The sequence below is a fragment of the Agelaius phoeniceus genome, assembly GCF_051311805.1.
Source record: "Agelaius phoeniceus isolate bAgePho1 chromosome W unlocalized genomic scaffold, bAgePho1.hap1 SUPER_W_unloc_1, whole genome shotgun sequence".
In the NCBI taxonomy this organism is placed as follows: domain Eukaryota; kingdom Metazoa; phylum Chordata; class Aves; order Passeriformes; family Icteridae; genus Agelaius; species Agelaius phoeniceus.
Genome location: NW_027509866.1, coordinates 10,076,589 through 10,218,512, shown reverse-complemented (window position 1 = coordinate 10,218,512; position 141,924 = coordinate 10,076,589). Strand labels below are relative to the sequence as shown.

General features: G+C 53.0%; 2 protein-coding genes across 2 annotated transcripts; both read left to right on the top strand.

The window, feature by feature from the left end:
• Window positions 1-31,479: 31,479 nt before the first annotated feature.
• LOC143692503 (uncharacterized) lies at window positions 31,480-124,286 on the top strand. The gene is made up of 5 exons (XM_077172737.1): window positions 31,480-31,527; window positions 31,981-32,941; window positions 50,998-51,008; window positions 81,728-81,960; window positions 123,224-124,286. Exons 1-5 carry the CDS (start codon window positions 31,480-31,482, stop codon window positions 124,284-124,286), a joined length of 2,316 nt encoding a protein of 771 aa, XP_077028852.1.
• On the top strand, window positions 88,221-89,153 carry LOC143692423 (olfactory receptor 14J1-like). Its single transcript, XM_077172656.1, has one exon. The coding sequence runs from the start codon at window positions 88,221-88,223 to the stop codon at window positions 89,151-89,153; it is 933 nt and encodes a 310-aa protein (XP_077028771.1).
• Window positions 124,287-141,924: the final 17,638 nt, after the last annotated feature.

The following is a 141,924-nucleotide window of genomic DNA, read 5'->3' as shown; positions in this document are numbered from 1 at the left end:
TTTGCTGCTCCCTTGCTGGGAATTTTTTCAGCGCTCTCAAGGCCTCGTTGGTACCAGGGTGAAGGAGCCCTGTCCCAGGCTCTGGCCCTGGGGGACATGGGGACGCTGCCAGGGGGTCCCTGTCCCCCTGTGCCACCCCCAGGGCCCCGGCCCCCCGGCCCTGTGTCAGACTCTGGGGTCGATCTCGTGGAACATCCTCTGGGGGAGGCTGCGGCGCCGGGGGCGGGGGGACCCGGGGGGACAGGGGACCCCACTGTGCACGAGCAGGGTTGGACTGCTCTGGGGGGAACTGTGAGGGGGGCCGGGGCAGAGTGACCTCCCCAGGGACCTCACACAGCCCCCGTGATGTCACACAGCCCCTGTGATGTCACACAGCCATCTCTGCGATGTCACACAGCATTCTGTGATGTCACAGAGCCCCTGTGATGTCACACTGCCAATGATGTCACAGCCAACTCTATGATTGTGATGTCATATAGCAGTGCTGTGATGTCACAGAATACTGATGTCACAAAGTCATTCTGTGATGCCTGTGATGTCACAGGCCACTCTATGATGTTTCACAGCCACCAGGTGGTGTCACAACCCACTCTCTGATGCCACAGAGCCACCCTCTATGATGGCAGAGTCTGCTCTATGGCCTCATATCCTACTCTGGGATGTCACAGCCAGATCTGTGATGTCACCACCCCCTCAGTGATGTCACAAAATCCTCAAGAACTCAGTTACATTGAAACACTTAAGTTTCTTGTATTTTGAAGAGATCCCTGTCAGGGACACAACTGAGAAAGTGTCCCCAGGTTCCAGTCAGAGCAGAAATCTGGAGGCAGTGATGGCAGCTGGGGACAAGCAAGGCAAAGGTGTCTCTGGTGCTGAGTGAACCTGGATGTGTTTCAGGAATGCAAAGGGCCAAGGCCTGAGCCCCAGCCCCTGGCCAGGCAGATCCTGTCCCTCCCTCCTTGCTCAGGGCTCTTCCCGGGATGGGCACTGGGATGTGGGGATGGGCAATGCCAAGGGCAGGAGCATGGGACAGCCCCTGCCAGGCTGCTGAGCAGGGACAAGGAGGCAATGAGGCCCCAGGCCTGCAAGGGTCACTTGTCCCCTCGTGGCCTCAGGCCCAGGGCCAGCAGCCATGGCCAAAGTGCTGCCCAAGTTGGCTCTGGCAGGGCTGTCTTGCAGCTGCTGCCCATCCCTGTGCCCTGTGCAGTCCAGGCTGTCCTACGGTGTCCCTGCCCTGCGCCTCTGTCCCTGCAGGCTGTGGGCATCCCCCGGCTGCCCCACCTGGCTGGGCCCTTCCTTTGCTGACAGCTCTGCCTCCTGCCTGCCTCTGCCTGCCCACACAAAGCCTTGGGCTGCTCCAGGCTCCTCCTGGGGGACGTGCTGCACCACAGCCCTGCCCTGGCAGGGAAATTCCTTTCTCCTGGTGTCCAGTCTGGACCTCCCCAGCTGCCTTTGGAATTAATTCTTTCTTTCTCTGGCTGTTTTCTACTATGTCAAAAGGATCCACCATCTCTGAAACCACCCTTCAGTCCCTCCCAGGGCTCTCCTCTAATGTCCTCAGTTTCCACCCCACTCAGCACAGAGCTCCTGTGTCCCTATTGAGTGGTCAAGTGCTTGAGGCCAAGAGCACCTGGACAAGAGGCACAGTTCTTTTCTATAGGAAGGAAACCACAGAACCCCAGGGTTTGAAGGCAGATGAGAAGCAGTCACCAGAGGCCAAGGCAGCCCGACCTGTCTGTCCTTGCAGCTTTTGTCTGAAAGCAGCCTTTGGATATATGGGGAGTTTAGGGTGTGGAATTCCATTTCAGCCACAGGTTTCTGGACTGGAATGACAGTTCTCTATAGGAAGGAAAGGACAGGGCCCCAGTGTTCCAAAGGCTGATTAGAGGCAGCCCCAAGGAGGCCAAGGCAGCCAGATCTGTTGTCAGGGAAGAATCCTTGGATAGACAGAATTTGGGAGGCCAAACCCCACTTTTGTCCATTGGGCTCTGGACAAGAAGGACAGTTCTTTTCCATAGGAAGGAAAGTGCAGAACCCCAGTGCTTCAAAGGGAGATGAGAGCTGGCCCTTAGCAAGCTGAGGCAACCTAGATAGTCCTGGAAGCTTTTGTCTGGAGCTGTCCTTGGATTTAAGGAATTCTGGAGGCAAATTCTCAGTTTTGGCCATGGATTCCTGGACTTGAAAGATGTTTTTTTCCATGAGAAGAAAAGCACAGGCCCCCGGTGTTTTGAAGGCAGATGAGAGGTGTCCCCCAAGAGGCCAAGGCCAGCCAGAGCTGTCTGTCCTGACAGGTGACATATGGGAATAATCCTTGGATATAATCAAATTTGGAGGAGGGATCCCAATTTCAGCCATGAACCCCTGGAGGAGAAGGACAGTTCTTTCCCACAGGAAGGAAAGCACACAATTCCAGGGTTTCAGGGGCAGATGAGAAGCAACCCTCAATATGCCAAGGTCAGCTGGACCAGTCAGGCAGCCCCCAGGAGGCCCAGCCAGCCAGACCTGTTCCATGTTCTTGGATCCTTGGGGTCCTGCAGCATCACAATTCCCCCTTGGTTCCATGAGATCCTGTATGATCACAACAGATGTTTGTTTCCATGAGGCCCAGTGATATAACAATGGTCTCCTTGGCTCCACAGTGGCACAATGGCCCCTTGCTTCCATGAGGCCTTGCAGTGTCAAAATGGTTTCCTTGTTTCCATGGGACTGAGAATGCCACAATGGCCCATTGGTTCCATGAGGTAACATCGTCTCAAAATGGCCCCTAGGTTCTATTGGGTTCCTCAGAGTCACAATGGCCACTTGGTTCCACCAGGCCTGGATGTGTCACAATGGTCCCTTGCTTCCATGAGGCCTTGTAGTATCACAATGGCCCCCTGGTTCATGAGGCCTTTGGTATCACCATGGTCTCCATGATTCCATAAGGCCTTGCAGTGTCACCACAGACCACTGGTTTCACTGAGCCCCACAGTGTCACTGTGGTCCCCTTGGTTTCAAGAGACTCTGAAGTGCCACAAAGGCCCTCTGGTTCCACAAGGCCTCCAAGTGTAAAAATGGCCTTATGGTTCCATGATGCCCCAGACTGTCACAATGGTATCCTTGGCTCCATTGGACCCTTCATCCCATGGAGACCCACAGGGATTACTGGAGACCCCTTGGTTTCATGAGGTCCTGCCATGCTATAATGGCCCCTTGCATCCAGTGGGTCCCAAAGTGTCAGAACAGTCTCCATTGTTCCACGAGGCCCCACAAAGTCACTGTGGTCCCCTGGGTTCCACAGGGCCCCACAGTAGAACAATGGACTCCTGGTTCCATGAGGTTCCTCAGTCACAATGTTCTCCTTGGATCCGCAGTGTCACAGTGGCCCCTTGGCTCCATGTGGCCACGCTGTGTCACAATGGCTCATGGTTCCATGAGGCCAAACTGTTTAACAGCGGGCCCTTGGTTCCACGAGGCCTTGCTGTGTCACAATGGACTTCTGCTTCCATGAGCTTTCACACTGCCCACAGCAGTCTCCTTGGTTCTGCAGGGTCACCATGGAGCATTTGTTCCATGAGGTTCCGTAGTAGAACATGGTCGCCGTGGTTCTGTGAGGTTCTGCAGTGTCACAATGGACCCATGGTTCCACCAGGCCTTGCTGTGTCACAATGGCCCCTTGGTTCCCAGAGGTTTCTCAGTGTCACAATGGTCTCCTTGGATCTGCAGTATCACAATGGACCATTGGTTCAATGTGTTCCCAATGTGCCAAAATGGATTTTGGTTCCATGGGGTTCCATGGTGTCAGAATGGACCCTTTGTTCCATGAATTTGGTTCTGTGAGGCCTCGCCACAATCAAATGGCCGAAATATCAGAATAAGACTCATTAACACTAAATTGCTGTTTAAGAGGGTATCATTTATTCAGGCCTGAGGTCTAGTTAGGGATAACTCCTAAACCTATGTGGATGTGTAATTCTACCAGCATCACTAAATGTGTATTACAATTTACCCATTACCATAAAATCCACCCCAAGTTCCCAGTTTCAGTCCTTCTTTTTTCTGGCATTACATTCTTGAGCCAGATGTCTTCTTGTCTTCCAACCATCCTTGCTGGGAAAGCAGCCCCTGCATGCCTTGTTCCCATGCTGAAAGCTCACAGGCACAGTAAAAATTGAATTAACCCTTTTGGTATTAGCCCCAGGCTTTGTGTGGGCAGGCAGAGGCAGGCAGGAGGCAGAGCTGTCAGCAAAGGAAGGGCCCAGCCAGGTGGGGCAGCCGGGGGATGCCCACAGCCTTCAGGGACAGAGGCGCAGGGCAGGGACACCGTAGGACAGCCTGGACTGCACAGGGCACAGGGATGGGCAGCAGCTGCAAGACAGCCCTGCCAGAGCCAACTTGGGCAGCACTTTGGCCATGGCTGCTGGCCCTGGGCCTGAGGCCACGAGGGGACAAGTGACCCTTGCAGGCCTGGGGCCTCATTGCCTCCTTGTCCCTGCTCAGCAGCCTGGCAGGGGCTGTCCCATGCTCCTGCCCTTGGCATTGCACATCCCCACATCCCAGTGCCCATCCTGGGAAGAGCCCTGAGCAAGGAGGGAGGGACAGCATCTGCCTGGCCAAGGGCTGGGGCTCAGGCCTTGGCCCTTTGCATTCTTGTGTCTGTGCTGCTGAGCTGGGCCAGGCTCCTGGCCCAGAGGCAGCTCCTGGCAAGGGCAGCAGAGCTGCAGAGAGACAGCTCTGGCCAGGAGCAGCTCCTGTGCACAGCCCAGCAGGGCTGGGGCACTGCCAGGGCCCCTCAGGGACACCAGCAGGGCACAGACAGAGCTCCCAGGGGCTCAGCACTGGCAGGGGCTGTGGCATGTCCCAGAGGGGGCTGTGTCACAGCAGCTCCTCTGTGGCTGTGTCATGGAGGCACAGAGCAGCTGTGATGTCAGCAAGGGGCTGTGAGACAGCACAGAGTGGGCTGTGTGAGGTCACAGATTGGGCTATGACATCACAGAGTTTGTTGTGTTTGGTCATTTAGCAGCTATGGCATTATGGAGGGGATTCTGTGACATCACAGAGCATGCTGTGACATCAAGGCATGGCTGTATGGCATCATAGAGCTGGCTGTGAGGCCAAAGTGTGTGCTGTGACCTTACAAAGTGGCATTATGACATCACAGAGAGGGTTTTGTGATATCACTGAGGGGGTTGTGACATCACACATCTGTCTGTGACAGCATAGAGTAGGGTGTGAGGTCATAGAGCAGATCCTGCATTCATAGAGGGTGGCTCTGTGACATCCGAGAGAGGGTTGTGACATCACTGGCTGGCTGTGTAACATCATAGAGCAGCCTGTGACATCACAGTACAGATTGTGGAATCACAGGGTGACTTTCTGACATCACAGAGTCTTCGGTGACATCACAGTGCAGCTGCATGACATTCCAGGGTGACATCCCAGAGTTGGCTCTGTGACATCACAGGGGCAGTGTGACATCACAGGGGCTGTGTGAGGTCACTGGGGAGGTCACTCTGCCCCGGCCCCCCTCACAGTTCCCCCCAGAGCAGTCCAACCCTGCTCGTGCACGGCGGGGTCCCCTGTCCCCCCGGGTCCCCCCGCCCCCGGCGCCGCAGCCTCCCCCAGAGGATGTTCCACGAGATCGACCCCAGAGCCTGACACAGGGACGGGGGCCGGGGCCCTGGGGGTGGCACAGGGGGACAGGGACCCCCCGGCAGCGTCCCCGTGTCCCCCAGGGCCAGAGCCTGGGACAGGGCTCCTTCACCCTGGTACGAATGAGGTCTTGAGAGCACTGAAAAAATCCTCAGCAAGGGATCAGCAAAAACCAGATTGAATATTAAGCAACAGCAGCACAAAGTTCCTTGGCAAGAGTCACTCTGCTCCTGACTGGACACTTCAGGCACACCAAGGAAACAAAGCAACAAAAAAACCAAACAGAATCCAGGCAATCAAACCAGAAATGAACCAAGAACTGTCCCTGTGTGTGTGTGTGTGACAGAACTACAGTGAGGGCAAGGATAAAAGGAATACAGCCCAAAAGCTTAATGCAGCTCAAACTTAACACGACTTAACTGATACCTTAACCTTAACTGGTACCTTTAACTTCACAATTTAGCAATAGAACAGCACTTGACAGTATTTCACCTAATGTACAACCTATAACTTAGCAATTTAACAGAGGAATAGTACTTAACAATACTTAACTTAGCTTATAACTCAAATTAAACTTAACAGCTTAGCAAAATGACAACTCTTAGCAGCATTTAACTTAGTTTAGGCCTCGTGACTTAACCTTAATCACAGCTATCTGGATATCTGAACTGACTCAGCTATCCATGGCAGGCACTCAAGCCCCTCAGAGAGCAGCATTTCTGCCACATTTCCCCAGCACAGGCACTCCTGTGTGCACACAGACACAAAGAGTCACTGCAAGACACCTGGGAGAAATTCCCCTGAGGGCAGGAAATGCTCCCTGTGGATCCTTTGGCATCTCCCCAGCGGGTGAAGGGTTGAGCCTGGAGGAGTGGGGGGATCGGCCCAGGCTCCGTCGTTGTTGGGGATCCCCGAGTGCAGCAAACGGGAGAGTTCCCGGCTGGGAGAGGCCCCACTCAGAGGGAGTCGCTGGCCCAGGAGAGCTCCAAGGGCTCCTTTTGGAGCACTGTTTGTAGAGCCCCAAGAGAGGGGCTTCAGTCCCAGCAATGGTTCATCCTGGCTGCACTTGGCATCAACAGCTTTCTTTGGCAGGGTGAGAACAGGGATGTTGTGCCACGGAGGGAACAGAAACAGCTCCCAGGGCTGCTCCTCCAGAAAGCAGGAGCTGGTTGGGCAGCAGCAGTGCCTGGAGCAGACAGTGTTTGTGATGAGCTGCAGAGGAGCTGAGCCCAGGGGCTGTTGGCCAAGGCCGAGCCCCAAGGAGCATTTCTCAGCTGGCAGGGCGGGCTGAGAAGGGGAGGGGGGAATGCAGCAGCACAGGGCCCATGGAACCAAGGGAGCATTATGACACTGTGGGCCCCTGTGAGACCACGGGACCATTGTTACACTGTGGGGCCCTGTGACACCAAGGGACCATTGTGACACTGTTGGGCCTCATGGAATCATGGAGTCCACTGTGACATTGCTGGGCCTCATGGAACCAAGGGGACCATACCGACACTGTGTGGCTCCATGGAATGTTTGGATCATTGTGACACTGAGAGGCCCCATCAAACCAAGGGTCCATTGTGACACCGCAGGGCCTCATGGAACTTTGGAGACCATTATGAGACTTTGGGGTGTCATGAAACCAAGAGGCCATTGTGAAACTGTGAGATCCCATGGAGCCAAAGGTCCATTGTGACATTGCAGGGTCTCGTGGAACCATGGAGAGACCATTTAGAGACTTCACAGTCTCATGGAACCAAGGAGACCATTTGACCCTGGGTGTCCCCACAGAACCAAGAGGACTATTGTGATAGTGTGGGGTACCATGGAACCAAGGAGATCATTGTGACACTGCAGGGCTGCATAGAGGCCATGGTAACATTGTGGAGCCTCATGTCATCAGGAGTCCATTTTGATGCTGTGGAGCCAAAGGAGACCATTGTGACACTGCAGGGCTGCATGGAACCAAAGCTCCAAGGGGACATAGAGGGGCCTCCTGTCGTCAATGGCCCATTGTGACACTGTGGAGCCAAAGGAGACCATTGTGACACCACACACCACCAGGGTCCAAAGGTCGATTGTGACATTCCAGGGTACATGGAACAGAGGAGACACATGACACTGCGGGACCTGGGGAACCACAGAGACCATTGTGACACTGCAAGGCCTCATGGAATCCATGGGACCATTGTGACACTTGGGGCCTTCTGGAACCTAGGAGCCATTGTGACACTCTGGGACCCCATTGAACCAGAGGTCCATTGTGACACTGCTGGACCCCATGGAATCAAAGCACCACTAGAACACTGTGGGGCCCCATGGAAGCAAGGGGACCATGGTGATACTGCAGGGCATCATAAAAGCAAGGGAACACAGAACAGATCTGGCTGGTCTGGCCTCCCGTTGACTGCCTGACTGGTCCAAATGACCCTGGAATGTTGAGGGTCTCTTCTCATCTGCTATTGAAACACTGGGGCTCTGTGCTTTCCTTCCTAATGGAAAAGAACTCTCCTTCTCCGCCAGTTACCCATGGCCAGAATTGGGATTTCATCTCCAAATTTCCTTATATCCAGGGATTGTTCCAATAGGAATATTGCCAGGACAAGTCTGTCTTGCAGTGGTTTCACAAGGGTCACTTCCCATCTGTCCCCAAACCACTGGGGAAGGCTCCATGCTTTCCTTCCTATGGAAAAGAACTGTCCTGCTTCTCCAGGAGCCTACGGCCAAGATTGGGCTTCCACCTCCATAATTCCCATAATCCAAAGACAGCTTCCAGACAAAATCTGCCATTACTGACAAGTCTGGCTGGCCTTGGCCTAGTGAATCTCTTAGCTGCCTTTCAAACACTGGGCTCTGTGCTTTCCTTCCTATGGAAAAGAACTGTCCTGCTCCTCTATGCACTCATTGCCAGAATTGGGATTTCACCTCCAACATTCCCTGTTGTGACAGACTGGAGGAGATTGTTGGCTCAAAACATTTCATGTGTGGGGGAGGAAGGGGCAGGTCCAGCCTTGCCCTGACCTGGAACCCCAGCCCTGCCCTGCCCTGGAACCCAAATGCCCCCAGAGCCTCTATCCCAGCCCAGCAGTGGCTGCCAGTCCCTGGCACAGCACAGGCAATGCTCCACAGCCACCTCTGCAGCCCCCAGCCCAGCTCCTGAGGGACCAAATGAGCCCAAGCCCCACCTGGGGGAAGGGCCCAGGGAGACCAAGGGGTATTGAAGGCTGACCACAAGGCAAGCACACATCTTGACCCTGGATCCTCTTGGAATTTCCATCTGAAATGTCCTGGAATCCAGGAGTTGGTAGTTGTGTGTGTGCTTCTCTAAATCTTTTTTGTGTTTCTCTCTTTCTGCGTCTTCTTCTTCTGTTTCTGTGCTCCTGCAAATTTTGATTAACATTAAATTGAACAGGCTTAGTGTTTGTGAAGTTGAATGGGCCAAGTCAATACTTTCAGAAGTGTTTTTTGTTGATTGAATATCTGTCGTAGTTTGACATGAGAAGAATTTTTAAAAGTAATGTAAAACTTTTTGTGTCACTGACAATCTGTTAAACCAGTGAGATACTGAACACGCCCCAGTTAACCACAAATGCTAAAGATGAAAAAACCCAGGAACCTCCTCTTTCTTTTCCAGTCAACAAAGAAGCAGCGGGCCCTGGCCTTGGCCCCCATCTCAACCAAACCAAACCAAACCAAACCAAACCAAACCAAACCAAACCAAACCAAGCAACCCTGCCATGGGCTGAGCCCCTTCCCCCCTCCCCAGGCTGCCCCCCCCATCGGCCCCATTCTGACCAAACCAAACCCCAACAACTCCCAAACAGGAAAACAAGAGAGGCTACAAAACCCCAACCAGAACAAAGCCAGCCACAGCTATTAAAATATTACCATCAAGTCCCCGCCCCCAACAGAACTCAAACCAAAAACCCCTACAACCTACAACACACACAAAATAACCCTACAACTAAAGATAAAAACCCCCAAACCAGCCATAAAACCAATTTTACACAACCCAACCACAACTTTCACCACAAGTTACCAGTGGGTCAGGTGTTAACCCTTTCAATACTTCAATCCTCCCTCAGGTAAAAGAAAAAAACAAAATATAAGCATATAAATACCCACAAAACCATCAAAGTCAGGAAAGATGAATCTAAATCCTAATTAAAAAAGAAGAAAAAAATCTTAATTTTAAAATTAAAATCCTCCTATAAACTATAAAGAAAAAGCTCTTGTTCTTTATAACACATAAAACTATAAAAAATATTCAAAATAATATCAAACAAAAACCTGCATAATTAAATAAACAACTTGTAAAAAAACTGTAATTTCATAAAAAGTTTAAACAGAAAAAAAAAAAGTAATCCACTACCCCCTAGAGAAGATCTCTATTCCCAGGGATAAAAATAATTTGTAAAGTAAATACTAAAAACTTTTACCTTTAAGGAATTCATCTTTAAAACAATACCCCATGAGTCGACATGGCCCATCAACAAGATGTAAAACAGCTTGTAGCACAAAAACCAACTTCAAAGTAACAAAGTTCCCCAGACAACTGTGATCCATGACAAAACTAAGAACCACAAATTCCTATTTTTTCCTCTTGTAAAAAAATCTCCATAACCTTAAAAAGAAAAACTTCTCTCCCTAAGTCAACTAAAAAAGACTATTCTAGAAACAGTAAACTAACTAGAAATTTTAGATTTATTTTCTTTACATTGTCATAAAAAGAAAAAGTTGTAAAGAAGAATAAAGTGTTCTAAAGAGTTTATTTTAATTCTTACTTCTTTTTTTCTTTTAGTTACTTTTAATAAAATTTTCTTTATACCCTTTTGGAATTTTAAGCCTACTTTACCTTTCTGCTAATCCTATCTCACAATAAAATAAATACATAAATACTAAACCGACACTAAAACCCACCACATTCATAAATACATTAATTAAGAAATCTCAACATTAGAAAAAATTTAAAGTAACAAACCAAAACCACTATAATGTCATAAAAAACACTTTCCCAAAATTTCTGTGATTTTCCAAAGTCACCAGTAAAGGCTGTTTAACTCTTTTGAGCTCCTGAGAATCTCTTGTTGGTATTTCTCCAGGGAGTCCAACTCAGAGAACACAAACAATTGTAATTCCTTTTAAATGTCTCCTTGAGAGAGTTATTTTAGGGATGGGGGTCAGGGCTTGTGTGTCCTGCTCGGCCCAGCCCAGGCAGGGCTTTCCCAGCCACATTCCACACTCCATTGCCCAGCTGGAGCCGCTGGTGCCTCTGAGTTGTGCTGCCCCAGCCCCAGGGACGCTCTCCTTGTCTGCCCATTCCCCCACGGTCTCTGGGCAGGGATGGCCTCACTGGGGGCTGCTGACATCCTCAGCAACTTGGAGGCTGCTGCTGAATTTCACTACTCCAGAGGCTTGTTCAGCCTTCAGCTCTTCAGTGCAGGAATTCAGTGTCCTTGGGGCTCATTAACATTCGGAACACCTGAACAAGCCAAGCCTCTGGGAATCATTTGATTTTAATTTTCAAATCATTTGTGGTTAATTAGACAGATCTCAATAGTATATCCAGAGTGAATGCAATATATTGAAAAAGACAGTGAGAAAAGATTTTTCAGATCCTGTTTAGGATTATTCCCCTGTAAATTAAATGATATGTGCAATCTCCAACTGACACTGAGTCCAAGTACCTCCTCATGCAGTTTGAATGGATATGAAAATCAAGACCCTTCATGGCTGACAATCAATCAGACTCTGTCCCTACCCCCACCCCACCATTTCCCCCATCCAAGCCCTGGCACTCAGAGCAGCCTTGTGCAAATCTGAGCTCCCTCCAGCCCAGGCTGCACCTGCAGCTTTCAGCTTCTTGGCTCCAACTCCCACCTGCTTTCCTTGGAGAAGGAGCTGCCCGAGACACAGAGGGATGTTCATTTCTTGTCAGCCAACAAAGCCAAGGGAAGGCACAGCTCCATGAAATGCAAAAGTCATTCCTCTGCTGGATATTAAATCTACTTTGCACAGCAGACAGTCTCAGAGCAATGGAAAACACCTTCTGTGCCCAGCACAGATCCCAAGGTTCCCCCAAACCCTCCCTACCCAGATTCTGCCCTGATTTCCTCTTTGCACACACGAGTCACAGGCTGAAGTCAGGAGCTCCCTCCATGCCCAGAGGGAGGAAAAGAGAGAAAGGGGATGAAGAGCTCTCCTGTGCAGAGCCAAGGTCCAAGTGCAGCCCCTGCAGTGGGAACCACAACTCATCAGGTTTGTGTCCTTTGGGCTCAGGGACTGGTGGCACTCAGAGGCCCAGAAAGGTTTCTTGCCAACAAACACAAGTTGAACATTTGAAGAGTTTAATAACCATCACAGCTCTTCCCTCAGCTCTCTGGGATGTCCCAGCAGCATCTGACATGTCCACCATCCCCAATGGCTTTCTGAACAGGAATAGTTTTTAAGCAAAAACATAAGAAATGGAAATTCTGTGATAGGTATAACCACAGTGAGATACTCAATTCATATTTTTTTTAACTTGAAAGATTTGGCCACTCCCTGAAGTTGAAAGCATGAAACCAGTCAGCTGAGAGGCGCTCAAATGACCAGAGAGCATCTGGAGGAGGAAATCTGGGAGCAGCAAGAAGGACATAGATCCAGCTGATCCAGTGAAGAGATGTCCTTAGACACGGCCATTTAAACAGGAGAGCTGGAAACACCTCAAGGAAGGGGGTCATTAATTATTAGATTGAATGTCAGTGGCAAAGGAAGAGGGGAAGATCTGTATTTCTTCCCTTGCCATCAGTAGAAACATCCAGTAGATCCAGGAAATTCCTGTTCTTGGTGGGAAAATATTGCCATTTCTTAAAATACTCAAGTGACCCAGATAATAAAGATTTGCTTGTGTATTATGAAACTAACAGGAATTAAAACCAGTGCCCCTTTCCACGCAGACATCAGTTGTGTGCCCATGAACAGGCAGTGCCACTTGTGCCCTGAGGTGCCCAGCTCGGATTGGATCTCTCCCAGAGCACCTGAGGGAGAGCAGAGCACCTTGCAAGCTGCAGGTCCTTGACAGCCCCACAGGGCTCCTGTCCCATCAACATCTGCTCTGCTCCAGTCTGAAACAGGGCCCAGCATGGTGCTGGGACCATCAGAGAGCTGAGGTGTGTGCTGGAATTCAATGGCCTCCCCATCCTGCAGCAGCCCTGCATTTCCCTGCTGCAGCCTTGGTCTCCAGCCCAGCCATGGAGGCTCTTTGGGCTCTGGAGTGTTGCTGCAGCCCCCAAGGGCAGCTGAGCTCTGCCTTTGGCACAGTCAGGCCTGGCCAGCTGCCAGGACTGTCTAGGTTCCCTTGGCTTCCTGAGGGCCAGCTCTCATCTGCCTGTGAAACACTGGGGCTCTCTACTCTCCTTCCTATGGAAAAGAATCATCCTTCTCATCCAGGTGGCCATGGACAAAACTGGGATTTGGCCTCCCAAATTCCTTCTACCCAAGGATTGCTCCCAGACAAAAGCTGCCAAGACAAACAGGTCTGGCTGGCCTTGGCCTCCTTGGAGCTGCCTCTAATCACCCTATGAAACACTGGGGCTCTGCCCTTTCCTTCCTGTGGACTAGAACTGTCATTCTGATCCAGGCACTCATAGCTGAAATGGAATTCCACCTCTGAAACTCCCCAAATATCCAAGGGTTGCTTTCAGACAAAAGCTGCAAGGACAGACAGGTCTGGCTGCCTTGGCCTCTGGTGACTGCCTCTCATCTGCCTTCAAATCCCTGGGGCTCTGTGGTTTCCTTCCTGTAGAAAAGAACTGTCCCTCTTGTCCAGGCACCCATGGCCTCAAGCACATGAGCACTGTACAGGGACAATGGAGCTCTGTCTCAGTGGGGTGGAGACTGAGGACAGTAGAGGAGACCTGGGAGGGATTGAAGGGAGGTTTCAGAGATGGTGGATCCTTTTGACATAATAGTAAACAGGGAGAAGAAAAAAGAAAAAAATTAACGTAAATTGCTGCTGGGGAGATGCAGACTGGACACAAGGAGAAAGGCATTTCCCTGCCAGGGCAGGGCTGTGGTGCAACACATCCCCCAGGAGGAGCCTGGAGCAGCCCCAGGCTTTGTGTGGGCAGGCAGAGGCAGGCAGGAGGCAGAGCTGTCAGCAAAGGAAGGGGCCAGCCAGGTGGGGCAGCCGGGGGATGCCCACAGCCTGCAGGGACAGAGGTGCAGGGCAGGGACACCGTAGGACAGCCTGGGCTGCACAGGGCACAGGGGTGGGCAGCAGCTGCCAGGCCCTGACAGAGCCAACCTGGGCAGCACTTTGGCCATGGCTGCTGGCCCTGGGCCTGAGGCCATGAGGGAACAAGTGACCCTTGCAGGCCTGGGGTCTCATTGCCTCCTTGTCCCTGCTCAGCAGCCTGGCAGGGGCCGCCCCATGCTCCTGCCCTTGGCATTGCCCATCCCCACATCCCAGTGCCCATCCCGGGAAGAGCCCTGAGCAATGAGGGAGGGACAGGATCTGCCTGGCCAGGGGCTGGGGCTCAGGCCTTGGCCCTTTGCATTCCTGAAACACATCCAGCTTTGCTCAGCACCAGAGACACCTTTGCCTTGTTTGTCCCCATCTGTCATCACTGCCTCCAGTGTTCTGCTCTACCTGGAACTTGGGGACACTTTCCCAGTTGTCTCCCTCAGTGGGACCCATTAAAACTTCAAGAAACTTCAGAGTTTCAATTTAATTTTGAGTTTCTGAGAAGTTTTTTGAAGACTCTCTCAGGGACTGAGTCTGATGTAAACAACACCAAATCCCTGAGAGGCTCATTCAAGTCCTTGTGCTGTGTCTGTGCTGCTGAGCTTTAAAGGAACAGCTCTTCCCAGGGCCAGCTCCTCTCCCAGCCCAGCAGGGCTGAGGGCTCTGCCTGCAGGCACTGAGGGGACAGGAGCCAGGCAGAGACAGGCTGAAGGCAATCAGGATTGGGAAGACATTGAGCTGAGACTTCACTTGGGGAAAGATCTTCACGGCCCTGTGCATGGTGAGTGTGTGGGTGCAGGGCAATGTCCCCTGTGCTCCTGGAGGGATCTCCTGAAGCCAGCACACCCCACAGCCTGGGGGATGTGTCAGGAGGACTCTCCCAGTTTCTCTGTGGCAGAGGAGGAGGAGGAGGAGGAGGATGTGCTGCAGAGCAGAGCACCCCTTCTTAGGGGATTTTTCATGAGCTCATTCAGGGCAGGAATTTCCTGCTTGGGTCTCTACTTTCCTGAATCTGTGCCCCCACTTTTCCCTGGCTCAGCTGGGTGGTAATGGAAACTCAGCTGTGCAGGGCAGAGCAGGGGCTGAGGCTCTTAAACCATCACACTGAGGATTCCTGGGCACCTCAGCAAGTGCCTGCACCTGCCCAGCCTCCAGATCCATGCAGCATCACCTTTCCATGGTGCCCAGTCTGGGGGAAGCTGCTCTTTAATCCCTGCAGGGCCGAGCAGCTGCAGGGCAGGGCTGGCCCAGGGGCTGGGCTGGGCTCTGGCAGCTCTGGCAGGGAAGGAGCCCGGGGCCACAGGAGCAGCTGGGGCTGGGACAGCTCCAGCAGCAGAGCTGTGGGCAGGGAGGGAGGGAGGCAGTGCTGAGGGCAGCCCTGCTGCAGGGCAGATGTGGCACCTGCCGGGCCTGCCCTGCAGGGCAGACACTGCCCTGAGCAGCACAGCTCTTGTGTCCCCTCGCAGCCAGCACAGCCCTCAGCCCGGGGGCTCGGGGCCCTCAGTCCCTCCTGGGCTGGCAGAGCAGCCCCAGAGATGAAGGGGCCACTTCATCTTGGCCACATGGCCACACTCTCCGGCCATGTGCCCATTCCCTGCTGACCAGGGCCTGGGGGCCACTGTCCTGCCCTGCTGCTGCCTGGCAGGGGCTGAGCAGGGCTGGGCAGGGAGAGGCTTTTCCTCAGGCCCGGCTCTCTCTCTCCCCTTGCCTTGCCCAGTTGCTGCTGGCATTGCTGAGGGGCTCTCTGGAATGGCAGTTCCAGCTGCAGGGCCAGGCCCAGCCCTTGGGCTCCTCCTGTGCAGGCTGAGCACAGCAATGGGGTGTCCCAGCTCCCTGTGCCCGGGGAGCTCTGGGCAGGGCAGCCTGGGAGGCTGGCAATGAGCCCACTCTCCTGACTCTGGGAAAGGCAGGAGCCACTTTGTGTGCCAGGGATCCCTCTGCTCTCTGCAGTGTCTCCTGGCTGTCCAGGGTAACATGGGAGTGGATTTCAGAAAGGTGCCAGTCCAAGGAAGCTGGAACAGGAGAGAGGGACAGAGCAGCTCCCCTCAGTCTGCACTAAGCCTCAGACAACCCTCCTACCTACCTGGACTCTCTGTTCTTCCACAGTGCAGCAGAATCTCAAATTCTGTCTCCTGTCATCCCCATCCCTTCCCCCATGCAGCTCCTCTGCCTTAGCTGAACATTTTTATCCAAGTCCCAACACCAGTACTGGCCCCTGCCCTCACTGTTCCCCTGTACTGACTGGGGGTCAGGGCTGACTCCCAGGTGTCCTGCAGATCAAGGTCCAGCTCCTGACACAACATTGGCCAGCAGCAATCAGGGCTCCAGCAACAGAGCTGAAGGAAGATTTCTGAGACATGGACAGGGGAAGCTGTTCAGTGGCAGGAACGACTCTATGAGAAAGGGCTTTGATAATTCTGAGAGAAATCTCCCTTCCATTGCCCTGTCTTTCCACCTTCTGCAGGTTGAAATGCCCAGACACAGCAAATGTCCAACAGCAGCTCCATCAGGCACTTCCTGCTGCTGGCATTGGCAGACACGCGGCAGCTGCAGCTCCTGCACTTCTGCCTCTTGCTGGGCATCTCCCTGGCTGCCCTCCTGGGCAACGGCCTCATCATCAGCGCCGTAGCCTGTGGCCACCACCTGCACACGCCCATGTTCTTCTTCCTGCTCAACCTGGCCCTCGCTGACCTGGGCTCCATCTGCACCACTGTCCCCAAAGCCATGCACAATTCCCTCTGGGACACCACGAACATCTCCTACACTGGATGTGCTTCACAAGTATTTTTTTTGGTCTTTTTCATTGCAGCAGAGCTTTCATTCCTGACCGTGATGTGCTACGACCGCTATGTGTCCATCTGCAAACCCCTGCACTACGGGACCCTCCTGGGCAGCAGAGCTTGTGCCCACATGGCAGCAGCTGCCTGGGCCAGTGCCTTTCTCTATTCACTGCTGCACACGGCCAATACATTTTCCCTGCCCCTGTGCCATGGCAATGCCCTGGGCCAGTTCTTCTGTGAAATCCCACACATCCTCAAGCTCTCCTGCTCCAAATCCTACCTCAGGGAACTTGGTCTCATTGTGGGTAGTCTTTGTTTAGATTTTGGCTGTTTTGTGTTCATGGTTTTCTCCTATGTGCAGATCTTCAGGGCTGTGCTGAGGATCCCCTCTGAGCAGGGACGGCACAAAGCCTTTTCCACCTGCCTCCCTCACCTGGCTGTGGTCTCCCTGTTCCTCAGCACTGTCATGTTTGCCTACCTGAAGCCCCCCTCCATCTCCTCCCCATCCCTGGATGTGGCCCTTTCAGTTCTCTACTCGGTGGTGCCTCCAGCCCTGAACCCCCTCATCTACAGCCTGAGGAATCAGGAGCTCAAGGCTGCAGTGTGGAGCCTGATGACTGGATGCTTTCAGAAACATTAAACTGCTTCCCAATTTCTGCCAATCACTTGTAATAAAAGTGATCTTTGATACTTGTTGGTTTGGTTGTGTGTTTTTTCCCCTTTTTTTTACTTTTTTTAATCTTGACTACAAATAAATGTCATTGTTTGTGCCAGTTCTCATTTTGTTTCTCTCCACAATCCCTGTGGCCACAGACAGTGTCAATGAGGGGTTGTGCTCTTGGTGGCTTTAAAGGAACTAAAGCATCTCCCAGCAGAGTTTTCTGCAGAGATGCCCTTTTATTGCCTTCTCTGGAGCTGCAGCAGCAATGTCTATGTGCAGAGCTGGGGCAGATACGTGCTGAGCACAGCAGCTCTGCTCCTGCTGGCCACACCATTCCTGAGCCAGGCCAGGAACCATTGGCCTTCTTGGCCACCTGGGCACACAGCTGCCTCATGTCCAGCCTGCTGTCCATCAGTCCCTGCAGGTCCCTTTCTGCCTGGCTGCTCTCCAGCCACTCTGTCCCCAGCCTGTAGCACTGGGGCCAAATATCAGGGTCTGGTACTCGTATTTGCTAAACCTCACCTTGTTGGATTCATCCCCTGGATCCAGCCTATCAAGGTCCCTGTGCAGACCACTCCTATGTTCTCTCAGATCAAAACTCACATCCAGCTGTGTGACATCTGCAAAGAAGTCTTTGGTTCCAAGGGGCCCCTCAGTGTCACAATGGCCTCTTGGTCACACCAGGCCCTGCACTGTCACACTGGTCTCCTTGGTTTCATGAGACCATGCAGATCAACAATGTTCTCCTTGGTTCCATGGGGCTTCACAGTGTCACAATGTTTTTGTTTTTGCTGCAGTTTCACAGTGGCCCCTTGGTTCCATGGGGCCCAGGGTGTCACAATGGCCCCATGGCCACATGAGGTCCCACACTGTCACCATGGTCTCTGGGGTTCCACAAGTCCCCTCAGTGTCACAATGGACTCCTTGTTTCCACAAGGCCACACAGTGTCACAACGATCTTCAAGATCCCTTGAGGCCCCATTGTGTCACTGTGGCCCCTTGGTTACACAGGATCCTGCAGTGTCACAGTGTCCCCTTGGTGCCATGAGGCCCCGCAGTGTCAGAACAGCCCCTTGGTTCCACTGGGCCCTGCAGTCTCCCAATGGTCCCCTTGGTTTTGCAGTGTCAAAATGGTGAAACCCCTTGGTTACACGAGGCCCTGCAGTGTCACAATGGCCTCTGTGGTTCCATGAGGGCCCAGGGTGTCACGGGGCACTCCCTGGGTGCATTTGGCCCCACAGCACCACCATGGACCCCTGGTTCTGTGGGGCTGCACGGTGTCAGCATGGTCCTCTTAGTTCCACGAGGCCCTGCAGTGTCACAATGGCCCCAGAGTGTCCCAATCATCACAGAATGACAGAATCAAATAGGCTGGAAAAGACCTTTGGGATCATCAAGTCCAACCAATGCCCTGATACTGCCTTGTCACTCAGACCATGCCACTGAGTGCCACTGGAGAGGGACAGTGACTCTGCCACCTCCCCCCTGGCCAGCCCATTCCAGTTCCCACTCACCCATTCTGTGAAGAACTCCTTCCTATTGTCCAGCCTGAGCCTCCCCTGGTGCAGCTTAAGGCTGGGTCTTCTTGTCCTGCCCTCCAGCAGATCCACACTCACACCCAGCTTGGTGCCATCTGCAATTTGTGAATGCTGCACTCGATCCCCTCACCCAGATCATCAGTGAAGATATTAAACAGGACTGGGCCCAGCACAGATCCCTGGGGACAGCACCAGTGCCTGGACAGCAGCTGGGTGCAGCACCATCCCCACCACTCTCTGGGCCCAGCCTCCAGCCAGCTCTTAAATCTCCCAGCCAGGAGGGAACCTGCCCAAGCCGTGGGCTGCAGCTTTTCCAGGGAATGCTGTCAGAGACAGAGTCAAAGGCTCTGCTGGAGTCCAGGCACACAACATCCACAGCCTTTCCCGCATCCACAGGTGGGTCACCTGGGCATAAAAGGAGACCAGGTTGGTCAGGCAGGACCTGCCACCCCTAAATCCACGCTGGCTGGCTCTGATCCCTGGGCCATCCTGTGGGTGCCCTGTGATGGCACTCAAGGTGATCTGTTCCATAACCTTGCCGGGCACCCAGGTCAGGCTGACAGGCCTGGAGTTCCCCAGCTCCTCCTTCCAGCCCTTCCTGGGGATGGGCTCACCCTGGCACCTCCAGTGCTCTGGGACCTCCCTGCTGAGCCAGGACTGATGGTAAATGATGGAGAGCAGCTTGGGGAGCTCATCCACAGCTCCCTCATCCCCCTGGGATGGATCCCATCTGATCCCATACACCTGTGAGCACCTGAGTGGCTCAGCAGGTCAGCAGCTGCTTCCTCCTGGATTCCAGGGGGCTGTTCTGCTCCCTGTGCCCATGTACCAGCTCAGGAAAACACTTGTCCTGAGGACAGCCTGTCCTAATATTGAAAATTGAGGGAAACAGGTGTTAAGTAGCTCAGCCTTTTCTTTATCTTTAGTTACTGTATTACCCCTTGCATCCAATGAAGAGTAGAGGTTCTCCTTCTCCCTCCTTTTGCTATAAATTTTTTTATAAAAACTTTTTTTTTTTTTTACAGAAGCTGATAGGTTAAGTTCTGATTGAGTTTTCAAGTATCAACTTAACTTTTCTTTCTGCATAACCTAATGACATCCTTAAACATTTCCTGAGTTGTCAGTCCGTTTTCCCCTTGCCTTCCCACAAAAGCTCCATGGGCATCCAGGCCAGTCATTTTCCTCACCAGCTCATCTTTTGCCACACTGGGACAGGCTGCTCCTTCCTCCTTAAGATTACTTTCTTGAAATGTGTTCATCCTTCCTGGACCCCATTTGTTTTTAAGGGCTGTTTCCCTTAAAAAATCAGTACCCGATTCAGTACTCTCCAAATCAGCATCCTAAACAGGCCAAAGTCTGCCCTTCCTAATTCCAGTGTAGAAGTTTTGTTGCTGCCCCTCCTTCTTTCACAGAACATTGAAAATTTGATTATTTCATGGTCACTGTGCCCCAGGCAGCCTCTGAGCCCCACATCTGCCCCCAGCCCTTCTCTGTCTGTGAACAGCAGCAGACAGAGCTTTTCACAGCAGACAGAGCAGTGGGAGTGTTACCAAAAATTTGCTAAAATATAAATCTCCTTAACCCCAGTGTAGCATTAAGAAGCAGCATTCTTTATTCAGCTGGATGCACGGGGGAGAGCTCCTCCCAAAGCCCTGCATGCTGAGCACAGGAATATTTCTGTTTATTTTCTGTATTTTGCTCACATATTCATTGATTGTCCTGGACTAAACACACATATGATAATCATTTTCCTGAAGTCATTGACATATTTCCCCTACCCTTTACCGAAGCATTCATCTGTCCTGGGGGTCTCTCTGGTGGTCCCTGGTGGTCGTGGACCCCAATGTTCCAGTGGGCCTGGCTGAGCTGGCAGGACACTGAGGCTGCTGAACTTCCAGTTCCCCTTCTCACACAATGGGCCTTGTGTGGTTTCCATAGGCCTGGGGTTGTGGAGAACAAGCTCCAGGTGTGAGCTCAGCTGGTGTAGGCAATTGATCATCTGGTAACATGAGGTCACAGAGTGGGTTATGACATCAGAGAGTGGGTAATGTGAGGTCATGGAGAAGCTACAGCATCACAGACTGCCTCTGTGACATCACAGAGCCAGCTGTGACATCACAGGGCAGATGTCTGACATCACAGAGGCAGTCTATGACATCATTGAGTTGGCTGTGACATCAGAGACCAGCTGTGTGACATTAGAGAAGGGGCTGTGAGCTCACAGAGCAGGCTGTGACATCCCAGAGGGGCTGTGTGACATCCCAGAGGGGCTGTGTCAGGTCACTGGGTTGGTCACTTGGCCCCAGCTCCCCCTCACAGTTTCTCCCAACAAGGCCAATGCTGTCCATGCCCAGCAGGGTCCCTGTCCCCCGGGATCCCCCCGGCCCACCTGGAGCCACAGCCTCCACCAAAGGATGTTCCACAGGATCCACCCCAGAGCCTGACATGGGGACAAGGGGCCAGGGCTGTGTGACCAGGACATCAAGGACGGGGATTATCCAGGTCACTGTGGCCTGGGTTGGGTTGCCCAGGGCAGGAAAGATGTCTGGCAGCTGCAGCAGGGTCTGGGAAGGGCCTCCAAGGTGGGGCTGGAGCCCTTGGGCTGTAAGCAGAGGCTGAGGGAGCTGGGCTTGTCCAGCCCAGAGCAGGGAAGGCTGAGGGGCTCCTCATCCCAGCCTGGCAGTGCCAGCGAGGAGGGGATGGAGAACACAGAGCCAGGCTCTTCACCGGGGGCCTGGTGGGAGACAAAAGCCAATGGGTGGAAGGGGAAAGAGGGGAGATCAGCCAGGACAGGAGGAGATGAAATGAGTCAGGCTGGTTTCAGCATTTCCTCAACACCAAGAGCAGCCTGACCTCCCTTCTCCATCTACCACTGACAGCTTTGCAAATCAGGAATTGTTGGAGCTGTTTTGCCCCCATTCCAGGATGAGCATCATGATACAAGAACTTCATTGTTTTTATATCTATCACAGAGACACATTTGTCTGAAATTACTTTTAGGATGGAAATCCCTTGTGGATGGAGGACTCATCAGACACTGCTGGGACATTGCACTTAGCTCAGGGAAGAGCGTGAGTGTTAATAAATTGTGTCCAGTTCAACTGTGATCTCTAGGCCATGAGGAGAAACTTTCTGTTACTCTGAGTCTCACCAGTTCCTGGCCCCCAAAGGACACAAACCTGATGAGCTGTGGTTCCCACAGCAGGGGCTGCACTTGGACCTCCCTCCATCCCCAGAGCAGAGCTCCCTTGTCCCAGAGAGTCCCTGGCAATGCAGGGATGAAGGAACCAGGATAGGCTGTGGGGATCAGGGGCAGGGCACCGCCAGGGAGAAGAATGACTTTGGCATTTGATGGAGCTGTGCCTTCCCTTGCCTTTGTTGGCTGACAAGAAATGAACATCCCTCTGTGTCTCGGGCAGCTCCTTCTGCAAGGAAAGCAGGTGGGAGTTGGAGCCAAGGAGCTGAAAGCTGCAGGTGCAGCCTGGGCTGGAGGGAGCTCAGATTTGCACAAGGCTGCTCTGAGTGCCAGGGCTTGGATGGGGGAAATGGTGGGGTGGGGGTAGGGACAGAGTCTGATTGATTGTCAGCCATGAAGAGTCTTGATTTTCATATCCATTCAAACTGCATGAGGAGGTACCTGGATTCAGTGTCAATTGGAGATTGCACATATCAATGAATTAACAGGAAAACAAAACTAAACAGGACCTAAAAAATCTTTTCTTGCTGTCTTTTTAAATATCATGTATTCAGTTTGAATACACTACTGAGATCTACTTAACCACAAAGGATTTGAAAATTAAAATCAAATGATTCCCAGAGGCTTGGCTTGTGCAGGTGTTCTCAATGTTCATGAGCCCTGGGACACTGAATTCCTGCACTGAAGAGCTGAAGGCTGAACAAGCCTCTGGAGCAGGGAAATTCAGCAGCAGCCTCCAAGTTGCTGAGGATGTCAGCAGCCCCCAGTGAGGCCATCCCTGCCCAGAGACCGTGGGGGAATGGGCAGACAAGGAGAGCGTCCCTGGGGCTGGGGCAGCACAACTCAGAGGCACCAGCGGCTCCAGCTGGGCAATGGAGTGTGGAATGTGGCTGGGAAAGCCCTGCCTGGGCTGGGCCAAGCAGGACACACAAGCCCTGACTCTCATCCTCCAAACAACTCTCTCAATGTGACATTTAAAAGGAATTTACAGGTTTTTGTGTCCTCTGAGTTGGATGTGCTGGAGAAATACCAACAAGGGATTGTCAGGAGCTCCAAGCAACAAAACAGCCTTTATTGGCAAATTTAGAAAATCAGAGAAACTTTGGCAAAAGGTTTAATACAACATTCAATCAACACAAAACACTTCTCAAAGCATTAACTTGGCCCATTCAACTTCACAAACTTGTAGCTTGCTCAATTTTAAGTTAACCAAAATTTGCAAGGGGACAAAAATAGAAGAAGACACAGGAAGAGAGAAAAATGTGATATAGAGAAGCACACACACAGCTACCAACTCCTGGATTCCAGCAGTGTTCAGATGGAAATTCCAAGAGGATGCAGGGTCAAGATGTGTGCTTGCCTTGTGGTCAGCCTTCAATACCCCTTGGTCTCCCTGGGCCCTTCCCCCAGGTGGGGCTTGGGCTCATTTGGTCCCTCAGGAGCTGGGCTGGGGCTGCAGAGGTGGCTGTGGAGCATTGCCTGTGCTGTGCCAGGGACTGGCAGCCACTGCTGGGCTGGGATAGAGGCTCTGGGGGGATTGGGTTTCCAGGGCAGGGCAGGGCTGGGGTTCCAGGGCAGGGCAAGGCTGGACCTGCCCCTTCCTCCCCCACACATGAAATGTTTTGAGCCAACAATCTCCTCCAGTCTGTCTCAACAGGGAATGTTGGAGGTGGGATTCAATTCTGGCCATGGGCACTGGGACAAGAAGAACAGTTCTTTTCCATAGGCATGAAAGCACAGAGCCCCAGTGTTTCAGCAGCAGAGGAGAAGTGACCCTCAACATGCCAATGTCAGCTGGACCAGTCAAGCTGGGAGGCCAAGCCAGCCAGACCTGTTCCATGTTCTTTTGGTTTCATGGTGCCCCATAGTGTCCCAATGGCGCCTTGGACCCATGGGGCTCCGCACTGTCACAATGGTCCCTTGGTGTCACAGGGCCCCACAGTGTCATAATGATCCCTTGGTCTCACAGGGCCCCACAGTGTCACAATGCTCCCTTGGTTCCATGGGCCCTGTGCTGCTGCATTCCCCCCTCCCCTTCTCAAGCCGCCCTGCCAGCTGAGAAATGCTCCTTGGGGCTCGGCCTTGGCCAACAGCCCCTGGGCTCAGCTCCTCTGCAGCTCATCACAAACACTGTCTGCTCCAGGCACTGCTGCTGCCCAACCAGCTCCTGCTTTCTGGAGGAGCAGCCCTGGGAACTGCTTTTGTTCCCTCAGTGGCACAACATCCCTGTTCTCACACTGCCAAAGAAAGCTGTTGGTGCCAAGTGTGGCCAGGATGAACCATTGCTGGGACTGAAGCCCCTCTCTTGGGGCCCTGCAAACAGCGCTCCAAAAGGAGCCCTTGGAGCTCTCCTGGGCCAGCGACTCCCTCTGAGTGGGGCCTCTCCCAGCCGGGAACTCTCCCGTTTGCTGCACTCAGGGATCCCCAACAGCGACGGAGCCTGGGCCGATCCCCCCACTCCTCCAGGCTCAACCCTTCACCCGCTGGGGAGATGCCAAAGGATGCACAGGGAGCATTTCCTGCCCTCAGGGGAATTTCTCCCAGGTGCCTTGCACTGACTCTTTGTGTCTGTGTGCACACAGGAGTGCCTGTGCTGGGGAAATGCAGAAATGCTGGGGAAAATGCTGGGGAAATTTCTGCTGTGGCAGAAATGCAGCTCTCTGAGGGGTTTGAGTGCCTAGGTCAGCTGAGTCAGTCAGGCCTGTAAGTAAGGGTGTGTGATGAGGTCTAAGTGAAGTTAAATGCTTCTAAGAGTTGTTCTGTTGCTAAGGTATTAAGTTTAATTTAATTTATTAACTAAGTTGAATATTAAATGTTATTCCTCTGTTAAATTGCTAAGTCATATGTTTTAAGTTAGGTTAAATAGTGTTAAGTCCTGTTATTTTGCTAAATTGTTAAATTGATGGTATCAGTTAAGGTTAAGGTGTAACTTAAGTCCTGTTAAGTTTGAGCTCTGTTAAGCTTTTGGGCCGTAACCCTTTCATCCTTGTTCTCACTGTCCTTGTGTCACACACACACACACACAGGGACAGTTCTCAGTTCATTTCTGGTTTGATTGCCTGGATTTGGTTTGGTTTTGTCGTTGCTTTGTTTTCTTGGTGTGCCTGAAGTGTCCAGTCAGGAGCAGAGTGACTCTTGCCAAGGAACTTTGTGCTGCTGTCCCTTAATATTCAATCTGGTTTTTCCTGCTCCCTTGCTGGGGATTTTTTCAGCGCTCTCAAGGCCTCGTTGGTAGCAGGGTGAAGGAGCCCTGGCCCAGGCTCTGGCCCGGGGGCACACGGGGACGCTGCCGGGGGGTCCCTGTCCCCCTGTGCCACCCCCAGGGCCCCGGCCCCCGTCCCCGTGTCAGGCTCTGGGGTCGATCTCGTGGAACATCCTCTGGGGGAGGCTGCGGCGCCGGGGGCGGGGGGACCCGGGGGGACAGGGGAGCCCGCTGTGCACGAGCAGGGTTGGACTGCTCTGGGGGGAACTGTGAGGGGGGCTGGGGCAGAGTGACCTCCCCAGGGACCTCACACAGCCCCGTGATGTCACACAGCCCCTGTGATGTCACACAGCCCCTGTGATGTTACACAGCCCCCTGTGATGTCACACAGCCAACTATGAGATGTCACCCTATGATGTGATACAGCTGCTGTATGATGTCACAGAAGTCTCTGTGATGTCACAGTCTGCTCTATGATATTACACAGCCAGCCAGTGATGTCACAACCCACTCCCTCATGTCACTGAGCCACACTCAATGATGGCAAGATCTGCTCTATGGCCTCACACTATGATGTCACAGACAGCTGTGTGATGTCACAACCCCCTCAGTGATGACACAAAACCCTCTCTGTGATGTCATACTGCCACTCTGTAAGGTCATAGCACACACTTTGACCTCACAGCCAGCTCTATGATGTCATACAGCCACGCCTTGATGTAACAATCTGCTCTGTGATGTCACACAGTCCCCTCTATGATGCTCAGTCACCACAATGACCTCACAAAACAAACACAGTGATGTCACAGCCCAATCTGTGACCTCACACAGCCCACTCTGTGCTGTCACACAGCCCCTTGCTGACATCACAGATGCTCTGTGCCTCCATGACACAGCCACAGAGGAGCTGCTGTGACACAGCCCCCTCTGGGACATGCCACAGCCCCTGCCAGTGCTGAGCCCCTGGGAGCTCTGTCTGTGCCCTGCTGGTGTCCCTGAGGGGCCCTGGCAGTGCCCCAGCCCTGCTGGGCTGTGCACAGGAGCTGCTCCTGGCCAGAGCTGTCTCTCTGCAGCTCTGCTGCCCTTGCCAGGAGCTGCCTCTGGGCCAGGAGCCCGGCCCAGCTCAGCAGCACAGACACAGCACAAGGATTGTAATGACCCTCTGGGGCTTTGGTGCTCCTTGCATCAGACTCAGTCCCTCAGAATGTGCTCAAAGAACTTCTCAGGCACTCAAAATGAGGATGAAACACTGAAGTTTCTCATACTTTAAATAGATCCTTCTGAGGGACAGGACTGAGAAAGTGTCCCCAGGTTCCAGGTAGAGCAGAACACTGGTGGCAGTGATGACAGGTGGGGACAAGCAAGGCAAAGGTGTCTCTGGTGCTGAGCAAACCTGCGCCTCTGTCCCTGCAGGCTGTGGGCATCCCCCGGCTGCCCCACCTGGCTGGGCCCTTCCTTTGCTGACAGCTCTGCCTCCTGCCTGCCTCTGCCTGCCCACACAAAGCCTTGGGCTGCTCCAGGCTCCTGCTGGGCGACGTGCTGCACCACAGCCCTGCCCTGGCAGGGAAATTCCTTTCTCCTGGTGTCCACTCTGGGCCTCCCCAGCTGCCCTTGCTGCCATTATTTCCTTCTCATGCTTATATGCTCTAGGAAGAAAAGCTCCAGCCTCTCTGAAACCACCCTTCCATCCCTCCCAGGCTATTCCAGTTCTGTCCTCAGTCTCCATACCACTGAGCACGGAGCCCTCAGCCTCTACCTCCTGATTTTGTGATGAGGCCTCCAAACCTCACATTGCGAGTTTTTTCGTCCTCTCCAAGGTCTGTGAAAATGGAAAAATAGAGATCAAAGTTATTTTCTCCCAAATCTTGCAGTGATAAAAGGGTCAATACCTTTAAACTGAATGAGGGAGAATTTACATTTGTTAGAAGAGAAAATATTTTTCAAGGATGAGAGTGGCACAAAACTGCAGCTGTTTTTCCAGAGAAGTGGATTTCCCATCCCAGGAATTGTCCAAGAGCAGGAGCATTGTGCAACCTGACCCAGTGAAACCCTCTTATCCCCAAGGACAGAATTCCTGTCGTGTGGGTTCTCTGTTGTGCTGGGTGCCCTCACAACGCTTCTGGCCAGAATGTCTGCTGAGGGCAGCCAGGCTGCTGAAGGGGAAGTGACCTCACAGCCATCACCATGGCAGCCCTGTCCCCTGGGCCTGGCTCTGCCCTTTCCTCTGCCCCTGCCTTGGCTCTGCTGGCATGAAGAGTTTTGTCATTGATATCTTGTCCCCAAGGTGCTGGGGCCAATGGCTTCCCAGTCAGGCTCCTGGGGCAGAAGTGGCTTTTCAGAGGCCAGCCAGGAATGAGCCCTGAGGCAGCAGCTCTGCAGTGGTGGCCACCAGGCCGGGCTGCCAAGGGAGGCTTCTGGCCATGGCCTGCAAGCAGCTGCTGCTGCCAAGGTGCCTTTGGTGCCTCAGGCTCTCCCTGGCACAGCTCCCAGCACGGCACTCTGCCCTTGTGCCCGAGGCCTTCCCTGTGCTGGGGCTGGCCTGGGGCTTTTCCTGCAGCGGGACCTGCCCTGCTGATGGCACAGGAAAGGCAGTTCCTGCTGGAACAGGAGGCTCTGCCTGCAATGGCCTCCAACAACTCCAGCAAGGGCCTGTTTGCAAAGGCCCCAGTGGGAAATGAAGAGGGGTTGGGGTCATGGTGCTTTTGGGGTGAATAATGCAGAATCCAGCCTGACTCCTCCATCCCAAAGTTCAACATCCTCAGAGGGAGCTGAAGCTGTGACAGCACTGGAAAATCCCCAGAGAAAGGAACAACCAAGTGACACCACTGAGAGCTTCTGCAGAGCTGCTGAGCTGGCCCAGCCTGGGCACACCTGACTGACAGGGCAACACCTCAGACTAGAAAAGCCCCATCCCAAATTTTAAAGGCAGCATCCCCTGACATTTCCCTTCCTGGGGGGTGTGGAGATTCCTCCCTGCAGTCGGGACACCCCTCAAGGTCACTGCTCCAGGCTGAGCCAAAGGGATTTGCCCATGGTCATTGGTCTGTGGGAGTGACATCAATCTCTCCTTAAAAACAGCTTCTTTTCCTTTAATAAAATTGCTTTGAAATCCCTTCTGAGTGCTTTCTATAAATGAATATTATATAATATAATATGGTACAGCTCCTATACCTTGGACTAAATATTTCTGATTAAGATAAGATAATTTTGTCTAATTGTTACCATAAGAGATAATAGAAATTTTTTATAAATATATATGCTTTTTCATCCTTAATCCTGTGGGACAAATGCTAAAGGTTAAATTTCACCTTGATAATTCTTTACCCATGAAATCTGTAAAAGTCTGAGGCTGGGATTGGAGCCAGCTGCTCCAAGGCTCCTCTCACAGAAGGAGATTACAAAGCCTGGAGGTCCTTGGTGGTATTTTTCTGTGGATATGAGAGTCTGGTCAGTGACAGAGAAAGCCATGCTGGGCTGGGAGATGGAGCAGGAGAGAGGGGGAAAGGGGCACTGACTTCATCCTCACCTGCCTGGGTGTCCCAGGGCATTGTGTCAGTTTTAAAAGACAGGTGTCTGCTAAGGAAGGCAGGAGACTCCCTTGAAATGGAAAATGTTAATCCCTTCACTTGGAATTATAATTTTCAAAACAAGAGGCTGTCAAGCAAAGTCTATGGAAATAGGAATAACAGTTCTTCAGAAGGAAAATTAAAAATACAAATGCAGTAGTACTAAAAACTACTTACAGAGTAAGAATATGACCTGACACCCTGTGGGTCAGAGTGTTGGTAGCACTCCTGTTAAATGGTGGCTGCAGTGCTCCTGCAGGGACAGGTGTGGCTCTGTTGGAGCAGTGATCCTGTGGAAGGGTGGAGTTTTCCTCTGAAGGTCCAGTTGTGGCGTCCATTGGCCCGGTCTTCCTCTGGGATCCAGTGGAGCTGAAAGCTGCTCTTCTGGGAATCTTGTGGGAGAAGGCTGTCTCTGATGTTCACATTCTCAGATTATATCCAGGTAGGAATGCTTGGCTCCTCCCTCTGGGCAGATCTTCTCACAATGGGATGATGGAATTTTTATCAGTGACACTCAATGGCCCATTAACAGAAGATATCTCCCTGGAGGGAGGATTCATGTGGAAGAGATAAAGTAAACTGCTCAATTAACAGATGATAATTGCCCCAGCTTTAACAGAGGGTAATTGAATACACACCCAGCTAAACCTGAGACACTGTTCCAGCCTTGGAAAGCAGGATTTGGTACCAGGATTCTTTAGGGAATGCAACCCTGATTGAAGGCAGAGATAGAATCTCCAGAGCCTGCAGCCAGAAATGGACAGTTGTGTGATACTCATTTCAACATCTTCTCTTTCGGAATTATTTACTAATGATTATTTGCTTTGCCTATCTAATACTTTGGTAATTTTTTGCAAATTTGCATTATCTAAATTACACTGTTCCTTAAGTTAAGTTGGTGTCTGTGTCTTTGGTGCGGGCCCTGCCCACTGGCAAAACAGGGCCCAATCCTGCCTAAGTGTTACCTGGGGAGACAAAACCCTTCACTGCAAATGTGCCCCCTTCCTCCTTGTTCCCCACACTTCATGCACTGATCATGATGTCCTATGGTCTGGGCTATCCCTGGGGTCAGCTGGGATCTCCTGTCCTGGCTGTGTCCCCTCCCAAGCTCCCCCACAGCCTCAGCCCCTCCCCAGCGTGGCCGAATGAGGGGCAGGACAGGCCTTGGCTCAGTGCGAGCTCAGCAAGAACAAAACCATCTCTGTGTGCTCAGCCCTGTGCTCAGCCCCCGGGCCCGGCATTTCCTCCACTGCCACCCTGGACCCCCTTTCCCACCCCTCTGCCCCACGGCCGCCGCAGCACCGGCTGACAATAGAAGCAATTCTCGGGCAATTCCAAGTTTCCTTGGTTCCTGCACAGCTCCAGCTCAGCTCCTGGCAGGTTACAATTAATGAAAAGTGCAAATTCGGCCCAATACAGATATTATTAAAGGAAGGGAAAGCTCTGTGTAGCTGTCACAAAGGTGACAGGGATGAAGAGAATAATGATTCTCACATTTGGAAAAAACCCAAGCCTGGGAATTCAGTAGTTATTTGGGAATTTAGCTACTTGAGCTGGGCTTCTTGTGGGACTTTTAGCAGCCTTGTGTTCCTCACCATGTGGTGAATGAACCTTGTCAGTCTTGCTGGTATCTTTTGCTCCATTTCCTCCAGTGATTTTAACAAACTTTTCAAGGAGGGACAACAAAATATTTTCTTTACACTCCAGTCCCACAAGAGCCATTTTCCTCATCAGTTCTCCCATAGGTCGCTCAGACGAAGCTGCATCCAAGTTTCCAAGAGTTCCTCCAGAGAGACCCACAACCTCCTCAGAGGAGGGAACCATGCTGTTGTCAAAGGCAACTGGGGTCAAAGAACAGTGCCCTGAACTCACTGTGCCAAAATAATTTTGCAATCTGGTTAAGAAAATATTAGAGAGATGCCATTTGCCCTGGGGCAGGGCAAGTGTGACATTGTCCCCTGTGTGTGTGGCCTTCCCGGGGTGGGGGTTTTACACCTGAGCCAGTTTGGGTAAGGGGGGTGGTGTTCACCCCCTGAGCAGGGATTACCCCACTGTTTCAGGCTGCAATGTAAGATGGAACCAAATGCATGTTTTCAATCCCCATCTTCATCAACTGCTATAAACAGGTGGGGCAGTGTTCTTTATCTCCCATGACTCAGCCCTGATAACGCCCTCCAGGGGAGATATCTTCTGGGAATGGGCCATTGAGTGTCACTGCAGGACTGATCAAATTCCATCCTCCCATTGTGGGATGCTCCGCCCAGGGGGAGGATCCAAGCATTCCTACCTGCATATAAGGTGAGCCTTGCAACACCAGGAGCAGCTTGCCTACTGGATTCCCAGAGGACAAGAGCTCCAGAACCACCCCTGGACCTTCAGAGGAAGACCAGACCCTTCTACAGGATCACTGCTTGGACAGAATCACGTTCATCACTCCAACAGGACTGCAGCCACCATTGAATGGGACTGCAGCCACCACCCTGAGCAGCAACAGGGTGTCAGGTTATATCCAGACTCTGTCAGTTTAAGGCAGTGTTTCTGCATCATTGCCTCGATCTTCATTTTCTTATTAAATTGTAATCCTGGTTTAGACCCTCCCCAGGTTTGCCTTCAAACAAGTACAAAATTCAATGTACTTATCCCTTGTTTTCTTCTCAAAACAGGATTTTCCATCCCTTAAACTTGGCCAGATGGAGGAGGAGGCTCTGAGGAAGATGAAGGAATCCCAGAACACCCAGGCAGGTGAGGAGGAAGTCAATGCCCCTTTCCCCCTCTCTCCTGCTCCATCTCCCAGCCCAGCACAGCCCCCGGCTGCAGGACAACCCTGCTGCCAACCCCGTCCTGCCGGGGATGCACTGGGGGGATCTCCTTCCCCTTCCCTGTGGCACGGAGGCAAATCCCATCCTCTCCTTGTCCTTCCTCCCCCTGGGAAGAAGCTGAGGATGGAGACCAGGGAGGGCAAATCCCTGTGGCGGAACCTCATGGAAGAGGCCAATTCGAGTGGCTCCACAGTGCAGAATTCCAATGTGGAGGACAAGTCCCAGAGATCCCACAGGAGAAGGGGCTCCAAACCCAGCCCAGGGTGCTCTGAGGAGGAAAGACCCACCCTGAGGCAGGAAGGTGGACAGAGCTTCAGCCAGAGCTCGGAGCTGGTGGCCCATGAGCAGCTTCATGATGGGAAAAAGCCCCAGAAGTGCTTGGAGTGTGGGAAGAGCTTCAGGCAGAGCAGCACCCTGATCAGCCACCAGATGATCCACACTGGGGAATGGCCCTACGAGTGTGGGGAGTGTGGGAAGGGCTTCAGCTGCAGCTCTGCCCTCATCATCCACCAACGCATCCACACTGGGGAGAGGCCCTATGAGTGTCCCCAGTGTCAGAAGAGGTTTCAGACCAGCTCCAGTCTCCTCCAGCACCAGCAGATTCACACAGAGGAGAGGCCCTTCCGCTGCCCTGACTGTGGGAAGGGCTTCAAGCGCAACTCCACCCTCATCACCCACCAGCGCATCCACGCTGGGGAGAGGGAGAGGCCCTACGAGTGTCCCCAGTGTCAGAAGAGGTTTTACACCAGCTCTGATCTCCTCCTGCATGAGCGGATCCACACGGATGAGAGGCCCTTCCGCTGCCCTGACTGTGGGATGGGCTTCAAGCGCAACTCCCACCTCATCAGGCACCAGCGGATCCACACCGGGGAGAAGCCCTACAAGTGTGGGGAATGTGGGATGAGCTTCCGCCAGAACTCTAACCTGATCTCCCACCACAAGACCCACACCAGGGAACGGCCCTATGAGTGTGGGGAATGTGGGAAGATCTTTAGGCAGAAGTCTCTCTTGATCTGCCACCAGAGGATCCACACTGGGGAAAGGCCATACAACTGTGGGGAATGTGGGATGACCTTTAGTAGGAAGACCCAAATGATCATCCACCAAATGATCCACACTGGGGAGCGGCCCTACAAGTGCCCCGAGTGTGGGAAGAGGTTTCACACCAGCTCTCAGCTCCTCCAGCACCAGCGCATTCACACGGATGAGAGGCCCTTCCTCTGCCCCGACTGCGGGAAGGGCTTCGAGCACAACTCCACCCTCGTCACCCACCGGTGCATCCACACTGGGGAGAGGCCCTACGAGTGTCCCCAGTGTGGGAAGAGCTTCACCAGCAGCTCTCACTTGAGCAGACACCAACGGAGCCACCAGTAAAAGAAGCCCTGCACATGCCTCAGCTGCAGGAAGAGCTTCATGCACTGCTCCAGCTTTATCCCCCATTGGAGACCCCACACTGGGAAGAGCCCTGGTGATCCATGTTCCCTGTGATCCATGCTGGGAAGACACCTGTACCTTTTCCTGCCCCTTTTCATGTCCTGTCCCTTTTCATGTCCCAATGACATGATGTGGGATTGGAGAACATGAGGGTCTGGCCATGGTCCTGTCATTACATTCACTCCCACCTCAGGTCATTGCCAGGGGCAGGAAAGGGACTCTCTCTCTCTCTCTCCCTGAGGAGAAGGGTGTCCTTTCCAGACAGGAGGAAATACATTGCCAGGAAGAACTAGTTGTTGATGTTGTAGTTTTCTCTGTAAATAGTTTTACTTATCCCTTCTGTTATCAATATTGTTTTTGTTCCTGTTTGTTCTTTATCTCATTGCAGTTCCCAATAAATTGTTCTTATCCCAGCCCAGGATCTTTGCCTTTTGTGCTTTCCATGGGAGGCGGGAGGGCAGCGAGGGCAGTGCAGTTTTAGCAGGAGCAGGAAATTGGGGAATCCCATTCCTGAAGCCCGGCCCGTGGAAACCGAGCATCCCAGCTGGTGCCAGCCCTGGTGGCCATGGCAACCACCCCTGGCATGGGGTCTCCATGGAGCTGCCAAGGGACTGAGCATAGCAACAGGGGGCTGGTGATGGTTGCCTGCTAAGGATCAGATTTGTCACAGGCCCTCAGAGGGGTTCCGTGGGGACTTTCCAAGAGTCTCCAGGCTGTTCCAGAGCTGGAATGTCACACACAGAGACAGGGGCTCCATGGAGACCTCCCAGGGCTTTCTGGGGATGGTAAAGAGCCCTGTGGTCAGAGGCAGTCACAGCCATTCCATGGTGACATCCCAGGAGTCCCCAGGCTGCCAGAGAGCTGGGATGTCCCAGACACTCACATGGGTTCCTGTGATGGGCACAGTGGGAGCTTCAGGCAGCGTTTATTAGAGGAGCTCCTGTTGGGTCACAAGGTCCAGAAACGATCCCCAGTGCTCCCCATAGATCCCCAAATGTCACTGTTGAATCAGTGTTCCGTGGTTTCTTTCCAATGGAAAACAAGCATCCTTATCCTCCAGGTGTCCATGTCTGAAATTGGGATTCCACCTCCAAAATTCTGGATATCCAAAGGTTACTCCCAGGCACAATCTGCCAGTACCATCAAGCCTGGGTGGCCTTGGCCTCTGGATGGCTGCCCCTGCAACACTGGGGCTGGGTTCTTCCCTTCCCATGGAGATAACTGGGACACTGTGGAGACCTCATGGAACCAAGGGGATCCTTGTGGCACCACTGGAGCCCATGGAACCAAGGAGCCATGGTGACCCAGCGGGGCTTCATGGAACCCAGAGACCATTATGGCTCTGTGGGGCCTGATGGAACCATGGAGACCATTGGGACCCTTCAGGGCCTGCTGTCACCAAGGGGGCATTATGGCACCTCAGGGTCTCAGGGAAGCGAGGGACCATTGGGACAATGTGGGGCCTGATGGAACTGAGGGAACATGGAACAGGCCTGGCTGGCTTGGCCTCCCAGGGGCCACCTGAAAGGTCTGGCTGATGTGGGGATGTCAAGGGCTGCCTCTCATCAGCTCCTGGAACACTGGGGCTCCATGCTTTTCTTGCTATAGAAAAGAACCGTCCCTCTTTGTAAATGTCCATTGCCAAAATTGGTATTCTCTCTAAAAATTTTCCTATATGCAAGGGTTTCTCTCAGAAAAAAAACCTGCCGCTTCTGGCTGGCCTTGTCCTCTGGTGGTCATTCTCGTCTGCCTGGCAAACACTGGGGCTCTGTTCCTTCCTTCCTATGGAAAAGAACCAACCTTCATGTCCAGGGTCCATGGCCAAAATTAGAATTTGGCCTCCCAAATTCCATATATCCAAAGATTGCTTCCAGACAACAGTAGCAAGGACAGACATGTCAGGCTGGACATGTCTTCTGGTGATTTTCTTAGACTCTGAGTTGAATGCTTTCAGTTGAAAAAACCTTGGAAAGGGTCCAGAGATCTCCCAAGAAGTGTTTTTGAGGACTTGGGCACATGAGCACTACATATGGACAAAGGAGCTCTGTGCTCTGTGCTGTTGTGGTGGTTTTGCATCATGTAAGTGATGTCCTAAGAGAAGCTGCTAGCAGTTTCATCTGTGTCTGACAAAGAAACCAATCAGTAATTAGCTTTGAGAACTGACAATCTGTTAAACCACTAAGGAAACTGTACACGCCTCTGTGAAGACACATGTTAAAGATGAGAAAGCCTGGGAGGGTCTCTTTCCCTTCTGGCTGGCACAGAGGTAACAAGGCTGACCCGGTCCCGTCTCAGCCAGGCCGGGCCGGGCGGCTCCTGCCGTGGGGCCGGGCCCCTTCCCAGGGACCCCGCCAGGCCCCATCGGCTGCCGGGCAGGGCAGGGGAGGCCGCGGGGCCGAGGCCGGGCCGGGCCATGGCTGCAGTTGGGAACATCTGGGCCCTGCTGAGCCCTGCCCCGCCGCCAGCCCGGGCCCAGCCAGGATCCGCCGGGCCCCAGGAGCAGCCCCGGGCCGGGCCGGCTCGGCCAAGATTCTGCCGCCCTTGGGCTTCAGCCGCAAGCCCCGGGCAGGGGCAGGAGAAGCCATCGGCCCCCGGCCGTGCTGCTGCTGTGCTCTGGCCTGGCTGCTGAGATCCTGGTCCTGCCCCAGCGCGGCCCATCCTGACACAGCCCCAGCGCAGCCGCTGCAGAAACCTCCATCATAAAACAGCTCCGGCCGCAAGCACCGAGCCCGGCCGGGGGCACGGAACCATCTGCAGGCCCCGGGTGAGATATGAACTCTTTCAGTGCTTCCATCCTCCCTCCAGTGAGAGAAAAGGACAAAGTGCAGGCACACAGAGGAGCAACATGAAAACACCGAGGTTACTGAAGGGCAAGTTGAGTTCCAGATGGAAAGGATGAGGATATGCCTTGATTTTGGGGCTGAAATCCTCCTGTAAAGCTACGGAGAAGGATGTAATTAATATATCAGACTCTCTTTTTCCCTATAACTAATTGAAAATATGGGAGATGACTTGTTCAGCAAAGGCCTCCATGGTAAAGTAAGCAAATGCTGAAGTAGCTGTTATCCCATCAGAGGTTTAAAAAGAGAAAGAGAAGAGTGGTGAGACCCTGTGTCCTCAGGGAGAGAAGAAGAAGATCTCTGTTCCCAGAGAGGAAGATGATTTCAGAAATAGATGAAGAGAATCTTTGCTCTTGAACAGCTCATCTTTAAACTCATACCCCATAAGCTGACATGGCCAAAAACACAGCTGTGGGAAAAGCTATGAAAAATGGGAGGGACTTCATGATTGCAGATTTTCTGGGCAGCTGCTCTTCGTGGGAATTGAAAGCGACAAGCGAACTGTTTTCTTATGGAGAAATCTGCATAGCATGAAAGAGAGACTCCTCTCCCTAAGTGAACTGAAGAAAGACTGTTCTAGATGGTGCAAACTGACTGAAACTTTCAGGTTTTGTCTCCTTGCATTGTCAGTAAGAAAGAAAATGTTGTAGGGAGAGGAGAAGTATTCCGATTCTTATTACTCTTCTATTTACTGGTAATAAACTTTTCTATATACCCTTTTAAAATTTTGAGCCTACTTGGCCTTTCTCCTAATCCTATCTCACAGCAGGAAATAAGTAAATATATTCCAGTGAGTGCAATGGTAATTAGCCAACACTGATCCCACTGCACTAATAGATGCATTGGCTGAGAAATCTCGAATTAGCAAACCAAAAATCACTCCAGATACATTCCTGATAAACTGCATAAGGGCAGAGGGAAATCAATGCAGAGCCATGGTTTGTCAGGATTTGCTGCATCCTGATGAGCCCTGTGGTGCATTTGGAGCTGAGCCCTGGAACCTCAGGGCCTGAGAGGAGATTGCACAAACCTTTCCAGGAGTCAAACTCACAAGAAAACCCCAAAGTGTCTCAAAGCAGGAATGGGTCTCAGTGAGGTCCATCCCCAACACAGGCTCCTCATGGACTCCTTGAAGGAGAGAATTGGAGGCCAGGATTGACCAAAAACCTCTCAGAGTCTCAATGTAGAAAGGAAATTCCAAACTACCTTAAAAAATGTGAGAAGCTCAAAGCATTACTGAGCCCCACCGAGTGTCAATACAAAGCTCTCCAGGGACTAATTAAAGCAGATAATTGGGGCCATGATTGCACAAACCTCTCACAGAGTCTGTATCAAAAGGGAAACACCAAGTACCTTAAAATAACTCAAGTACCTTGAAGCATTAATGAGCCCACTGAATGTTGTTACTGATAACGGCTCTCCAGGGACTCATTAAGCAGATAATTGGAGCCTGTAAATGCACAATCTTTCTCATAGAGTCTGTATCAAAAGGGAAAGGGGAAGTAGCTTAAAAAACTTAAGTACCCTGAAGTATTAATGAGTCCCAATCAATGCTGCAACCGGCAGAGAATCTCCAGGGACCAATTACAGCAGATAATTGGAGGCCATGATTGCACAAAGCTCTCAGAGACTCCATGGCAAAAGCCAAAGCCAAAGTCCTTTGAAAAAGCTGCAGTCCCTGCAGGGAGCATGAAGGAGCCCCCAGGGCCATTGCTGAGCAAGGCTCCCCAGGGACTCCTTGCAGCAGATCCTTGAGGCCACTGGGATGTGGGCTAGGGGGGGATGCTGAGGGCAGCACAAGGGGCTGACAGTGCCCAGCCTGGCTGGGGCTGTGCCAGGAGGCCCCAGGGCCTCAGGACAAGGTGTCTCCTCCCAGCCCTTGCTGGCACAGACCCTGCTGTGGCCCAGGGCACCAAGACTTGTCTTCTCTTTGTCCCCACCTGTCAGCACTGCCTGCAGTTCTCTGCACTGCCTGGGGCCTGGGGACACTTGCTCAGTCGTGTCCCTCTCTGGGACCCATTACAAGTCCAAGAAACTTTGGAGTTGGATTCTGCCTTGGAGCTCTGGAGAGGTTTCTTCAGCTGCCTCTCAGGGACTGATGTTCAGGGCCTGAGCACAAAGCTCCAGAGGCTGATTAAAGTCCTTGTGCTGTGTCTGTGCTGCTGAGCTGGGCTGGGCTCCTGGCACAGAGGCAGCTCCTGGTCACCAAGAAGAGCTTCAAAAGCATATTTCTCTTGATGAGCAGCTCTTGTGCCAGCCCAGCAGGGCTGGGGCACTGCCTGCAGCCAGCCCGGGCACAGCCCAGAGGCACAGAGAGCTTCAATCAGGCAGGGCTGGGAAGGGGCTGAGAAGTGCCTGGGGCACAATCACTGCCAGCCCTTGGCACAGGAACCTCTGGCTGCAGGACAATGCAGCTGCAGCTCCTGGAGCCATCTCCTCAAGCTGGAACATGCCAATGCCTGCAGAGCCTGTGAGTACATTCTCTGCTTGTCTCTTGTGCAGAGCAGCCAGGGGTGCCCAGGGCTGTCCTGCAGAGCAGGGTCCTGCAGCCCAGGGCGCTGTGCTGGGGCAGGGACTCTGCTGCCTGCCAGGGACAGCTCTCAGCCAGCCCTGGCAGCTGCTCCCAGCACTGGGGGACAAGATCTGGGTGGCAGGAGACAGCTGGTGAGGCTTGGAAGTGTTCTCCTTGTGTGGGGAGGATGCTGCATTGTTCAGGACTGCTCCCAGCATGGCATTGAACTGCAGAACATTTTCAGGTAGATTATACAGGGAGCACAGCAAGGCAGGGGCTGCATAAAAGGGAAAATCCTGCTTTTTATTTTACTGCTCTGGGTTGCCTGTATGGGAAACTGCACATAGATATTCATCGCTGAGTTCAGGTGGAAAAAAAATAATTTCTCTCTGATCTGAATAAAGCAGGCAGAGACAGAAATCAGAACAGAGCCCCTTTAGAGGCTGCATCAGTGTCACTTTTCCAGCCTCCTCAGGTTTCCTCTGACATTGCCATCAGAGCCTGCAGAGCCAGAGCTGCCCCTGGGCAGTGCCTGAGCTGGGAGGGCTCTGCAGGGCAGAGCTGAGCCCCCAGGGCTGGGCTGGGCTCTGGCAGCACTGGCAGGGCCCAGCCCTGGGCACAGGGAAGCAGCTGCTGGCAGGGACAGCTCCAGGCAGCAGAGCCCTGGGCAGGCAGTGGGGGGAAAGTGCCCCCAGGCTGTGCTGGGATATTTCAAGTCCTCTCCAAACCCAACACTTCCATGATTACTTTTCTTACAGATCCCCATGCCAAGACACCACAGCAAATGTCCAACAGCAGCTCCACCAGGCACTTCCTGCTGCTGGCATTGGCAGACACGCGGCAGCTGCAGCTCCTGCACTTCTGCCTCTTGCTGGGCATCTCCCTGGCTGTCCTCCTGGGCAACGGCCTCATCATCAGCGCCGTAGCCTGCGGCCACCACCTGCACACACCCATGTTCTTCTTCCTGCTCAACCTGGCCCTCGCTGACCTGGGCTCCATCAGCACCACTGTCCCCAAAGCCATGCACAATTCCCTCTGGGACTCCCGGGACATTTCCTACACTGGATGTGCTGCTCAGCTCTTTTTCTTTGTGTTCTTCATCCCAGCAGAGTATTTCCTCCTGACCATCATGTGCTACGACCGCTACGTGTCCATCTGCAAACCCCTGCACTACGGGACCCTCCTGGGCAGCAGAGCTTGTGCCCACATGGCAGCAGCTGCCTGGGCCAGTTCCTTTCTCACTGCTCTCGTGCACACAGCCAATACATTTTCCCTGCCCCTGTGCTATGGCAATGCCCTAGGCCAGTTCTTCTGTGATGTGCCCCCGATCCTCAAGCTCTCCTGCTCACACTCCAGTTCCCTCAGGGAATTTGGGCTCATTGTTTTAAGTGCGTCTTTAGGACTTGGTTCTTTTGTGTTCATTGTTTTCTCTTATGTGCAGATCTTCAGGGTTGTGCTGAGGATCCCCTCCGAGCAGGGACGGCACAAAGCCTTTTCCACCTGCCTCCCTCACCTGGCTGTGGTCTCTCTGTTCCTCAGCACTCTCATGTTTGCCTATTTGAAGCCTCCCTCAATGTCCTCCCCATCCCTGGATCTGTCCCTGTCAGTTCTGTACTCAGTGGTGCCTCCAGCCCTGAACCCGCTCATCTACAGCCTGAGGAACCAGGAGCTCAAGGCTGCAGTGAGGAGACTGATGACTGGATGCTTTCAGAAACATTAAACTGCTGGAAATTTCTGCAAATCACTTGTAATAAAAGTCATCTTTCATACTTCGAGTTGGTTTGGCTGGGGGCTTTTATTTATGTGGCAATATTTTTCTTTTGTTTTAGTTTTCTCATATTTTCCACAAAGAAAGGTCATTGTTTTTGCCATTTCTCATTTTGTTTCTCCCTACATTCCCATTCGCCACAGACGATGTCAATGTGGGGCTGCGCTCTTGGTGACTTTAAAGGAACTAAAGGATCTTCCAGCAAAGTTTTCTCCAGAGATTCTCCTTGTTGTCGGCTGCTGCCACCCAGGTAATAATTAGCATTGACTCCATGATTCTAAAAGGCTGATCAATCACTTTATTATCTTATAATATTGTACTTCTTAAGAAACTTAACCCCTTACCAACAGTCCAATACAGCATTGACTGAATTGGTCAATGAATCTAAAACACTATTACTATTGTCTAAATAAGAAATCACCATTTAATAAACATATCTCTAAAACACATTCTACGTGTACACAATAAGTATAACAAATAAAAATAAAAATAATTTCTTACTCTTTTCTCCAATCTTCTCACAAGCTTCCCCAAGAAAATACTAAGAAAATCATGTCTGCTGCTCTCTATAGAGACAGCTGCGGCTATACTGCTTTTGTTCCCTTCTCTGGAGCTGCAGCAGCAATGTCTGTGTGCAGAGCTGGGGGCAGATCAGTGCTGGCACAGCAGCTCTGCTCCTGCTGGCCACACCATTCCTGATCCAGGCCAGGAGCCATTGGCCTTCTTGGCCACCTGGGCACACTGCTGCCTCATGTCCAGCCTGCTGTCCATCAGTCCCTGCAGGTCCCTTTCTGCCTGGCTGCTCTGCAGCCACTCTGTCCCCAGCCTGTAGCACTGGAGCCAAATATCAGTGCCTAGCACTTGGATTTGTTAAACCTCAGCTTGTTGGATTCATCCACTGGATCCAGCCTGCCCAAGTCACTGTGCAGAGTCCCCTGACCCTCCAGCAGGTCAACATTCACATCCAGCTTGGTGACATTTGCGACGATGTCCATGGGGTTCCATTGGTTCCATGGGACCCCTCAGTGTCACAATGGCCTCTTGGTTACACCAGGCCCTGCACTGTCACACTGGTCTCCTTGGTTCCATGGGGCCTCAAAATGTGACAATGGACTCCTTGGTTCCATGGGGCTTCACAGTGTCACAATGTTCTCATTGGTGCTGCAGTTTCACAGTGGCCCCTTGGTTCCATGGGGCCCCAGGGTGTCACAATGGCCCCATGGTCACATGAGGTCCCACACTGTCACCTTGGTCTCTGTGCTTCCACAAGTCCCCTCAGTGTCACAATGGACTCCTTGTTTCCACAAGGCCACACAGTGTCACAACGTTCTTCCAGATCCCTTGAGGCCCCATCGTGTCACAGTGGCCCCTTGGTTACACAGGATCCTGCAGTGTCACAATGTCCCCTTGGTGCCATGAGGCCCGGCAGTGTCAGAACGGCCCCTTGGTTCCACTGGGCCCTGCAGTCTCCCAATGGTCCCCTTGGTTTTGCAGTGTCAAAATGGTGAAACCCCTTGGTTACACGAGGCCCTGCAGTGTCACAATGGCCTCTGTGGTTCCACGAGGGCCCAGAGTGTCACAGGGCACTCCCTGGTTCCATTTGGCCCCACAGCACCACAATGGACCCCTGGTTCTGTGGGGCTGCACGGTGTCAGCATGGTCCTCTTAGTTCCAGGAGGCCCTGCAGTGTCACAATGGCCCCAGAGTGTCTCAGGGCACTCCCTGGTTCCATTTGGCCCCACAGCACCACAATGGACCCCTGGTTCTGTGGGGCTGCACGGTGTCAGCATGGTCCTCTTAGTTCCAGGAGGCCCTGCAGTGTCACAATGGCCCCAGAGTGTCCCAATCATCACAGAATGACAGAATCAAATAGGCTGGAAAAGACCTTTGGGATCATCAAGTCCAACCAATGCCCTAATACTGCCTTGTTACCCAGACCATGCCACTGAGTGCCACTGCAGAGGGACAGTGACTCTGCCACCTCCCCCCTGGCCAGCCCATTCCAGTTCCCACTCACCCATTCTGTGAAGAACTCCTTCCTATTGTCCAGCCTGAGCCTCCCCTGGTGCAGCTTAAGGCTGGGTCTTCTTGTCCTGCCCTCCAGCAGATCCACACTCACACCCAGCTTGGTGCCATCTGCAATTTGTGAATGCTGGAGTCGATCCCCTCACCCAGACCATCAGTGAAGATATTAAACAGGACTGGGCCCAGCACAGATCCCTGGGGACAGCCCCAGTGCCTGGGCACCAGCTGGGTGCAGCACCATCCCCACCACTCTCTGGGCCCAGCCTCCAGCCAGCTCTTAAATCTCCCAGCCAGGAGGGAACCTGCCCAAGCCGTGGGCTGCAGCTTTTCCAGGGAATGCTGTCAGAGACAGAGTCAAAGGCTCTGCTGGAGTCCAGGCACACAACATCCACAGCCTTTCCCCCATCCACAGGTGGGTCACCTGGGCATAAAAGGAGACCAGGTTGGTCAGGCAGGACCTGCCACCCCTAAATCCACTGAGCTGGCTGGCTCTGATCCCTGGGCCATCCTGTGGGTGCCCTGTGATGGCACTCAAGGTGATCTGTTCCATAACCTTGCCAGGCACCCAGGTCAGGCTGACAGGCCTGGAGTTCCCCAGCTCCTCCTTCCAGCCCTTCCTGGGGATGGGCTCACACTGGCACCTCCACTGCTCTTGGCCCTCCCTGCTGAGCCAGGACGGATGGTAAATGATGGAGAGCAGCTTGGGGAGCTCATCCACAGCTCCCTCATCCCCCTGGAATGGATCCCATCTGATCCCATACACCTGTGAGCATCTGAGTGGCTCATCAGGTCAGCAGCTGCTTCCTCCTGGATTCCAGGGGGCTGTTCTGCTCCCTGTGCCCATCTACCAGCTCAGGAGAACACTTGTCCTGGGGACAACCTGTCCTGTATTGAAAAGTGAGGCAAACAAGTGTAAAGTAGCTTAGCCTTTTCCTTATCTTAAGTTACTGTATTCCCCACTGCACTCAAAAAAGAGTAGAGGTTCTCATTATCTTATCATTTGAAATTAATTTATTTATAGAAACATTTTCTATTATTTTTCGCACAAGTGGCCAGGTTAAGCTCTAATTGAGCTTTCACATCTGATCTTTTATTCCTGCATAACCTAACAACATCCTTAAACCCTTCCTAAGTTGCCTGATCTTCTGTCAAAAGTTCATGTATGCTTTTCTTTCCCGAGTTCCCACAAAATCTCCATGGGCAGCCAGGCCAGCCATTTTCCTCACCAGCTCATCTTTTGCCACACTGGGAGAGGCAGCTCCTTCCCCCTTAAAATTACTTTCTTGAAATGTGTCCACCCATCCCAGACCCCATTTGTTTTTAAGGGCTGTTTCCCTTAAAAAAATCAGTACCTGATTTAGTACTCCCCAAATCTGCATCCTGAACAGGCCAAAGTCTGCCCTTCCTAATTGCTGTGTAGACGTTTTGTTACTGCCTCACTCTCTTACCCAGAATATTGAAAACTTGAAAACCCCAATGTTCCAGTGGGCCTGGCTGAGCTGGCAGGACCCTGAGGCTGCTGAACTTCCAGTTCCCCTTGTCACACAATGGGCACTGTGTGGTTTCCATAGGCCTGGGGATGTGGAGAACAAGCTCCAGGTGTCAGCTCAGCTGGTGTAGGCAATTGATCATCTGGTAACATGAGGGCACAGAGTGGGCTATGACATCACAGAGTGGGTCATGTGAGGTCATTGATCAGCTATGACATCACAGACTGCCTCTGTGACATCAGAGAGCCAGCTGTGACATCCCAGAGCAGACTATGACATCACGGACTTGGCTGTGACATCAGAGACCAGCTGTGTGACATTAGAGAAGGGGCTGTGACATCCCAGAGGGGCTGTGTGACATCCCAGAGGGGCTGTGTGCCATCCCAGCAGGGCTGTGTCAGGTCACTGGGTTGGTCACTCTGCCCCAGCTCCCCCTCACAGTTTCTCCCAACAAGTCCAATGCTGTCCATGCCCAGCAGGGTCCCTGTCCCCCGGGATCCCCCCGGCCCACCTGGAGCCACAGCCTCCACCAAAGGATGTTCCACAGGATCCACCCCAGAGCCTGACATGGGGACAAGGGGCCAGGGCTGTGTGACCAGGACATCAAGGACGGGGATTATCCAGGTCACTGTGGCCTGGGTTGGGTTGCCCAGGGCAGGAAAGATGTCTGGCAGCTGCAGCAGGGTCTGGGAAGGGCCTCCAAGGTGGGGCTGGAGCCCTTGGGCTGTGAGCAGAGGCTGAGGGAGCTGGGCTTGTCCAGCCCAGAGCAGGGAAGGCTGAGGGGCTCCTCATCCCAGCCTGGCAGTGCCAGCGAGGAGGGGATGGAGAACACAGAGCCAGGCTCTTCACCGGGGGCCTGGTGGGAGACAAAAGCCAATGGGTGGAAGGGGAAAGAGGGCAGATCAGCCAGGACAGAAGGAGATGAAATGAGTCAGGCTGGTTTCAGCATTTCCTCAACACCAAGAGCAGCCTGACCTCCCTTCTCCATCCACCACTGACAGCTTTGCAAATCAGGAATTGCTGGAGCTGTTTTGCCCCCACTCCAGGATGAGCATCCTGATACAAGAACTTAATTGTGTTTATATCGATCACAGACCCACATTTGTTTGAAATTACTTTTAGGATGGAAATCCCTTGTGGATGGTGGACTCATCAAACACTGCTGGGACGTTGCACATGGCTCAGGGAAGAGTGTGATTTTTGTTAAATTGTGTCCTGTTCAACCATGGTGTTTTTGCCATGAAGAAAAACTTTCTGTGCCTCTGAGTCTCACCAGTTCCTGACCCCCAAAGGACACAAACCTGGTAAGTTGTGGTTCCCACTCCAGTGGTGGCACTTGCACCTCCCTCCATCCCCAGAGCAGAGCTCCCTTGTCCCAGAAAGTCCCTGGCAATGCAGGAATGAAGGAAACAGGATAGGCTGTGGGGATCAGGGGCAGGGCATGCCAGGGATTTGGGGTGGTTGTGAGCCCAGGGCAGGATCCAGCCCCTGGCCTTGGTGAACCTCATCCAATTGTCCTGGGCCCATGGCTCCAGCCTGTCCAGATCCCTCTGCAGAGCTTCCTGCCCTCCAGCACAGCCACACTCCCACCCAGCTTGGGCTCACTGGGACCTGACTGAGGGTGCCCTCGGTGGCCTCATCCAGATCAGCAATAAAGAGATTGAATTGATCTGTCCCCAATCCTGAGCCCTGGGGACACCCCTGGATGTGACTCCATTCCTCAACTGCTCTGAGTGCCAGGGGTTGGGTGAAGGAAATGGTGGGGAGGGGATAGGGACAAAGTGTGATTGATTGTCAGCCATGAAGGGTCTTGATTTTCATATCTGTTCAGAGTGCATGAGGAGCTGCTGGGGGCGAATATCTATTGGACATTGCTGATATCAATCTATAAACAGGAAAAGAAAACTTAAAGAGGCAAAACTATTCTCTCTGCATTATTTGCAATATAGCATATTCACTTTGAATACACTTCTGAAATATGTCTAATTAACCACAGAACAATTGAAAACTTCAATTATTCCCATGGGCTTTTCCTTTCAAGTGTTTCAAACAATTATTTATGAGCTTTTCTAACTGAATTCCTCAACTGAAGAGCTCAAAAAAGACAAGGCCTCTGGAGGAGTAAAATTCATCAGCAACCTCCAAGTGGCTGAGGATCCATCCCCATCAGAGCAGCAATAAACAGAAATGGGCACAGCTTTGTGGCTGCCCCAGCTTTGGCATGGGCCCTGGGCCTGGAGCAGGAGCAGCTCTTGAGGGCCCCAAGGCCGGGGCTCTGGTGCTGCCCTGGGCAGATGGGATGGCAGCAGGGGCTGCAGAGCTCTCAGCACCTCAGCCCCAGGGGAGCAGGGCAGCCAGGGAGCCTCCTTTGGCCTTGGCCAAGCACCTTCCCCCATGGCTGGGGCTGAGTCCTGTGGCAGCTGCAGCTGCTGCTGTGCCCTTGGCAGGGGCTGAGGCCATGGGGCCAGTGCCCAGAGCAGCCTGGCCTGAGCAGAGCTGTGGGGCCAGAGCCGGCTGGGCTGGGCTGGGCTCAGAGAGGCCCTTGGTGCTGCCCAGAGCTCAGGGCAGCTGGCAGAGCTTGCAGGGAGCAGGGCTGGGCTCCGAGAGCCTGGCCCAGAAACCATCAGTGTCCATCTCAGCCTGGCTGAGCGTGCAGGGGCAGGACTCAGGCCAGGCCTTGTGGGGCAGGGCCAGCGCCTGTGCAAGGCATTGCAAACAGGCAAGCGGCCCAGAGAGGAGGCTGCTCTGTGCCCTTGGTGGCATGGCCAGAGCAGGGAGGGGGCCCAGGACATTTGTCAGCGCCAGCCTCTGTGCCCATGCGTTGGCAGCCCTGGCTGCTGAGCCCAGCTTTGGCCTGGGCTGAGTTTGGCTGTGGCCCAGCTCCATCCTCCTGCGGGGCTCAGGGCCTGTTCCCGGCCATGGCCAGCCCTGGCTGCCTCTCTGCTGGCCCAGAGGCCGGCAGAGCCCGGGGCAGGGCTGTCTGTGCAGCCCCACAGGTGCCACGGGCTCTGCAGGAGCTGGCAGAGGCTGCCCAGCAGGGAGGCCATGGGGCCCAGAGCCCCAGGGCTGCTGTGGGCACCACGGCACAGGGGCCGTTCCCAGCCACAATGCTCCTGGCCTGGGCTGGGCCTGCACAGGGGCTGGGCCACCATGGCTGGGCCAGCACAGGGCCACAAAGGGGCCACGCAGCCGCTGCCGGGGCTGACAGCAAGGCCAGGCACACACAAGCAATTGCTGAGCATGGCCTGAGCTGGCCAGGCCTGACTGGGCCAAAGGCAGAGCTCAGCTGCCCTTGGGGGCTACAGCAACACTCCAGAGCCCAAAGAGCCTCCATGGCTGGGCTGGAGACCAAGGCTGCAGCAGGGAAATGCAGGGCTGCTGCGGGATGGGGAGGCCATTGGATTCCAGCACACACCTCAGCTTTCTGATGATCCCGGCACCATGCTGGGCCCTGTTTCAGACTGGAGCAGAGCAGATGTTGATGGGGCAGGAGCCCTGCGGGGCTGTCAGGGACCTGCAGCTTGCAAGGTGCTCTGCTCTCCCTCAGGTGCTCTCGGAGAGATCCAATCCCAGCTCAGGGCACAAGTGGCACTGCCTGTAATGGGCACACAGCTGATGTCTGCCTGGAAAGGGTCACAGGTGTTAATGCCTGTTAGTTTCCTAATATACAAGAAAATCGTTATTATCTAGGTAATCTGAGTTCTTTTGAGAAATGGCAAAGTTTTCCCATCAGGAACCGGAATTTTCTGGATCTACTGGATTGTTCTACTAATGGCAGGAGAAGAAATGCTGATGATTCCATCTACTTGTGTCACCAATATTCAGTCTATTATTTAATCTCCTTTTTTCATCAGGTGTTTTTAGCACTCCTGTTGAAATGGCCATGTGTAAGTGGCCATCTCTTCACTAGAGTGGCTGGATCTATGTCGTTTCCATTGCTCCCAGATTTCATCCTCCAGATGCTCTCTGTCATTCAAGTGCCTCTCCACTGACTGGTTTCATGCTTTAAGCTCCAGAAAGTTGCCCAGTCTTTCTGATGTTAAAATAAATACCATATTAGTCAACATCTTAATTGTGTTTATATCTCTCACAAAATTGTGTTTTCTTATGTCCTTGTCAAGAACTTTTCCTTTTCGAAAATCCCTTGGGGACCTGGACATGTCAGATGCTGCTGGGACATCCCAGGGAGCTAAGGGAAGAGCTGTGATGGTTATTAAACTGTTCAAATGTTCAGCTTGTGTTTGTTGGCAAGAAACCTTTCTGTGCCTCTGAGTGTCACCAGGTCCTGAGCCCAAAGGACACAAACCTGATGAGTTGTGGTTCCCACTGCAGGGGCTGCACTTGGACATTGGCTCTGCACAGGAGAGCTCTTCATCCCCTTTCTCTCTTTTCCTCCCTCTGGGCATGGAGGCAGCTCCTGACTTCAGCCTGTGACTCGTGTGTGCAAAGAGCAAATCTGGGCAGAATCGGGGCAGGGAGGGTTTGGGGGGACCTTGGGATCTGTGCTGGGCCCAGGAGGTGTTTTCCATTGCTCTGAGACTGTCTGCTGTGCAAAGTGGATTTAATATCCAGCAGAGGAATGACTTTTGCATTTGATGGAGCTGTGCCTCCCTTCGGCTTTGTTGGCTGACAAGAAATGAACATCCCTCTGTGTCTCGGGCAGCTCCTTCTCCAAGGAAAGCAGGTGGGAGTTGGAGCCAAGGAGCTGAAAGCTGCAGGTGCAGCCTGGGCTGGAGGGAGCTCAGATTTGCACAAGGCTGCTCTGAGTGCCAGGGCTTGGATGGGGGAAATGGTGGGCTGGGGGTAGGGACAGAGTCTGATTGATTGTCAGCCATGAAGGGTCTGGATTTTCATATCCATTCCAACTGCATGAGGAGGTACTTGGACTCAGTGTCAATTGGAGATTGCACAAATCAATGAATTAACAGGAAAGCAAAACTAAAAGGACTTTAAAATCTTTTCTCACTGTATTTTAAATAACAGGTATTTAGTTTCAATGCACTACTGAGATCTACTTAACCACAGAGGATTTGAAAATTAAAATCAAATTATTCCCAGAGGCTTGGCTTGTTCAGGTGTTCTGAATGTTCATGAGCCCTGGGACACTGAATTCCTGCACTGAAGAGCTGAAGGCTGAACAAGCCTCTGGAGCAGGGAAATTCAGCAGCAGCCTCCAAGTTGCTGAGGATGTCAGCAGCCCCCAGTGAGGCCATCCCTGCCCAGAGACCGTGGGGGAATGGGCAGACAAGGAGAGCGTCCCTGGGGCTGGGGCAGCACAACTCAGAGGCACCAGCGGCTCCAGCTGGGCAATGGAGTGTGGAATGTGGCTGGGAAAGCCCTGCCTGGGCTGGGCCAAGCAGCACAGACAAGCCCTGACTCCCATCCCCCAAACAACTCCCTCAATGAGACATTTTAAAGGAATTAAATTTGTTTGTGTACTCTGAATTGGATGAACTGGAGAAATACCAACAAGAGATTCTCAGGAGCTCCAAACTATAAAACAGCCTTTACTGGGAACTTTAGAAAATCAGGGAAACTTTGGCAAAAGGTTTGTTATGACATTGTAGTGGTTTTGGTTTGTTAATTTAAGATTTTTCTAATCTTGAGATTTCTTAACTAATGATTAGATGAGTATGGTGGGTTTTAGTTTTGTTTAATTATTTATGTATTTATTTTGTTGTGAGTTGGATTACGAGAAAGTAAAGTGGGCTTAAAATTTTAAAAGTGTATAAAGAAATTTTTATTAAAAGTAAATTAAGAAAGAAAAAAGGAGTAAGAATTAAATTCTTTCGAACACTTTTTTTCTTTACAACTTTTTCTTTTTACTGACAATATAAAGAAAGTAAAAATTCAATTTCTAGTTTGGTTACTATTTCTAGAATAGTCTTTTTTTAAATTTACTTAGGGAGAGAAGTTTTTCTTGTTAAGGTTATGGAGATTTTTTTTCAAAAGTAAAAAATAGGTTTTTGTGGTTCTTATTTTGTCATGGATAACAGTTCTCTGGAACTTTGGTATTGTTAAATGGTTTTTGTTGCCAGAAGCTTTTCTACAGCTTGTTGATGGGCCATGTCAACTTATGGGGTATTGTTTTAAAGATGAGTTATTTAAAGGTAAAAACTTTTTTATTTACTTTTGAAATTATTTTTATCTCTGGGAATAGAGATCTTCTCTTGGGGGTACTGGATTATGTTTTTATCTTTTCCGGTTTAAACATTTTACGAAATTACAGTTATTTTAACATTTGGGTTTTTTTAGTATGCAGGTTTTTTGTTTGATAATAAGTTGAATATTTTTATTTTTTTTATAATTTTATGTGCTATAAAAAAAGAGTTTTTTCTTTATAGCTTATAAGAGGATTTTATTTTTAAGATTAATGTACTTTCTCCTTTTTTTTATTTGGGATTTCATGTCTTCTTTACTGACTTTGATGGTTTTATAATTTTTTTATGTTTGTATTTTGTTATTTCCTTTTACTTGAGGGAGGATTGAAGTATTGAAAGGCTTAGCACCTGACCTGCCAGTAACTTGTGGTGGAATTTATGGTTGGGTTGTGTTAGGATTGGTTTTATGGTTCATTTTTGTGGGGTTTTTTGTTTAATTTTAGTTGTAGGGTTATTTTGTATGGGTTGTAGGCTGTAGGGGTTTCTGGTTTTAGTTGTGTAGAGGGAGCGGACTTGATGGTGAGATTTTAACAGCTGTGGCTGGCTTTGTTCTGGTTGGGATTTTGTAGCTTCTTTTGTTTTCCTGTTTGGGAGTTGTTGGGGTTTGGTTTGGTCAGAATGGGGCCAATGGGGGGGGGCAGCCTGGGGAGGGGGGAAGGGGCTCAGCCCATGGCAGGGTTGCTTGGTTTGGTTTGGTTTGGTTTGGTTTGGTTTGGTTTGGTTTGCTTTGCTTTGCTTTGCTTTGGTTGAGATGCTGGCTGGGGCCCGCTGCTTCTTTGTTGACTGGAAAAGAAAGAGGAGATTCCTGGGTTTTTTCATATTTAACATATGTGTTTAACAGAGGCGTGTTCAGTATCTCAGTGGTTTAACAGACGGTCAGTTACACAAAAAGTTTTGTATTTCTTTTTAAAATTCTTCTCATGTCAAACTTCGACAGACATTCAATCAACAAAAACACTTTTCAAAGCATTGACTTGGCCCATTCAACTTCACAAACTCTAAGTCTGTTCAATTTAATGTTAATCAAAATTTACAGGAGCACAGAAATAGAAGAAGACACAGAAAGAGAGAAAGACAAAAAAGATACAGAGAGAAGCACACAGAGGCACCAACTCCTGGATTTCAGTGGTGTTCAGATGGAAATTCCAAGAGGATCCAGGGTCAAGATGTGTGCTTGCCTTGTGGTCAGCCGTCAATACCCCTTGGTCTCCCTGGGTGGGAGACCAGGGCCCCCCAGGTGGGGCTTGGGCTCATTTGGTCCCTCAGGAGCTGGGCTGGGGCTGCAGAGGTGGCTGTGGAGCATTGCCTGTGCTGTGCCAGGGACTGGCAGCCACTGCTGGGCTGGGATAGAGGCTCTGGGGGGATTGGGGTTCCAGGGCAGGGCAGGGCTGGACCTGCCCCTTCCTCCCCCACACACAAAATGCTTTGATCCAACAATCTCCGCCAGTCTGTCACAACAGGGAATGTTGGAGGTGCAATCCAAATTCTGCTTATGGGTGCCTGGAGGAGAACAGTTCTTTCCTATAGGAAGGAAAGCACAGAGCCCCAGTGTCTGGAAGGCAGGTGAGAACTTCACTAGGCCAAGGTCTGGCAGACTTGTCAGTAATTGCATATTTTGTCTGGGAGCAGTCGTTGGATTTAGGGAAGGTGGAACCCAGTCTTGGCCATGGATGCCTGGAGAAGCAGGACAGTTCTTTTCCATAGGAAGGAAAGCACGCAGCCTTCCCTGGGGTATAAGGGACAGATGGAAGGTGACCCTTGTGAAACCACTGCCAGCCAGACTTGTCCTGGCAATACTACCATGGGAACAATCCCTGGATATACAGAACTTTGGAGGTGAAATCCCAATTCTGGCCATGGGTGCCTGGATGAGAAGGACAGTTCTTTTCCATTGGGAAGGAAAGCACAGAGTCCCAGTGCTTCAGCAGCAGATGAGAAGAGACTTTCAACATGCCAAGGTCAGCTGGACCAGTCAGGTGGTCCCTGGGAGGCCAAGCCAGCCAGAACTGTTCCATGTCCTTTTGGTTTTATGGCACCCCATAGTGTCACAATCGCTCATTGGACCCATGGGGCCCCGCAGTGTCATAATGGTGATTTGATTCCATGGGGTCCAGCAGTGTCACAATAGACTCTTCTTTTGATTGCGTTCCAGAGTGTCACAGTGGCCCTAAGGTTTCATACAGCCCCACAGTGTCACAATGGTCCCAACGATTCCATGAGGCCTTGCAGTGTCACAATGGTCTCCGTGGTTCCCCAGGCCCCAAAATGACATGGGACTGCTCTGTTCATGGGCCCTGCAATGTTACAATGGACCTTGGACCCTGGGGGTTTGTGGTGTCACAATGATCTCCTTTGGCTCCACAGTGTCACAATGGACCAATGATGACACAAGGCCCCACAATGTCACCCTGGACCTTTGGTTCCATGCAGCCCTGTCACAAAGGCCTCTTGGTTTCATGAGGGCCCACAGTATCACAACGGTGCTCTTGGTTCTGTGGGGACTTCCAGGGTCACAATGGTCTCACTGGTTCCATGAGTCCTCACAGTGTTACAATGATCCCTTGATGTCACAGGGCCCCACAGTGTCACAATGGTCCCTTGGTCTCACAAGGCCCCACAGTGTCACAATGGTCCCTTGGTCTCACAGGGCCCCACAGTGTCACAATGGTCCCTTGGTCTCACAGGGCCCCCAGGGTCACAATGCTCCCTTGGTTCCATGGGCCCTGTGCTGCTGCATTCCCCCCTCCCCTTCTCAGGCCGCCCTGCCAGCTGAGAAATGCTCCTTGGGGCTCGGCCTTGGCCAACAGCCCCTGGGCTCAGCTCCTCTGCAGCTCATCACAAACACTGTCTGCTCCAGGCCCTGCTGCTGCCCAACCAGCTCCTGCTTTCTGTAGGAGCAGCCCTGGGAACTGGTTTTGTTCCCTCAGTGGCACAACATCCCTGTTCTCACACTGCCAAAGAAAGCTGTTGATACCAAGTGTGGCCAGGATGACTTAACCTTACCTACATTGTCGTAAACGGCGGGAGAAATGCGACACACCATATGCGATGATTAGCAAATCCCAAAGTTTATTGAAACCCCACACATATTTATATTGGTGTTAATGAAGCTTATACATATTGCAAAAGCTGAGCTCATTATTGGTTAAAGCACACTTAGATCAACCACACCTACTTCTATCTCCTAACAATTATTTTGCTTCTATGTTTGCATTCTTCTAACTTTTCTACCTAAGATAACTACATTTTCTGGCAAGCGATTTTCTCCCCCATCTTCCCGTTTTGGAGAAGGTCACTGTGACCTTCGTCAGTAATTGGGCACTGGTAGCTCAGTTCCCAGCTTGTTTCCCCTATCCTTATCCATTGGTATCACATCGAAATGTCCTTTCTCAGCTAACCAATTATCCAAAAAGCTCTCTACATCTCCCCTGTTTTTCTGTTGAACAAGCATAGTTTGATTAAATGCAGTAGTTATCATCTTTCTCACCATATTCTGTAAGCATATACAAAAACAAGGCAAAACTAATACTAACAGCAAAGCTACAATAGCTACTACAATGCTAATCTTAACAATAGAACGTAACCATGATCCTAAGTTTAAAGATTTGAGCCATCCATCAATACCAAGGCCTGATTCCACCTGTAAGTTCCCAGTTAACCTCCGTAACTCAGAGAGCTGTGAGTGTACAGATCGTGCATGATCAGAGAGATTCATGCAACACATGCCCTCAAATTCATAACAACCATGGCCTTGTGCAAGTAAAAGAAAATCAATTGCAGCTCTATTTTGGAGTGTCGCATGGCGAATAGAATCTACATCAAGCAAAAGACTAGAAATTGCCAAAGAAGTTGCATTTGTTTGTTTAGCAAGCCAACACCCTAACCTATTTAAAATAGCATGAGCACGTGCTGCTGATACCCCTGGAGCTAAGAAAGATGCTGCGATTATGGCCGCTGGAGACCAAAACTTTACATCATCCCGGCAGTCGGCTGCAAAAGCATGAGCCATTCGTTTGCTTCTACGATGGCGGCTCATGTTTAGTATCATGGACATGTTGGGTGTGAGTAGAGACAGCCGTCCAAGTGTACATGGTCCCCCGTGCAGCATTGATGGGATACCGGCCCAAGCACGGTCCCCACATATCAGGAAATATACTGCTGGCAATTGAATAGGGTCATTTGATGAGACTGACACTCTCTTTGTTGTATAATTGCACCAGGCCGATGCATTTCGGTAGACAGCCATGCTGGAAGTTACAACATTAGAGTGGTTCTTGACTGACAGCAGGCTTCTATGGTTAAAATGAATACGTGCATCTGCCATCACTGACCCTAACAACTCTAACTCTTGGGGTTCCTGTGGTGCTATAGGAAAGTGGGAAATCCACTGATCTCAATTATCCACACTCATCCTGGCATTGCTGACCTTACAAGTTGGTACATGCAAAGGGCACGGCCAGGGATCTGCTGGTAATCCAACTAAACAGGTTGTGAATGGATTGCCAGGAGAAGACAATGACAGGCAAATAGTCTCCTGTTTAGTCAAGTTTGCCAGGGTGACCCATATGTTAGTCTTGGGCTGAGGTGGGGCCCATGCCTGATGGTCTACACTGCCCCCGAAAGAAGCAAAAATTAATAAAGCAACAACATAAAGTTTCCATCCCATCTGAATTTTTCCAGGCACCCTTTTGGGCCACTCGGCCATCATGGCTGTCACAAACCCTTAAGAATATCTCTTCTTTCTCAGCTTCAGCTTCTTTAGGCTCTTCAGACAATCCTCCCACACTTGGTTGGGATCCTGACCTCCCAAAATAGGACCTATCACGTTCGACTGTGACAGAGGAATATTTCTACCACACTTAGTCTGCAAAATACAGGACCGAGATATCCCCAAAACACGTTTGACTAAATGTTGTATTTCCCACCTAAACCACGCAAGGATTTTCTGTTCTGGGGACTCATACAATTGTAACCCTTGGCGGCCAGGTAGTCCTGTGAACAATGTAAGATCTCTCTGCCAAGAGTTAAACCGCCAATAGAAATTACAGCTTTCACACCACAATTCAGCTAATCGAGTTTGGTGTACCCACTGAGTTTCCTGACAACCTCCACAGAAAAATAATACCCATGCAGTACGTCTATTTTGACACTTAATACAAGCTAAACCCCTAGGCCCTTCAGATTCAAAATCAGAAAGCATCGAATACAAGCTTAATATGTTATCAAAAGATTTGCACCGATCAACTGCTCGATCGATGGCAGCATCACACTGTCCTTTCAGTTTGAGAAGTATCGGTCGAAGGATGATCAGCAGCTTCGTCTCCACCCGCTGACGATCCTCTTCGCTCAGTTGATCGAGGTGTTCCATCAAACACAGCTGCTCGGGTCCATTTAGCAGGTACCCACAGAGATCCTGTAGGGGTAGAAACACAAAGATATCCACGGCCCCAATATAACACCTTAGCAGGACTTTGCCATTGTCCTGTTTTGGAATCCCTGTATCTCACCCATACATCTTTCTTTACACCATCTGTTTCATGTACATAGTGACGAATCACAGCAGGAACCTTATTTTCCCCAAAAACACACAGGTGGTTCAAAACAAACAAACACTTTAACAATCTCTCTTGTGGCTCTCTGGTATCCCTATATTTACTCAGATATCTTTTCAGGGTACCATTTGCTCTCTCCACAATCGCTTGCCCTGTAGGAGAATTGGGGAGGCCTGTTATGTGTTCTATCCCCCACATCTGCAGAAACTGCTTAGTTCTTTTGCTACAGTAAGCAGGCCCATTATCTGTCTTGATGCGCTGTGGCACTCCCATTACTGCAAAACAACTGCTGAGATGTCTCTCTACCTGCCCTGCTTTCTCACCAGTCTGTGCTGTGGCCCATATAAAATGACTGTAAGTGTCTATGGTAACATGTACGTACTTCAACCTCCCAAACTCAGAGACATGTGTGACATCCATCTGCCAGGTCTCATTTGTGCTCAGCCCTCTTGGGTTAACTCCCAGACCTAAACCACAGCCTCCATTATGATGACTACATATAGGACAGGCTTTGACTATTGCCCGTGCCTCCTCCATAGGTATCTGAAATTCTCTATGAAGGCCTTTTGCATTCTGGTGGAACATGGAGTGTGCCTCCCTGGCTATGGTTTGTTTGGGAATCGGAGTTGCTTGTGTGATTGAGACGAATTTATCTGCTCGCATGTTACCTTCTCCCAGACCAATATCCCATTTGTGACTTCTGATATGGATAACACAAAAGGAATGCTTTCTTAGCTTAATTGCTCTCTGCAGTTGCATAAACAGCTCATGTAACCTCCTGTTCTGAACCTCTTTTATAGAGGCATCCTCTATTCGCTCACACACGCCTGCAACATACAAGGAATCTGTTACAATGTTAAGAGGTCCAGAGAAATGCATCATGGCCCATACAACAGCCAATAGCTCCATCGTTTGCAAAGTGTCCAACTCAGTAGCTCGGAGTATGTGATGATGCCATTGTCCCTTTTCTCGCCAGGTCACTGCAGCAGTTTTGGATTTTCTTCCTGCATCTGTGTAGACAGTTGTAGCATCCGATATGGGCTTTAGTGATTTCTTTGGACACTGAATCCAACCCCACTGTCCTATCCAATTCAATGGTACGTTGGGAATATCATCAGTGGCAGTCACGCTACCGGCTCCCAACAGGGCCTCTTGTAACTCCATACTGTTTGACAGATACCAGGTCAATGTATCCTTTTTCATTGGTATCTGTATCTGATCAGGTTCCTTTCCCATCATCTGTATTGTCCGTTCACGACCCTTTTTAAGCAGATCAGCTAAGCTTTCAATTTTCTGAAGAAGGGTTTTATGTTGTTGAAGTGGAGGAGATATCCATTCCAAGGCCCATATCTCCCCCGTTTTTCTGTTATGCTGAGTAAGTGCACCCAGTAAAAATTTTGGTCCACACCAAACTGTCAGCTGTATGGGAAGGTGAAGATCACGTCTCTGAACACTGCCTTGCGTGACACAGTCCAATATCTGCTGCAGTGTCTCAACCTGTTCAGGGGTTATACAAACAGACTGTGCCGGATCAGTTCCCTTTAGTAAAGGTCGAAGTTCATCTAGCAGTTCATTAGGGATACCAACAATGGGGCGTAGCTACTGTAGGTCCCCCAGTAATTTTTGAACATCATGCAATGTATGTAATTTAATGTTTAATTGCAATTTCTGAGGGGTAACAATCTGATCAGTAAGTGTCCACCCCAGATATTTCCACGGTGCAGATAACTGACTTTTCTCAGAAGCTACAGTCAATCCATAGCGCTTCAAAGCATCATGTATTGCTTGAATTTGTTGACCTGCAAAAGGTTCTGGTTGTGCAAATAAAATGTCATCCATATAATGGTAAATGATTGTGTCAGGCCAGGCATGTTGTAAGGGTTGTAAAGCTGCATCGACATAAAGTTGACACAAGGTGGCGCTGTTGCGCATGCCCTGGGGTAGAGAAACCCATTCAAATCTCTTGTCCGGCTCCCCTCTGTTTAAAGCCGGCAGAGTGAATGCAAACCTCCGAGTGTCTCAAGGATGCAGAGCAATAGTAAAGAAGCAGTCCTTCAGATCAATAATCAAAAGTGGCCAGTCCCTTGGCAGCATAGCTGGGTTAGGTAATCCGGGTTGCAAGGCTCCCATAGGCTCCATCTGTTCATTCACAGCTCGCAAATCATGTATTAAGCGATACTTTCCCGACTTCTTTTTAATCACAAAGATGGGCATGTTCCATGGACTTGTTGACAGCTGTAAATGTCCTTGTTTATATTGTTCATATACCAGTATGTGAACCTGTTTGAGACTCTCCCTTTTTAAAGGCACTGCTTAACCCATACAGGAGTGTTCGTGGTCCAGGTCAATGGGATTGGGAAAGTCCATGCAATGGCCCTTAGCCCAAAGGGTGTTCATTTGTCAAGACTACACCCATCTGAGCCAGAATGTCCCGACCGATAAGGCACTGCACAGTAGGAGGCAAAGGTACAACTGACAAAACACCCCGCACAGTTTTGTCCTCAATAGTCACAGATAGCATGGGTGTTTTTCTTGCAAGTGTCAGGCCTCCAACTCTGGTTACTGGCATCGTGGTTGACTGCAATGGCCAATTATGGGGCCAGAAATCCGGACTCACAATGCTGGAGTCTGCGCCAGTATCTAATAATCCTACCAAGGTTTGCTTTTCACCCTGATAATCCAAAATTACAGTGCGCTTTGGCCGTTCATTTAAGTTCATTGTCAAAAAAGCAAGGCCTCCAGTGGATCCAAATCCATGCTCTCCTCTGGACTGTGCCTGACGAGGGGGTACAGTTTTAGCCAACTGTTGCAAAGGAATTAATTGAGCTATCCTTTGTCCTTTTTCGATCCGCATCGGTGGAAAAAGAGTATGCACCATAATGGAAATCTCCCCGGTATAATCAGCATCTATTATTCCAGATAAAACAAATAATCCCATCATTGTAGCCGAGGAACGTCCTAAAAGCAAAGCTCCCATGGGTAATCCATCAATGACGAGCAGTCCCTTCACTCCAGTTGGAACCTTTTCTGGGTGAGTAGTCATCAAAGTCACTGTTGCTGCGGCTGCGAGGTCCAATCCAAGGTTCCCGGTGGTGGCGGCCTGGAGGCAGGTTGAGCCGAAGTTGTGACAGCTGCTATTTGTGTCCGGGCACGGTGGCTGGTGGGCGCACTGGCTCTGCCGTTTCCCGAGCGGCGTCTGCAGGCTCCGGTGTTGTGGGTATCCAGGTGGCAATCGTTACACCAAACACTGGCGGCGGGACAGTCCTGTCGCATATGTCCCATTCCTCCACATCGGTAGCATTTGAATCGGCCAGTCGATGGAGCTCGCGGAGCATTTATTGCTGCTGCCTGGAGCGGGGCGAGGGCCGCCAGCATTTGGTTCTGAGAAGACTCTGCCTGCTTCTGTAACCCGACCCCTAGCTCTTTAATAGCATCTACTAACATTGCTTGTGATCCCAGCGGAACATTTGCTAATCGTTCTAAAGCTTCCTCTATAGACCAATTAGCTCCCACGGTATTTAACACATTCTTGGTAGGCAGATTGCTGTTTTGAAGTGCGCATTGCTTTAGCAAGGTCCCTTTCATGAATTCAGGGACTCCTGCCCATTCAATCGCGTTGGCTACCCTATCTATAAAAGCTCCAAATGACTCTTCTTTACCTTGCTTCATCCCCATGTAAGAAGGAATTCCTCCCAGATCCTTAATTCTATCGATAGCTAAACGTGCCAACCGCATAGCCTCCCTGCACTTTTCGGGACCAATTAATGCCTGTGCTTCCATTCTAAGAAAAGGCCCGAACCCAATTAACTCCTCCAGGGTCACCCCATATAATGGGTCCCCTGGTTGCCATACTATTGCGACACATTGCTGACAAATCGCGTGCCAATGCGCGTTGAACAGAAGCTGTTGGTGCTGAGTAAAAATGAGCTGTATTAACGCCCTGCAATCTGCCGGCAGCAAAACCTGAGTGCCCCAGATGTAATCCAGCATTTGTCTTGTGGGTTCACTGGTTACTCCAAATTGACTAACCGTGGATCGTAACTGCGATAACAATTTCCAATCCAAAGCAGTTATTGTAGCCTGGAACCCTCCCCCCGCCAGGGGAGAATAAACCACTGGGCAGGCCATTTCCATAGCAGCTGATATCACCTCATCATCCCCCGTGTCCATGAGTTCTTTAGCTACTGCGGCCCATGCCTCACTTCGCTGCTGTGCAATGGCCCTTGCAAGGTCACTCTCTGACCCGGGGATGAGCGCATCACTAAGCGGAGGAGGTGTAGGGCTTGACACCGGGACAGGCGGCGCGGACGGCACGGCTGGAGGACAGAGGACACGCGGGGGGGGGGGGGGGGGGGGGTGCTGCTGCCCAGAGCAGGAACTGGTAGCGGCGGGGAGCTATTGTCTGGAGCGGGAACTAGTGTCGGCGGGGAGCCGCCGCTTAATGTAGATGCCGGTGCCGGCGGCAGACCGCCATATGGGGCAGGAACCGAAATCGGTGAGAGGGTGCTACTTAAAACAGGCGCCGAAGCTGGCGGGGCCGTGCTGCTTAGAGCAGGTGCCGATGTCAGTGGGGAACTGCCGTTTAGAGTAGAAGGCGATGCCGGCGGCAGATTTACTGTGGGCATAACAGGAGGCAGCGGGGAACCAAACCAGTCCCCATAACTCCTGTTCCTTTCATGAGCTGCACTAGCCTGCTGGGCAGCTCTTTCCTCTGCCTGGTATTTCAGCAATTTATCATGCACGACTCGCCATAACTTTCCCAACTTTCTCGCAGTCTTATCATCATCTATGACTGCCTGCCACAACTTATCCCCAAATATACGCCACTCCCACAATTCATGCACCATGTGCGGATTACGAAAAAGCCCCTGTGCACACCCATAAGCTAACAACCCAGGAAGCTCTTTCTGCAAATCTATACCCTTAACCTGACGCCCTCGTAAAAAGTCAGTAAATAAATCATATGCTGCTTGCCTTTCTATATCCATGTTAAAGATAACAGCGTGCTTCTTGCAACCCTTGCAGACTCCGGCAGAACGTATCGGCCGGGCTCTCCGTTGAGGTCACCTGGGGCACTGCACTTTCCCTTTTTCAGCGGTGCTTTTGCCGTCCTCAGCTGCGATAGGACCCAAACTCCTTACGCCGCTCGACCATGGCTACCGTTGAAAGACGTCCGGGGTCACCATTTGTCATGAACGGCGGAAGAAATGCCTCACACAATATTCGTGGATGGCAAATCCCAAAGTTTATTGAAAGCTCACCCATATTTATATTGGTGTTAATGAAGCTTATACATATTGCAAAAGCTGAGCTCATTATTGGTTAAAGCACACTTAGATCAACCACACCTACTTCTATCTTCTAATGATTATTTTGTTTCTATGTTTGCATTCTTCTAGCTTCTCTACCTAAGATATCTACATTTTCTGGCAAGCGATTTTCTCCCCCGTCTTCCCGTTTCAGCGAAGGTCACTATGACCTTTGTCAGTGATTGGACACTGGTTACATAATCCCCAGCTTGTTTCCCCTATCCTTATCCATCAGTATCACATCGAAGTGGCCTTTCTCAGCTAACCAATTATCCAAAAAGCTCTCTACATCTGCCTTTGGCCCAGTCAGGCCTGGGCAGCGCAGGCCATGCTCAGCAATTGTTGTGTGTGCCTGGCCTTGCTGTCAGCCCCGGCAGCGGCTGCGTGGCCCCTTTGTGGCCCTGTGCCGGCCCAGCCATGGTGGCCCAGCCCCTGTGCAGGCCCAGCCCAGGCCAGGAGCATTGCGGCTGGGAACGGCCCCTGTGCCATGGTGCCCACAGCAGCCTTGGGGCTCTGTGCCCCATGGCCTCCCTGCTGGGCAGCCTCTGCCAGCTCCTGCAGAGCCCCTGGCACCTGTGGGGCTGCACAGACAGCCCTGCCCCGGGCTCTTCCGGCCTCTGGGCCAGCAGAGAGGCAGCCAGGGCTGGCCATGGCTGGGAACAGGCCCTGAGCCCCGCAGGAGGATGGAGCTGGGCCACAGCCAAACTCAGCCCAGGCCAAAGCTGGGCTCAGCAGCCAGGGCTAGGCACAGAGGCTGGTGCTGACAAATGTCCTGGGCCCCCTCCCTGCTCTGTCCATGCCACCAAGGGCACAGAGCAGCCTCCTCTCTGGGCCACTTGCCTGTTTGCAATGCCTTGCACAGGCGCTGGCCCTGCCCCACAAGGCCTGGCCTGAGTTCTGCCCCTGCACGCTCAGCCAGGCTGAGATGGACACTGATGGTTTCTGGGCCAGGCTCTCTGAGCCCAGCCCAGCTCCCTGCAAGCTCTGCCAGCTGCCCTGAGCTCTGGGCAGCACCAAGGGCCTCTCTGAGCCCAGCCCAGCCCAGCCGGCTCTGGCCCCACAGCTCTGCTCTGGCCCCACGGCCTCAGCCCCTGCCAAGGCCACAGCAGCAGCTGCAGCTGCCACAGGACTCAGCCCCAGCCATGGGGGAAGGTGCTTGGCCAAGGCCAAAGGAGGCTCCCTGGCTGCCCTGCTCCCCTGGGGCTGAGGTGCTGAGAGCTCTGCAGCCCCTGCTGCCATCCCATCTGCCCAGGGCAGCACAAGAGCCCCGGCCTTGGGGCCCTCAAGAGCTGCTCCTGCTCCAGGCCCAGGGCCCATGCCAAAGCTGGGACAGCCACAAAGCTGTGCCCATTTCTGTTCACTGCTGCTCTGGTGGGGATGGATCCTCAGCCACTTGGAGTTGCTGATGAATTTTATTACTCCAGAGGCCTCCTCTTGCTTGAGCTCTACAGTTCAGGAACTGAGTCAGAAAAGCACATACATATTTATTCAAAACACCCGAGAAAGAAAAGCCCTTGAGAATAATTTAGGTTTTCAATTCTTCTGTGGTTAATTAGACAGATTTCAAAAATTGATTGAAAGCGAATACAATGTATTTAAAACAATGCAAAGAGGACTGTTTTGTCCAGTTTTCTTTTTCTTTCTATAGATTGATTTCATCAATCCAATATATCAACATTCAATTGATATTAACCCCAAGCAACTTCTAATGCAGTGTGGACAGATATGAAAATCCAGACCCTTCTAGCTGACAATCAAGAACAATTTGTCCCCATTCCCTCCCCACCATTTCCCTCATCCAACCCCTGGCACTCCTATGGATCAGGAATGGTGTGGCCAGCAGGAGCAAGGCAGTGATCCTTCCCCTGTGCTGGGAACTGGTTGGGCAGCACCTCGAGTGCTGTGTCCAGTTCTGTGCCCCCCAATTCAGGAAGGACATGGAGGGGCTGGAGCGTGTCCAGAGAAGGGCAACAAGGCTGGGGAGGGGTCTGGAGCACAATTCCTGTTAGCAGTGGCTGAGGGAGCTGGGGTTGTTTATCCTGGAGAAGAGGAGGTTCCTGGAAGATAAGGCAGCATCAAGGCAAAGGTTGGAGTTGATGATGTCCACGGCCTTTTCCAACCTTGCTGATTTTAGGATTCCCTGAAACCACCTTTGGAGCAGTTGCAGGATGAGCCCTGGGCCTCCTCTTCAGCAGCTCCAGCAGCCCAGGTCCCTCAGCTTCTCCTGGCAGCCCCAAAGCCCATCCTGTCAGTCCTGCAGAGCCTCTGCAGCCCCTCCTCACTGCCCAGAACAGGGAGCCCCAGAGGCAGACACAGCAGCCCAGATGTGCCCCCCTGGCCTGGGGTGCCTCTGGCAAGGGAGCAGCAGCAGGCACTGCAGGAGCCTGCAGACAATTCCTGCAGCACTTGTAGGATGATCCTGCTGCCCAAGGGACGTTCCCATGGTGCCAAGTAAGGAACTGCAATGGGGAGTGGGGCCAGAGAGGAAAGGGCAAACAGGGATGGGCTGTTTGCAGGGAAGGGAGCAGGGGTGGGCAAGAGGAAGAAATTTGTAGCAGAAAGAGTAGAGAAAGCAAAGGCGAAGCCAAGGAAATGCTGAGGGCAGTTTGGGGGTGGCTGCCAGGCAGCCCTGGCTCTGAGCAACAGTGTCTGCAGTGGCACAGGAAACTCCCAGCTGATGGGAACAAACTTTCTGGCTGAGTGCAGAGGCCAGGACAAAGCTGAGTGGTTTCCCTGGTGTCCCGCAGGCCTTGCTGGCCCCAGGGGCTGGTGGCATTTGTGCTCCCTCAGGTTCATGTCCCCACAGCAACAGCATGGGGGTGCTGGCCCTGCTGTGTGCAATGCAAACAGGGGCTGCTGAGGCAGTGCTGCCGTGTCTGTGCCTGCAAGGATGGGGCACCTGTGTGAGCTGGGGGAGAGGCCAGGGCAGCAGAGGGGGGATGTTGTTGGCAGCTGCATGAGGACGCTCTGGGACGCTGCCCTGGGCTGTGCAGCGCACTGGGCATGGATCAGCCCCTGCTCTGCTGCTCCTTCCCGTCTGGCCCAGGGCCCTTGCAGAGCCCCAGCCATGCTGTTTGCCCCCAGCCTGCCCACGGCCAGCCTGGGGCTGCTGACGGGGGTTTCTGTGCTGAGCATTGGCCTGGCCGTGTTCTTGAGAGAGCCTGGGCAAGGAGCCTGGAGCCCCCAGGGCCTGGCCTGAGGCGTCAGCGCTGCCCCAGCAGTGCCCATGGCCTGTCCCTGCTGCAGCCCCGGCACTGCCACCCCCAGGGCTGTGCCCGGCCCCGAGAGCACTCAGGCCCTGCAGCAACACCAGGGCCACCAGGGCAGCGGGGCAGGGCCACGGCAGCAGCACTGGCAACACCAAGTGCTGCTGCTGCTGCTGCTGCTGGGCACAGCTGCTGGGCCAGCACTGATCTGCCCCAGCTCTGCACACAGACATTGCTGCTGCAGCTCCAGAGAAGGCAACACAAGGGCATCCCTGCAGTAAACTCTGCTGGGAGATCCTTTAGTTCCTTTAAAGCCACCAAGAGCGCAGCCCTTCATTGACACAGTCTGTGGGCACAGGGCAGGTGGAGAGAAACAAAATGAGAAATGGCACAAATAATGACCTTTCTTTGTGGAAAATATGAAAAAAAGTAAAATAAAGAAAAAGAGCCACCAAAATGAAGCCAAGAAGAAGTATCAAAGATGACTTTAATTACAAGTAGTTTGCAGAAATTGGCCAGCATTTTAATGTTTCCAAAACCATCCAGTCATCAGTCTCCACACTGCAGCCTTGAGCTCCTGGTTCCTCAGGCTGTAGATGAGGGGGTTCAGGGCTGGAGGCACCACTGAGTACAGAACTGACAGGGCCAGATCCAGGGATGGGGAGGACATGGAGGGGGGCTTCAAGTGAGCAAATGTGGCAGTGCTGAGGAACATGGAAACCACAGCCAGGTGAGGGAGGCAGGTGGAAAAGGCTTTGTGCTGTCCCTGCACAGAGGGGATCCTCAGCACAGCCCTGAAGATCTGCACATAGGAGAAAACAATGAACACAAAACAACCAAGCACTAAACACACACTAACAGCAATAAGCCCAATTTCCCTGAGGTAGGATTTGGAGCAGGAGAGCTTGAGGACTGGGGGGATTTCACAGAAGAACTGGCCCAGGGCATTGCCACGGCACAGGGGCAGGGAAAATGTATTGGCCGTGTGCATGAGAGCATTGAGAAAGGCACTGGCCCAGGCAGCTGCTGCCATGTGGGCACAAGCTCTGCTGCCCAGGAGGGTCCCATAGTGCAGGGGTTTGCAGATGGACACGTAGCGGTCGTAGCACATCACAGTCAGGAGGCAAAGCTCTGCTGAGATAAAGAACATAAAGAAAAAGAGCTGAGCAGCACATGCAGTGTAGGAGATGTTGCTGGTGTCCCAGAGGGAATTGTGCATGGCTTTGGGGACAGTGGTGCAGATGGAGCCCAGGTCAGCGAGGGCCAGGTTGAGCAGGAAGAAGAACATGGGCGTGTGCAGGTGGTGGCCGCAGGCTACGGCGCTGATGATGAGGCCGTTGCCCAGGAGGGCAGCCAGGGAGATGCCCAGCAAGAGGCAGAAGTGCAGGAGCTGCAGCTGCCGCGTGTCTGCCAATGCCAGCAGCAGGAAGTGCCTGATGGAGCTGCTGTTGGACATTTGCTGTGATGCCTTGGCATGGGGATCTGTAAGAAAAGTAATCATGGAATAGTTGGGTTTGGAGAGGACTTGAAATATCCCAGCACAGGCTGGGGGCACTTTCCCCCCACTGCCTGCCCAGGGCTCTGCTGCCTGGAGCTGTCCCTGCCAGCAGCTGCTTCCCTGTGCCCAGGGCTGGGCCCTGCCAGTGCTGCCAGAGCCCAGCCCAGCCCTGGGGGCTCAGCTCTGCCCTGCAGAGCCCTCCCAGCTCAGGCACTGCCCAGGGGCAGCTCTGGCTCTGCAGGCTCTGATGGCAACGTCAGAGCAACCCTGAGGAGGCTGGAAAAGCGACACTGATGCTGCCTCTAAGGGGCTCTGTGCTGATTTCTGTCTCTGCCTGCTTTATTACATCTGATAGATTTTTTGTTTTCTCAATCTGAAGTAAGAGATGAATATCTATTTGCAATTTCCCATCCAGGCAACCCAGAGCAGTAGATTAAAAAAGCAGGATTTTCCCTTCTATGCAGCCACTGCCTTGCTGTGCTCCCTGTATAATCTACTTGAAAAGGTTCTGCAGTTAAATGTCATGCTGGGAGCAGTCCTGAACAAGGCAGCATCCTCCCCACACAAGGAGAACACTCCCAAGCCTCACCAGCTGTCTCCCCCCACCCAGATCTTGTCCCCCAGTGCTGGGAGCAGCTGCCAGGGCTGGCTGAGAGCTGTCCCTGGCAGGCAGCAGAGTCCCTGCCCCAGCACAGCGCCCTGGGCTGCAGGACCCTGCTCTGCAGGACAGCCCTGGGCACCCCTGGCTGCTCTGCACAAGAGACAAGCAGAGAATGTACTCACAGGCTCTGCAGGCATTGGCATGTTCCAGCTGCAGGAGATGGCTCCAGGAGCTGCAGCTGCATTGTCCTGCAGCCAGAGGTTCCTGTGCCAAGGGCTGGCAGTGATTGTGCCCCAGGCACTTCTCAGCCCCTTCCCAGCCCTGCCTGATTGAAGCTCTCTGTGCCTCTGGGCTGTGCCCGGGCTGGCTGCAGGCAGTGCCCCAGCCCTGCTGGGCTGGCACAAGAGCTGCTCATCCAGAGAAATGTGCTTTTGAAGCTCTTCTTGGTGACCAGGAGCTGCCTCTGTGCCAGGAGCCCAGCCCAGCTCAGCAGCACAGACACAGCACAAGGACTTTAATCAGCCTCTGGGGCTTTGTGCTCAGGCCCTGAACATCAGTCCCTGAGAGGGAGCTGAAGAAACCTCTCCGGAACTCCAAGGCAGAATCCAACTCCAAAGTTTCTTGCACTTTTAATGGGTCCCAGAGAGGGACACGACTGAGCAAGTGTCCCCAGGCCCCAGGCAGAGCAGAGAACTGCAGGCAGTGATGACAGGTGGGGACAGAGAGAAGCCAAGTCTTGGTGCCCTGGGGCACAGCAGGGTCTGTGCCAGCAAGGGCTGGGAGGAGACACCTTGTCCTGAGGCCCTGGGGCCTCCTGGCACAGCCCCAGCCAGGCTGGGCACTGTCAGCCCCTTGTGCTGCCCTCAGCATCCCCCCCTAGCCCACATCCCAGTGGCCTCAAGGATCTGCTGCAAGGAGTCCCTGGGGAGCCTTGCTCAGCAATGGCCCTGGGGGCTCCTTCATGCTCCCTGCAGGGACTGCAGGTTTTTCAAAGGACTTTGGCTTTGGCTTTTGCCTTGGAGTCTCTGAGAGGTTTGTGCAATCATGGCCTCCAATTATCTGCTTTAATTAGTCCCTGGAGAGGCTTTGTCAGTAACAACACTCAGTGGGACTCATTAATACTTCAGGGTACTTCAGTTATTTTAAGGTACTTGGTGTTTCCATTTTGATACCGACTCTGTGAGAGGTTTGTGCAATCATGGCTCCAATTATCGGCTTTAATGAGTCCCTTGAGAGCTTTGTACTGACAGTCAGTGGGGCTCATTAATGCCTTGAGATACTCAAGGATTTTTAGGTATTTTATGGATTTAAGAATACTTTTAGGTACTTTCAAGGATTTTCCTTCCCACACTGAGTCTCTGAGAGGTTTTTGTGCCATCCTGGCCTCCAATTCTCTCCTCCAGGGACTCCATGAGGAGCCTGTGTTGGTTATCTTCCCCCTTTCTGTTTTAACACAAAGATGGAACTGAAAGTATTTTGTAAGACATTCTAAAAGCATCCAAACAAACATGGGACAATTAACAATACAACAACAACCTCTAAGATAATTATAGTCCTGTTTCAGCTCGGCATCATCCAACCCTTTAGTCCCATCGATTGGAAGAGTTTATTGAACCAGTCTTTGTTTTCCTCTTGAAGCTTCTTGAATCCTTCCTTCAGTACCTGAATGCTCTTGTGGATTGACTTGCTGTGGCTGGAGAGGTTCATGCAGCACATGCCCTCAGAGTCTACACAGCCATGCCCATGTGCCCAGAGTAAAAACTCTATCGCTGTTCTGCAAGGTGGCGTGTCTGATGGTCTCTGTGTCTGAGAGCAGCCACTCAATGTGAGGGAGGCAGCATTGGTTTGCTTACTCAACAGGCACCCAGGATGGTCTGATTGTCCTAAAGCTTTAGCTGCAGCCACCCAAGGTAGTCCAAATTGGGGGTGCTACCATCCAATACCTGGATTCAAGCTTTCAAAGCCATCTCTTTGATATCATCCAATACTTCTCTGGGGATACCTGCTGCTTGATCATCTGGTAGGCTCTGTTGTCCTTCTCCAGCGAGATAGTTGGTTTTCAATTCCACCCTTGCCTCATTATTAGCATAGTCTGCTATTAATTGATTTAGTAAACACTTCCATCCCCCTTCCCACAGGGTGTATTCTGTACGTGGCAACAACCTGGTCATGATATATTTTAAATTATAGGGGGTTAAAGCAAGTGCTGTAAACATGGCCCTCATTAGGCCATTAAAACAAGGCAAGTCCTTCCTATGGTCTTTATCTGCCCTACACAGATCCTTGATTTCCCCATAAACCAATGGCTGACACCTGGGATTCTGCCCCCTACTTTCATACCATCCCAGGGCAATGTGGAGTTTCAAGACTATTTGCCAGTCTCCTTCCTTAACTGCTTCTTTCTGGATCCTTTCCTAGGGATCTTTTGGGGCTGAGGGGCGAGGTGGCTCTGAGGAATCCAAACTGTCTTCTGGGGAGGAAGAATAACTTGGAGCAGAAACATTTGGATCAGAAATAGTGTGACAGTTGGGCGTAGTATCTGTGATTATGGGGTTATATTGTTGCAAGAGGGTGAGGCAAAGGGCACTGCCATTTTTTCAGGCGTTCCGGGCCTTGATTTAGGATGGCGGACTTCCAGGGTGGAGTTCTGGAGTCATGGCCCAGGGTGGAGAGGATGATTGACAGTGGGGGCGTGACCCGCAGTTGTGGGGGTGGAGTCTGGAGGTTCATTCAGGGCGGAAGAGAAGGTTGTGGTAGCAGGAAGTGGAGGAGCCAAGATGGAGGGAGGATGGTCGGGCTCCTGAGCCATATTCAGGCTCCTTTCGTCCTGAGTCTCCAGGGCATGATGCTCCAAGAAGCGTGGCCATTGCCATCTTGGACCATCGTGGAAGGTCTTAGAAAGGCAGGTTTGAGGGGTGGTCCCAAGTTAGGAGTGACCAATGGATTGAGTTTCTGACACACTGCTTGCTGGTGAATGGTGGTGTGGAAGATGGGGAGCATGTGGGATGCAATGGGGTCCATTTTGATCAAAATGTTGTGTATTTTAACTCTCACTGAGTCCCAAAATTCAATGGTATGGATTTCATCAGCAGAGGCATATGGAAAATTTTTAATGATCCTCCTCATGATTGATTTTAATTTCTTCTTTGAAAATATTTGGTCATGATCAGTGAGAATTAAAGCACCTATATATGCTCCTTTCTACTTTGGACATCTGGCTGCCCATTTTTCTCTTTCTCTGCCTTATGGGGAAGAGCCACCAGAGGACCCCAAGTCAATTATGGGACGTGGGTGCATGTTGTAAAAACACAGTGGCAAAATGGGCAATAAATGTCTTGCATTTCCCCAAACCCACCGGCAATCCTATGCAGGTGAAACTGTCACTGTCCCTGCTGATCCTGTGCAAGGTCCCTTGAAGCAACGATGAATCCACTGGGCCTGGCACAATCCAAAATCCCGGGGAGCCCTGGCCTATCCATCAGCCAACCCCAGCTGACGTGACTGACACAGGGAACCCTGAGTGTCATGGTCCCTGTTTGGGCGCCAAAGGTCACAATGAGGGTGGCTGTGACAAACCTCTCTGGTTCCCTGACTTCAGGGCAAGGGTGGGGAAAATGAAAAGGTGCGGGTTCGATGGAGGTGCCCAAAAAGAACTTTAATAACAGGGTGAAAAACAATAAACATGGAGAAATTGAGCACAGTACAAGGGGCAGGATCCAAAGACCTGAGAAAAAGGGGAAGCAACAACATGTACACTTGGGGATAGAACACTCTGGAACAATCCTTGTTTCCATATAAGGGAAACAAGTAACCAATAGGAGAATAGAACTTGGACAAGTTAGCATAGAAACACCAAAGGCTTATTGGGGAACTCTCAAGCTCACCCTAAGTTAAACAAATGATTCCCAGGGCTTGAAACTCACGCCCAGTTCTTCCGGGGTAAAATCTGGCTGACTCTGAGTTACAGCTGGGCTAACTCCCACATTGCTGCTTTGCTCTGGCCCCTTGGTTCCATTGCAGTCCAGTAGTGCAACAATGATTCCCTTGGTTCCACAAGTTCCCATAGTGTCACAATGGCCCCTTCCTTCCATGGGGCCCGGCAGGGTCACAATGGTCTCCGTGATTCCATGGGGCCTTGCAATGCCACAATGCTCTCCATGGATCCACAGTGCCCTGCAGGATCGCAACGGCCCTTTGGCTCCACGAGGCCCTGAAATGCAGCAATGGCCTCTTGGTTCCACAAAGCCCTGTTGCTTCACACTGGCCCCTTGGGACCATGTGGCCTAACAGAGCCACAGTGATGTCCTTGGTTCCATGAGGCCCCACAGTGTCACAGTGGCCCCTTGGATCCATGGTACCCACAGTGTCACAATGTTCCCCTTGGTTCCACAAGTTCCTACAGTGTCACAGGTTCCACAAGGGCCTGCAGTATCACCATGGCCCATTGGTTCCACAACGTTCTGCAGTGTCACAATGGTCTCCATAGGAAGGAAACAAGTGAGCCCCAGTGGTGCAGGGGCAGATGAGAGGCAGTCACCAGAGGCCAAGGCTGGCCAGACTTGACTGTACGGGCAGATTTTGTCTGGGAGTAACCCTTGGATATAGGGAATTTTAGATGCAGAATCCCAATTTTGGCCATGGGTGCCTAGACAAGAAAGACAGTTCTTTCCCATAGGAATAAAAGCACAGAGCCCCAGTGCTTCACGGTCAGATGGGAAGTGGCCCTTGACATGTTAAATTCAGTGGGACCTGTCAGACAGCCCCCAGGAAGCCAAACGAGGAATTTTAGAAGTCCAGGGGTCCTGCAGGGGTTTGAGGATCCATGGTGGCTGTTGGGTGTCATTTCTCCACCTCATGTCTCAGCAGGAGTTTCTCCAAAAAAGAAATAAAGCTTTTTCCTGAAGCTCCCACTGTGCCTATGACAGGAACCCCTGTGAGTGTCTGGGACATCCCAGTCTTTGGCAGCCTGGGGACTCCTGGGATGTCACCATGGAGCCCCCGTGAGTGCCTGTGACAGATGGGTGCCTTTGCAGCCCAAGGTGCCCTGGGATGTCACCATGGAATGGCTGTGACTGCCTCTGACCACAGAGCCTTTACCATCCCCAGAAAGCCCTGGGAGGTCTCCATGGAGGCCCTGTCCATGCCTGTGACATTCCAGCTCTGGAACAGCCTGGAGACTCTTGGAAAGTCCCCATGGAACCCCTCTGAGGGCCTGTGACAAATCTGATCCTGAGCAGTCAACCATCACCAGTCCCCTGTTGCTATGGTCAGTTTCCATGGCAACCATCCCCAGCCCCCTGTTGCTATGGTCAGTTTCCATGGCAACCATCACCAGCCCCCTGTTGCTATGCTCAGTCCCTTGGCAGCTCCATGGAGACCCCATGCCAGGGGTGGTTGCCATGGACACCAGCTCAGGCCTGCAGCCAGAGCCCGTTGCCATGGCAACCATTGGCAGCCCCATCCCCAGGCTGATGGGATCCCAGAAGCACAGAATTGGCTGAGCTGGGAGGGACCCATCAGGATCCTCCAGTCCAACTGCTGGCCCTGCACAGGACACCCCAACAATGCCAGCCTGGGCCTGGCAGCGCTGGCCAAACGCTGCTGCAGCTCAGAGAGCCCTGGAGCTGGGACCCTGCCCTGGGGAGCCTGGCCAGGGCCCCAGCAGCCTCTGGCCAAAAACCTTTTCCTGACATCCAAGCTGAGCCTGCCCCGACTCAGCTGCAGCCGCTCCCTCCACTCCTGTCCCTGGGCACCAGAGGGAAGAGGTTCCCACAGCCCCAGCCAGGGACCCGCTCCCAAGGCTGCTGCCATGGCCACCAGGGCTGCCACCAGCTGGGATGCTTGGTTTCCATGGGCTGGGCTTCAGGAATGGGATTCCCCAATTTCCTGCTCCCGCTAAAACCGCGCTGCCCTCGCTGCCCTCCCGCCTCCCATGGAAAGCACAAAAGGCAAAGATCTCGGGCTGGGATAGGAACAATTTATTGGGAACAGCAACGGGATAAGGAGCAAACAGAACAAAAACAATATTGATAAGAGAAGGGATGAATAAAACTATTTACAGGGAAAACTACAACACAACTCACTGGGTCTTCCTGGCCACAATTTCTGCAATCTGGAAATGACACCCTTCTCCTCAGGGAGAGAGAAAGAGAGAGACAGAGACAGTCCCTTTCCTGCCCCTGGCAGTGTTCTGAGGTGGGACTGAATGTAATAACAGGGCCATGGCCAGACCCTCATGTTCTTCAATCCCACATCATGTCACGGGCAGGAAAAGGGACAGGTGTCTTCCCCACATGGACCACAAGAAACATGGATAACCGAGGCTCTTCCCAACGTGGGACCTCCAATAGAGGATGAACTTGGAGCAGTGAACGAAGCTCCTCCTGAAATTGGGCCATTGTCAGGGCTTCTCTTACCGGTGCCTCCATTGGTGTCTGGTCAAGTGAGAGCTGCTGGTGAAGCTCTTCCCACACTGGAGACACTCGTAGGGCCTCTCCCCAGTGTGGATGAGCTGGTGCCTGATGAGGTGGGATTTCTGCTTGAAGCCCTTCCCGCAGTAAGGGCAGTGGAAGGGCCTCTCCTCTGAGTGAATTCCCTCATGCAGGTGGACACTGGAGCTGGTCTGAAACCTCTTCTGACACTGGGGACACTCATAGGGCCTCTCCCCAGTGTGGATGCGTTGGTGGATGATGAGGGCGGAGCTGCAGCTGAAGCCCTTCCCACACTCCCCACACTCATAGGGCCATTCCCCAGTGTGGATCATCTGGTGGCTGATCAGGGTGCTGCTCTGCCTGAAGCTCTTCCCACACTCCAAGCACTTGTGGGGCTTCTCCCCATCATGAAGCTTCTCATGGACCACCAGCTCTGAGCTCTGGCTGAAGCTCTGTCCACCTTCCTGGCTCAGGGTGGGTCTTTCCTCCTCAGAGCACCCTGGGTTGGGTTTCGAGCCCCTCCTCCTGTGGGATCTCTGGGGCTTTTCCTCCATGTTGGAATTCTGCACCATGGAGCCATTTAAAATGGCCTCTTCCACAAGGTTCTGCTGTGGGGATTTCTCCTCCCTGGTCTCCATCCTCAGCTTCTTCCCAGGGGGAGGAAGGACAGGGAGGGGATGGGATTTGCCTCCGTGCCACAGGGAAGGGGAAGGAGATCCCCCCAGTGCATCCCCGGCAGGACGGGGTTGGCAGCAGGGTTGTCCTGGAGCCGGGGGCTGTGCTGGGCTGGGAGATGGAGCAGGAGAGAGGGGGAAAGGGGCACTGACTTCCTCCTCACCTGCCTGGGTGTCCCAGGGCTCCTTCCTCTTCCTCACAGCCTCCTCCTCCATTGAGTCAAGGTTTGGGATTGGGAAATCCTGTTTCGGTGACCAAACAAAGAGTGCACACCTTGTCTTTTGTAGAGGATTAAAGGGAAACTTGGGGGAGAGTCTAATCCAGAATTACAATTTAATAAGAAAATGAAGATCAAGTCAATGATGCAGAAACACTGCCCTAAACTGACAGAGTCAGGATATAACCTGACACCCTGTTGCTGGTCAGGCTGGTGGCAGCAGTCCCATTAAATGGTGGCTGCAGTCCTGTTGGAGTGATGAACGTGATTCTGTCCAAGCAGTGATCCTGTAGAAGCGTCTGGTCTTCCTCGGAAGGTCCAGTGGTGGTTCTGGAGCTCTTGTCCTCTGGGAATCCAGTAGGCAAGCTGCTCCTGGTGTTGCAAGGCTCAGCTTATATGCAGGTAGGAATGCTTGGATCCTGCCCCTGGGCGGAGCATCCCACAATGGGAAGATGGAATTTTATCAGTCCTGCAGTGACATTCAATGGCCCATTCACAGCAGATATCTCCCCTGGAGGGCGTTATCAGGGCTGAGTCATGGAAGAGATCAAGAACACTGCCCCACCTGTTGATAGCAGTTGATGAAGATGGGGATTGAAAACATGCATTTGGTTCCATCTTACACTGCAGCCTGAAACAGTGGGGGAATCCCTGCTCAGGGGGTGAACACCACCCCCCTTACCCAAACTGGCTCAGGTGTGAAACCCCCACCCCGGGAAGGCCACACACACAGGGGACAATGTCACACTTGCCCTGCCCCAGGGGAGGTCTCTGTCCCTGTCACTCCATGGCTGTCCCCCCTTTTCTCTTTCATAGGCCGTCGGATTTGCCAAATCTAAGAATAAGTTTTTTCTTTGTCCCTGTCACCTTTGTGACATCTACACAGAGCTTTTCATTCCTTTTCATAATCTTTTCATAACAGAGGTATCACAATGTGTTGGGCCGAATTTCCACTTTTCTTTTATCAGAATGTGGCAGCAGCTGAGCTGGAGCTGGGCAGGACGAATGGATTTTGGAATTGCCACAGAATCGCTTCTAGTGTCAGTTTAATAAGTTTTGGGATTTGTTTGCGTTTTCACCACAAGTCACTTGTGGGAAGAGCAAATTCAAGGCATTTTCTGTAGGGTCAAGATTGATTTTTGTCAAGAAACAACTTTACTTTGTCCATTGCCCAGGGGATGCTCAAGGGGTCTCTGTGCCACTTGCCCTTGGGGATGCTTGGGAGGGGCTTGGGAGGGTTTGTCCCTGTCCTTGTCACCCCAGGCCATTCCCCAGGGGTGTCCCTGTCCCTGTCACCCCAGGCCATTCCCCAGGGGTGTCCCTGTCCCTCTCACCCCAGGCCATTCCCCAGGGGTGTCCCTGTCCCTGTCACCCCAGGCCATTCCCCAGGGGTGTCCCTGTCCCTGTCACCCCAGGCCATTCCCCAGGGGTCTCCATCATTCTCACCCAGGGAATGCCTGGGGGGTCTCCCTCCCTCTCTCCCCTGTGCCAGGGGGTGCTCGGGGCAGTCTCTGTCCCTCTCAGCCCAGGGCATGCTCGGGGCTCTCTGTCCCCTGGCCCTGGGGGATGCTCGGGGGGTCTCCATCCCTCTGGCCTCAGGCAATGCCTGTGCAGGGCTGGGCACCAGGGGCTCTGTGTCCCTCTCAGCGCTGAGGCTGCTCGGGGCTGGGGGGGCTCTGCCACCTTCTCACCCCTGGGGAGGCCGGGGGGGTCTCTGTCCCTCTCAGCCCTGCTGGGACCCCACCCAAACATCATCGGGGGCACAGGGACAGAGACACCCCCAAAGCCCCAGAAGGGCTGAACCTGGGATTTGGTTTGGGGCTGAGGATTTAGGAAGGGCCTGGAATTGGGGCTGGGCTTGGAGTTGGGGCTGAGATTTGGATTAGAGCTGGGATTGGGGTTAAGGCTAGACATGGGATTGGCTTTAGGGCTGGGGTTGGGATTGGGTCTGGGGCTAGATGAGTCTGGGACTAGGATGTGATTGAATACAGAACTGTGAGTGTGTCTGAACATGGAGTGAGATTGAGACCAGGATCAGGGTCAGGTTTGGGACTGAGCTCACCCAGAGCAGGACAGGGGGGATGTCACTGCAGGATGTCCCTGGCATTGTCCCAGCCCTCCTCAGGCACCTCCAAACATGGGGGGCAGCTGAGTGCTCCAAGATCCAGGTGCTCCCACGCTGCCCCTCAATACCAGGTGAGCATTCCCTGAGGGCAGCGCTGACTGTGACCCTTGGGGCTCGGGGATCAGCCCTCACATCCCTGTGGGAGCAGCTGCAGACAGGATGAGAGATTTCCCCCCTCTCTTTCCTGTGGGAGGATGAAGCCCGGCTGCCATTTTCTTCTGGTGTCTCCTCCTTTCCTCAGCTGAGGATGTCACTCCCCAGGAGCAGGAAAATCCCCATTCCCGGTTTGCCTGTGGCTGCAGTCTGGAACATCCACCCAGAATTAAGGACTTTCTGACAGCCCTGCTGAATGACAACGGCAAAAGGTTTGTGAGAAGGGGAAAAAATTGTATTTTGATAGGAAATAAAAGGGGCAAAATTATTTCTTTCTCTCATATTCCTTTTCAGTCAGTTCTGGTCTGTTTTCAGAGTGCCACCTTCTCAGCTGGTTGTGCTTGTGTCCTCCTTGTTATAAAATTGACTCAAAACGAGTAATTTCCAATCAAAGAATTTATTAATTATTGAAGCAGTTATACTACGTAAGCAAAGGCTCAGCGCTGGGCGACAGGGGAGTCTCCGCTCCACCTACTGCCGCCCCAACTAGTTTCTGATTCAGTCCTTTTATCCTCTCTATCCTTCAGGAGTCCATGTTATCTCGGAGTTCTCTGCGCCTGCGCTGGTTGTTGCTAGAGGGTCATCCTTCTGTCTCCTGGTAGTTGGTGATAAAGGCTGTGGAGTCTTCCTCAGCTGCGTCTTCTTCACCCTATGTCCTTATTTGGTGACTTCTCCATGGAAAATTACCAAAATCTTATGATTAACGCAATATGTGCCCTATCAAGCTTAAGCAAGCAAATATCCTGCCTTGCAGACTGTTTATCTGTCCCTGCCCCTTCCCCAGCTTTTCCCTGGTCGTTATCTCTGTGAGTTATCTGCTTGTACCATTTGTCAGCGGGAAAGGTTTCCCTGCTGGGTGTTACTCTGCCCCTGCCCTTTCCCCAGCCTTTCCCTGGTCGTTATTTCTGTGAGTTATCTGTTTGTACCATTTGCTGGGTGGGACTATGTGTGGGCTCCTGCAACCCCTTCCCTGGTATCCTTGTAGCTCATATCTCATGAAGTAGTACAGAAATAGTCAGCAGACAACTCTTGTAACACACTGGTCTCTTTTTCGTGACGAACAAAATGTAGTCCCTCATCTCACTCCTTTCTCTCCTGCCTTTCTCTGCCTGCTCTGTTTCTCTCTCAGTGTCTCCCTTGACCCAGGGCATCTCCCACCACAGACCCTGCCCTGATTTAATTCCCAGTCCATGAGCTACAACAACCATGGGTGAAGTTATGAAGGCTGGCAGTGAAATGTCACTGTAGGATCTTGCTCCACTTGGCTTTTGGCTCCTTCTTAAGAGCTTTGCTTTCCAGGGCAGGAACATCTTTTCCTGTCTGGGAACTGGAATTCCAGCCCCTGGCAGTGTGTGCCATGGATCCCAGAGGGGCATTCCCGAGGCTGCCAGGGTGCTGCTCCTGCCGTGCCTCCCAAGGAGCTGTGCAGGGCCAGGGGACAAGGTCCAGCAGCTCTGTGGGCTCCCAGAGCACACAGCAAAGGTGGCTTTGATGGACATTTCCCAGCACCTTCCCCGCTGGAAGCAGAGGGAGGGAGGAAATGGAAGCGAGTCCCCGACAAAATCTTGGAAGGATTGGGCTGGGAAGGGACCCTGCCCATGGGTTACGATTTCGCGAGGGAGAGACGCCTCTGCCCCAGGGGAGTGCGAATGAGACCATGGGAACGCAACCTGTGGATCTGCTCGAACTTGGATTGAACTGAACAAGAAATGGGCAAGAGTGAGGGAGAGAAAGAAATCGGGAAGAGATCTCAGAGAGAGAAAGAAATAGGAAAGAGTTCTCAGAGGGGGAGAAAGAAAGAGGAAAAGGCTCCGGCCCAGACTCCGCAGCTCCCGGGGCCACCCGCAGGGCGCAGCGCCTTTCACAATTCCAGCCAATCAGAGGAGGCGCTGAACAATTTCCAGCCAACCAGAGCTTTTCTCGCCGATGACTCACCGGTTGCCAGGCGGACCCGCAGAGCCCAGCGGCCCCGGAGCGGAGTTTGGGGCTCGGGCCGGGGGCACGGATCCGCCCCGGGGGGGTCCCCGAGCCCCCTGCCCACCCCTGGGGCCGATCGGGGGCTCCCCCACCCAGCAGCCGGGGCTGCGGGGCCGCGGGGCAGAGGGGTGGGAAAGGGGGGTCCGGGTTGGCAGCGGAGGAAATGCGGGAGGAAGAGGAGGGAGAGGAGGAGCAGGAGCGGGAGCGGGAGAATCCCGGCGCTCGCAGCGCCCGCACGCTGAGCCTGCAGCAGCCCCTGCCCCGGCAGCATCGCCCCCAGCCCGAGCCGCAGGTGAGGGCGAGGCCGAGCTCGCCCCGGCTCCAGCCAGGGGTGTCCGGGAGGATTTTTTTGGAGCGTGTTTGGAGCCGGCAGATCCCGGACTCGAGCCCCGGATATCTCCGGGCTCCCTAAGAGGAGCTTTTTCGGGGGCAGAGGAGCCGCGATCGCCCCTCGGGAGGGTCCCGGGGGTTCCACGTGGGGATGGCCCGGTACCGACGGGGCGGGACATTGGTTTTGGGGATCCCCGTGAGAGCCGGGGCTGTGGAACGGGGGACCCCCGGGGCGGGGAGAGGGGAAGGGGCGATACCGGAGCTGGGGCACCCCCGGCAGCCCGGAGATGAGGCGGGGACGGGACCCCCTGACCCTGACAGGGGCGCGTCCTGGGGTGACTTCATGATGCTCGTGCCCCATCGGTCCGTTTAGCCCAGAAATGAGTTCTGCACCTTTAAGGCTGGTTCTGAGAGCCAAGGGGAGGAGGAAGAAGCTGCAGTTTGTTTTCAGACACTGCACTCACTCCTCCACATTCCAGCTCCTGGATGGACAGAGGGCGGGACAGAGCTCTCCTTTGCTTTTAGTTAGTGTTTAGCTCTCTGAGGCAGAGAAGTTCCCTGGACTGTTGTTTTTCTTTTTCTTTGGAGCTGTTTAAACCTGCTCTGGACTGAACAACCAGAACACCACCGGCAGCTCCCACCTGTGGCCCACCTGGCCAAGCCTGGGCCGTGGCATTTCCAATACAGGCGGGACTGATAAGAGACTGATAAGAGACTGATAAGACACTAATAAGACAGTGACTGAGCCAAGCCCCAGCCCAAGGAAGGACTTTTGGAGTGTGTCACCTATTTTCCAATAGCAGGAGGTTTTATTGCTTAATATTGTTCAATTTTTGTGCTGGTGAATGCTATGCCTGTTAAATAAAGTGGTTTTTTAACTTTTTTCCAAGGAAATATTTTCCCGAACAGGCTGAGGGTGGGGCTGCTGAATCTGTATTCTAGAGGAAACTCCTTTCGGGAGTTTTCAACCAAATTTGCCCTAAAGCAGGACAGGGTGGTGGGAAGAGGGGGGAACCCCAAGTGGCTGGATTGAGGGGAGCCTGGAGAGAGGGACCTTGTGACCCCAAAATCCGCCTGCATCCCTTAGCAGGACCCTGGAGAGGGAGGATCCCCAGGACCCAGGGATCCCCAACAGCCCAGAGACAGGGGACCACCAGAACCCCAGAGGGATGAGACTGGAAATGGGACACTCCTGGTGGCGCTTTTTTTATACACTCTTGATTTTTGGAGGTTATTATGGACATCAGGTGACTTCTAGAGATGGACTTGGGCAAGAGGAATCTCCAACCGAAGGCATTCACACCTTGTTTCTCCCAAATCAGTATTTTCCCCAAACCTTCCCACAGTGACATCCCCTCCTGTCCTGCTCTGGGTGAGCTCAGTCCCAAACCTGACCCTGATCCTGGTCTCAATCTCACTCCGTGTTCAGACACACTCACAGTTCTGTATTAAATCACATCCTAGTCCCAGACTCATCTAGCCCCAGACCCAATCCCAACCCCAGCCCTAAAGCCAATCCCATGTCTAGCCTTAACCCCAATCCCAGCTCTAATCCAAATCTCAGCCCCAACTCCAAGCCCAGCCCCAATTCCAGCCCCTTCCTAAATCCTCAGCCCCAAACCAAATCCCAGGCTCAGCCCTTCTGGGGCTTTGGGGGTGTCTCTGTCCCTGTGCCCCCGATGATGTTTGGGTGGGGTCCCAGCAGGGCTGAGAGGGACAGAGACCCCCCCGGCCTCCCCAGGGGTGAGAAGGTGGCAGAGCCCCCCCAGCCCCGAGCAGCCTCAGCGCTGAGAGGGACACAGAGCCCCTGGTGCCCAGCCCTGCACAGGCACTGCCTGAGGCCAGAGGGATGGAGACCCCCCGAGCATCCCCCAGGGCCAGGGGACAGAGAGCCCCGAGCATGCCCTGGGCTGAGAGGGACAGAGACTGCCCCGAGCACCCCCTGGCACAGGGGAGAGAGGGAGGGAGACCCCCCAGGCATTCCCTGGGTGAGAATGATGGAGACCCCTGGGGAATGGCCTGGGGTGACAGGGACAGGGACACCCCTGGGGAATGGCCTGGGGTGACAGGGACAGGGACACCCCTGGGGAATGGCCTGGGGTGACAGGGACAGGGACAACCCCCCAAACCCCTCCCAAGCATCCCCCAGTGTGAGAGGGTCAGTGACCCCTTGACCATCCCCAGGGGACTGGACAAAGTAAAGTTGTTTCTTGACAAAAATCAAACTTAACCCTACAGAAAATGCCTTGAATTTGCTCTTCCCACAAGTCACTTGTGGTGAACACACAAACAAATCCCAAAGTTCAGTAAACTCACAGTAGAAGCAATTTTGTGGCAATTCCAAAATCCATTGGTCCTGCGCAGCTCCAGCTCAGCTGCTGGCACATTCTGATAAAAGAAACGTGGAAATTCGGCCCAATACATTGCGATACCTCTTTTATGAAAAGATTATGAAAAGGAAGGGAAAGCTCTGTGTAGATGCCACAAAGGTGACAGGGAAAGAGAAAAAAATTATTCTTAGATTTGGCAAAGCCCCCGGCCTGTGAAAGAGAAAAGGGGGGAGAGCAAGGGAGTGACAGGGACAGAGACCTCCCCTGGGGCAGGGCAAGTGTGACATTGTCCCCTGTGTGTGTGGCCTTCCCGGGGTGGGGGTTTTACACCTGAGCCAGTTTGGGTAAGGGGGGTGGTGTTCACCCCCTGAGCAGGGATTCCCCCACTGTTTCAGGCTGCAATGTAAGATGGAACCAAATGCATGTTTTCAATCCCCATCTTCATCAACTGCTATAAACAGGTGGGGCAGTGTTCTTGATCTCTTCCATGACTCAGCCCTGATAACGCCCTCCAGGGGAGATATCTTCTGGGAATGGGCCATTGAGTGTCACTGCAGGACTGATCAAATTCCATCCTCCCATTGTGGGATGCTCCGCCCAGGGGGAGGATCCAAGCATTCCTACCTGGATATAAGCTGAGCCTTGCAACACCAGGAGCAGCTTGCCTACTGGATTCCCAGAGGACAAGAGCTCCAGAACCACCACTGGACCTTCAGAGGAAGACCAGACCCTTCTACAGGATCACTGCTTTGACAGAATCACGTTCATCACTCCACAGGACTGCAGCCACCATTTAATGGGACTGCTGCCACCACCCTGAGCAGCAACAGGGTATCAGGTTATATCCTGACTCTGTCAGTTTAAGGCAGTGTTTCTGCATCATTGCCTTGATCTTCATTTTCTTATTAAATTGTAATCCTGGTTTAGACCCTGCCCAGGTTTGCCTTCAAACCAGTACAAAATTCAATGTACTTATCCCTTGTTTTCTTCTCAAAACAGGATTTTCCATCCCATAATCTTGGCCAGATGGAGGAGGAGGCTGTGAGGAAGAAGAAGGTGCCCCAGGAGCCCCGGGCAGGTGAGGAGGAAGTCAATGCCCATTTCCCCCTCTCTCCTGCTCCATCTCCCTGCCCAGCACAGCCCCCGGCTGCAGGACAACCCTGCTGCCAACCCCGTCCTGCTGGGGATGCACTGGGGGGATCTCCTTCCCCTTCCCTGTGGCACGGAGGCAAATCCCATCCTCTCCTTGGCCTTCCTCCCCCAGAAAAGGAGCTGAGGATGGAGACTAGGGAGGGCAAATCCCTGTGGCAGAACCTTATGGAAGAGGCCATTTTAAATGGCTCCACAGTGCAGAATTCCAACGTGGAGGACAAGTCCCAGAGATCCCACAGGAGAAGGGGCTCCAAATCCAGCCCAGGGTGCTCTGAGGAGGAAAGACCCAGCCTGAGGCAGGAGGGTGGACAGAGCTTCAGCCAGAGCTCAGAGCTGGTGGTCCATGGGCAGCTTCATGATGGGGAGAAGCCCCACAAGTGCTTGGAGTGTGGGAAGAGCTTCAGGCAGAGCAGCACCCTGATCAGCCACCAGATGATCCACACTGGGGAATGGCCCTACGAGTGTGGGGAGTGTGGGAAGGGCTTCAGCTGCAGCTCTGCCCTCATCATCCACCAACGCATCCACACTGGGGAGAGGCCCTACGAGTGTCCTGAGTGCCAGAAGAGGTTTCACACCAGCTCCAGTCTCCTCTGCCACGAGCGAATTCACTCAGAGGCGAGGCCCTTCCGCTGCCCTGACTGTGGGAAGGGCTTCAAGCACAACTCCACCCTCCTCACCCACCGGAGCATCCACAATGGGGAGAGGCCCTACGAGTGTCCCCAGTGTGGGAAGAGCTTCACCAGCAGCTCTCATTTGACCAGACACCAACGGAGCCACCAGTAAGGGAAGCCTTGCAAACGCCTCGATTGCAGGAACAACTTCATGAACCAGCTTCATCCCCCATTAGAGGACCCACATTGGGCAGAGTCCTGGGGATCCGTGTTCCCCACGATCCATGCTGGGAAGACACCTTCCCTTTTCCTGCCCATGACATGATGTGGGATTGAAGAACGTGAGGGTCTGGCCATGGCTATGATATTACATTCACTCCCACCTCAGGCCATTGCCAGGGGCAGGAAAGGGACTCTCTCTCTCGCTCTCCCTGAGGAGAAGGGTGTCCTTTCCAGACAGGGGAAATTGTGGATGGGAAGAGACAGTCAGTTGTGTTGTAGTTTTTTCTGTAAACAGTTTTATTTATCCCTTCTGTTATCAATTTTGTTTCTGTTCCATTTTTTCCATATCTCATTGCTGTTCCCAATAAATTGTTCTTATCCCAGCCCGGGATCTTTGCCTTTTGTCCTTTCCATGGGAGGCGGGAGGGCAGCGAGGGCAGCGCGGTTTTAGCGGGAGCAGGAAATTGGGGAATCCCATTCCTGAAGCCCGGCCCGTGGAAACCGAGCATCCCAGCTGGTGGCAGCCCTGGTGGCCATGGCAACCACCCTGGCATGGGGTCTCCATGGAGTTGCCAACAGACTGAACACAGCAACAGGGGGCTGGTGATGGTTGCCATGGAAACTGACCATAGCAACAGGCTCTTGGTGATGGTTGCCTGCTAAGGATCAGATTTGTCACAGGCCCTCAGAGGGGCTCCATGGAGACCTCCCAGGGCTTTCTGGGATGGTAAAGAGCCCTGATGTCAGAGGCAGTCACAGGCATTCCATGGTGACGTCCCAGGGCACCTTGGGCTGCAAAGGCACCCATCTGTCACAGGCACTCACGGGGGCTCCACAGTGACATCCCAGGAGTCCCCAGGCTGCCAAAGAGCCGGGATGGCCCAGACACTCACAGGGGTTCCTGTGATGGGCACAGTGGGAGCTTCAGGCAACATTTATTAGAGAAGCTCCTGTTGGGTCACAAGGTGCAAAAAGGATCCCCAATAGGCCCCACATATCCCCAAATGTCACCGTTGAATCAGTGTTCCGTGGTTTCTTTCCAATGGAAAACAACCATCCTTATCCTCCAGGTGTCCATGTCTGAAATTGGGATTCCACCTCCAAAATTCTGGATATCCAAGGGTTGCTCCCAGGCACAATCTCCTGTACCATCAAGCCTGGCTGGCCTTGACCTCTGGTGGCTGCCCCTGCAACACTGGGGCTGGGTCCTTCCCTTCCTATGGAGATCACTGGGACACTGTGGGGACCCCATGGAACCAAGGGGATCATTGTGGCACCACTGGAGCCCATGGAACCAAGGGGCCATGGTGACCCAGCGGGGCTTCATGGAACCCAGAGACCATTATGGCTCTGTGGGGCCTGATGGAACCATGGAGACCATTGGGACCCTTCAGGGCCTGGTGTCACCAAGGGGGCATTATGACACCTCAGGGCCTCTTGGAAGCAAGGGACCATTGGGACACTGTGGGGCCCCATGGAACTGAGGGAACATGGAATAGGTCTGGCTGGCTTGGCCTCCCAGGGGTCCCCTGAGAGGTCTGGCTGATGTTTTGATGTTAAGGGCTGCCTCTCATCAGCTCCTGGAAAACTGGGGCTCTGTGCTTTTCTTGCTATGGAAAAGAACTGTCCCCCTTTTCCGATGCCCATTGCCAAAATTGGAACTCTCCCTAAAGCAATTCCTATATGCAAGGATTTCACTCAGAACAAAATTCTGCTTGCTCTGGCTGGCCTTGGACTCTGGTGGCCACCTCTCATCTGCCCCTGAAACTCTGGGGCTCTGTTCCTTCCTTCCTATGGAAAGGAACCGGCTTTCATGTCCAGGGACCATGGCCAAAGTTAGAATTTGGCCTCTCAATTCTGTTTATCCAAGGACTGATCTCAGACAAAAGTAGCCAGGACAGACAGGTCACCCTTGCCCTGTCCTCTCGTGATTTTCTTAGACCTTGAGCTGAATGTTTTCATTTGAAAACATCTTGGATAGGGCACAGAGATCTCCCAAGGAGGTATTTTGAAACCTCGGGCACATGAGCACTACATATGGACAAAGGAGCTCTGTGCTCTGTGCTGTTGTGGTGGTTTTGCATCACAGAAGTGATGTCCTAAAAGAAGTTGCTAGCAGTTTTCTTCCATGTCTGACAAAAAAACAATCAGTAATTATCTTTGAGAATTGACAATCTGTTAAACCACTAAGGGAACTGTACACGCCTCTGTGAAGACACATGTTAAAGATGGGAAAGCCTGGGAGGGTCTCTTTCCCTTCTGGCTGGCACAGAGGTAACAAGGCTGACCCGGCCCCGTCTCAGCCAGGCCGGGCCGGGCGGCTCCTGCCGTGGGGCCGGGCCCCTTCCCAGGGACCCCGCCAGGCCCCATCGGCTGCCGGGCAGGGCAGGGGAGGCCGCGGGGCCGAGGCCGGGCCGGGCCATGGCTGCAGTTGGGAACATCTGGGCCCTGCTGAGCCCTGCCCCGCCGCCTGCCCGGGCCCAGCCAGGATCCGCCGGGCCCCAGGAGCAGCCCCGGGCCGGGCCGGCTCGGCCAAGATTCTGCCACCCTTGGGCTTCAGCCGCAAGCCCCGGGCAGGGGCAGGAGAAGCCATCGGCCCCAGCCGTGCTGCTGCTGTGCTCTGGCCTGGCTGCTGAGATCCTGGCCCTGCCCCAGCGCGGCCCATCCTGACACAGCCCCAGCGCAGCCGCTGCAGAAACCTCCATCGTAAAACAGCTCCGGCCGCAAGCACCGAGCCCGGCCGGGGGCACGGAACCATCTGCAGGCCCCGGGTGAGATATGAACTCTTTCAGTGCTTCCATCCTCCCTCCAGTGAGAGAAAAGGACAAACTGCAGGCACACAGAGGAACAACATGAAGACACCGAGGTCACTGAAGGGGAAGTTGAGCCTCAGATGGGAGGGATGAGGAGATGCCTTGATCTTGCAGCCTGAAATCCTCTTGAAAAGCTATGGAGAAGGATGTAATTGATACATAAGACTCTCTTTTTCCCTATAACTAATTGAAAATATGGGGAGATGACCTGTTCAGCAAAAACCTCCATGCTAAAGTAGGCAAATGTTGAAGTAGCTGTGATCCCATCAGAAGTTTAAAGAGAGAAAGAGAGAAGAGTGGTGAGATCCTATGCCCTCAGGGAGAGACGAAGAAGATCTCTGTTCTCAGAGATGAAGATGATTTCAGAAATAGATGAAGAGAATCTTTGCTCTTGAACAGCTCATCTTTAAACTAATACCCCATAAGCTGACATGGCCCATAAAAACAGCTGTGGGAAAAGCTATGAAAAATGGGAGGGACTTCACAATTGCAGATTTTCTGGGCAGCTGCTCTTCGTGGCAATTGAGAGCCACGAGCGAACTTTTTCCTTATGGAGAAGTCTCCATAGCATGAGAGACTCCTCTCCCTAAGTGAACTGCACAAAGACTGTTCTAGATGGTGTAAAGTGACTGAAACTTTCAGGTTTTGTCTCCTTGCATTGTCAGTAAGAAAGAAAAGGTTGTAGGGAGAGGAGAAGTGTTCAGATTCTTATTAATCTTTCTCCTATTTACTGGTAATAAACTTTTCTATATACCCTTTTAAAATTTTGAGCCTACTTTTCTTTTCTCCTAATCCTATCTCACAGCAGGAAATGAGTAAATATATTCCAGTGAGTGCAATGGTAATTAGCCAACATTGATCCCACTGCACTAATAGATGCATTGGCTGAGAAATCTCAAATTAGCAAACCAAAATCACTCCAGATAGGTTCCTGATAAACTGCATTAGAGCAGAGGGAAATCAAGGCAGAGCCATGGTTTGTCAGGACTTGCTGCATCCTGATGAGCCCTGTGGTGCATTTGGAGCTGAGCCCTGGAACCTCAGGGCCTGAGAGGAGATTGCACAAACCTTTCCAGGAGTCAAAGTCAGAAGAAAACCCCAAAGTGTCTCAAAGCATGAATGGGTCCCACTGAGGTCCATCCCCAACACAGGCTTCTCATGGACATCTTGGAGGAGAGAATTGGAGGCCAGGATTAACCAAAAACCTCTAAGAGTCTCAATATGGAAAGGAAATTCCAAACTACCTTTAAAATTTTGAGCATCTCAAAGCATTAATGAGCCCCACTGAGTGGCAGTGCAAAGCTCTCAAGGGACTCGTTAAAGCCGTTAATTGGGGCCATGATTGCACAAACCTCTCACAGAGTCTGTATCAAAAGGGAAACACCAAGTACCTTCAAATAACTGGAGTACCTTGAAGCATTAATGAGCCCCACTAAGTGTTGTTAATGACAAAGCCTCTCCAGGGACTAATTACAGCAGATAATTGGAGCCATGATTGCACAAACCTCTCAGAGACTCCAAGGCAAAAGCCAAAGCCAAAGTCCTTTGAAAAACCTGCAGCCCCTGCAGGGAGCATGAAGGAGCCCCCAGGGCCATTGCTGAGCAAGGCTCCCCAGGGACTCCTTGCAGCAGATCCTTGAGGCCACTGAGATGTGGGCTAGGGGGGGATGCTGAGGGCAGCACAAGGGGCTGACAGTGCCCAGCCTGGCTGGGGCTGTGCCAGGAGGCCCCAGGGCCTCAGGACAAGGTGTCTCCTCCCAGCCCTTGCTGGCACAGACCCTGCTGTGCCCCAGGGCACCAAGACTTGGCTTCTCTTTGTCCCCACCTGTCATCACTGCCTGCAGTTCTCTGCTCTGCCTGGGGCCTGGGGACACTTGCTCAGTCGTGTCCCTCTCTGGGACCCATTAAAAGTCCAAGAAACTTTGGAGTTGGATTCTGCCTTGGAGTTCCCGAGAGGTTTCTTCAGCTCCCTCTCAGGGACTGATGTTCAGGGCCTGAGCACAAAGGCCCAGAGGCTGATTAAAGTCCTTGTGCTGTGTCTGTGCTGCTGAGCTGGGCTGGGCTCCTGGCACAGAGGCAGCTCCTGCTCACCAAGAACAGCTTCAAAAGCAAATTTCTCTTGATGAGCAGCTCTTGTGCCAGCCCAGCAGGGCTGGGGCACTGCCTGCAGCCAGCCTGGGCACAGCAGAGAGGCACAGAGAGCTTCAATCAGTCAGGGCTGGGAAGGGGCTGAGAAGTGCCTGGGGCACAATCACTGCCAGCCCTTGGCACAGGAACCTCTGGCTGCAGGACAATGCAGCTGCAGCTCCTGGAGCCATCTCCTCAAGCTGGAACATGCCAATGCCTGCAGGGCCTGTGAGTACATTCTCTGCTTGTCTCTTGTGCAGAGCAGCCAGGGGTGCCCAGGGCTGTCCTGCAGAGCAGGGTCCTGCAGCCCAGGGCGCTGTGCTGGGGCAGGGACTCTGCTGCCTGCCAGGGACAGCTCTCAGCCAGCCCTGGCAGCTGCTCCCAGCACTGGGGGACAAGATCTGGCTGGGAGGAGACAGATGGTGAGGCTTGGGAGTGTTCTCCTTGTGTGGGGAGGATGCTGCATTGTTCAGGAGTGCTTCCAGCATGGCATTTAACTGCAGAACATTTTCAGGTAGATTATACAGGGAGCACAGTAAGGCAGGGGCTGCATAAAAGGGAAAATCCTGCTTTTTATTTTACTGCTGTGGGTTGCCTGGATGGGAAACTGCACATAGATATTCATTGCTGAGTTCAGGTGGAAAAAAAAAATAATTTCTCTCTGATCTGAATAAAGCAGGCAATGACAGAAATCAGAACAGAGCCCCTTTAGAGGCTGCATCAGTGTCACTTTTCCAGCCTCCTCAGGTTTCCTCTGACGTTGCCATCAGAGCCTGCAGAGCCAGAGCTGCCCCTGGGCAGTGCCTGAGCTGGGAGGGCTCTGCAGGGCAGAGCTGAGCCCCCAGGGCTGGGCTGGGCTCTGGCAGCACTGGCAGGGCCCAGCCCTGGGCACAGGGAAGCAGCTGCTGGCAGGGACAGCTCCAGGCAGCAGAGCCCTGGGCAGGCAGTGGGGGGAAAGTGCCCCCAGGCTGTGCCGGGATATTTCAAGCCCTCTCCAAACCCAACTATTCCATGATTACTTTTCTAACATATCCCCATGCCAAGACAGAAGAAATGTCCAACAGCAGCTGCATCAGGCACTTCCTCCTGCTGGCATTGGCAGACACGCGGCAGCTGCAGCTCCTGCACTTCTGCCTCTTGCTGGGCATCTCCCTGGCTGCCCTCCTGGGCAACGGCCTCATCATCAGCGCCGTAGCCTGCGGCCACCACCTGCACACGCCCATGTTCTTCTTCCTGCTCAACCTGGCCCTCGCTGACCTGGGCTCCATCTGCACCACTGTCCCCAAAGCCATGCACAATTCCCTCTGGGACACCAGCAACATCTCCTACAATGGATGTGCTCCTCAGCTCTTTTTCTTTATGTTCTTCATCTCAGCAGAGCTTTTCCTCCTGACCATCATGTGCTACGACCGCTACGTGTCCATCTGCAAACCCCTGCACTACGGGACCCTCCTGGGCAGCAGAGCTTGTGCCCACATGGCAGCAGCTGCCTGGGCCAGTGCCTTTCTCAATGCTCTCATGCACACAGCCAATACATTTTCCCTGCCCCTGTGCCATGGCAATGCCCTGGGCCAGTTCTTCTGTGAAATCCCTCAGATCCTCAAGCTCTCCTGCTCACACTCAAACCTCAGGGAACTGGGGCTCATTGCTGTCAGTGTCTCTTTAGGTTTGGTCTGTTTTGTGTTCATTGTTTTCTCCTATGTGCAGATCTTCAGAGCCGTGCTGAGGATCCCCTCTGAGCAGGGACGGCACAGAGCCTTTTCCACCTGCCTCCCTCACCTGGCCGTGCTCTCCCTGTTCCTCAGCACTATTATCTTTGCTCACCTAAAGCCCCCCTCTATCTCCTCTCCATCCCTGGATCTAGCCCTGTCAGTTTTGTATTCGGTGGTGCCTCCAGCCCTGAACCCCCTCATCTACAGCCTGAGGAACCAGGATCTAAAGGCTGCAGTATTGAGTCTGATGACTGGATGGTTTCAGAAACATTAAACTGCTGGCCAATTTCTGTAAATCACTTGTAATAAAAGGCATCTTGGATACTTCTTCTCGGCTTCATTTTGGAGGTTCTTTTTCTTTATTTTACTTTTTTTTAAATGTTGTCCACCAGGTATGTCAGTGTTTGTGCCATTTCTCATTTTGTTTCTCTCCACCTTCCCTGTGGCCAGAGACTGCGTCAATGAGGGGCTGCGCTCTTGGTGCCTTTAAAGGAGCTAAAGGATCTCCCAGCAGAGTTTTCTGCAGAGATGCCCTTTTGTTCTCTTCTGTAGAGCTGCAGCAGCAATGTCTGTGTGCAGAGCTGGGGCAGATCAGTGCTGGCCCAGCAGCTGTGCCCAGCAGCAGCAGCAGCAGCAGCACTTGGTGTTGCCAGTGCTGCTGCCGTGGCCCTGCCCCGCTGCCCTGGTGGCCCTGGTGTTGCTGCAGGGCCTGAGTGCTCTCGGGGCCGGGCACAGCCCTGGGGGTGGCAGTGCCGGGGCTGCAGCAGGGACAGGCCATGGGCACTGCTGGGGCAGCGCTGACGCCTCAGGCCAGGCCCTGGGGGCTCCAGGCTCCTTGCCCAGGCTCTCTCAAGAACACGGCCAGGCCAATGCTCAGCACAGAAACCCCCGTCAGCAGCCCCAGGCTGGCCGTGGGCGGGCTGGGGGCAAACAGCATGGCTGGGGCTCTGCACGGGCCCTGGGCCAGACGGGAAGGAGCAGCAGAGCAGGGGCTGATCCATGCCCAGTGCGCTGCACAGCCCAGGGCAGCGTCCCAGAGCGTCCTCATGCAGCTGCCAACAACATCCCCCCTCTGCAGCCCTGGCCTCTCCCCCAGCTCACACAGGTGCCCCATCCTTGCAGGCACAGGCACGGCAGCACTGCCTCAGCAGCCCCTGTTTGCATTGCACACAGCAGGGCCAGCACCCCCATGCTGTTGCTGTGGGGACATGAACCTGAGGGAGCACAAATGCCATCAGCCCCTGGGGCCAACAAGGCCTGCGGGACACCAGGGAAACCACTCAGCTTTGTCCTGGCCTCTGCACTCAGCCAGAAAGTTTGTTCCCATCAGCTGGGAGTTTCCTGTGCCACTGCAGACGCTGTTGCACAGAGCCAGGGCTGCCTGGCAGCCACCCCCAAACTGCCCTGACCATTTCCTTGGCTTCTCTTTGCTTTCTTTACTATTCACTTGTACAAATTTCTTCTTCCTTCCCAGCCCTGTTCCCTGCCCTGCAAACAGCCCATTCCTGTTTGCCCTTTCCTCTCTGGCCCCACTCCCCATTGCAGTTCCTGACTTGGCCCCATGGGAACGTCCCTTGGGCAGCAGGATCATCCTACAAGTGCTGCAGGAATTGTCTGCAGGCTCCTGCAGTGCCTGCTGCTGCTTCCTTGCCAGAGGCACCCCAGGCCAGCGGGGCACATCTGGGCTGCTGTGTCTGGCTCTGGGGCTCCCTGTTCTGGGCAATGAGGAGGAGCTGCAGAGGCTCTGCAGGACTGACAGGAGGGGCTTTGGGGCTGCCAGGAGAAGCTGAGGGACCTGGGCTGCTGTAGCTGCTGAAGAGGAGGCCCAGGGCTCATCCTGCAACTGCTCCAAGGGTGCTTTCAGAGAATTCAGAATCAGCAAGGCTGGAAAAGACCTTGGAGATCATCAAGTCCAACCTGTGCCCTGACACTGCCTTGTCTCCCCTGAGCCTCCTCTTCTCCAGGATAAACAACCCCAGCTCCCTCAGCCACTCCTCACAGGACTTGTGTTCCAGACCCCTCCCCAGCCTTGTTGCCCTTCTCTGGACACACTCCAGCCCCTCCATGTCCTTCCAAAATCGGGGTGCCCAGAACTGGACACAGCACTCGAGGTGCTGCCCAATCATTGCCGAGCAGAGGGGAAGAATCCCTGCCCTGCTCCTGCTGGCCGCACCATTCCTGAGGCAGGCCAGGAGCCATTGGCCTTCTTGCCCACCTGGGCACACTGCTGCCTCATGTCCAGCCTGCTGTCCATCAGTCCCTGCAGGTCCCTTTCTGCCTGGCTGCTCTCCAGCCACTCTGTCCCCAGCCTGTAGAGCTGCAGGGGTTGTTGTGGCCAAAGTGCAGGCCCCAGTACTTGGACTGGTTAAACCTCATCTTTTTTGGATTTGGGCCCTGGATCCAGCCTGTCCAGGGCCCTGTGCAGAGCCCTCCTACCCTCCAGCAGATGCACACTCCCAGACAACTTGGTGTCACCCCGGTTCCATGAGGCCCTAGAGTGTCCCAATGCTCTCCATGATTCCATGAGGCCTGCCAGTGTCACAATGTCCCTTTGGTTCCATGAGACCCCTTGGAGTCACAAAGTCCCTTGGATCCTTGGGCCCTGCAGTGTCACAGTGGATCCTTGGTTCCATGATGTCTGGCAGTGCGGCAATGCTCTCCTTGGTTCTACAGTGGCACAATGGCCTCTTGGTCCCAAGGGCCACCATGGTGTCAAACATGTTTCCTTCATTCCAGGAGTCCCTGAGGAGCAGCCCTGGCCCCTTGGTTCCATGGGGCCCTGCAGTGTCACAATGGCCCCATCATGACACCAGGTCCTGCTCTGTCACAATGCTCTGCATGGTTCCACAGGGCCCTGCAGGGTCACAGTGGCCTCTGTGGTTCCATGAGGCCTCAGAGTGCCCCAATGAATTCCTTGGTGCTGCAGTGTCACAATGGAGCCCTGGTGACACAAGATCCTGCAGTGTCACCAGGGACCCTTGGTTCCATCAGGCTCCACAGTGTCACAATTGTTCCCTCCTTTCCCGGAGTCCTTGCAATGGAGCAATGGCCCCTTGATTCCATTGTCCCCAGGCTCTCCCAAGGCTCTCCTTGGTTCCGCAGAGGCACAATGGCCCCTTGGTTCCACAAGGCCCTGCAGTGTCACAGTGGCCTCTGTGGTTCCACTTGGACCCAGACTCACCATGGACTCCTTGCTTCCATTCAGCCCCACAGTGTCACAGTGGCCCCTTGGCTCTGTGCTACCGTGTCATACACAGTGTCACCATGGTCCTCTTAGATCAGCCAGACCTGTCAGGTGATCCCTGGGAGACCAAGGCAGCCATACCTATTTTGTGTTCCCTTGCTTCCAAAGGGCCCTGCAGTGTCACAATGGCTCCTTGCTCCCATGATGTCCTAATGTGTCATAATGTCCCCTTGGTTACACAAGTCCTTAAGGATCTTAATGATCTCCATGGTTCCACAAGGCCCCACAGTGTCCTAATGGTCTTTGGGTTCCATGAAGCTTCGCTGTGTCACCATGGCCCCTTGGTTCCATATGGGTCCAGTAGTGCAACAATGATCCCCTTGTTTCCAGAAATTCCCGTAGTGTCACAATGTCTCCTTGCTTCCATGAGGCCCTGCAGGGTCACAATGTTCCTTTGGTTCTGTGGGGCCCCACAGTGTCACAATGCTCTCCATGATTCCATGGGGCCTTGCACTGCCACAATGCTCTCCATGGATCCACGGTGCCCCGCAGGATCACAACGGCCATTTCGCTCCACGAGGCCCTGAAATGCAGCAATGGCCTCTTGGTTCCACAAAGCCCTGCTGCTTCACACTGGCCCCTTGGGACCATGTGGCCCAACAGAACCACAATGATGACCTTGGTTCCACGAGGCCCCACAGTGTCAGAGTGGCCCCTTAGATCCATGGTACCCTGCAGGGTCACAATGGTTGCATGAGGCCCTGAAGTGTCACCATGGTTCCACAGAAAGGAAAGCACGGAGCCCCAGTGTTTCAGGGGCTGATGAACAGCAGCCACCAGAGGCCAAGACCAGCCAGATCTGTCTGTCCTGGCAGCTTTCATCTAGGAGCAACATAACAATAAATATCTTGGATACCGTATCTTGGATATACAAATTTTGGGGGCACAATCCCGATTTTAGCCATGATCATCTGGATGAGACATCCAGTTCTTTCCCATAGGATGGAAAACACAGAGCCCCAGTGTTTCCAGGGCAGATTAGAGGCGGCCACCAGAGGCCAAGGTGAGCCAGGCCTGTCTGTCCTGGCAGCTTTTGTCTGGGAGAAACTCTTGCATACAGGGTATTTTTGTGAAGTACCAATTTTGGCCATGGGTGCCTGGGCAGGACAGATGGTTCTTTTCTATCTGAATGAAATCTCAGAGCCCCAGTGTTTTGGGGACACATGAGAAGTGACCTTCAACATGTTCAGGTCAGTTGAGCTAGTCTGGCTAGGCGAACCAAACCTGTTACCTGTTCCCTTGGATCCACAAGGCCCCTCAGTGTCATAATGGTGGTGTCATATTGGATCCTTGGTACCATGAGGCTCCACTGTATCACACTGGCCCCTTGTTTCCATGGGGCCCTGCAGTGTCAAAATGGTTTCCTTGTTTCCATGGAGCTGCACAATGACACAATGGCCCCCTTGGTTCCATGAGGCTGCAGAGTGTCTCAATGGCCTCTTGATTCTTTTGCGGTCCTCAGGATCCCAGGGGCCCCTTGGCTGCAGGAGGCCCAGCTGTGTCACACTGGCCCCTTGCTTCCATTGGGCCCCAAAGCATCACAATTGTCCCACTTTTGCTTCCATAAGACCTCACCGTGTCACAGGGGTCTCCTTGGTACCACAATATCACAATGGACCCTTGGTTCAACAAGACCCTGCAGTGTCAAAATTATTTCCTTGGTTCCACTTGGTCCTGCAGAGCCCCTTGGTTCAATGAGGCCTTGAAGTGTCACAATGGGCTTCAGTATTCCATGAGGCCCTGCAATGTCACAATGAAATTTTGGTTCCATGGGGTCCTGCACTGTTCCATGAATCCTTAGTTCCATTGGGCCCTGTAGTGTCACAATGGACTCCTCGTTCCATAGTGCCACACAGTTTGACAACTGCCCCTTGGCCTGCCAAGACTCCACATTGCCACAATGGTTCCTTGCTTCAATGAGGTCTTGTAGTGTCACAATGGACTCCTTGGTTCCATGGGGACACAAAGTGCCACGATGGCTCTTTGGCTTCATAAGGCCTCAAAGTAAAAATTGCCCCCATGGTTTCACAATGCCATGCTGTTTCACAATGGACCCTCCACTCCATGATGCCCCAGAGTGTCACAACAGCCTCCTTGGTTCTGCACTTTAAGAATGCCCCCTTGTTCCCTTGGAGCCCCACAGTGTCACTATTGTGCCCTTGGTTCCATGAGGCCCTGCAGTGCCACAATGGTCCTTTGGTTCCACGAGGTCGCATGTGACACAATGGTCTCCTTGGTTCCATGATGCCCCGGGGATAGCATAGCAGTGGTCTCCTTGGTTCCATGAGACCTTGCAGTGCCATGATGGTTCTTTGGTTCCATGGGCCCCCATGTGTCATAATGGCCTCCTTGGTTCCATGATGCCCCGTAGCACAGCAATGATCTCCTTGGTTCCATGATGTCCTGTAGCACAGCAATGGCCTCCTTGATTCCACGGTGTCAGATTGGCCCCTTTGTTCCATGGAGCCCCACAGTGTCACTGTGGTCCCCTTGGTTCCATGAGGCCCTGCCGTGCTACAATGGCCCCTTGGTTACAATGGGTTCCAAAGGGTCATAATGTTCTCCGTGGTTCCATGAGAGCCTGCAATATCCATATAGACCCTTGGTTCCAAGGGGGCCCGCAGTGTCACAAGGCTGCCTTAGTTTGACGAGGCCCTGCAGTGTCGTAGTGGCCCCTTGGTTCCATGAGGCAAAGCAGAATCAGAATGGCCCCTTGGTTCCATGGAGCACCACAGTGTCACCATGGTCCCTTGGTTCCATGGAGCACTATGGTGTCACCATGGTCCCACTGGTTCCACAGGGCCCCACAGTGTAACAATGGACCTTTGGTTCCATGAGGTTCCAATGCAACACAATAGACTTTGGTTCCATGAGGTTCCTCAGTGTCTCAGTGGCCCCTTGGCTCCATGTGGCCCCGCTTGTCACAGTGGCAGGTGGTTCCATGAGGCCTCACAGCATCAAAATGGTCTCCTTGGTTCTGTGAAACCTTACAGAACCTCAGTGAACCCTTGGTTCCAAGCAGCCCTGCTGTGCCACAATGGAATTTGATTCCATGAGCTTTCACATTGTCAACAATGATCTGAGTTCCCCAATGTTACCATGGACCCCTTGTTCCATGAGGTTCCAAGTGTCACAGCTGGATCCTTGGTTCTGTCAGCCTCTGCTGTCACCAAATGGCCAAAATATCAGAATAAGACTCCTTAGCACTAACTTTGTGTTTGAGAGAAAATCATTTATTCAGGCCTGAGGTCCAGTGAGTGGACACATGATTCTACAAGTGTATAGCTTATATAGAGTCACTATGTGTATATTAAAATGTACCCATTTCCATAAAACCCACCCCAAGTTTCCAGATTCAGCTCTTGCTTTTTCTATCACTGCATTCTTGAGCCAGATGTCTTCATCTTCTCTTCCACCCATTCTTGCTGGGAAAGCAGCCCCTGCATGCCTGGTTTCTCTGTGAAAGTTCACAGGCACAGTAAAAATTGAATTAACCCTTTTGATATTAAGGCCAAGGCTTTGTGTGGGCAGGCAGAGGCAGGCAGGAGGCAGAGCTGTCAGCAAAGGAAGGGCCCAGCCAGGTGGGGCAGCCGGGGGATGCCGACAGCCTGCAGGGACAGAGGTGCAGGGCATGGACACCGTAGGACAGCCTGGGCTGCACAGGGCACAGGGATGGGTAGCAGCTGCAAGACAGCCCTGCCAGAGCCAACTTGGGCAGCACTTTGGCCATGGAAGACACAAAGAGCACCAAAGCCCCAGAGGGTCATTACAGTCCTCATGCTGTGTCTGTGCTGCCGAGCTGGGGCGGGCTCCTGGCCCAGAGGCAGCTCCTGGCAAGGGCAGCAGAGCTGCAGAGAGACAGCTCTGGCCAGGAGCAGCTCCTGTGCACAGCCCAGCAGGGCTGAGGCACTACCAGGGCCCCTCAGGGACAGCAGCAGGGCACAGACAGAGTTCCCAGGGGCTCAGCACTGGCAGGGGCTGTGGCATGTCCCAGAGGGGGCTGTGTCACAGCAGCTCCTCTGTGGATGTGTCATGGAGGCACAGAGCAGCTGTGATGTCAGCAAGGGGCTGTGTGACAGCACAGAGTGGGCTGTGTGAGGTCACAGATTGGGCTATGACATGACAGAGTTTGTTGTGTGTGGTCATTGAGCAGCTATGGCATCATAGAGGGGATTCTGTGACATCACAGAGCAGGCTGTGACATCATGGCATGGCTGTATGATATCATAGAGCTAGCTGTGAGGTCAAAGTGTGTACTGTGACCTTACAAAGTGGCAATATGACATCACAGAGAGGGTTTTGTGACATCACTGAGAGGGTTGTGACATCACACAGCTGTCTGTGACATCATAGTGTAGGGTGTGAGGCCATAGAGCAGATCCTGCATTCATAGAGGGTGGCTCTGTGACATCAGAGAGAGGGTTGTGACATCACTGGCTGGCTGTGTAACATCATAGAGCAGGCTATGACATCACAGAACAGATTGTGGAATCACAGGGTGACTTTCTGACATCACAGAGTCTTCTGTGACATCACAGTGCAGCTGCATGACATTCCAGGGTGATATCCCAGAGTTGGCTCTGTGACATCAAAGGTTGCTGTGTGACGTCACAGATGGCTGTGTGACATCACAGTAGCTATGTGATATCACAGGGGCTGTGTGAGGTCACTGGGGAGGTCACTCTGCCCCGGCCCCCCTCACAGTTCCCCCAGAGCAGTCCAACCCTGCTCGTGCACAGCGGGGTCCCCTGTCCCCCCGGGTCCCCCCGCCCCCGGCGCCGCAGCCTCCCCCAGAGGATGTTCCACGAGATCGACCCCAGAGCCTGACACGGGGACGGGGGCTGGGGCCTGGGAGTGACACAGGGGGACAGGGACCCCCCGGCAGCGTCCCCGTGTCCCCCAGGGCCAGAGCCTGGGCCAGGGCTCCTTCACCCTGGTACCAACGAGGCCTTGAGAGCGCTGAAAAAATCCCCAGCAAGGGATCAGCAAAAACCAGATTGAATATTAAGGGACTGCCCCACAAAGTTCCTTGGCAAGAGTCCCTCTGCTCCTGACTGGACGCTTCAGGCACACCAAGGAAACAAAGCAACAACAAAACCAAACAAAATCCAGGCAATCAAACCAGAAATGAACAGAGAACTGTCCCTCTGTGTTTGTGTATGACAAAAGGAGAGTGAGGGCAAGGATAAAAGGAATACGGTTTAAAAGCTTAAAAGAGCTCAAACTCAACAGGACTTAACTGATACTTTAACCTTAACTGATACCTTCAACTTCACAATTTAGCCAATGAACAGCACTTAACAGTACTTAACCTAACTTACAACCTATGACTTAATGATTTAACAGTGGAATAATACGTAACAACATTTTACTTAGCCAATAACTTTTATTAAACATAACAGCTTAGCAAAGGAAAAACTCTTAGCAGCATTTAACTTCGCTTAGACCTCATGACTTAATCTCACTTACAGGCCTGACTGTCTCAGCTGTCCAAGGCACTCAAAGCCCTCAGAGAGCAGCATTTCTGCCACATTTCCCCAGCACAGGCACTCCTGTGTGCACACAGACACAAAGAGTCAGTGCAAGGCACCTGGGAGAAATTCCCCTGAGGGCAGGAAATGCTCCCTGTGGATCCTTTGGCATCTCCCCAGCGGGTGAAGGGTTGAGCATGGAGGAGTGGGGGGATCAGCCCAGGCTCCGTCGTTGTTGGGGATCCCCGAGTGCAGCAAACGGGAGAGTTCCTGGCTGGGAGAGGCCCCACTCAGAGGGAGTCGCTGGCCCAGGAGAGCTCCAAGGGCTCCTTTTGGAGCGCTGTTTGCAGGGCCCCAAGAGAGGGGCTTCAGTCCCAGCAATGGTTCATCCTGGCCACACTTGGCACCAACAGCTTTCTTTGGCAGTGTGAGAACAGGGATGTTGTGCCACTGAGGGAACAAAACCAGTTCCCAGGGCTGCTCCTCCAGAAAGCAGGAGCTGGTTGGGCAGCAGCAGTGCCTGGAGCAGACAGTGTTTGTGATGAGCTGCAGAGGAGCTGAGCCCAGGGGCTGTTGGCCAAGGCCGAGCCCCAAGGAGCATTTCTCAGCTGGCAGGGTGGCCTGAGAAGGGGAGGGGGGAATGCAGCAGCACAGGGCCCATGGAACCAAGGGAGCATTGTGACCCTGTGGGGCCCTGTGAGACCAAGGGACCATTGTGACACTGTGGGGCCTCATGGAATCATGGAGAGCACTGTGACATTGCTGGGCCTCATGGAACCAAGGGGGCCGTACTGACGCTGTGGGGCTCAAAGGAATGTAGGGATCATTGTGACACTGAGAGGCCCCATCAAACCAAGGGTCCATTGTGACACTGTGAGACCCCATGGTCTCATAATGGGGCCAAAGGTCCATTGTGTCATTGCAAGGCCTCATGGAACCATGGAGACACCATCAGGACAATTTACAGCCTCATGGAACCAGTGAGACCATTGTGACCCTGGGGGTCCCCACACAACCAAGAGGACCACTGTGATACTGTGGGGCCTCATGAAACCAAAATTCCTTTGTGACACTGCAGGGCTGCATGGTACCAGAGGTCCATTGTGACATTGTGGAACCTCGTGTCATCAGGGGTCCATTGTGACACTGTAGAGGCAAAGGAGACCATTGTGACATGGCAAGGCTGCATGGAAACTTGGGACCATGGTGACATTGTGGAACCCCATTCAACCAAGGGTTCATTGTGACACTGCAGGGCTACATGGAACCAAAGCTCCAGGGTGACACAGAGGGGCCTCCAGTCATCAATGGTCCATTGTGACACTGGGGACCATTGTCACAACGGACACAAACCCCCAGGGTCCAAAGGTCCATTGTGACCTTGCAGGGCTCATGGAACAGAGGAATCCCATGTCGTTGTGGGGCCTGTGGAACTGTGGAGACCATTGTGACACTGCAAGGTGTTGTGGAATAAGTGGGACCATTGTGAAACTGCAGAGTCTTATGGAACCTTGGGGCCACTGTGACATTGTGGGACCCCATCAAACCAAGGGTCCATTGTGATATTGCAGGACTTTGCCATTGTGACACTGCCGGACACTGGACCCCATAGAAACCAGTCACCATTGTGGCACTGTGGGGCCCACAAAACCAAGGGAGCACAGAACAGGTGTGGCTGGTTTGGCCTCCCATGGGCTGCCTGACTGGTCCAGCTGACCTTGGCATGTTGAGGGTCTCTTCTCATCTGCTGTTGAAGCACTGGGGCTCCGTGCTTTCCTTCCTATGGAAAAGAGCTGTCCTTCTCCTCCAGGCACCCTGGCCAGATTTGGGATTTCACTTCCAAATTCCCTTATATCCAGGGACTATTCCAATAGGAATATTGTCTGGACAGGTCTGGCTGGCAATGGTTTCACAAGGGTCACCTCTCATCTGTCCCCAAAAACACTGGGGAAGGCTCCGTGCTTTCCTTCCTATGGGAAAGAACTGTCCTGCTTCTCCAGGTGCCCATGGCTGAGACTGAGTTTCCACCTTCAAAATTCCCTTAATTGAAAGACTGGTCCAATACAAAATCTGCAATTCTTCAGAAGTCTGCCTGGCCATGGCCTACTTAGGCTCTCACCTGCCTTCCAAACACTGGGGCTCTGTGCTTTCCTTCCTATGGAAAAGAACTGTCCTTCTTGTCCCAGTGCCCGTGGCCAGAATGGAATTCCACCTCCAACATTGCCTTATTGTGAGAGACTGGAGGAGACTGTTGGCTCAAAACATTTTATGTGTAGGGGAGGAAGGGGTAGGTTCAGCCTTGCCCTGCCCTGGAACCCCAGCCCTGCCCTGGAACCCCAATCCCCCCAGAGCCTCTATCCCAGCCCAGCAGTGGCTGCCAGTCCCTGGCACAGCACAGGCAATGCTCCACAGCCACCTCTGCAGCCCCAGCCCAGCTCCTGAGGGACCAAATGAGCCCAAGCCCCACCTGGGGGAAGGGCCCAGGAAGACCAAGGGGTATTGAAGGCTGACCACAAGGCAAGCGCACATCTTGCCCCTACCTCCTCTTGGAATTTCCATTGGAACACTGCTGGAATCCAGGAGATGAAGCTCTGTGTGTGCTTCTCTGAATCTTATTTGTCTTTTTCTTATTCCCTCTTCTTGCAAAACTTGAGTAACTTAAAACAGAACAGGCTTAGAGTTTGTGAAGTTGAATGAGCAAAGTTAATGTTTTGAGAAGTGTTTCTTGTTGATTGAATGTTGTATTAAACCTTTGGCCAAAGTTTCTCTGATTTTCTAAAGTTGCCAGTAAAGTTCCTATTTTGTTGTTTTGGGCACCTGAGAATCTCTTGCTGATATTTCTCCAGTGCGTCCAACTCAGTGTACACAAACAATTGTAATTCCTTTTAAATGTCTTGTTGAGAGAGTGTTTTAGTGGATGTGGGTCAGGGCTTGTGTGTGCTGCTTGGCCCAGCCCAGGCAGGGCTTTCCCAGCCACATTCCACACTCCATTGCCCAGCTGGAGCCGCTGGTGCCTCTGAGTTGTGCTGCCCCAGCCCCAGGGACGCTCTCCTTGTCTGCCCATTCCCCCACGGTCTCTGGGCAGGGATGGCCTCAGTGGGGGCTGCTGACATCCTCAGCAACTTGGAGGCTGCTGCTGAATTTCCCTGCTCCAGAGGCTTGTTCAGCCTTCAGCTCTTCAGTGCAGGAATTCAGTGTCCCAGGGCTCATTAACATTCAGAACATCTTAACAAGCCAAGCCTCTGGGAATCATTTAAGTGTTCAAATCTTTTGTGGTTAATTTGACAGACTTCAGTTGTGTGTTCAAAGTTAATGCAATATATTTAAAAAGACAGTGAGAAAACATTTTTTAGGTCCTGTTTAGGATTTTTTCCTGTTCATAAATTGATATGTGCGACCTCCAATTGACACGGAATCCAAGTACCTCCTCATGCAGTTTGAATAGATATGCAAATCAAGACCCTTCATGGCTGACAATCAATCAGACTCTGTCCCTACCCCCAGCCCACCATTTCCCCCATCCAAGCCCTGGCACTCAGAGCAGCCTTGTGCAAATCTCAGCTCCCTCCAGCCCAGGCTGCACCTGCAGCTTTCAGCCCCTTGGCTCCCACTCCCACCTGCTTTCCTTGCAGAAGAAGCTGCCCAAGACACAGAGGGATGTTCATTTCTTGTCAGCCAGCAAAGCCAAGGGAAGGCACAGCTCCATCAAATGCAAAAGTCATTCCTCTGCTGGATATTAAATCCACTTTGCACAGCAGACAGTCTCAGAGCAATGGAAAACACCTTCTGTGCCTAGCACAGATCCCAAGGTCCCCCAAACTCTCCCTGCCCCCATTCTGCCCAGATTTGCTCTTTGCACACACGAGTCACAGGCTGAAGCCAGGAGCTCCCTCCATACCCAGAGGGAGGAAAAGAGAGAAAGGGGATGAAGAGCTCTCCTGTGCAGAGCCAAGGTCCAAGTGCAGCCCCTGCAGTGGGAACCACAACTCATCAGGTTTGTGTCCTTTGGGCTCAGGGCCTGGTGACACTCAGAGGCACAGAAAGGTTTCTTGCTGACAAACACAAGTTGAACATTTGAACAGTTTAAGAACCATCGCAGCAATTCCCTCAGCTCCCTGGGATGTCTCAGCAGCATCTGACATGTCCACCATCCCCAACAGCCTTCTGAACAGGAATAGTTTTTAAGCAAATACATAAGAAATGGAAATTCTGTGATAGGTACAACCACAGTGAGATACTCAATTAATATTTTTTTTTAACATCAGAAAGATTGGGCCACTTGGTGAAGTTCAAAGTGTGAAAGCAGTCAGTGGAGAGGCACTCAAATGACCAGAGAGCATCTGGAGGAGGAAATCTGAGAGTAGCAGGGAGGACATAGATCCAGCTGATCCAGTGAAGAGATGTCCTTAGACACGGCCATTTAAACAGGAGAGCTGGAAACACCTCAAGGAAGGGGATCATTAAATATTAGAGTGAATGTCAGTGGCAAAGGTAGAGGGGAAGATCAGTATTTCTTCCCTTGCCATCAGTAGGAGAATCCAGTAGATCAAGGAAATTCCTGTTCCTGGTGAGAAAACATTGCCATTTCTTAAAATACTCAAGTGACCCAGATAATAAAGATTTGCTTGTATATTTTAAACTAACAGACATTAAAACCTGTGCCCCTTTCCAGGCAGACATCAGCTGTGTGCCCATGAACAGGCAGTGCCACTTGTTCCCTGAGGTGCCCAGCTGGGATTGGATCTCTCCTAGAGCACCTGAGGGAGAGCAGAGCACCTTGCAAGCTGCAGGTCCCTGACAGCCTCGCAGAGCTCCTGTCCCATCAACATCTGCTCTGCTCCAGTCTGAAACAGGGCCCAGCATGGTGCCGGGATCATCAGAAAGCTGAGGTGTGTGCTGGAATTCAATGGCCTCCCCATCCTGCAGCAGCCCTGCATTTCCCTGCTGCAGCCTTGGTCTCCAGCCCAGCCATGGAGACTCTTTGGGCTCTGGAGTGTTGCTGCAGCCCCCAAGGGCAGCTGAGCTCTGCCTTTGGCCCAGTCAGGCCTGGCCAGCGCAGGCCATGCTCAGCAATTGCTTGTGTGTGCCTGGCCTTGCTGTCAGCCCCGGCAGCGGCTGCGTGGCCCCTTTGTGGCCCTGTGCTGGCCCAGCCATGGTGGCCCAGCCCCTGTGCAGGCCCAGCCCAGGCCAGGAGCATTGCGGCTGGGAACGGCCCCTGTGCCGTGGTGCCCACAGCAGCCTTGGGGCTCTGGGCCCCATGGCCTCCCTGCTGGGCAGCCTCTGCCAGCTCCTGCAGAGCCCGTGGCACCTGTGGGGCTGCACAGACAGCCCTGCCCCGGGCTCTGCCGGCCTCTGGGCCAGCAGAGAGGCAGCCAGGGCTGGCCATGGCCGGGAACAGGCCCTGAGCCCCGCTGGAGGATGGAGCTGGGCCACAGCCAAACTCAGCCCAGGCCAAAGCTGGGCTCAGCAGCCAGGGCTGCCAACGCATGGGCACAGAGGCTGGCACTGACAAATGTCCTGGGCCCCCTCCCTGCTCTGTCCCTGCCACCAAGGGCACAGAGCAGCCTCCTCTCTGGGCCACTTGCCTGTTTGCAATGCCTTGCACAGGCGCTGGCCCTGCCCCACAAGGCCTGGCCTGAGTCCTGCCCCTGCACGCTCAGCCAGGCTGAGATGGACACTGATGGTTCCTGGGCCAGGCTCTCGGAGCCCAGCCCAGCTCCCTGCAAGCTCTGCCAGCTGCCCTGAGCTCTGGGCAGCACCAAGGGCCTCTCTGAGCCCAGCCCAGCCCAGCCGGCTCTGGCCCCACAGCTCTGCTCAGCCCAGGCTGCTCTGGCCACTGGCCCCACGGCCTCAGCCCCTGCCAAGGCCACAGCAGCAGCTGCAGCTGCCACAGGACTCAGCCCCAGCCATGGGGGAAGGTGCTTGGCCAAGGCCAAAGGAGGCTCCCTGGCTGCCCTGCTCCCCTGGGGCTGAGGTGCTGAGAGCTCTGCAGCCCCTGCTGCCATCCCATCTGCCCAGGGCAGCACAAGAGCCCCGGCCTTGGGGCCCTCAAGAGCTGCTCCTGCTCCAGGCCCAGGGCCCATGCCAAAGCTGGGACAGCAGCCACCAAGCTGTGCCCATTTCTGTTCATTGCTGCTCTCATGGGGATGGATCCTCAGCCACTTGGAGGTTGCTAATGAATTTTATTACTCCAGAGGCCTCTTCTTTCTTCAGCTCTACAGTTCAGGAATTCAGTGGGAAAAGCTCATAAATATTTGTTCGAAACCCCCAAACAAGAAAATCCCATGGGAATAATTGAAGTTTTCAATTCTTCCTTCGTTAATTAGACATATTTCAGAAGTGTATTCGAAGTGAATATACTATATTGAAAACAATGCGGAGAGAATTGTTTTCCCCGTTTAAGTTTTCTTTTCCTGTTTATAGCAATGGACATCAGCAATGTCCACTTGATAGTGACCACCAGCACCTCCTCATGCACTCTGAACAGATTTGAAAATCAAGACCCTTCATGGCTGACAATCAATCACACTTTGTCCCTACCCACACCCCACCATTTCCCTCATCCAGCCCCTGGAACTCAGAGCAGCTGAGGAATGGAGTCACATCCAGGGGTGTCCCCAGGGCTCAGGATTGGGGACAGATCAATTCAATCTCTTTATTGCTGATCTGGATGAGGCCTTCAAGGGCACCCTCAGTCAGTTCCCAGGTGAGTCCAGGCTGGGTGGGAGTGTGGCTGTGCTGGAGGGCAGGAAGCTCTGCAGAGGGATCTGGACAGGCTGGAGCCATGGGCCCAGGACAATTGGATGATATTCACCAAGGCCAAGGGCCAGGTCCTGTCCTGGGCTCACAACAACCCCAAATCCCTGACTGTGCTCTGCCCCTGATCCCCTTAGCCTGTCCTGTTTCCTTCATCTCTACATTGCCAGGGACTCTCTGGTACAAGGGAGCTCTGCTCTGGGGATGGAGGGAGGTGCAAGTGCAGCCTCTGGATTGGGAACCACAACTCATCAGGTTTGTGTCCTTTGGGGGTCAGGAACTGGTGAGACTCAGGGGCACAGAAAGTTTCTCCTCATGGCCAACAGACCATGGTTGAACAGGACACAATTTAATAACAATCTCGCTCTTCCCTGAGCTAGGTGCAATGTCCCAGCAGCATCTGAGGAGTCCACCATTGACAAGTGATTTCCATACTAAAATTAATTTCAGACAAAAGTGATTCTGTGATAGATATAAACACAATTAAGTTCTTGTATCAGGATGCTCATCCTGGAGTGGGGGCAAAACAGCTCCAACAATTCCTCATTTGCAAAGCTGTCAGTGGTGGATGGAGAAGGGAGGTCAGGCTGCTCTTGGTGTTGAGGAAATGCTGAAACCAGCCTGACTCATTTCCTCTCCTCCTGTCCTGGCTGATCTCCCCTCTTTCCCCTTCCACCCATTGGCTTTTGTCTCCCACCAGGCCCCCGGTGAAGAGCCTGGCTCTGTGTTCTCCATCCCCTCCTCGCTGGCACTGCCAGGCTGGGATGAGGAGCCCCTCAGCCTTCCCTGCTCTGGGCTGGACAAGCCCAGCTCCCTCAGCCTCTGCTCACAGCCCAAGGGCTCCAGCCCCACCTTGGAGGCCCTTCCCAGACCCTGCTCCAGCTGCCAGACATCTTTCCTGCCCTGGGCAACCCAACCCAGGCCACAGTGACCTGGAGAATCCCCGTCCTTGATGTCCTGGTCACACAGCCCTGGCCCCTTGTCCCCATGTCAGGCTCTGGGGTGGATCCTGTGGAACATCCTTTGGTGGAGGCTGTGGCTCCAGGTGGGCCGGGGGGATCCCGGGGGACAGGGACCCTGCTGGGCATGGACAGCATTGGACTTGTTGGGAGAAACTGTGAGGGGGAGCTGGGGCCGAGTGACCAACCCAGTGACCTGACACAGCCCTGCTGGGATGGCACACAGCCCCTCTGGGATGTCACACAGCCCCTCTGGGATGTCACAGCCCATTCTCTAATGTCACACAGCTGGTCTCTGATGTCACAGCCAACTCAGTGATGTCATAGTCTGCTCTGTGATGTCAAACATCTGCCCTGTGATGTCACAGCTGGCTCTGGGATATCACAGAGGCAGTCTGTGATGTCATTGGTGATCAATGACCTCACATGACCCACTCTGTGATGTCATAGCCCACTCTGTGACCTCATGTTACCAGATGATCAATTGCCTACACCAGCTGAGCTCACACCTGGAGCTTGTTCTCCACATCCCCAGGCCTATGGAAACCACACAAGGCCCATTGTGTGAGAAGGGGAACTGGAAGTTCAGCAGCCTCAGGGTCCTGCCAGCTCAGCCAGGCCCACTGGAACATTGGGGTCCATGACCACCAGGGACCACCAGAGAGACCCCCAGGACAGAAGAACACATGGGTAAAGGGGAGGGGGAATATGCTAATGATTTTGGGGAAATGATTATCAGATGTGTGTTTAGTCCAGGACAATCAATGAACATGTGTGCAAAATACAGAAAATAAAAAGAAACTTTCCTGTACTCAGCCTGCACAGCTTTGGGAGGAGCTCTCCCCCATGCATCCAGCTGAATAAAGAATGCTGCTTCTTAATGCTACACTGGGGTTTAAAAGAGTTTTCTGTTTTACTGAATTTTTGCTAAAACTCCCACTGCCAAGGAAAGCTCTGTCTGCTGCTGTTCACAGACAGAGAAGGGCTGGGGGCAGATGTGGGGCTCAGAGGCTGCCTGGGGCACAGTGACCATGAAATAATCAAGTTTTCAATGTTCTGTGAAAGAAGGAGGGGCAGCAACAAAACCTCTACACTGGAATTAGGAAGGGCAGACTTTGGCCTGTTCAGGATGCTGATTTGGGGAATATAAAATCAGGTACTGATTTTTTTAAAGAGAAGCAGCCCTTTAAATCAAAGGGGTCCAAGAAGGATGGACACATTTCAAGAAAGTAATCTTAAGGGGGAAGAGCAGCCTGTCCCAGTGTGGCAAAAGATGAGCTGGTGATGAAAGTGACTGGCCTGGCTGCCCATGGAGCTTTTGTGGGAAGTCAAGGGAAGGAAGAGTGAGCATCACCTTTGGACAAAAAGTCAGGAAACTTAGGCAGTGTTTAAGGATGTTATTAGGTTATGCAGAAAGAAAAGGAAATACTTCAAAGCTCAGTTACAGCTTAACCTGTGCACTTGTGTGAAAAGTAATAGAAAATGTGTCTATAAATAAATTAATAGCGAAACATGGGATAAGGAGAACCTCTACTCTTTATTGGATAAAGTGGAGAATAGAGTAACTAAAGATAAAGAAAAGGCTGAGCTACTTAACACCTTGTTTGTCTCAATTTTCAATATTGGGACAGGTTTCCTTTCAGGACAAGTGTTCTCCTGAGCTGGTAGATGGGCACAGGGAGCAGAACAGCCCCCTGGAATCCAGGAGGAAGCAGCTGGGGACCTGCTGAGCCACTCAGGTGCTCACAGGTGTATGGGATCAGATGGGATCCATCCCAGGGGGATGAGGGAGCTGTGGATGAGCTCCCCAAGCTGCTCTCCATCATTTACCATCAGTCCTGGCTCAGCAGGGAGGGCCCAGAGCACTGGAGGTGCCAGTGTGAGCCCATCCCCAGGAAGGGCTGGAAGGAGGAGCTGGGGAACTCCAGGCCTGTCAGCCTGACCTGGGTGCCCGTCAAGGTTCTGGAACAGATCACCTTGAGTGCCATCACAGGGCACCCACAGGATGGCCCAGGGATCAGAGCCAGCCAGCATGGATTTCGGGGTGGCAGGTCCTGCCTGACCAACCTGGTCTCCTTTTATGCCCAGGTGACCCACCTGTGGATGGGGGAAAGGCTGTGGATGTTGTGTGCCTGGACTCCAGCAGAGCCTTTGACTCTGTCTCTGACAGCATTCCCTGGAAAAGCTGCAGCCCACGGCTTGGGCAGGTTCCCTCCTGGCTGGGAGATTTAAGAGCTGGCTGGAGGCTGGGCCCAGAGAGTGGTGGGGATGGTGCTGCACCCAGCTGGTGTCCAGGCACTGGTGCTGTCCCCAGGGATCTGTGCTGGGCCCAGTCCTGTTTAATATCTTCACTGATGGTCTGGGTGAGGGGATCGAGTCCAGCATTCACAAATTGCAGATGGCACCAAGCTGGGTGTGAGTGTGGATCTGCTGGAGGGCAGGACAAGAAGACCCAGCCTTAAGGTGCACCAGGGGAGGCTCAGGCTGGACAATAGGAAGGAGTTCTTCACAGAAAGGGTGAGTGGAAACTGGAATGGGCTGGCCAGGGGGAAGGTGGCAGAGTCACTGTCCCTCTGCAGTGGCACTCAGTGGCATGGTCTGGGTGACAAGGCAGTATTAGGGCATTGGTTGGACTTGATGATCCCAAAGTTCTTTTCCAGCCTATTTGATTCTGTCATTCTCTGATGATTGGGACACTCTGGGGCCATTGTGACAATGCAGGGCCTCGTGGAACTAAGAGGACCATGGTGACACCGTGCATCCCCACAGAACCAGGTGTCCATGGTGGTGCTGTGGGGCCAAATGGACCCAGGGAGTGCCCCGTGACACTCTGGGCCCTCGTGGAACCACAGAATCCATTGTGACACTGCAGGGCCTCGTGTAACCAAGGGGTTTCACCATTTTGACACTGCAAAACCAAGGGGACCATTGGGAGACTGCAGGGCCCAGTGGAACCAAGGGGCCGTTCTGACACTGCAGGGCCTCATGGCACTAAGGGGACATTGTGACACTGCAGGATCCTGTGTAACCAAGGGGCCACTGTCACATGATGGGGCCTCAAGGGATCTGGAAGAACGTTGTGACACTTTGTGGCCTTGTGGAAACAAGGAGTCCATTGTGACACTGAGGGGACTTGTGGAACCACAGGGACCATGGTGACAGTGTGGGACCTCATGAGACCATGGGGCCATTGTGACACCCTGGGGTCACATGGAACCAAGGGGCAACTGTGGAACTGCAGCACCAATGAGAACATCGTGACACTGTGAAGTCCCACAGAACCAAGGGGACAATTGTCACATTTTGAGGCCCCATGGAACCAAGGAGACCAGTGTGACAGTGCAGGGCCTGGAGTAACCAAGAGGCCATTGTGACACTGAGGGGCCCCATGGAACCAAGGACTTCTTTGCAGATGACACCAAGCTGGATGTGATTGTGGATCTAAGGGGACATAGGAGTGGTCTGCACAGGAACCTTGATAGGCTGGATCCAGAGGATGAATCCAACAAGGTGAGGTTTAACAAATCCAAATGCCAGACCCTGATATTTGGCCCCAGTGCTACAGGCTGGGGACAGAGTGTCTGGAGAGCAGCCAGGCAGAAAGGGACCTGCAGGGACTAAAGGATAGCAGGCTGGACATGAGCCAGGAGTGTGCCCAGGTGGCCAAGAAGGCCAATGGCTCCTGGCCTGGATCAGGAATGGTGTGGCCAGCAGGAGCAGAGCTGCTGTGCCAGCACTGATCTGCCCCCAGCTCTGCACACAGACATTGCTGCTGCTGCTCCAGAGAAGGGAACACAAGGGGATCTCTGCAGAAAACTCTGCTGGGAGATCCTTTAGTTCATTTCAATGCACCAAGAGCGAAGACCCTCATTGACACAGTCTGTGGCCACAGGGAAGGTGAAGAGAAACAAAATGAGAAATGGCACAAGGAGTGACATTTCTTTGTGGACAATATGAAATAACTAAAACAAAGGAAAAAAATCTCCAAAATGAAACCAACAAGAAGTATCAAAAGTAGTTTTATTACAAGTAGTTTGCAGAAATTCTCCAGCAGTTTAATATTCCTGAAAGCTTCCAGTCATCAGTCTTCTCACTGCAGCCTTGAGCTCCTGGTTCCTCAGGCTGTAGATGAGGGGGTTGAGCGCTGGAGGCACCACCGAGTACAGAACTGACAGGGCCAGATCCAGGGATGGGGAGGACATGGAGGGGGGCTTCAGGTAGGAAAATGTGCCAGCGGTGACAAACAGGGAGAGCACAGCCAGGTGAGGGAGGCAGGTGGAAAAGGCTCTGTGCCGTCCCTGCTCAGAGGGGATCCTCAGCACAGCCCTGAAGATCTGCACATAGGAGAAAACAATGAACACAAAACAGCCAAATAGCAAGCAGGCACTAACGGCAATTAGCCCATGGTCCCTGAGGTAGGATTTGGAGCAGGAGAGCTTGAGGACCTGGGGGATTTCACAGAAGAACTGGCCCAGGGCATTGGCATGGCACAAGGGCAGGGAAAATGTATTTGCTGTGTGCAGCAGTGAAAAGAGAAAGGCACTGGCCCAGGCAGCTGCTGCCATGTGGGCACAAGCTCTGCTGCCCAGGAGGGTCCCGTAGTGCAGGGGTTTGCAGATGGACACGTAGCGGTCGTAACACATCATGGTCAGGAGGAAAAGCTCTGCTGAGATGAAGAAGAGAAAGAAAAAGAGCTGAGAAGCACATCCAGTGTAGGAGATGTTGCTGGTGTCCCAGAGGGAATTGTGCATGGCTTTGGGGACAGTGGTGCAGATGGAGCCCAGGTCAGCGAGGGCCAGGTTGAGCAGGAAGAAGAACATGGGCGTGTGCAGGTGGTGGCCGCAGGCTACGGCGCTGATGATGAGGCCGTTGCCCAGGAGGGCAGCCAGGGAGATGCCCAGCAAGAGGCAGAAGTGCAGGAGCTGCAGCTGCCACGTGTCTGCCAATGCCAGCAGGAGGAAGTGCCTGATGCAGCTGCTGTTGGACATTTGCTGTGCCTTGGCATGTGGATCTGTAAGAAAAGTAATCTTGGAATAGTTGGGTTTGGCGAGGACTTGAAATATCCCAGCACAGCCTGGGGGCACTTTCCCCCCACTGCCTGCCCAGGGCTCTGCTGCCTGGAGCTGTCCCTGCCAGCAGCTGCTTCCCTGTGCCCAGGGCTGGGCCCTGCCAGGGCTGCCAGAGCCCAGCCCAGCCCTGGGGGCTCAGCTCTGCCCTGCAGAGCCCTCCCAGCTCAGGCACTGCCCAGGGGCAGCTCTGGCTCTGCAGGCTCTGTCAGAGCAATGTCAGAGCAACCCTGAGGAGGCTGGAAAAGCAACACTGATGCTGCCTCTAAGGGGCCCTGTGCTGATTTGCTTAAGTGCCTGGTTTACTAACATCTGAGAGAAAATATTTTTATTTTTCTCAACATGATCTGAGAGATGAATATCTATGTGCAATATCCCATCCAGGCAACCCAGAGCAGTAGATTAAGAAAACAGGATTTTCCCTTTTATGCAGCCCCTGCCTTGCTGTGCTCCCTGTATAATCTACTTGGAAATGTTCTGCAGTTCAATGCCATGCTGGGAGCAGTCCTGAACAATGCAGCATCCTCCCCACACAAGGAGAACACTTCCAAGCCTCACCAGCTGTCTCCTCTCAGTCAGATCTTGTCCCCCAGTGCTGGGAGCAGCTGCCAGGGCTGGCTGAGAGCTGTCCCTGGCAGGCAGCAGAGTCCCTGCCCCAGCACAGCGCCCTGGGCTGCAGGACCCTGCTCTGCAGGACAGCCCTGGGCACCCCTGGCTGCTCTGCACAAGAGACAAGCAGAGAATGTACTCACAGGCTCTGCAGGCATTGGCATGTTCCAGCTTGAGGAGATGGCTCCAGGAGCTGCAGCTGCACTGTCCTGCAGCCAGAGGTTCCTGTGCCAAGGGCTGGCAGTGATTGTGCCCCAGGCACTTCTCAGCCCCTTCCCAGCCCTGACTGATTGAAGCTCTCTGTGCCTCTGGGCTGTGCCCGGGCTGGCTGCAGGCAGTGCCCCAGCCCTGCTGGGCTGGCACAAGAGCTGCTCATCCAGAGAAATGTGCTTTTGAAGCTCTTCTTGGTCACCAGGAGCTGCCTCTGGGCCAGGAGCCCAGCCCAGCTCAGCAGCACAGACACAGCACAAGGACTTTAATCAGCCTCTGGGGCTTTGTGCTCAGGCCCTGAACATCAGTCCCTGAGAGGGAGCTGAAGAAACCTCTCGGGAACTCCAAGGCAGAATCCAACTCCAAAGTTTCTTGCACTTTTAATGGGTCCCAGAGAGGGACACGACTGAGCAAGTGTCCCCAGGCCCCAGGCAGAGCAGAGAACTGCAGGCAATGATGACAGGTGGGGACAAAGAGAAGCCAAGTCTTGGTGCCCTGGGGCACAGCAGGGTCTGTGCCAGCAAGGGCTGGGAGGAGACACCTTGTCCTGAGGCCCTGGGGCCTCCTGGCACAGCCCCAGCCAGGCTGGGCACTGTCAGCCCCTTGTGCTGCCCTCAGCATCCCCCCCTAGCCCACATCCCAGTGGCCTCAAGGATCTGCTGCAAGGAGTCCCTGGGGAGCCTTGCTCAGCAATGGCCCTGGGGGCTCCTTCATGCTCCCTGCAGGGACTGCAGCTTTTTCAAAGGACTTTGGCTTTGGCTTTTGCCTTGGAGTCTCTGAGAGGTTTGTGCAATCCTGGCCTCCAATTATCTGCTGTAATTAGTCCCTGGAGAGGCTTTATCAGTAACAACACTCAGTGGGACTCATTAATACTTCAGGGTACTTCAGTTATTTTAAGGTACTTGGTGTTTCCCTTTTGATACAGACTCTGTGAGAGGTTTGTGCAATCATGGCCCCAATTATCTGCTTTAACGAGTCCCTGGAGAGCTCTGTACTGACAGTCAGTGGGGCTCATTAATGCCTTGAGATACTCAAGGATTTTTAGGTATTTTATGGATTTAAGAATACTTTTAGGTACTTTCAAGGATTTTCCTTCCCACACTGAGTCTCTGAGAGGTTTTTGTGCCATCCTTGCTTCCAATTCTCTCTTCCAGGGACTCCATGAGGAGCCTGTGTTGGTTATCTTCCCCCTTTCTGTTTTAACACAACGATGGAACTGAAAGTATTTTGTAAGACATTCTAAAAGCATCCAAACAAACATGGGACAATTAACAATACAACAACAACCTCTAAGATAATTATAGTCCTGTTTCAGCTCGGCATCATCCAACCCTTTAGTCCCTTGGACTGGAAGAGTTTATTGAACCAGTCTTTGTTTTCCTCTTGAAGCTTCTTGCACCCTTCCTTCAGTACCTGAATGCTCTTGTGGATTGACTCGCTGTGGCTGGAGAGGTTCATGCAGCACATGCCCTCAGAGTCTACACAGCCATGCCCATGTGCCCAGAGTAAAAACTCTATCGCTGTTCTGCAAGGTGGCGTGTCTGATGGTCTCTGTGTCTGAGAGCAGCCACTCAATGTGAGGGAGGCAGCATTGGTTTGCTTACTCAACAGGCACCCAGGATGGTCTGATTGTCCTAAAGCTTTAGCTGCAGCCACCCAAGGCAGTCCAAATTGGGGGTGCTACCATCCAATACCTGGATTCAAGCTTTCAAAGCCATCTCTTTGATATCATCCAATACTTCTCTGGGGATACCTGCTGCTTGATCATCTGGTAGCCTGTGTTGTCCTTCTCCAGCTAGATGGTTGGTTGTCAATTCCACCCTTGCCTCATTATTAGCATAGTCTGCTATTAATTGATTTAGTAAACACTTCCATCCCCCTTCCCACAGGGTGTATTCTGTACACGACAACCACCTGGTCATGATATATTTTAAATCATAGGGGGTTAAAGCATGAGCTGTAAACATGGCCCTCATTAGGCCATTAAAACAAGGTAAGTCCTTCCTATGGTCTTTATCTGCCCTACACAGATCCTTGATTTCCCCATAAACCAATGGCTGATACCTGGGATTCTGCCCCCTACTTTCATACCATCCCAGGCAATGTGGAGTTTCAAGACTATTTGCCAGTCTCCTTCCTTAACTGCTTCTTTCTGGATCCTTTCCTAGGGATCTTTTGGGGCTGAGGGGAGAGGTGGCTCTGAGGAATCCAAACTGTCTTCTGGGGAGGAAGAATAACTTGGAGCAGAAACATTTGGATCAGAAATAGTGTGACAGTTGGGCGTAGTATCTGTGATTATGGGGTTATATTGTTGCAAGAGGGTGAGGCAAAGGGCACTGCCATTTTTTCAGGCGCTCCGGGCCTTGATTTAGGATGGCGGACTTCCGGGGTGGAGTTCTGGAGGCATGGCCCAGGGTGGAGGTGGAATGATTGACAGTGGGGGCGTGACCCACAGTCGTGGGGGTGGAGTCTGGAAGTTCATTCAGGGCGGAAGAGAAGGTTGTGGTAGCAGGAAATGGAGGAGCCAAGATGGAGGGAGGATGGTCGAGCTCCCGAGCCACATTCCGGCTCCTTTCGTCCTGAGTCTCCAGGGCATGATGCTCCAAGACAACGTGGCCATTGCCATCTTGGACCACCATGGAAGGTCTGAGAAAGGCAGGTTTGAGGGGAGGTCCGAGTTAGGAGTGACCAACGGATTGAGTTTTCAACACACTGCTTGCTGGTGAATGGTGGTGTGGAAGATGGGGAGCATGTGGGATGCAATGGGGTCCATTTTGATCAAAATGTTGTGTATTTTAACTCCCACTGAGTCCCAAAATTCAGTGGTATGGATTTCATGAGCAGAGGCATATGGAAAATTTTTAATGATCCACCTCATGATTGATTTTAATTTCTTCTTTGAAAATATTTGGTCATGATCAGTGAGAATTAAAGCACCTATATATGCTCCTTTTTACTTTGGACATCTGGCTGCCCATTTTTCTCTTTCTCTGCCTTATGGGGAAGAGCCACCGGAGGACCCCAAGTCAATTATGGGACGTGGGTGCATGTTGTAAAAACACAGTGGCAAAATGGGCAATAAATGTCTTGCATTTCCCCAAACCCACCTGCAATCCTGTGCAGGTGAAGCTGTCGCTGTCCCTGCTGATCCTGTGCAAGGTCCCTCAAAGCAACAATGAATCCACTGAGCCGGGCACAATCCAAAATCCCAGGGAGCGCTGGCCTATCCATCAGCCAACCCCAGCTGACGTGACTGACACAGGGAGCCCTGAGTGTCATGGTCCCTGTTTGGCCACCAAAGGTCACAATGAGGGAGGCTGTGACAAACCTCTCTGGTTCCCTGACTTCAGGGCAAGGGTGGGGAAAATGAAAAGGTGTGGGTTCGATGGAGTTGCCCAAAAAGAACTTTAATAACAGGGTGAAAAACAATAAACATGGAGAAATTGAGCACAGTACAAGGGGCAGGATCCGAAGACCTGAGAAAAAGGGGAAGCAACAACATAGACACTTGGGGATAGCACACTCTGGAACAATCCTTGTTTCCATATAAGGGAAACAAGTAACCAATAGGAGAATAGAACTTGGACGAGTTAGCATAGAAACACCAAAGGCTTATTGGGGAACTCTCAAGCTCACCCTAAGTTAAACAAATGATTCCCAGGGCTTGAAACTCACGCCCAGTTCTTCCGGGGTAAAATCTGGCTGACTCTGAGTTACAGCTGGGCTAACTCCCACATTGCTGCTTTGCTCTGGCCCCTTGGTTCCATTGCAGTCCAGTAGTGCAACAATGATTCCCTTGGTTCCACAAGTTCCCATAGTGTCACAATGGCCCCTTCCTTCCATGGGGCCCTGCAGGGTCACAATGGTCTCCGTGATTCCATGGGGCCTTGCAATGCCACAATGCTCTCCATGGATCCACAGTGCCCTGCAGGATCACAACGGCCCTTTGGCTCCACGAGGCCCTGAAATGCAGCAATGGCCTCTTGGTTCCACAAAGCCCTGCTGCTTCACACTGGCCCCTTGGGACCATGCGGCCCAACAGAGCCACAAAGATGTCCTTGGTTCCATGAGGCCCCACAGTGTCACAGTGGCCCCTTGGATCCATGGTACCCAAAGTGTCACAATGATCCCCTTGGTTCCACAAGTTCCTACAGTGTCACAGGTTCCACAAGGGCCTGCAGTGTCACCATGGCCCATTGGTTCCACAATGCCCTGCAGTGTCACAATGGTCTCCATAGGAAGGAAATAAGTGAGCCCCAGTGGTGCAGGGGCAGATGAGAGGCAGTCACCAGAGGCCAAGGCTGGCCAGACTTGACTGTACGGGCAGATTTTGTCTGGGAGTAACCCTTGGATATAGGGAATTTTAGATGCAGAATCCCAATTTTGGCCATGGGTGCCTAGACAAGAAAGACAGTTCTTTCCCATAGGAATAAAAGCACAGAGCCCCAGTGCTTCACGGTCAGATGGGAAGTGGCCCTTGACATGTCAAATTCAGTGGGACCTGTCAGACAGCCCCCAGGAAGCCAAACGAGGAATTTTAGAAGTCCAGGGGTCCTGCAGGGGTTTGAGGATCCATGGTGGCTGTTGGGTGTCATTTCTCCATCTTATGTCTCAGCAGGAGTTTCTCCAAAAAAGAAATAAAGCTTTTTCCTGAAGCTCCCACTGTGCCTATGACAGGAACCCCTGTGAGTGTCTGGGACATCCCGGCTCTTTGGCAGCCTGGGGACTCCTGGGATGTCACCATGGAGCCCCCGTGAGTGCCTGTGACAGATGGGTGCCTTTGCAGCCCAAGGTGCCCTGGGATGTCACCATGGAATGGCTGTGACTGCCTCTGACCACAGAGCCTTTACCATCCCCAGAAAGCCCTGGGAGGTCTCCATGGAGGCCCTGTCCATGCCTGTGACATTCCAGCTCTGGAACAGCCTGGAGACTCTTGGAAAGTCCCCATGGCACCCCTCTGAGGGCCTGTGACAAATCTGATCCTGAGCAGTCAACCATCCCCAGCCCCCTGTTGCTATGGTCAGTTTCCATGGCAACCATCCCCAGCCCCCTGTTGCTATGGTCAGTTTCCATGGCAACCATCACCAGCCCTCTGTTGCTATGCTCAGTCCCTTGGCAGCTCCATGGATACCCCATGCCAGGGGTGGTTGCCATGGACACCAGCTCAGGCCTGCAGCCAGAGCCCGTTGCCATGGCAACCATCGGCGGCCCCATCCCCAGGCTGATGGGATCCCAGAAGCACAGAATTGGCTGAGCTGGGAGGGACCCATCAGGATCCTCCAGTCCAACTGCTGGCCCTGCACAGGACACCCCAACAATGCCAGCCTGGGCCTGGCAGCGCTGGCCAAACGCTGCTGCAGCTCAGAGAGCCCTGGAGCTGGGACCCTGCCCTGGGGAGCCTGGCCAGGGCCCCAGCAGCCTCTGGCCAAAAACCTTGTCCTGACATCCAAGCTGAGCCTGCCCCGACTCAGCTGCAGCCGCTCCCTCCACTCCTGTCCCTGGGCACCAGAGGGAAGAGGTTCCCACAGCCCCAGCCAGGGACCCGCTCCCAAGGCTGCTGCCATGGCCACCAGGGCTGCCACCAGCTGGGATGCTCGGTTTCCACGGGCCGCGCTTCAGGAATGGGATTCCCCAATTTCCTGCTCCCGCTAAAACCGCGCTGCCCTCGCTGCCCTCCCGCCTCCCATGGAAAGCACAAAAGGCAAAGATCCCGGGCTGGGATAAGAACAATTTATTGGGAACAGGAATGAGATAAAGAAGAAACAGGAACAGAAACAATATTGATAACAGAAGGGAAAAATAAAACTGTTTACAGGGAAAACTACAACACAACTCACAGGGTCTGCCTGGCTACAATATTTCCTGCCTGGAAAGGACACCCTTCTCCTCAGGGAGAGAGAGAGAGAGAGAGAGAGTCCCTTTCCTGTCCCAGGCAATGACCTGTGGTGGGAGTGAATGTAATGACAGGGCCATGGCCAGCCCCTCATATTTTTCAAAGCCACATCATGTCACTGGGAGGGGCAGGAAAAGGGACAGGTGTCTTCCTCACATGGATCACAGGGAGTATGGATCACCAGGGCTCTTCCCAATGTGGGACCTCCAATGGAGGACCGAATTTGGAGCAGTGAACGAAGCTCCTCCTGAAACTGGGGAATTTGCAGGGCTTCTCTTACCGCTGACTCTGTTTGTGTCTTGTCAAGTTAGAGCTGAAAGTGAAGCTCTTCCCATACTGGGGACACTCGTAGGGCCTCTCCCCAGTGTGGATGCGCCGGTGGGTGTTGAGTTGGGATGTGCAGCTGAAGCCCTTCCCACACTCCCCACACTCATAGGGCCATTCCCCAGTGTGGATCATCTGGTGGCTGATCAGGGTGCTGCTCTGCCTGAAGCTCTTCCCACACTCCAAGCACTTGTGGGGCTTCTCCCCATCGTGAAGCTTCCCATGGACCAGCAGCTCTGAGCTCTGGCTGAAGCTCTGTCCACCTTCCCGGCTCAGGGTGGGTCTTTCCTCCTCAGAGCACCCGGAGCTGGGTTTGCAAACCCTCCTCCTGCAGGATCTATGAAGATTTTCCTCCCCATTGGAGTTCTGCACTGTGGAGCCACTCAAAACTGCCTCTTCCACGAGGTCCTGCCAAGGAGATTTGTCCTCCCTGGTCTCCATCCTGACCTCCTTCCCTGGGGGAGGAAGGACGAGGATAGGTTGGGATTTGCCTCCGTGCCAGAGGGAAGGGGAAGGAGATCCCCCCAGTGCATCTCTGGCAGGACGGGGTTGGCAGCAGGGTTGTCATGCAGCCGGGGGCTGTGCTGGGCTGGGAGATGGAGCAGGAGAGAAGGGGAAAGGGGCACTGACTTCCTCCTCACCTGCCTGGGGCTCCTGGGCCATCTTCCTTTTTTGGGCAGCCTCCTCCTCCATCCAATCGAGATTTGGGAATGGGAAATTCTGTTTCAGGGACCAAACAAAGGGTGCACACATTGTCTTTTGTACTGGTTTGAAGGCAAACCTGGGGGAGAGTCTAAGTCAGAATTACAATTTAATAAGAAAATTACAATCAAGGCCATGATGCAGAAACACTGCCTTAAACTGACAGAGTCAGGATATAACCTGACACCCTGCTGGTCAGGGTGGTGGCAGCAGTCCCATTAAATGGTGGCTGCAGTCCTGTTGGAGTGATGAACGTGATTCTGTCCAAGCAGTGATCCTGTAGAAGGGTCTGGTCTTCCTCTGAAGGTCCAGGGGTGGTTCTGGAGCTCTTGTCCTCTGGGAATCCAGTAGGCAAGCTGCTCCTGGTGCTGCAAGGCTCAGCTTATATCCAGGTAGGAATGCTTGGATCCTCCCCCTGGGCGGAGCATCCCACAATGGGAGGATGGAATTTGATCAGTCCTGCAGTGACACTCAATGGCCCATTCCCAGAAGATATCTCCCCTGGAGGGCGTTATCAGGGCTGAGTCATGGAAGAGATCAAGAACACTGCCCCACCTGTTTATAGCAGTTGATGAAGATGGGGATTGAAAACATGCATTTGGTTCCATCTTACATTGCAGCCTGAAACAGTGGGGGAATCCCTGCTCAGGGGGTGAACACCACCCCCCTTACCCAAACTGGCTCAGGTGTGAAACCCCCACCCCGGGAAGGCCACACACACAGGGGACAATGTCACACTTGCCCTGCCCCAGAGGAGGTCTCTGTCCCTGTCACTCCGTGGCTGTCATCCCTTTTCTCTTTCACAGGCCGGGGGCTTTGCCAAATCTAAGAATAAGTTTTTTCTCTTTCCCTGTCACCTTTGTGACAGCTACACAGAGCTTTCCCTTCATTTTCATAACAGAGGTATTGCAATGTGTTGGGCTGAATTTCCACTTTTCTTTTATCAGAATGTGCCAGCAGCTGAGCTGGAGCTGGGCAGGACCAATGGATTTTGGAATTGCCACAGAATTGCTTCTACTGTCAGTTTATTAAATTTTGGGATTTGTTTGGGTTTTCACCACAAGTGACTTGTGGGAAGAGCAAATTCAAGGCATTTTCTGTAGGGTTAAGTTTGATTTTTTTCAAGAAACAACTTTACTTTGTCCGGTGCCCAGGGGATGCTCAAGGGGTCACTGAGCCTCTCACACTGGGGGATGCTTGGGAGGGGCTTGGGAGGATTGTGCCTGTCCCTGTCACCCCAGGCCATTCCCCAGGGGTGTCCCTGTCCCTGTCATCCCAGGCCATTCCCCAGGGGTGTCCCTGTCCCTGTCACCCCAGGCCATTCCCCAGGGTTGTCCCTGTCCCTGTCACCCCAGGCCATTCCCCAGGGGTCTCCATCATTCTCACCCAGGGAATGCCTGGGGGGTCTCCCTCCCTCTCTCCCCTGTGCCAGGGGGTGCTCGGGGCAGTCTCTGTCCCTCTCAGCCCAGGGCATGCTCGGGGCTCTCTGTCCCCTGGCCCTGGGGGATGCTCGGGGGGTCTCCATCCCTCTGGCCTCAGGCAATGCCTGTGCAGGGCTGGGCACCAGGGGCTCTGTGTCCCTCTCACCGCTGAGGCTGCTCGGGGCTGGGGGGGCTCTGCCACCTTCTCACCCCTGGCGAGGCCGGGGGGGTCTCTGTCCCTCTCAGCCCTGCTGGGACCCCACCCAAACATCATCGGGGGCACAGGGACAGAGACACCCCCAAAGCCCCAGAAAGGCTGAACCTGGGATTTGGTTTGGGGCTGAGGATTTAGGAAGGGGCTGGAATTGGGGCTGGGCTTGGAGATGGGGCTGAGATTTGGATTAGAGCTGGGATTGGGGCTAAGGCTAGACATGGGATTGGCTTTAGGGCTGGGTTTGGGATTGGGTCTGGGGCTAGACGAGTCTGGGACTAGGATGTGATTGAATACAGAACTGTGAGTGTGTCTAAACGTGGAGTGAGATTGAGACCAGGATCAGGGTCAGGTTTGGGACTGAGCTCACCCAGAGCAGGACAGGGGGGATGTCACTGTGGGAAGGTTTGGGGAAAACCCTGGATTGGGGAAAAACAAGGTGTGAATGCCTTTGGTTGGGGATTCCTCCCACCCAAGTCCATTTCTAGAAGTCACCTGATGTCCAAAAATCAAGAGTGAATAAAAGAAGTTCAGCAGGAGTTTCCCATATCCAGTCTCATCCCTCTCGGGTTCTGGGGGTCCCCCGTCTCAGGGCTGGAGGGGATCCCATATGTCCTGGGGATCCCCCCTCTCCAGGGTCCTGCTTTTGGATTCTGGGAGGTTTTGGAGTCCCTTGGTCCCCCTCTCCAGCCTCCCCTCAATCCAGCCACTTGGGGTTCCCCCTTCTTTCCACCGCCCTGTCCTGCTTTAGGGCAAATTTGGTTGAAAACCTCCAAAAGGAGTTTCCTCTAGAATGCAGATTCAGCAGCCCCACCCTCAGCCAGTTCGGGAAAATATTTCCTTGGAGAAAAGTGGAAAAAAATGCTTTATTAAACAGGCAAAGCATTCACCAGCACAAAAATTGAACAATATTAAGTAATAAACCTCCAGCTGCTCCAAAATAGATGAGAAACTCTGAAAGTCCTTCCTTGGGCTGTAGCTCGGCTCACTCAGTGTCTTATCAGTCTCTTATCAGTCTCTTATCAGTCCCTCCAGCGCTGGAAATGCCACTTCCAGCGGCCCAGGCTCAGCCTGGTGGGCCACAGGTGGGAGCTGCTGGTGGTGTTCTGGGTGTTCAGTGCAGAGCAGGTTTAAACAGCTCCAAAGAAAAAGAAAAACCACAGTCCAGGGAACTTCTCTGCCTCAGAGAGCTAAAAACTAACTAAAAGCAAAGGAGAGCTCTGTCCCGCCCTCTGTCCATCCAGGAGCCGGAATGTGGAGGAGTTAGTGCAGTGCCTGAAAACAAACTGCAGCTTCTTCCTCCTCCCCTTGGCTCTCAGAACCAGCCTTAAAGGTGCAGAACTCATTTCTGGGCTAAACGGACCGATGGGGCATGAGCATCATGAAGTCACCCCAGGACGCGCCCCTGTCAGGGTCAGGGGGTCCCGTCCCCGCCTCATCTCCGGGCTGCCGGGGGTGCCCCAGCTCCGGTATCGCCCCTTCCCCTCTCCCCGCCCCGGGGGTCCCCCGTTCCACAGCCCCGGCTCTCACGGGGATCCCCAAAACCAATGTCCCGCCCCGTCGGTACCGGGCCATCCCCACGTGGAACCCCCGGGACCCTCCCGAGGGGCGATCGCGGCTCCTCTGCCCCCGAAAAAGCTCCTCTTAGGGAGCCCGGAGATATCCGGGGCTCGAGTCTGGGATCTGCCGGCTCCCAACACTCTCCAAAAAAATCCTCCCGGACACCCCTGGCTGGAGTTATTTGGGAATTGAGCTACTAGAGCTGGGCTTCTTTTGGGACTTTCAGCAGCCTTGTTTTCCTCACCCTGGAGTAAATGAACCTTATCAGTCTCGCTGGTATCATTTGCTCACTCTCCTCCAGTGATTTTAAGAAACTTTTCAAGGAAGGACAACAAAATATTTTCTTTTTCACTGGCCACCAACAACAGCCATTTTCCTCATCAGTTCTCCCATAAGTTCCCCGGGAGGAAGGAGGGACTGTTTCCAAGTTTCCAAGAGATCCTCCAGAGAGAACCACAACCTCCTCAGAGTAGGGAACCGTGCTGTTGTCAAAGGCACTTGGGGTCAGACAGCAGTGCCTAAACTCACAATGCCCGAAAAATGTTGCCATCTGGTTAAGAAAATTGTTACAGAGATGCCTCTGCCCCAATTAAAGTGCCAACGAAATCAAATCCATTGTGGATGTTATTGAACAGTAAATGTGAGGTAGAGAGAGAGTTGGAAAGAATGGGAAGAGGGGGGCGGGCAAGGGAGCGACAGGGACAGAGACCTCCCCTGGGGCAGGGCAAGTGTGACATTGTCCCCTATGTGTGTGGCCTTCCCAGGGTGGGGGTTTTACACCTGAGCCAGTTTGGGAAAGGGGGGTGGTGTTCACCCCCTGAGCAGGGATTCCCCCACTGTTTCAGGCTGCAGTGTAAGATGGAACCAAATGCATGTTTTCAATGCCCATCTTCATCAACTGCTATAAATGGGTGGGGCAGTGTTCTTGATCTCTTCCATGACTCAGCCCTGATAACGCCCTCCAGGGGAGAGATCTTCTGGGAATGGGCCATTGAGTGTCACTGCAGGACTGATCAAATTCCATCATCCCATTGTGGCATGCTCCGCCCAGGGGGAGGATCCAAGCATTCCTACCTGGATATAAGCTGAGCCTTGCAACACCAGGAGCAGCTTGCCTACTGGATTCCCAGAGGACAAGAGCTCCAGAACCACCACTGGACCTTCAGAGGAAGACCAGACCCTTCTACAGGATCACTGCTTGGACAGAATCACGTTCATCACTCCAACAGGACTGCAGCCACCATTTAATGGGACTGCTGCCACCTGCCTGACCAGCAACAGGGTGTCAGGTTATATCCTGACTCTGTCAGTTTAAGGCAGTGTTTCTGCAGCATTGCCTTGATCTTCTTTTCTTATTTAATTGTAAATTCTGGTTTAGACTCTCCCCCAGGTTTGCCTTGAAACCAGTACAAAATTCAATGCGCTCATCCCTTGCTTTCCTCCCAAAACAGGATTTTACATCCCCAAACCTGTGCCAGATGGAGGAGGAGCCTGCAAGGAATAGGAAGGAGCCCCGGGACATGCAGGAAGGTGAGGAGGAAGTCAGTGCCCCTTTCCTCCTCTCTCCTGCTCCATCTCCCAGCCCAGCACGGCCCCCGGCTGCAGGACAACCCTGCTGCCAACCCCGTCCTGCCGGGGATGCACTGGGGGGATCTCCTTCCCCTTCCCTGTGGCATGGAGGCAAATCCCATCCTCTCCTTGTCCTTCCTCCCCCCAGGAAGGACCTGAGCATGGAGACCAGAAAGAAGAAATCCCCACAGCAGAAACTCATGGATGAGGCCGTTATGAGTGACTCCAGGGCACAGGAATCCAATGGGGAGGAAAATCCCCAGAGATTTTACAGGAAGAGGGGCTCCAAACCCAGCCCAGGGTGCTCTGAGGAGGAAAGACCCACCCTGAGCCAGGAAGGTGGACAGAGCTTCAGCCAGAGCTCAGAGCTGGTGGACCATGGGCAGCTTCACAATGGGGAGAAGCCCCACAAATGCTTGGAGTGTGGGAAGAGCTTCAGGCAGAGCAGCACCCTGATCAGCCACCAGATGATCCACACTGGGGAATGGCCCTACGAGTGTGGGGAGTGTGGGAAGGGCTTCAGCTGCAGCTCTGCTGTCATAAGGCACCAATGCATCCACACTGGGGAGAGGCCCTTCGAGTGTCCCCAGTGTCAGAAGAGGTTTCAGACCAGCTCTGATCTCTGCAAGCACCGCCGGATTCACACAGAGGAGAGGCCCTTCCGCTGCCCTGACTGTGGGAGGGACTTCAAGCGCAACTCCACCCTCATCACCCACCAGCGCATCCACACTGGGGAGAGGGAGAGGCCCTACGAGTGTCCCCAGTGTCAGAAGAGGTTTTACACCAGCTCTGATCTCCTCCTGCATGAGCGGATTCACACGGATGAGAGGCCCTTCCACTGCCCTGACTGTGGGATGGGCTTCAAGCGCAACTCCCACCTCATCAGGCACCAGAGGATGCACACCGGGGAGAAGCCCTACGAGTGTGGGAAATGTGGGATGAGCTTCAGCCAGAACTCTAACCTGATCTCCCACCACAAGACCCACACCAGGGAACGACCCTATGAATGTGGGGAATGTGGGAAGAGCTTTAGGCAGAAGTCTCTCTTGATCTGCCACCAGAGGATCCACACTGGGGAAAGGCCATACAACTGTGGGGAATGTGGGATGACCTTTAGTAGGAAGCCCCAAATGATCATCCACCAAATGATCCACACAGGGGAGCGGCCCTACAAGTGCCCCGAGTGTGGGAAGAGGTTTCACACCAACTCTCAGCTCCTCCAGCACCAGCGAATTCACACGGATGAGAGGCCCTTCCTCTGCCCTGACTGCGGGAAGGGCTTCAAGCACAACTCCACACTCGTCACCCACCGGCGCATCCACACTGGGGAGAGGCCCTACGAGTGTCCCCAGTGTGGGAAGAGCTTCACCAGCAGCTCTCACTTGACCAGACACCAACAGAGGCACCAGTAAATGAAGCCCTGCAAGTGCCTCAACTTCAGGAAGAGCTTCCTGCACTGCTCCAGCTTCATCCCCCATTGGAGATCCCACGTTGGTCAGAGCCCTGGTAATCCATGTTCCCTGTAATCCATGCTGGGAAGACAATTGTACCTTTGGTTGCCCCACCAATGACTTTATGTGGGATTGGAGAACATGAGGGTCTGGCCATGGCCCTGTCATTACATTCACTCCCACCTCAGGTCATTGCCAGGGGCAGGAAAGGGACTCTCTCTCTCTCTCTCCCCAGGGAGAAGGGTGTCCTTTCCAGACAGGAGGAAATACATTGCCAGGAAGACCTAGTTGTTGATGTTGTAGTTTTCTCTGTAAATAGTTTTACTTATCCCTTCTGTTATCAATATTGTTTCTGTTCCTGTTTGTTCCTTATTTCGTTCCTGTTCCCAATAAAATGTTCTTTTCCCAGCCCGGGATCTTTGCCTTTTGTGCTTTCCATGGGAGGCGGGAGGGCAGCGAGGGCAGCGCGGTTTTAGCGGGAGCAGGAAATTGGGGAATCCCATTCCTGAAGCCCGGCCCGTGGAAACCGAGCATCCCAGCTGGTGCCAGCCCTGGTGGCCATGGCAACCACCCCGGCATGGGGTCTCCATGGAGCTGCCAAGGGACTGAGCATAGCAACAGGGGGCTGGTGATGGTTGCTATGGAAACTGCCCATAGCAACAGTGGACTGGTGATGGTTGCCTACTAAGGATCAGATTTGTCACAGGCCCTCAGAAGGGTTCCATGGGGACATTCCAAGAGTCTCCAGGCTGTTCCAGAGCTGGAATGTCACACACAGAGCCAGGGGCTCCATGGAGACCTCCCAGGGCTTTCTGGGGATGGTAAAGAGCCCTGTGGTCAGAGGCAGTCACAGCCATTCCATGGTGATATCCCAGGAGTCCCCAGGCTGCCAAAGAGCCGGGATGTCCCAGACACTCACATGGGTTCCTGTCATGAGCACAGTGGGAGCTTCAGGCAACATTTATTAGAAAAGCTCCTGTTGGGTCATGAGGTGCAGAAACGATCCCCAATGCTCCCCATAGATCCCCAAATGTCACTGTATCAGTGTTCCGTGCTTTCTTTCCAATGGAAAACAACCATCCTTATCCTCCAGGTGTCCATGTCTGAAATTGGGATTCCACCTCCAAAATTCTGTATATCCAAGGGTTGCTCCCAGGCACAATCTGCCAGTACCATCAAGCCTGGCTGGCCTTGACCTCTGGTGACTGCCCCTGCAACACTGGGGCTGGGTCCTTCCCTTCCCATGGAGATCACTGGGACATTGTGGGGACCTCATGGAACCAAGGGGATCATTGTGGCACCACTCGAGCCCATGGAACCAAGGGGCCATGGTGACCCAGCGGGGCTTTATGGAACCCAGAGACCATTATGGCTCTGTGGGGCCTGATGGAACCATGGAGACCATTGGGACCCTTCAGGGCCTGGTGTCACCAAGGGGGCATTATGACACCTCAGGGCCTCAGGGAAGCAAGGGACCATTGGGACAATGTGGGGCCCCATGGAACCGAGGGAACATGGAACAGGCCTGGCTGGCTTGGCCTCCCAGGGGCCACCTGACAGCTCTGGCTGATGTTGCAATGTCAAGGAATGCCTCTCATCAGCTCCTGGAACACTGGGGCTCCGTGCTTTCCTTGCTATAGAAAAGAACCATCCCTTTTTTTAAATGTCCATTGCCAAAATTGGTATTCTCTCTAAAAATTTTCCTATATGCAAGGGTTTCTCTCAGAAAAAAACCTGCCACTTCTGGCTGGCCTTGTCCTCTGGTGGTCACCTCTCTTCTGCCTGGCAAACACTGGGGCTCTGTTCCTTCCTTCCTACAGAAAAGAACCAACCTTCATGTCCATGGTCCATGGCCAAAATTAGAATTTGGCTTCCCAAATTCCATATATCCAAAGATTGCTCCCAGACAAAAGTAGTAAGGACAGACAGGTCAGGCTGCCCATGTCTGCTGGTGATTTTCTTAGACTCTGAGTTGAATGCTTTCAGTTGAAAAAACCTTGGAAAGGGGCCAGAGATCTCCCAAGAAGGGTTTTTGAGGACTTGGGCACATGACCGATACATATGGACAAAGGAGCTGTTGTGGTGATTTTGCATCACAGAAGTGATGTCCTAAGAGAAGCTGCTAGCAGTTTCATCTGTGTCTGACAAAAAACCAATCAGTAATTAGCTTTGAGAACTGACAATCTGTTAAACCACTAAGGAAACTGTACACGCCTCTGTGAAGACACATGTTAAAGATGGGAAAGCCTGGGAGGGTCTCTTTCCCTTCTGGCTGGCACAGAGGTAACAAGGCTGACCCGGCCCCGTCTCAGCCAGGCCGGGCCGGGCGGCTCCTGCCGTGGGGCCGGGCCCCTTCCCAGGGACCCCGCCAGGCCCCATCGGCTGCCGGGCAGGGCAGGGGAGGCCGCGGGGCCGAGGCCGGGCCGGGCCATGGCTGCAGTTGGGAACATCTGGGCCCTGCTGAGCCCTGCCCCGCCGCCAGCCCGGGCCCAGCCAGGATCTGCCGGGCCCCAGGAGCAGCCCCGGGCCGGGCCGGCTCGGCCAAGCTTCTGCCACCCTTGGGCTTCAGCCGCAAGCCCCGGGCAGGGGCAGGAGAAGCCATCGGCCCCCGGCCGTGCTGCTGCTGTGCTCTGGCCTGGCTGCTGAGATCCTGGCCCTGCCCCAGCGCAGCCCATCCTGACACAGCCCCAGCGCAGCCGCTGCAGAAACCTCCATCGTAAAACAGCTCCGGCCGCAAGCACCGAGCCCGGCCGGGGGCACGGAACCATCTGCAGGCCCCGGGTGAGATATGAACTCTTTCAGTGCTTCCATCCTCCCTCCAGTGAGAGAAAAGGACAAAGTGCAGGCACACAGAGAGGAGCAACATGAAGATACCGAGGTCACTGAATAGGAAGTTGAGTCCCAGATGGAAGGGATGAGGAGATGCCTTGATCTTGGGGCTGAAATCCTCTTGTAAAGCTATGGAGAAGGATGGAATTAATATATCAGACTCTCTTTTCCCTATAACTATTTGAAAATATGGGGAGATGACTTGTTCAGCAAAAAACTCCATGCTAAAGTCGGCAAATGTTGAAGTAGCTGTGATCCTATGAGAAGTTTAAACAGAGAAAGAGAGAAGATCGGTGAGATCCTGTGCCCTCAGGGAGTGAAGAAGAAGATCTCTGTTGTCAGAGATGAAGATGATTTCAGAAATGGATGAAGAGAATCTTTGCTCTTGAACAGCTCATCTTTAAACTCATACCCCATACATTGACATGGCCCATAAAAACAGCTGTGGGAAAAGCTATGAAAAATGGAAGGGACTTCACAATTGCAGATTTTCTGGGCAGCTGCTCTTCGTGGGAATTGAGAGCCACGAGCAAATGTTTTTCTTATGAAGAAGTCTCCATAGCATGAAAGCGAGACTGCTCTCCTTAAGTGAACTGAAGAAAGACTGTTCTAGATGGTGTAAACTGACTGAAACTTTCAGGTTTTGTCTCCTTACGTTGTCAGTAAGAAAGAAAAGGTTGTAGGGAGAGGAGAAGTGTTCAAATTCTTATTACTCTTTCTTCTTTTTACTGGTAATAAACTTTTCTGTATACCCTTTTAAAATTTTGAGCCTACTTGGCCTTTCTCCTAATCCTATCTCACAGCAGGAAATGAGTAAATATATTCCAGTGAATGCAATGGTAATTAGCCAACACTGATCCCACTGCACTAATAGATGCATTGGCTGAGAAATCTCAAATTAGCAAACCAAAAATCACTCCAGATACATTCCTGATAAACTGCATTAGAGCAGAGGGAAATCAAGGCAGAGCCATGGTTTGTCAGGACTTGATGCATCCCAATGAGCCCTGTGGTGCATTTGGAGCTGAGCCCTTGAACCTCAGGGCCTGAGAGGAGATTGCACAAACCTTTCCAGGAGTCAGTCAGAACAAAACCCCAAAGTGTCTCAAAGCATGAATGGGTCTCAGTGAGGTCCATCCCCAACACAGGCTCCTCATGGACTCCTTGGAGGAGAGAATTGGAGGCCAGGATTGACCAAAAACATCTCAGAGACTCAGAGTGGAAAGGAAATTCCAAACTACCTTAAAATTTTTGAGAAGCTCAAAGCATTACTGAGCAGCACTGAGTGTCAGTACAGAGCTCTCAAGGGACTCATTAAAGCAGATAATTGGGGCCATGATTGCACAAACCTCTCACAGAGTCTGTATCAAAAGGGAAACACCAAGTACCTTAAAATAACTGAAGTACCTTGAAGCATTAATGAGCCCACTAAATGTTGTTACTGATAACGGCTCTCCAGGGACTCATTAAGCAGATAATTGGAACCTGTAAATGCACAATCTTTCTCATAGAGTCTGTATCAAAAGGGAAAGAGGAAGTAGCTTAAGAAACTTAAGTACCCTGAAGTATTAATGAGTCCCAATCAATGCTGCAACCGGCAGAGAATCTCCAGGGACTAATTACAGCAGATAATTGGAGGCCATGATTGCACAAACCTCTCAGAGACTCCAAGGCAAAAGCCAAACCCAAAGTCCATTGAAAAACCTGCAGTCCCTGCAGGGAGCATGAAGGAGCCCCCAGGGCCATTGCTGAGCAAGGCTCCCCAGGGACTCCTTGCAGCAGATCCTTGAGGCCACTGGGATGTGGGCTAGGGGGGGATGCTGAGGGCAGCACAAGGGGCTGACAGTGCCCAGCCTGGCTGGGGCTGTGCCAGGAGGCCCCAGGGCCTCAGGACAAGGTGTCTCCTCCCAGCCCTTGCTGGCACAGACCCTGCTGTGCCCCAGGGCACCAAGACTTGGCTTCTCTTTGTCCCCACCTGTCATCACTGCCTGCAGTTCTCTGCTCTGCCTGGGGACACTTGCTCAGTCGTGTCCCTCAGTGGGACCCATTAAAAGTGCAAGAAACTTTGGAGTTGGATTCTGCCTTGGAGTTCCGGAGAGGTTTCTTCAGCTCCCTCTCAGGGACTGATGTTCAGGGCCTGAGCACAAAGCCCCAGAGGCTGATTAAAATCCTTGTGCTGTGTCTGTGCTGCTGAGCTGGGCTGGGCTGCTGGCCCAGAGGCAGCTCCTGGTGACCAAGAAGAGCTTCAAAAGCACATTTCTCTGGATGAGCAGCTCTTGTGCCAGCCCAGCAGGGCTGGGGCACTGCCTGCAGCCAGCCCGGGCACAGCCCAGAGGCACAGAGAGCTTCAATCAGTCAGGGCTGGGAAGGGGCTGAGAAGTGCCTGGGGCACAATCACTGCCAGCCCTTGGCACAGGAACCTCTGGCTGCAGGACAATGCAGCTGCAGCTCCTGGAGCCATCTCCTCAAGCTGGAACATCCCAATGCCTGCAGAGCCTGTGAGTACATTCTCTGCTTGTCTCTTGTGCAGAGCAGCCAGGGGTGCCCAGGGCTGTCCTGCAGAGCAGGGTCCTGCAGCCCAGGGCGCTGTGCTGGGGCAGGGACTCTGCTGCCTGCCAGGGACAGCTCTCAGCCAGCCCTGGCAGCTGCTGCCAGCACTGGGGGACAAGATCTGGCTGGGAGGAGACAGCTGGTGAGGCTTGGAAGTGTTCTCCTTGTGTGGGGAGGATGCTGCATTGTTCAGGACTGCTCCCAGCATGGCATTGAACTGCAGAACATTTCCAAGTAGATCATTCAGGGAGCACAGCAAGGCAGGGGCTGCATAAGGGGGATAATCCTGCTTTTTTAATCTACTGCTCTGGGTTGCCTGGAAAAGAAACTGCCCATAGATATTCATCTCTCAGTTAAGGCTGAGAAAAATAAATTTAAAAATTCTCTTAGATCTGAATATACTTTGCAGTTACAGAGATCAACAGAGGGCCCCTGAGCGAAAGCATCAGTGTTGCTTTTTCAGCCTCCTCAGGGTTGCTCTGACATTGCCATCAGAGCCTGCAGAGCCAGAGCTGCCCCTGGGCAGTGCCTGAGCTGGGAGGGCTCTGCAGGGCAGAGCTGAGCCCCCAGGGCTGGGCTGGGCTCTGGCAGCCCTGGCAGGGCCCAGCCCTGGGCACAGGGAAGCAGCTGCTGGCAGGGACAGCTCCAGGCAGCAGAGCCCTGGGAAGGCAGTGGGGGGAAAGTGCCCCCAGGCTGTGCTGAGATATTTCAAGTCCTCTCCAAACCCAACTATTCCATGATTACTTTTCTTACAGATCCCTATGTGCAGCCCCAGCAAATGTCCAACAGCAGCTCCATCAGGCACTTCCTCCTGCTGGCATTGGCAGACACGCGGCAGCTGCAGCTCCTGCACTTCTGCCTCTTGCTGGGCATCTCCCTGGCTGCCCTCCTGGGCAACGGCCTCATCATCAGCGCCGTAGCCTGCGGCCACCACCTGCACACGCCCATGTTCTTCTTCCTGCTCAACCTGGCCCTCGCTGACCTGGGCTCCATCTGCACCACTGTCCCCAAAGCCATGCACAATTCCCTCTGGGACACCAGCAACATCTACTACACTGGATGTGCTGCTCAGCTCTTTTTCTTTCTGGTCTTCCTCTCAGCAGAGTATTTCCTCCTGACCATCATGTGCTACGACCGCTACGTGTCCATCTGCAAACCCCTGCACTACGGGACCCTCCTGGGCAGCAGAGCTTGTGCCCACATGGCAGCAGCTGCCTGGGCCAGTGCCTTTCTCACTGCTCTCATGCACACGGCCAATACATTTTCCCTGCCCCTGTGCCATGGCAATGCCCTGGGCCAGTTCTTCTGTGAAATCCCTCAGATCCTCAAGCTCTCCTGCTCTAAATCCTACCTCAGGGAACTTGGTCCTCTTCTGGGTAGTGTTTTTCTGTTTTTTAGCTGTTTTGTGTTCATTGTTTTCTCCTATGTGCGGATCTTCAGGGCTGTGCTGAGGATCCCCTCTGAGCAGGGACGGCACAAAGCCTTTTCCACCTGCCTCCCTCACCTGGCTGTGGTCTCTCTGTTCCTCAGCACTGGCATCTATGCTAACCTGAAGCCCCCCTCCACCTCCACTCCATCCCTTGATGTGGTTGTGTCAGTTCTGTACTCGGTGGTGCCTCCAGCCCTGAACCCCCTCATCTACAGCCTGAGGAACCAGGAGCTCAAGTCTGCAGTGTGGAGACTGATTACTGGATGGTTTCAGAAGTATTAAACTGCTGACCAATTTCTGCAAACCACCTGTAATAAAAATCTTCTTCGATTCTTCTTGTTGGATTGATTATGAATTTTTTCCCCTTTGTTGTAGCTTTTTCATATTGTTCACAAATAATGTCATTGTTTGTGCCATTTCTCATTTTGTTGCTCTCCACCTTCCCTGGGGCCACACACTGTGTCAATGAGGGGCTGCACTCTTGGTGGCATTAAAGGAACTAATGGATCTCCCAGCAGAGTTTTCTGCAGAGATGCCCTTTTGTTGCCTTCTCTGGAGCTGCAGCAGCAATGTCTGTGTGCAGAGCTGGGGCAGATCAGTGCTGGCCCAGCAGCTGTGCCCAGCAGCAGCAGCAGCAGCACTTGGTGTTGCCAGTGCTGCTGCCGTGGCCCTGCCCCGCTGCCCTGGTGGCCCTGGTGTTGCTGCAGGGCCTGAGTGCTCTCGGGGCCGGGCACAGCCCTGGGGGTGGCAGTGCCGGGGCTGCAGCAGGGACAGGCCATGGGCACTGCTGGGGCAGCGCTGACGCCTCAGGCCAGGCCCTGGGGGCTCCAGGCTCCTTGCCCAGGCTCTCTCAAGAACACGGCCAGGCCAATGCTCAGCACAGAAACCCCCGTCAGCAGCCCCAGGCTGGCCGTGGGCAGGCTGGGGGCAAACAGCATGGCTGGGGCTCTGCAAGGGCCCTGGGCCAGACGGGAAGGAGCAGCACAGCAGGGCCTGATCCATGCCCAGTGCGCTGCACAGCCCAGGGCAGCGTCCCAGAGCGTCCTCATGCAGCTGCCAACAACATCCCCCCTCTGCAGCCCTGGCCTCTCCCCCAGCTCACACAGGTGCCCCATCCTTGCAGGCACAGACACGGCAGCACTGCCTCAGCAGCCCCTGTTTGCATTGCACACAGCAGGGCCAGCACCCCCATGCTGTTGCTGTGGGGACATGAACCTGAGGGAGCACAAATGCCACCAGCCCCTGGGGCCAGCAAGGCCTGCGGGACACCAGGGAAACTATTCAGCTTTGTCCTGGCCTCTGCACTTAGCCAGAAAGTTTGTTCCCATCAGCTGGGAGTTTCCTGTGCCACTGCAGACGCTGTTGCTCAGAGCCAGGGCTGCCTGGCAGCCACCCCCAAACTGCCCTGAGCATTTCCTTGGCTTCAGCTTTGCTTTCTTTACTCTTTTCTTGAACAAATTTCTTCCTCTTGCCAGGCCCTGTTCCCTGCCCTGCAAACAGCCCATCCCTGTTTGCCCTTTCCTCTCTGGCCCCACTCCCCATTGCAGTTCCTGACTTGGCCCCATGGGAACGTCCCTTGGGCAGCAGGATCATCCTACAAGTGCTGCAGGAATTGTCTGCAGGCTCCTGCAGTGCCTGCTGCTGCTCCCTTGCCAGAGGCACCCCAGGCCAGGGGGGCACATCTGGGCTGCTGTGTCTGCCTCTGGGGCTCCCTGTTCTGGGCAATGAGGAGGAGCTGCAGAGGCTCTGCAGGACTGACAGGATGGGCTTTGGGGCTGCCAGGAGAAGCTGAGGGACCTGGGCTGCTGGAGCTGCTGAAGAGGAGGCCCAGGGCTCATCCTGCAGCTGCTCCAAGGGTGGTTTCAGGGAATCCCAGAATTAGGAAGTTTGGAAAAGGCCTTGGAGATCATCAAGTCCAACCTGTGCCCTGGCGCTGCCTTGTCTCCCCTGAGCCTCCTCTTCTCCAGGATAAACAACCCAATCTCCATCAGCCACTCCTCACAGGACTTGTGTTCCAGATCCCTCCCCAGCCTTGTTGCCCTTCTCTGGACACGCTCCAGCCCCTCCATGGCCTTCCTAAATTGGGGGGGCCAGAACTGGACACAGCACTTGAGGTTATGCCGAACCAGTCCCCAGCACAGGGGAAGAATCCCTGCCCTGCTCCTGCTGGCCACACCATTCTTGATCCAGGCCAGGAGCCATTGGCCTTCTTGGCCACCTGGGCACACTGCTGCCTCATGTCCAGCCTGCTGTCCATCAGTCCCTGCAGGTCCCTTTCTGCCTGGCTGCTCTCCAGCCACTCTGTCCCCAGCCTGTAGTGCTGCAGGGGTTGTTGTGGCCAAAGTGCAAGACCCAGCACTGGGACTTGTTCAACCTCACCTTGTTGGATTTGGGCCCTGGATCCAGCCTGTCCAGCTTGGTATCATCTGCTAATTTGCTGACGATGATGGACTCTATCCCCTCATCCAGATCATCAATGCAGTTCTTGAAATGCATGCTGGCTTTGATCCCTGGGCCATCCTGTGGGTGCCCTGTGATGGCACTCAAGGTGATCTGTTCCATAACCTTGCCAGGCACCCAGGTCAGGCTGACAGGCCTGGAGTTCCCCAGCTCCTCCTTCCAGCCCTTCCTGGGGATGGGCTTACACTGGCACCTCCAGTGCTCTGGGCCCTCCCTGCTGAGCCAGGACTGATGGTAAATGATGGAGAGCAGCTTGGGGAGCTCATCCACAGCTCCCTCATCCCCCTAGGATGGATTCCATCTGATCCCATACACCTGTGAGCATCTGAGTGGCTCAGCAGGTCAGCAGCTGCTTCCTCCTGGATTCCAGGGGGCTGTTCTGCTCCCTGTGCCCATCTACCAGCTCAGGAGAACACTTGTCCTGAGGACAACCTGTCCTAATATTGAAAATTGAGACAAACAAGGTGTTAAGTAGCTCAGCCATTTCCTTGTCTTTAGTTACCATTTTCTCCCCTTTATCCAATAAAGAGTAGAGGTTCTCCTTCTCCCTCCTTTTTGCTATTAAATTTTATATAAAAACTACTTAACATTTTTTTTACAGATGCTGCCAGGTTAATTTCTAATTCAGCTTTCACCTCTCAACTTTTTTTTCTGTATAACCTAACTACATCCTTAAACACTTTCTGAGTTAATGGTCCTTTTTCCCCCTGAGTTCCCACAAAAGCTCCATGTGGAGCCAGGACAGTCATTTTCCTCACCAGCTCATCATTTGCCACACTGGGACCGACTGTTCCTTCCCCCTTAAGATTACTTTCTTGAAAGGTGTCCATCCTTCCTGGACCCCTTTTTTTTAATGGCTCTTTCCCTTAAAAGAATCAGTACCTGATTCGGTACTCCCCAAATCAGCATCCTGAACAGGCCAAAGTCTGCCCTTCCTAATTGCAGTGTCAGCAATAAAGAGATTGAACTAACCAGGCCCCAACCCTGAGCCGTGGGGACAACCCTGAATGTGACTCCATTTCTGAGCTGCTCTGAGTGGCAGGGATTGGATGATTGGATGAGGCAAATGGTGGTGTAGGGGTAGGGACAAAGTCTGATTGATTGTAAGCCATGAAGCGTCTGGATTTTCATACCAGTCTGGATTTTCATATCTGTTCAAACTTCATGAGGAGGTGCTAGGGACAAATATCAACTGGACATTGCTGATATCAATCCATAAACCGGAGAAGGTAAAAGGACAGAACAGTTCTCTCTGCATTGTTTTCAATATTTTATTTCACCTTGAATATACTTCTGAAATCTGACTAATTAGCCACAGAAGAATTGAAAACTTAAATTTTTCCCAAGGGCTTTTCTTCTTAAGGCGTTTTGAACAAATGTTTATGAGCTTCTTTCACTGAATTCCTGAACTGAAGAGCTCAAGAAAGACAAGGCCTCTGGAGTAGGAAAATTCTTCAGCAACCTCCAGGTGGCTGCAGATCCATCCCCATCAGAGCAGCAATGAACAGAAATGGGCACAGCTTTGTGGCTGCTGTCCCAGCTTTGGCATGGGCCCTGGGCCTGGAGCAGGAGCAGCTCTTGAGGGTCCCAAGGCCGGGGCTCTTGTGCTGCCCTGGGCAGATGGGATGGCAGCAGGGGCTGCAGAGCTCTCAGCACCTCAGGCCGAGGGGAGCAGGGCAGCCAGGGAGCCTCCTTTGGCCTTGGCCAAGCACCTTCCCCCATGGCTGGGGCTGAGTCCTGTGGCAGCTGCAGCTGCTGCTGTGCCCTTGGCAGGGGCTGAGGCCGTGAGGCCAGTGCCCAGAGCAGCCTGGGCTGAGCAGAGCTGTGGGGCCAGAGCCGGCTGGGCTGGGCTGGGCTCAGAGAGGCCCTTGGTGCTGCCCAGAGCTCAGGGCAGCTGGCAGAGCTTGCAGGGAGCTGGGCTGGGCTCCGAGAGCCTGGCCCAGAAACCATCAGTGTCCATCTCAGCCTGGCTGAGCGTGCAGGGGCAGGACTCAGGCCAGGCCTTGTGGGGCAGGGCCAGCGCCTGTGCAAGGCATTGCAAACAGGCAAGTGGCCCAGAGAGGAGGCTGCTCTGTGCCCTTGGTGGCATGGACAGAGCAGGGAGGGGGCCCAGGACATTTGTCAGCGCCAGCCTCTGTGCCCTTGCGTTGGCAGCCCTGGCTGCTGAGCCCAGCTTTGGCCTGGGCTGAGTTTGGCTGTGGCCCAGCTCCATCCTCCTGCGGGGCTCAGGGCCTGTTCCCGGCCATGGCCAGCCCTGGCTGCCTCTCTGCTGGCCCAGAGGCCGGCAGAGCCCGGGGCAGGGCTGTCTGTGCAGCCCCTCAGGTGCCACGGGCTCTGCAGGAGCTGGCAGAGGCTGCCCAGCAGGGAGGCCATGGGGCCCAGAGCCCCAAGGCTGCTGTGGGCACCACGGCACAGGGGCCGTTCCCAGCCGCAATGCTCCTGGCCTGGGCTGGGCCTGCACAGGGGCTGGGCCACCATGGCTGGGCCAGCACAGGGCCACAAAGGGGCCACGCAGCCGCTGCCGGGGCTGACAGCAAGGCCAGGCACACACAAGCAATTGCTGAGCATGGCCTGTGCTGGCCAGGCCTGACTGTGCCAAAGGCAGAGCTCAACTGCCCTTGGGGGCTGCAGCAACACTCCAGAGCCCAAAGAGCCTCCATGGCTGGGCTGGAGACCAAGGCTGCAGCAGGGAAATGCAGGGCTGCTGCGGGATGGGGAGGCCATTGAATTCCAGCACACACCTCAGCTTTCTGATGATCCCGGCACCATGCTGGGCCCTGTTTCAGACTGGAGCAGAGCAGATGTTGATGGGACAGGAGCCCTGTGGGGCTGTCAGGGCCCTGCAGCTTGCAAGGTGCTCTGCTCTCCCTCAGGTGCTCTGGGAGAGATCCAATCCCAGCTGGGCACCTCAGGGCACAAGTGGCACTGCCTGTTCATGGGCACACAACTGATGTCTACCTGGAAAGGGGCACAGTTGTTAACGCCTGTTAGTTTCCTAATATACCAGAAAATCTTTGTTATCTAGGTAATCTGAGTTCTTTTTAGAAATGGCAAAGTTTTCCCATCATGAACAGAAATTTTCTGGATCTACTGGATTGTTCTTCTAATTGCAGGAGAAGAATTACTGGTCTTTCCATCTAATTGTGTCACCAATATTCAGTCTAATTTTTTAACTGCTTTTTTTTATCAGGTGTTTTTAGCTCTCCTCTTGAAATGGCCATGTCTAAGTGGCCATCTCTTCACTAGACCGGCTGGATCTATGTCCTTTCCATTGCTCCCAGATTTCGTCCTCCAGATGCTCTCTGGTCATTCAAGTGCCTCTCAACTGACTGGTTTCATGCTTTAAGCTCCAGAAAGTTGCCCAGTCTTTCTGATGTTAAAATAAATACCATATTAGTCAACATCTTAATTGTGTTTATATCAATCACAAAATTATGTTTTCTTATGTCCTTGTCTAGAACTTTTCCTTTTTGGAAATCCCTTGGGGATCTGGACATGTCAGATGCTGCTGGGACATCCCAGAGAGCTGAGGGAAGAGCTGTGATGGTTATTAAACTGTTCAAATGTTCAACTCGTGTTTGTTGGCAAGAAACCTTTCTGTGCCTCTGAGTGTCACCAGGCCCTGAGCCCAAAGGACACAAACCTGATGAGTTGTGGTTCCCACTGCAGGGGCTGCACTTGGACCTTGGCTCTGCACAGGAGAGCTCTTCATCCCCTTTCTCTCTTTTCCTCCCTCTGGGCATGGAGGGAGCTCCTGACTTCAGCCTGTGACTTGTGTTGCAAAGAGCAAATCTGGGTAGAATCGGGGCAGGAAGGGTTTGGGGGGGGACCTTGGGATCTGTGCTGGGCACAGAAGGTGTTTTCCATTGCTCTGAGACTGTCTGCTGTGCAAAGTGGATTTAATATCCAGCAGAGGAATGACTTTTGCATTTTATGGAGCTGTGCCTTCCCTTGGCTTTGTTGGCTGACAAGAAATAAACATCCCTCTGTGTCTCAGGCAGCTCCTTCTCCAAGGAAAGTAGGTGGGAGTTGGAGCCAAGGAGCTGAAAGCTGCAGGTGCAGCCTGGGCTGGAGGGAGCTCAGATTTGCACAAGGCTGCTCTGAGTGCCAGGGCTTGGATGGGGGAAATGGTGGGCTGGGGGTAGGGACAGAGTCTGATTGACTGTCAGCCATGAAGGGTCTTTATTTCCATATCTATTCAAACTTCATGAGGAGGTACTTGGATTCAGTGTCAATTGGAGATTGCACATATCAATGAATTAACAGGAAAAAAAAACTAAACAGGACCTAAAAAATGTTTTCTCCCTGTCTTTTTAAATATCATGTATTCAGTTTCAATGCACTACTGAGATCTACTTAACCACAAAGGATTTGAAAATTAAAATCAAATGATTCCCAGAGGCTTGGCTTGTTCAGGTGTTCTGAATGTTAATGAGCGCTGGGACACTGAATTCCTGAACTGGGGAGCTGAAGGCTGAACAAATGATTTGGACAATTAAATCAAATTATTCCCAGAGGCTTGGCTTGTGCAGGTGTTCTGAATGTTAATGAGCCCTGGGACACTGAATTCCTGCACTGAAGAGCTGAAGGCTGAACAAGCCTCTGGAGCAGTGAAATTCAGCAGCAGCCTCCAAGTTGCTGAGGGTGTCAGCAGCCCCCAGTGAGGCCATCCCTGCCCAGAGACCGTGGGGGAATGGGCAGACAAGGAGAGCGTCCCTGGGGCTGGGGCAGCACAACTCAGAGGCACCAGGGGCTCCAGCTGGGCAATGGAGTGTGGAATGTGGCTGGGAAAGCCCTGCCTGGGCTGGGCCAAGCAGGACACACAAGCCCTGACTCCTATCCTGGAAACAACTCTCTCAATGAGACACTTAAAAGGAATTTACAGTTGTTTGTGTCCTCTGAGTTGGATGTGCTGGAGAAATACCAACAAGGGATTGTCAGGAGCTCCAAGCAACAAAACAGACTTTACTGGCAACTTTAGAAAATCAGAGAAACTTTGGCAAAAGGTTTAATACAACATTCAATCAACACAAAACACTTCTCAAAGCATTGACTTGGCCCATTCAACTTCACAAACTCATAGCTTGTTCAATTTTAAGTTAATCAAAATTTGCAAGGGGACAAAAATAGAAGACACGGGAAGAGAGAAAAATGTGATACAGAGAAGCACACACACAGCTACCAACTCCTGGATTCCAGCAATGTTCAGATGGAAATTCCAAGAGGAGGTAGGGGCAAGATGTGTGCTTGCCTTGTGGTCAGCCTTCAATAGCCCTTGGTCTCCCTGGGCCCTTCCCCCAGGTGGGGCTTGGGCTCATTTGGTCCCTCAGGAGCTGGGCTGGGGCTGCAGAGGTGGCTGTGGAGCATTGCCTGTGCTGTGCCAGGGACTGGCAGCCACTGCTGGGCTGGGATAGAGGCTCTGGGGGGATTGGGGTTCCAGGGTAGGGCAGGGCTGGGATTCCAGGGCAGGGCAGGGCTGGACCTGCCCCCACCTCTCCCCCACACACAAAGTATTTCCAGCCAACAATCTCCTCCAGGCTGTCACAACAGGGAATGCTGGATGTGGAACGCCATTCCTGGCCATGGACACTTGGATGAGAAGGACAGTTCTTTTCCATAGGAAGGAAAGCACAGAGCTCCAGTGTTTGGAAGGCAGGTGAGAGCCTCACAAAGTCAAGGCCAGCCAGACTTGCCAGGAATGGCAGATTTTATCTGGAGCAGTCTTTGGATATAGCGAATTTGGAGGTGGAAACCCAATCTCGGCCATGGGAACCTGGAGAAGCAGGACAGTTCTTTCCTATAGAGAGGAAAACACGGAGCCTTCCCCAGTGCTTTGGGGACAGATGGGAGCTGACCTTTATGAAACCACTGCCAGCCAGTCTTGTCCTGGCAATATTCCTATGGGAACAATCCTTGGATATAAGGAAATTTGGAAGTGAAACTCCAGTTGTGGCCATGCATGCCTGGAGGAGAAGGACAATTCTTTTCCATATGAAGGAAAGCACGGAGCCTCAGTGTTTCAGTAGCAGATGAGAAGAGACCCTCAACATGCCAAGCTCAGCTGGACCAGTCATGTGGCCCCTGGGAAGCCAAACCAGCCAGACCTGTTCTTGTTCCCTTGCTTTTATGGGGCCCAATATTTTCACAATGGCCCCAACAATTTCATGGCACCCCTCAATGTTATCATGGTCCCAACAATTCCATGAGGCCTTGCAGTGTCACAATGGTCTCCGTGATTCCCCAGACCCCACAGTGTCACGGGACTCCTCTGTTCCATGAGCCCTGCAATGTCACAATGGACCTTTGGACCCTGGGGGTTTGTGGTGATCCAATGGTCTCCTTTGGCTCCACAGTGTCACAATGGACCACTGATGACACAAGGCCCCTCTGTGTCACCCTGGACCTTTGGTTCCATGCAGCCCTGCAGTGTCACAAAGGCCTCTTGGTTTCATGAGGCCCCACAGTATCACAATGGTCATCTTGGATTTATGGGCACCCTCAGGGTCACAATGGTCTCACTGGTTGCACGAGGCCTCACAGTGTCACAATGCTTTGCTTATTCCATGGATCCTCATAGTGTCACAATGGTCTCCATGATTTCATGAGTCCCTTCAGTGTCACAATGGTCTCCTTGGTTCCATGGTGCCCCACAGTGTCACAATGGCCCCTTGGTTCCATGAGGCTGCCAACTCTTAATGGTGCCTCCATTGTTACATGAGCCCCTGCAATATCAAAATGGAGCTTTGGCTCCACTGAGTCTCACAGTGTCACAATGGTCCCTTGGTTCCATGGCACCTCAAAGCCTCACAATGGTCTCCACAGTTCCATGAGGCCCTGCGGTGTCACAATGGACGCTTGGTTTGATGGGGTCTCTCAGTGACACTACAGTCCCTACATTTTCATGAAGTCACACAGTGTCAGTACGGTCCCCTTGGTTCCATGAGGCCCAGCCATGTCACAGTGCTCTCCAAGATTCCATGAGGCCCCACAGTGTCACAATGGTCCCTTGGTCTCACAGGGCCCCACAGTGTCACAGTGGTCCCTTGGTTCCATGGGCCCTGTGCTGCTGCATTCCCCCCTCCCCTTCTCAGCCCGCCCTGCCAGCTGAGAAATGCTCCTTGGGGCTCGGCCTTGGCCAACAGCCCCTGGGCTCAGCTCCTCTGCAGCTCATCACAAACACTGTCTGCTCCAGGCACTGCTGCTGCCCAACCAGCTCCTGCTTTCTGGAGGAGCAGCCCTGGGAACTGGTTTTGGTCCCTCAGTGGCACAACATCCCTGTTCTCACACTGCCAAAGAAAGCTGTTGATGCCAAGTGTGGCCAGGATGACTTAACCTTACTTACATTGCCTGTAGGTAAGGGTAAGTCACAAGGTCTAAGTGAAGTTAAACACTGCTAAGAGTTACTGTTTTCCTAAGTAGTTATGTTTAATATAAGTTATAAGCTGAGTTAAATACAGCTTATTAAATGTTTCTCCGCTGTTAAATTGCAAAGTCATAGGTTACAAGTTAGATTAATCCTGCTAAAAGCTCTTTTTTGCTAAAATGTGAAACTGAAGGTATCAGTTTAGGTTAAGGTATAAGTTAAATCCTGTTAAGATCGAGCTCTGATAAGCTTTTGGGCCATTTTTCTTTCATCCTTGCTGTCACTGTCCTTGTGTCACACACACACAGGGACCGTTCTTGGTTTATTTCTGGTTTGATTGTCTGGATTTTTTTGGTTGTTGTTGTTGCTTTGTTTCCTTGGTGTGCCTAAAGTGTCCAGTCAGGAGCAGAGTGACTCTTGCCAAGGAACTTTGTGCTGCTGTCCCTTAATATTCAATCTGGTTTTTGCTGATCCCTTGCTGGGGATTTTTTCAGCGCTCTCAAGGCCTCATTCATACCAGGGTGAAGGAGTCCTGGCCCAGGCTCTGGCCCTGGGGGACACGGGGACGCTGCTGGGGGGTCCCTGTCCCCCTGTGCCACCCCCAGGGCCCCGGCCCCCGTCCCTATGTCAGGCTCTGGGGTCTATCTCGTGGAACATCCTCTGGGGGAGGCTGCGGCGCCAGGGTTGGGGGGACCCGGGGGGACAGGGGACCCCGCTGTGCACGAGCAGGGTTGGACTGCTCTGGGGGGAACTGTGAGGGGGGCCGGGGCAGAGTGACCTCCCCAGGGACCTCACACAGCAACCTGTGATGTCACAGAGCCAAATCTGGGATGTCACACTGGAATGTCATGCAGCTGCACTGTGATGTCGCAGAAGACTCTGTGATGTCAGAAAGTCACCCTGTGATGTCACAATCTGTACTGTGATGTCATAGCCTGCTCTATGATGTTACATAGCTGGCCAGTGAT

Coding starts and splice junctions, on each gene's coding strand:
- LOC143692503 (XM_077172737.1), top strand. CDS start 31,480: ATGGAGGAGGAGGCTCTGAGGAAGATGAAGGAATCCCAGAACACCCAG. Junction 31,528..31,980: donor AGGAATCCCAGAACACCCAG/GCAGGTGAGGAG, acceptor AAAAAGCCCCAG/AAGTGCTTGGAGTGTGGGAA. Junction 81,961..123,223: donor TGTCCTGAGTGCCAGAAGAG/GTTTCACACCAG, acceptor AGGTGGACAGAG/CTTCAGCCAGAGCTCAGAGC.
- LOC143692423 (XM_077172656.1), top strand. CDS start 88,221: ATGTCCAACAGCAGCTGCATCAGGCACTTCCTCCTGCTGGCATTGGCA.